Source organism: Lytechinus pictus, chromosome 13 (assembly GCF_037042905.1).
Source record: "Lytechinus pictus isolate F3 Inbred chromosome 13, Lp3.0, whole genome shotgun sequence".
In the NCBI taxonomy this organism is placed as follows: Eukaryota; Metazoa; Echinodermata; class Echinoidea; order Temnopleuroida; family Toxopneustidae; genus Lytechinus; species Lytechinus pictus.
This window is the reverse complement of record NC_087257.1, coordinates 16,551,840-16,696,018: the sequence shown is the minus strand read 5'-3', so window position 1 is coordinate 16,696,018 and position 144,179 is coordinate 16,551,840. Positions and strand designations below refer to the sequence as shown.

At 37.7% G+C, this 144,179-nt stretch overlaps 8 protein-coding genes and 1 long non-coding RNA gene across 9 annotated transcripts; 7 read left to right on the top strand and 2 right to left on the bottom strand.

Annotated features, from left to right (window-relative positions):
• The first annotated feature begins 19,632 nt into the window (after positions 1-19,632).
• LOC135156333 (uncharacterized) lies at positions 19,633-33,010 on the top strand. The gene is made up of 3 exons (XM_064108425.1): positions 19,633-19,960; positions 29,222-29,436; positions 29,815-33,010. The coding sequence occupies exons 2-3, from the start codon at positions 29,310-29,312 to the stop codon at positions 30,369-30,371; spliced, it is 684 nt and encodes a 227-aa protein (XP_063964495.1). The 5' UTR covers positions 19,633-19,960; positions 29,222-29,309; the 3' UTR covers positions 30,372-33,010.
• A 7,613-nt stretch (positions 33,011-40,623) lies between these two features.
• On the top strand, positions 40,624-64,931 carry LOC129275070 (growth factor receptor-bound protein 14-like). The gene is made up of 11 exons (XM_064108424.1): positions 40,624-40,699; positions 46,307-46,466; positions 49,750-49,871; positions 51,881-51,973; positions 52,963-53,103; positions 53,877-53,987; positions 54,636-54,821; positions 55,410-55,526; positions 57,340-57,547; positions 59,107-59,288; positions 59,793-64,931. Exons 1-11 carry the CDS (start codon positions 40,664-40,666, stop codon positions 59,922-59,924), a joined length of 1,488 nt encoding a protein of 495 aa, XP_063964494.1. The 5' UTR covers positions 40,624-40,663; the 3' UTR covers positions 59,925-64,931.
• A 7,385-nt stretch (positions 64,932-72,316) lies between these two features.
• On the bottom strand, positions 72,317-79,662 carry LOC129274581 (inositol polyphosphate 1-phosphatase-like). The gene is made up of 4 exons (XM_064108309.1): positions 79,453-79,662; positions 77,800-78,064; positions 77,117-77,291; positions 72,317-76,662 (listed from the first exon to the last, which is right to left on the bottom strand). Exons 1-4 carry the CDS (start codon positions 79,654-79,656, stop codon positions 76,152-76,154), a joined length of 1,155 nt encoding a protein of 384 aa, XP_063964379.1. The 5' UTR covers positions 79,657-79,662; the 3' UTR covers positions 72,317-76,151.
• A 3,595-nt stretch (positions 79,663-83,257) lies between these two features.
• Positions 83,258-87,559, top strand: LOC129275023 (uncharacterized). The gene is made up of 3 exons (XR_010295423.1): positions 83,258-83,418; positions 85,107-85,290; positions 86,365-87,559. It is a non-coding gene; the product is annotated as an uncharacterized LOC129275023 (long non-coding RNA).
• Positions 87,560-95,668: 8,109 nt separating this feature from the next.
• Positions 95,669-96,937, top strand: LOC129274101 (uncharacterized). Its single transcript, XM_054910959.2, has 3 exons — positions 95,669-95,738; positions 95,980-96,392; positions 96,743-96,937. The coding sequence occupies exons 1-3, from the start codon at positions 95,669-95,671 to the stop codon at positions 96,935-96,937; spliced, it is 678 nt and encodes a 225-aa protein (XP_054766934.2).
• Positions 96,938-101,810: 4,873 nt separating this feature from the next.
• Positions 101,811-108,364, top strand: LOC129274100 (uncharacterized). Its single transcript, XM_064108705.1, has 3 exons — positions 101,811-102,012; positions 103,817-103,938; positions 105,901-108,364. The coding sequence occupies exons 1-3, from the start codon at positions 101,967-101,969 to the stop codon at positions 106,183-106,185; spliced, it is 453 nt and encodes a 150-aa protein (XP_063964775.1). The 5' UTR covers positions 101,811-101,966; the 3' UTR covers positions 106,186-108,364.
• Positions 108,365-111,095: 2,731 nt separating this feature from the next.
• On the top strand, positions 111,096-114,931 carry LOC129274580 (uncharacterized). The gene is made up of 4 exons (XM_064108669.1): positions 111,096-111,406; positions 112,192-112,389; positions 113,238-113,300; positions 114,590-114,931. The coding sequence occupies exons 2-4, from the start codon at positions 112,215-112,217 to the stop codon at positions 114,613-114,615; spliced, it is 264 nt and encodes an 87-aa protein (XP_063964739.1). The 5' UTR covers positions 111,096-111,406; positions 112,192-112,214; the 3' UTR covers positions 114,616-114,931.
• Positions 114,932-118,341: 3,410 nt separating this feature from the next.
• On the bottom strand, positions 118,342-119,533 carry LOC129274579 (uncharacterized). The gene is made up of 3 exons (XM_054911368.2): positions 119,482-119,533; positions 118,877-119,286; positions 118,342-118,536 (listed from the first exon to the last, which is right to left on the bottom strand). The coding sequence occupies exons 1-3, from the start codon at positions 119,531-119,533 to the stop codon at positions 118,342-118,344; spliced, it is 657 nt and encodes a 218-aa protein (XP_054767343.2).
• A 5,915-nt stretch (positions 119,534-125,448) lies between these two features.
• On the top strand, positions 125,449-136,112 carry LOC129275071 (protein FAM98A-like). The gene is made up of 3 exons (XM_054911848.2): positions 125,449-125,683; positions 132,102-132,411; positions 133,101-136,112. Exons 1-3 carry the CDS (start codon positions 125,562-125,564, stop codon positions 133,230-133,232), a joined length of 564 nt encoding a protein of 187 aa, XP_054767823.2. The 5' UTR covers positions 125,449-125,561; the 3' UTR covers positions 133,233-136,112.
• Positions 136,113-144,179: the final 8,067 nt, after the last annotated feature.

Here is a 144,179-nt window from a genome sequence, read left to right as displayed (position 1 = left end):
GAAGGCTATAGGGGTAGGGGATCACTTTCACCCCTCGGAGGGACAGTGTGCCATTCAGGGGTGAGCTGTTGCACCTGTAGGGTTGGTATCTTCCTGTAGCCTCTCCACCGGAGTTTGCATAATTTGCATTCCATTCAACCTACCTATCGGTGGAATTTTGGCCCGTCAAGTTTGAATGCGAGCCGATGGGATGCGAACTTCGTGGAAAAACGATTGCCCTGTTTCACAATCAGCAACATCAATCAACTATCATTGAATTTCACTTTAATCACTTCCTTCTCAATTCGCTTTATGAAAGTTTATATACATGTACCAGACTATAGATGAATGCATTCCTTTTCTCTCAATCGAGAAATACATTTTTCTCTCTGTTCTTCAGTGATTCAGTAATATCTCTTAATGTTATAGACTTTTGAAAATGTTATTTACAGTTTATGATCCTTATTTTGTTTGACAGTCTCTTGCCCCACATCTTTGGAACAAATGTCCTCCAATTTTGCAAAATATTCCTCATATGACCTACCTGCATGGTTACACATATATTTGATAAATCTTGATATTCCTTGAACAATGCCCTCTATACTCTGTAATTAAATTATATTTATAATTATCTTTTTTTTTGAGGCATGTTTGTTTTGTTTTGTAATCCTGACAGAATTCAAAAATACAAAAATTAACAGGAAGGAAAAAACATCAACTTCAAGATTTTTTTCATATCAAACATTCTACCAAACACACTTGTACTTCTTCTCATTCAACCATTTGGTGCCTGTGCATGGGGTAAATCCCAAACTGCTCCATACTCTGAAAAAAGGGAGAAATATTCTGAATAACTTATCTTTTTGATTGCCAGAAGGGACATACCTTGCAATATTATAACATTTTTTTCATCGTGTATCGTTAAGGTCACCCTTGTAGAGATGACAGGATTTTTTTTTAATGGGGGGGGGGGGGGGGGTTGCAAATTGAGAAAAAGGCCTAAATGGAGGAAGAAGTTTTGTGTGCTTTTTTTTTCATTTCAAGAATTTAAATTTAGGACTAAGGGGAAAATACCTTAGATTATATTTTTATTTGATTGTCATGATTATTGGTGACAGTGTATGTGTTTAGTACATATACTTGTACTGCAGACTTTTTTTATGTGATCCAGGGGTGTGAGGGGGGGGGCACTTTATGAAAGATGTCAACACTGACTAAATTGTCAGCTCTGACAATTCCAGTGACGTCCTTGTTTTTTATTAGTTGACAAGCACTGTCAATGCTGATTGATGACAATGTGTGTGAAGTACTTGTATAGTTTTTTATGTGATCCAGGGGGTGGGGGGGGGGGAAATTGTCAACCCTGGCCATTTCAGTGATGTCCTTGTTTTTTTATTAGTTGACAAGCACTGTCAGTGCTGACAAACCTCATGAAATGCTGCTCTCGTTTTAAAATAGAGTTAAATAGAAATATGAAATGTAACATTGTTAAGTTGTGCCAAGTTGCCAACCTCTTTTTGAAAATTTTATATATTTTTTTGTCTTCTCATATCTTGACAGGTCCAGGGTAAATTTACTCCATATCAGGGATTTAACAGTGGATTTGAAACAGTAATTCTGGTAAGTTCCATATCTGAACTGATATGCTGTTAATTTTTAGTATAAAAGAAGTCTGCATGTGTATGGGTATGATGAAAGAAGAAAGCTTGCTCTGAATAGCAGGGAAATAAGGAATCTCAACTTCCCTCCGAAGTCCAAACCTTTCCGATTTCACTTTGAAAAGTAAAATCAAGTGAGCGTATAGCACCACATCAAAGAAAAACCATAATGCGTAGTCCAGACCGTGGCGTAATTTGGTAGAGCGATTAATCCTCGGGGTCCGTCAAACGCAAGAAAGAGATGAGAAGAAATGCCGCCACCGAGCGGAGTTGCCTGGAAAGTCATCACGCCCTTGTGACAGCTCGAAGTAAAACCTGAATCAATTTGACATGTTGCAGTTCTGCTTGACATTCAGATTTGCTAAAAAATTCCTTCAACATTTCTAAATATTTTTTTTAGGAGACGGATATGGTGTAAGCAAAGGGGTCAGGTATTCTGATGCCAGTGGGGTTCTATTTTTAGTTGGGGTCTGTTCTTTTTGTTGCTGGTTGGATGTTTTTTTTCTTCATAGTAACGGGTGAAAGCCTTGGAAGAACCGACATTGGACATTTTTTGTGAACTTTCCACTGTCCGTTCCTTGTAATGTGATTGTTGTAATTGATATATATTACCTTTAAAACATTTGTTAGAGGTACACATTCATGGTGTTGGAGCTGGTGGTGAATAATAATGATGATGATGGTGGTTGTGGTAGTGGTGGTAGTGGTGGTGGTGGTGGTGGTGGTGATGATGATGGTGGTAGTGGTGGTGGTGGTGGTGATGATGATGGTGATGATGATGATGATGATGGTGATGGTGGTTGTGGTGGTGGTGATGATCATGGTGGTGGTGGTGGTGGTGATGATGATGATGATGATGATTATGATGATGATGATGATGGTGATGATGGTGGTGATGATGATGATGATGATGATGGTGGTGGTGGTGAAGATGATATTGATGATTGTGGTGTTGGTGGTGGGGTTGGTAATGATCATTCAGGTGGTGGCGGAGATGATGGTGATCATTTCAATGATGGTGATGATGAGGGTTGCAGTGATGATTATGATGGTGTTACTTGAAGAATGATACCATACCTCATATACAATTCTTTGTTCTATCTCCCCCCCCCCTCTCTCTTTTTCAATCTTATTTTCTCTCTCTCCACTTTGCCTATCTCCATTGAAAAACTAGCTTGTTTATTCTGGGTCAGGGTAATGTTTATGTTATTATTTTTATACCAGATTCCAATATTGATCGCTGTGTCTAAAATTATAGCACCTGGAATAGGAATAATCCACAACCAAGCCTGTAAATTGCAGTAACGATTGATTTTAATTGATAGGGTTGTCAGAAGCAGTGACTTAGGGAAAAACTCAGCCATTTATTCCCGGGTCGATTTTACCACCTGTTGCATGTCAGCAGTTACAACTACTGCTAAAAATAAAATTAATGAGAATCAAGAAAATCAGTATATACTTTGTTTTGGAGGAATTTATAACCGGCATTTTTCTTAAGGATTTTCATTCCAAAATTTAATTTCAAAGAAATGTATTTGTGCAGAATATAGGCTTGAATTCCTGAATTCCTTTTTATGATATTCAGTAGACTGAAAGTTTTGCACTGCAGTTCGAACTGCAATTTTTTTTTTATCCAACTGAAATAGAGGCTCTAGTGAGAAGAATTTGAAATAGAGTGCGCATCTGATAAGTCTGGTATTTTGAGAATATAGATACATTTGATGTGAATGCCTTTGAGACGACTTGCCTGGTGTCTGGGTCTGGGGTACATAAAATGAACTTTTGACCCCCTCCCCTCCAAAAAGTGTACTCTAAATGAAACAAAATACAAGAGCAACTTGAGACTGGAAAGAAGGTGGGAACAAAAAACGCAAGGTGATAATAGAGCGAGGATCTGCCACTTAAGAAGCTGCCATTATCTTACTAAATTGACATGGGAGTCTTGAAAGTGCGTTGCACTTTTCCCCACCGCATCCGTTTATCATCGGGGTACCATCTTGGCCTGCGGTTGAACCCCGGTAGAGAGAGGGGAAGTCTTACCCCTCTCGTGTTACCCTCCAGTGGCTGCCTCCAATCGATACACTTTTATCCCAATAACGTTTCTATCAAGAGTTCGGTTTGAACCTTGATTGTGTACAAGCAATAGGCCCAACATATATTTTAGTTTTCTTTCATGGAAATATTAATGTCATTAAAAATGCAAACATGGAATGATGATCAAGGTGGGTTTTGAAAGTCAACTCTACAGAACCATTGACAAATATCAATTGCAAGCTTAGGCAACAGGCATCTCAGTCTGGATTCTTCTACAGACCTTCTTCCATACACCTTAACTTGACCTTTACTTCCTGGGTCAAACAGTGGGTGGGCTTGAAAGCGGGAGAATAACGGCAGTTCAATGCTCTCCCAAAGTAAACTGTGTTTTGTGTTTGAGTTTTTTTTTTATTTGCGATTGTAGCTTAAGAACATCAATTGAACATGCCTTAAGAGAAAGAAGATCGCTTTCACTCTGATATTGCTCTTTCACTTTTGGTCCTCATCCTTCAGAGAATCAGTTTTGCGGGTGAAGATCAGATCACGTTGGGTGTAGAAGGGTTTTCTTCTTTCCTAACAAGAAATCATCCAATGCCCTTTCTGTTCTAACTGTTAGGCTTTGATGTGATGTGTATATTCAGTAGTGAGGTATGTCATGAATGGAAGGGCCGATGTCGGCTTTTGTGTGATATTGTATCGCAACTCGCATTTTTCCCATGCTGTTCCATTATTCACGTGGTTGCTGTTGTAGTAATGTTGGCGTACGTGCAAGAGAATGGCAGATAGTATTTCCAGTCCAAGATGTAATGCAGGGGTTAGTCTGCAGACACAGACCATGATTGAAAATTTGATGGACAGATGGGTATTGAGACAAGACCAGCACACATGTGACTTCTTGTTTCAATTTCAGAACAAGAAAATTCTTTAAAGGAGAATGAAACTCTTGGAGCAAGTTAGCTTTTGTGAAAGCAGAAAAATCAAAGAATAGGATCAACAAAAGTTTGAGTAAAATAGGACTAGCAATAGAAGAGTTATGAGCATTTGAATGTCGAGATCACTAATGCTATGGAGATCCTCCTATTGGCAATGTGACCAAGATCTATGATGTCACAGATGAACAACTCTCCCCTTTTGGACACTGAAAATATACCCCAAAACATCTCTTTTTGCTCATTCTAATCATATGACAAACGATTCATCAATGATATAATGTTGTGAAACCTCTGTTCTTGTCCTCTCATAAAGAGAACACCTCACCTTGTGATAGACTCTATAGGTGGTTTCAAACCGCCTCGATCACAAGAATCCCCGTTAAATTACGAGAACTTTTTTAGGCTGAAAAATACCCATTAATTATTCCTGCATTCACACCGCCCTGAAACATACCCTTCGGGATAAGTTCCTGAAGTTACGAGCATGCGCAGTATGGTCTGATAAGCAGCAAGGCGCGAAATTCAAAATCACTAGCCCAGCAGCAACCCATGCACGGCGCCGCACCCAACGACACGCTGGGCTAAAAGTTCCCGTAATTTGCTTTCAGACCGCCAAAATACCCACGACCTTGGAAAAATCCCCGCGAAAGTTCTCGTAATTTCGCCAAGTACCTACTATTTATCGGGTATTTTCTTTCGGGGATATTACGCGTAGTTTGCTTTCAGACCGCCAAAATACCTGGTATTTTCTGATCGGGGTAAATTTCCCGATCAGAGAATACCTGGAACTGGCGAACTTCGAGGCGGTCTGAAACCACCTAAAAAAAGTGAGAATATAAGTGAAATAAGTACTAAAGTAGTGAGGGAGTTGTACGTGTGTGACATCACAGATCTTGGTCGCATTGCCAATGGGAGGATTTACATGGCATTAGTGATCTCAATATTCAAATGCTCATAACTTTCTTATTATTCATTCAATCTTCCTCAAACTTTGAACAATATGTTTCTTTGATTTTTCTCTTTGATATGGATTCAGCTGGTTTCAAGGGTTTCATTCTCCTTTAAAAACAAAAAAAATCGAAGAGAAGAGAAAATTCTTCATGCTGTTTATTCAGACCGCTTTTGCATGCCAAATTGCAATGCAGTCAGGATTCTTTTGTGGTGCTTTTTGTATTTTTCACCCCCTCCCCCCTCCTCTCCATTCTGAAAATAGGGGGGGGGGGGTGACAGACAAGAACAAACATTATTTCCATTATAAATTGAACTCTCTTATGAAGTAGGATGAATACATTAAAGAACTTTTTTACATTAGTTTGAGAAATCAATTCAAATCACTCTTTTTTAATTTGGTCATGATCCTGACCAAAAATAGGATTTCATGTAAAGAAAATCACAAAATGAAATACATCCACTAATGTATAACTGTTTAAGGACAAAAAGGCCTGCATTAATGAACTAGAAAAGAGGCAATCACTTATAGAGGCTTTGAAAAATATTGGATTTCTACATTGCACTGCATAAGAATGATTTTTTTCCCAAAAATTACAGCATCGGCATCCTTATAATGAGGGGCCCATGGCGTCTATCTGCAGTTGGTTTTCAGTGGAGCAATGGTCCCATGAAATTTCCAACTAAACCTTTGCCAATGCATAAAACATGAAATGGAAACTTGCCCCTTTGATTGGTTCTATTTTCTTACGATTTTACCCCGTTTCCAAGTGGCTAGCCAAACCTGATTCCAGGTCAACAAGTGGGGCTTGATTTCATCTTAATTCAAAAGAAACAGTTTCCTGACGACCCTTCTGTAATCTAATTCACTTTGTAACAGAAACTCTGCCGCAAAGAGAATGCCTGCCAAGAAGGAACAGGAGGTGGTTTCAAACCGACTCAATCACAAGAATCCCCGTTCAGTTATGAGAACTTTTTTCAGGCACGTAAATACCTGTTTATTATTCCTGCATTCACACCGCCCCGAAACATACCCTTTGGGATAAGTTCCTGAAGTTACGAGCATGCGCAGTATACGGTCTGATAAGCAAGCGAGGCGCGATATTCAAAATCGCTAGCTCAGCAGCCACCCACGGCACCTGTGCCCTACTACATGCTGTGCTAAAAGTTCCCGTAATTTGCTTTCACATTGCCAAAATACCTACGACTTTGGAAAAATCCCCGCGAAAGTTCTCGTAATTTTGACAAGTACCTACCATTCAGCGGGTATTTTCTTTTGGGGAGATTACGCGTAATTTGCTTTCACATTGTACCCGGTATTTTCTGATCGGGGTAAATTTCCCGATCAGAGAATACCTGGAACTGACGAACTCGAGGCGGTCTGAAACTTCGAGGCGGTCTGAAACCTCTCAGGGAGACAGGGAAAGCTGATACTGCTATTAGATCTATCTTGATGCAAATAAGGAGATTCTGTCATGGCTAGAGTTCCTTTTCTCCCTCCCTTAATTCATGCCCACAGTCCCATACCTTTCCCCTTCCAATTACCCTAGATTGCTCTTGTTCTATTGAAAAATGTCCATACTTAATAAGAATGATATACAAAAATCAATGATGGTAAATAAGTAATAGATAAACAGTCTCCATGAATGATGTGGGGATTTTAAGTTTTGATTTTTTTTAAAAGGCTAACACATATACTTCGTAAAATGGTATATTTTGAACAAAAATTTTAATCTGTTGAACTCTATTCGATCTATCATTTGGAAGGGTATTCCACAATTTTGGTGCCACATCCCTTAATTCTTCTTGGGATTATATTAATGAAAATTTTTAATAAATGAGTCAGATGCTTTTGCCTATTTCAGCAGATCCAACAAATTGAAGGAACTATATCCCTAAACTCTAAATAAGCCTATTTTTTAAATATTTTTTTTCCAAAATTATTACACAAAAACGAATATACCAGTTAATCCTATTCTAAATACTTTAGGCCTATATTCAAAACCAAGAAAATTGCATTTTGCATTTTGAGTATTAATATTCTATTAGATATTCATTCTAGTTAACATTCAATCTATCCATCCATCCATCTACATGCCTGTCCATCTATCAGTCTGATAAAATGCATATCATTTTCTTATTTAGTTACTTCTCTCTATAACTACCTTACACTTTTACACACTGACCTTAAACAAGTAAAATGCTATCTTTGAATTACAATAACATTTAATGCTGCATGGAAAAAAATACCTGTCCTTACTTATGACCCATCGCCATGGATACAATCAACCATCTCTGAACCACACAGGTCTTCTCTATGCAGGTGAGCCTTTGAAGTGCACACCTGTAAAAATACGCTCCAAGGTGTGAATTGGAGTCTGGATTTGGCTCCAAATCCCCCTTTCGTGCGGGGACGGACTAAAGGGTATTGGGATCCGGGCTGGTGGTCCTGGCATGGAGGGGATCTCATCATCACACCAAAGCCAGTCTGATTAATATTTAGGCTACGGAGATTTAGTTTCAGGGGAAAATTAGATGGGGGGGGGGGTGTGGAGGAGAGAGAGAGTGAGATGTATCAATTTTTGTGGATGTTTGTAATTGAATATAACTCCTACCCCCCCCCCCACCCCCACCCCCAATTTAATGTAGAAAGCAAGGATGGACTGCAATTGATTTGAAGTTAGCATGTGGTTATGTTACTTGACCTTCTAGGTCTACACTTCAGCTGGAAAGAAAATTTGAGTATTGTAGTGCAAGTTAAAGAAATGCGCATGAAATTTTTGCCAATAATCGGTGTTTAGGCCTATCGCGTGGCACAGTGACACCGTTCTCTGGGAACCGATTCAGGAAACACCCCCATACAAAAATGAAAAAAGCTTTACAAACACCAATGTGTAATCCGAACTAAAAATGAAATGAAAGTGTATCAAGAACACTTCGTGAGCAATTTTCTAATGAGCACTTCAATTGAAAGAAGATCTCAAGAACGCAGTTTGTGACTGATTACTCTTCTCTCATGGGCTAATCACTCCTTTTATTTCTAAATGAGTTAAAAAAAGAATGAAAGGAATGTCATTTTTTGTATTAAAAGAAACACTTTCTTTGCACTTACCAGTGACATGGGTCTTTTCCATATCTTCTGCACGTGGATGATAAACAGAAAACATGCGTAGTGATGTTGTTATCTCAGTATCTAGTCCATACCAGGTATTTGCACCCCAGATAGTAACTTGTGGTGGTTTCACACCTTATGAAAAAATTAACGTAATATATTATCTTGTTCAGGCCATCAAATATTTGATAATTTTTTTTTTTTATGATACAATATTTTGTAAATGTTTTGATTGCTTGTAACTGTTTGTGATTTGTTTTGATTTGTTCAATAATTTTTTTTTGTTGATGTTTTATATTGGGCATTCACACCTGCTCGCTTGAGATTTTTTTTATTTGGGGGGGGGGGGGGAGTTTTGAGCTAGTAACACGCCGGGGGGGGGGGGGAGTCAAATGTATTGCTGTACACATGCGTGACCAAATTATTTCCAAACACCCCTAAATAAGTTTTTTGTGGGCTTTATTTACAAATTTTGGCCCCTAAACAAGTTGTTGCCAGAATATGACCCCGGGGAAAAAACATAGCCTAAACACGTTTGGCTAGTCTTAAAAAAAAAAGCTTTGGAAAAAACATACCCTAAATACGTTTGACCCCGCAATTGACCATTGACCAGTCTTTCAAACCACCCTTTATGTGAAAATCAGTGTTTTGATACCCTTAATGAGTGCACGCGCTGCCCGCGTCCAAAACTGAAAAAACACCCCTATAAACGTGTTTTTGGGGTAACGTACGCATGCGTACAGCAATATATATGACTGCCCCTCCCCAGGGGGGGGGGGGGTAACAAGACCCCAGGATTCCTACAAAGAATCAGTTGCCTCACATCATAGGATAGTAGTTTGCTTTCATGCTAAGAAAATCCCAGTGACCTTCAAGAAATCCCTGAGGATGTTCTTGTCATTTTGAAAATCACCTTCTGATTTGCGGGTAGTTTTGTTTGGGTTAATTGTTATATGTGCTTTGCTTTCACAGCCCCCCCCCCCCCAAAAAAAAAAAAAACATATATTTTCTCATCAGGGTTCAGTTCCTGATTAAAAAACTTGTCAGGTACATGTATTTTTATGATTGGGCAGTGTGAGAGCACCCACTGCATTTTTGACTGTGTGGCAACATGCCAAGGAAGAACTTTTCTATCAAAAAGTTCATCATTGCGTGGGAAATAGATGCAGATGTTGATTTGTGTACATAGTGCAGGTTCCTAGGTATGAGAAGTGATAGCGCTTTTGGCATTCAAATTATTTCCAGTCTTTTTTTCTTCATCTCATGAGTTTTTTTCAGGTAATACAGCATAACATAAGCTGTATGTAAAGGAGTGAGCTGATGACATCACAAGCTCATTTTTCCCTGGAAGCATCCCCCCCCCCAGAACATTAAGGGGGAGGGAATGCATTATTTGCATCTTATAAGTCACATTTTGCTAAAATCTTACAGTAACAGACTTCTGTTATTCCAGAGAATTAATCTTGGCAGATTCAACTGCATTAAGTTTCTGATAACTATGCCTGTTTAAATCTTTATATTATTTGGATGATTATAATAACTTCACTCATTTTTTTTTATAATAGAGAGACAAAGGATTTTTAATATGTTGGCATTGATCTTGAATCAATATTGGCCAATTGATGACTTTTGTGAATCAAACCATGTTCAGTTTTATAAATTCGGATTCATTATTTCTTAGTTTGAAACTATATCGGAAATATAAGAGAATTCATGGGGGAGGAGCAGGCACAAATTAAGTTGATAATTATCATTTTTTTATTGAAGAATGTACCCTGACAAAGAAAATTATTCCAGCAAAAAGGGGCCATGGCATATTTGGTACCCCTTTAGATCAATTGTTGTATTAATGATTTTGATTCATGAATTCATATTTCACTGGATAGCCCATTCAACAAAGGCGGATCTTCCATGTATGTAAGCCCTATATGTGTCTATGTTTTGAAATCAATATCACATGCAATTTAGTAATGTGCTTCAAGTGCTTGCTTTTTTATTCATCCTTGCTGATTACACATAGTGTGAATGGCCCTAATGCAGTTTGTTTTATTGTGAAATGGGACTACCCTGGATATCCAGGGTAGCGACTGGTGGTGAACTAACCCCAGTTTTACTTGCAGCTGCTGGTATTTGATAAGGCATTATTAATTCCTGGTATATTTAATACCTCAGATTGAATTTGGAATTGTATCAATGCATGCATTGTCCAAGCATTGGTTGTGTGATGTGTATTTTTTCTCCTTTGATGAATGTTACTATAGTACAGACAAAATATTGATAGGCCTATATAAAACTGGCCTGGTCTACTTTTTAAATTCACCGGCCAAAATTGTCTACATTGTATTACAGTTACATTATGGAACCCTCTACCAATTCCAGGGGTTATTGTTTTAGTTTTCCAGGGCTCTTTGTGTTTGCTTTGCTAAATATTGCATAAAAATCTGAATTATTTAACAGCTTGTCCATGAATATCTTTTCTACAAGTACACAAAGCAATAACAACTTTGTGTTCCATTCTAATAGTCACCAATGTTTCTAAAACTAGTTTAGTGGAAACTAGTTTAACGCGTAGTGAGAACGGTCGAAGCGTCTTGGAAGCGATCTTCCAAACCAGTTCGGAAAACGAACCCCGCGATGTAGTTTTCAAGATCACTTTGCCTCGTCAAACTGGTTTTAGCGTAATTGAGGACACAACCGTTCTTTGGGAAGCAATCTTCGCACATTTTGAGCGCACTATCCCACACACTGTGTGTAGAATGCCTATGCTGCGGTTTCGAATTTTGCGCGAAATGTGTCACCCCGCTGAGAGCGTTCCCATAGCAACAAGATCGCTTTACGTGAAGTGATTTTGAAAACCACTTACGTGTGATCAAGTGGGAACGCTAGCAAAGCGATCTTCCAAACTGGTTACCTGAACCGGTTTCCAGTAAACTAGTTTTAGAAGGCGTAGTGAGAACGGCCTCTATGTCTTTGTTTTGTCAACATAGTGTATATCCCAATGCTATCCCCATTTCTCACCATTTTGTCGACCAGCTCGTTCATACTGTAGTTAGATACGGAAGAGTATTCAGGTTTCATGCTAAAAGTTATCATGACTCCATGGAATTTTAAATGCCAATATTTTTTCACCAACTTTTTATTATCTTGTCATGATGACCCAGGCCGACTTTTTAATGCGTACTTCTTTTAAGCATCACGCTTTTATCTTGGAGTTACTATCTACCACATGCTTTTATTCATTGTAATCTTGTCTTGTTTTTCTCCAGTTTGATCATTAGCAGGTCCATAGAGGCAAATTATAATTTGACACAGAATTCATATACCACCTGTGGCCTGTTATGTAATAATTTTGTTAGAACACAACTCAAGCTGTGGGCGTATCTAGGTGCAGGGAATAATTCTTTTGCTATTTCTCACTGTTTGGTATAGGCCTACATGCATAAGACCGCAAGTAACTCCATGCTTTGACACACAAAATGCCAGTCGTATAGCGGGTTTATATTAGCATTGTACACAACTGAACAATTTTTTTCCTCAATTGGCCAAAATTGCGTATCTAATTTCAGAAATGAATTAGTATTAAAATAAGATGAAATAAAAAATATGCAATTATATTTGTTTGTTTTGGTCATGTGCTTTATCAAAACAAATGTTGTTCATGATGTAGAATTGCAAAATACATCCACCTGCCAAAACATAATTTTATTTTGAACCATTCATACAGTTAATAGGACATACACAGTTATGAAATGCAGTAGCATGGACCTTCTTAGGGTGTGTTTATGATTCCTTTGCGAGGACAGAATCAGCGTTTTCAAACGTCGATCCAAAACGCCGATCGTAAACGTGGTTCTGGGAGTGCTGTTTATGCTAACTTTTCAGAGGCGAAATCACAATCTCCAGCTGGTTTTGCATCGTAATTTTCGTTGAGCAGGAAAGCGAGGTCAAATTTGGCGCGCCCTTTTTTGAAAGTTTTTTTTTTTAGTGTTGTTATGGGGAAGGTACGTCAGATTGTTATATAAACATCGAACAATTTCCGATATTTTAGTCATTGCATGGAGCTTCTTGATATAGCCATATAATTTCCACCATGGTGAGGATAATAGTAAGAAAAAATAAAGAATATCAAGTACACAAAATAATAAAATATCTATTTGTTTATGCTATACTGGGGCATCTGGCGATGTCTCCTCATTATAACTCATGAATGTTCCAGGTTTTTTTTTGGTGTAAATCCCTCAACGTTCATCGTGATGACAAAGTGGAAGAGTAATACTAGTAATAGTACTATGCAAAACAAGGGAGATTAGAGGTGATTCCATGGAGGTAACATGCGACCATGGAGCAATGCGACTGTATTTGCCCGTGGATTTTCAGCTCACCGGAAGCATGTACCAAATGACGTCATTTAAACACGTTTACGATCGTGGTTCTGTTTATACTTCCCCAGAAAGCCTGATTCTGGTCAAACGACGTTTACAATCGATCGGCGTTTTGAAACAGCGTTTAAATGAAAGTAAGCATGGACGCAACCGTGTTTTGGACTAATCACGTTTGGAAACGCTGATTCTGGCCTGAAAAGTGGAAGCATAAACACGGCCTTAGTAGGGTCCATGGCTGTAGTAAAGAGGAATGACTGCACGGGGGGGGGGGGGGGGGGGGGGGGGGCGGTGGGGTGCCTCCAAAAATAAAAAAAAGTTGCTTGATTGGGTATGCACCAATATGCAGTTGTAGAGGCCTGCTCAATTAAGTTAATATGAATTCTTCCAAATCTACAATTTATTGTGCCTCTTGGCAGGCTGAAGATTTTTTTCAAAAGTAGGGGACAGTCTATGAGTTGGGTTTTAAAATTTAGGTCCTTTACCATTCAAAGGAGCAGTATGTCATGGTTAATTATGTTTAAAACATGAACAAAAAGATGCTGAGATAAAAAGTGTCATTTTTTCAATTTTCAAAATAAAGACAAGATATTAAAGAGATTGAACGCTTTCCCCAAACACAGTTAGAGAAGGGTGGCAACACCCTCTCCCCACCCACAAAATAAAGAAAAAAATGACTCCGCCCCATAAGAAAAGATGAAAAATGAGTGGGGCAGCAACATCCTTTCCCGACTTCCATTTAAAAAGGGGATGAAAATTACCTCACCCCTATTTCAAAAGTTGAGATTTAAAAAAAATGAGAGGACTGGCAGCACCCTTGTCCTTCCCATCCCTGTGCTTTACTCCAATCTAGTGATAGTTCTAATTTTGCGTTCTGTTTTCATCCATCATGTTTACGATAAGAGCTGATGTTTTGAAGCCGTTATCAGGGTTGTGAATGGCTTAAGTTACAGGTGAGAAGAAGCTAGGTTACTGCAGTAAGTATTTCTCTCACTGTGAGAAAATGAGCTGTGGAATATTTTAGAGATAGATATGGATGACTTCTGTAATATGCACTTTCATATATTGCGCACTGAGTTCAAACTTTTTTTCTAGATTTCTGTATGTAAATACATGTATCTAACCAATTTACAGTTATCTTTGGCAATAATTTTAACTGACTTGTGATATTTATTTAGATATTCTGATTATGTAGAGGTGTTGTAGCTCAGTGGGTAAGTCTCTGGACTTTGAACCACAAGGTCGGGGGTTCAAATCCCATCGCAGCACTCGCATCCTTTGGCAAGGCGTGTATCTACATTTGCCACTCTCCACCCAGATGTAGTAAATGGGTACCCGGTATGAAGGAATTCCTTGAATGCTCGAGCGTCCGATCAGGATAGCCGTGCTAAAGCCGGGGTAATAGTATGCAGCGGTTAAAAACATTTGTATTAATAAGTGCTATACAAATGTTGCATATTATTATAATTCTGATTTTGTTGTCATTGTATAACTGTTACCATTCCCATGGGGGGATTCAGGTTTACTGTTGTGTATACCCATGGCCTGGAAAAAAAAACATGTTAAGGCTACAGAGTACACGTTGTGGTTAGGGCACATTGGGTATATACGCCTACATATTACGATACAAAAATGAAAGATGGGGAAAATAGTTTGTTTTTGGCATTGTAAGGCAGAAATCAAGGGAAAGAGGGTTTGTTTTTAGATTTTCAATAAGAGTATCTTCCATATTTGTCTGGCATCTGTGCAACTTAAAAACGTTAATGGACATTTATTTGGAGTAGCGCGTATGTGTCATTGGTTAACTGGTGTTAAGGGGTACAATTTACACAGAAAGACATGAAGATTGTATTAATATCATATATTTTAGTCAATAAATACAGATGGAATGTGGTAGGGAATGGAAAAACTTTGCTCCTTCTGCTCCCCCTTCTTGCTATCGATTCTGCCCCCTTTTTTCCTTGTGCGTTTGTGCCCAGATGAAGCAGACTAGCACTATCAAGTGGGTTGTCAGTCATCCCTGTTTCGTGGATAGGCAAATCTCGTTTATCTCCTCTTTTATCTGAGCTGTCTTGATAAGGCTACAAGAGAGCTTGAAGATGTGTCTCGCTGCATCGAGTGCCTGTCAGAGACTGAACCTGTTCCATGTTTGCATAATCAATACGTCTATGTCCAAGTCTGAATGATGCTCAGTGGAGATAATGGGGTTATTCACACTCAAGAGCTTTAGAAAGAAGATGGGGTTGATGAGCTTAGATGTGTCTCGTTGCACCAAGTGCCTGTCAAAGACTTAGCCTGTTCCATGTTTGCATAATCATTGCATCTCTCTCACTCTCTGTCTGAATGATGCCTGGGTGAGATAGGGGGTCATTCACACTCAAGAGATGTAGGACGAAGATGTCGTTTTGTCTCGCTGCATTAAGTGCCTGTCAAAGACTTACCATGATCCACGATTAAATAACCAGTGTTCTATCTCCTGTCTGAATAATGCCATGCCGATACAAAGGGTCATTCTCACTCAGGAGGTTTAGAAAGAAGATGTGCTGATAAGCTTAGTTGTGTCTTACACATAGCTGCATCAAGTACATGTCAAGTCTTAGCCAGGCTTGTGTTTGCTTAACTATTGCATTGTAACAAGTCAAAAGACAATAGGGGCATTTACACAGTAATTATTAAAGAATTTGCTCAGCAATACAGCAATGTACACAGCAATTAGTGAGGCTGTTAGTAAGCTGAATATGTCAAGCATTGAATAATATATTAGAAAGGAGATGTGGCATTTACACAACTATTGCTGAGAAACCTAAAGATGGTGATAATAAAGCCGAAGATGAAGGCCTGCATGTTTGCATATGCCTTGTTTCAAGTAGCACCTTAAGCCCCTCTACACATCTGAATAGCTCCTAAGAGTTTGTAGGTGAAAGGTGGATGTTCCATAGCACCAGTCACATCTTCATTTACAGATGCACCATGTCGGCCTAGTACTTCAAGTGAAATGGGGCTCCACAGGATTTATTATAGTCTTTATAAATGCTTCTGTGGTTAAGAGAAATCGTGTTTTGGCCATAGATAATGGCGGGATGGACGTCTCTGGCGCTTCCATGGCACCAGGGTTCCTACAGACCCCTACCCCAGACTCAACCCTACCCATCTGGTCAAGCTGCCCACTGGAGTCTGAAGACCTTAAGTGTCGTCCGTCTCCATGGTGATGGTGGAGATGATGGAAGGAGGAGATAATTTGTGGGGATTCAACATGTCCACTCCCATTCAGCAGCTGCTGAGTCTGCTCGAAGTTGGTGAAGGTCAAAATGAATGGCACATTGCTTTGCTTGAAGATTCAAATCTTCTCTGCTTCGCATTATATATTGGCCTAGGACATGTAACTTTGCATTTGGGTTTGGTGTTGATGCTGTAGTATTAACTAGGATTAAGGAGAGAGGGGGATAGACAGAGAAAGATGGAGAAGTGAGGGGTAGAGAGAGAGAGGCAGAGAGGTGGAGGAGGAGGGGCAGGAGAAGGAGGAGGGGGGGGGCAGGAGGAGCGCAATGTGGGAGAGTGATGGGGTAGCCTCAATATGTTATAAGAAAAAGTTAAGAAGGATGAGGAGATGGAAAGCATAGTAAAGGGAGAAAAAAAGGAGGGGCAGGCAGAATTCTGGAAGAGACAAAGAATGGAAGGAAGAGAGTAGAGAATGCAAACAAGTTGTAAGTTGATGGAGAGATGAGAAACAAATACGGCAAGACAGAGACAGAGCAAGAGAGATGGAGATGGATTGAAGCAGTTAGAAACCAAGCAGTGTGAGACAGAGAATGATAGACGGACAGAGATGGAGCGTGAGAGAGACACAGATAGATTGAAGCATAGAGAAGCTGAGGAGATACATTTTCATAAATGAACCGCTACAGGGGTAGACGCTGGATACCTGCATTCATCGCTGCCCGAAGATCGAAGAGGAACGTTTTCTTTTTCCTCTCTCTTCTTCGGAGCTCTGTGAACTTGTCAGTCAGCATTTGTCATGCTGGGCCTGTCATTTCTAATCCTCTTCCATGACAGTGTAGAGTCGTCATTAGGAGTCCAGGCTCTCAAACAAAATCCCCATCGCCATCGTCGTCCTGACGAGGAGCAGGGAGGTGGGCAAAGAGCCTAGACAATGAGGAGTGGATAGATGGGCAAAGAACCTGGTAGACAAAGGGGGAAGGGGGGGGGGGGGTTACATACAGAAAAAAATCTTTGAATCATTATAAGAACTCAAAGGCCCTAATTCACAAAGGTGGTTTTGAAAACCCACGGCTGAATCAATGGTTTATGTAGATTTCCTGTATAAATTACGCTTAATTTAGCGCGTATCGGGAGCGTGTATAAAAAATGTCCAATGCTGTTGCGCGCTTTTGTCACAGTGCGCCAAATTGACGCCTGTTACCATGGTTAGATATGCAATGGTCCACTGTTTGAAGAGTGGGCTCATTAATTCAAAACAGTGGACTCATGAATAAAATAGCATGGATAACCACAACAACATGCGTCAATTGGGCGCACTGTGACAAAAGCGCGCATCAGCATTGGACATTTTTTAATATACGCGGTAATATAAGCATAATTTATACAGGAAATCTGCATAAACCATGGGTTTTCAAAACCACCTTTGTGAATTCGGGCCAAAATGACTGATTGGGTTTATTGGTGTGATGACATGAAAATGTCTTTTGTTGCGATGAATTGCCCTGTTTGGGGTTTTCTAGGCAGTACCTTCCAGCATGAATGCCCATTTATAGTTTATGCAAGTTTTCTGTTAATATGATATTGCAACTTTCAACAGACCTTCATCGGAGATGTTGAAGTTGTTGATGCTGCAGCGAAGGCTTCCCAAAGGAAGTAGAATTTTCTTGACTGTAACAAGATTTTTCATGTCACTACTTTTGAAACCTTTTTTGTGAAGCACTCAAGGTCATATTTATGATTCTTGGTGTAATAATGATGCCAGTTGTTGGTATTCCTAGTTGGTTTTTTTAAACATCATTGTATTAATTCCATTGTCTATTTGCCACTTGGTTCATACTTCATTCATTACTTGGTCTTATACATCATAAACTAATTTGTGTTTTGTCTGTCTGGGTACAGCGGATGCCTATTTTCCCTTCATTGTCTGATCATTGACCATTTGTTAATTACCATTTAGATAAGCTTGAGTCGTTTCAGACTATGCGGGCATTGTATGGATTGATCATATCTTACTTGAACACGTGACATGGAAAGTGTGGCAATTGGAGTGTGGATATTAGACAATAGACAAAGAAGGATTAAATGGAGTGATAATTAGACCAAATGATTATTAGTCCAGAGAGAGGAGAGACTCTGATAGTAGACCAACTGTTATTTTAAGATTGTTTTTTTAACATGTGGAATGATACCAAATAGACTTTTTAAAAAATTGGACAAAGAAGTGATGTACCAGAGAACATTTGAATTAATTAGATCAGTTTTCACATGAAAGTTTTTTCTTGTGTGAAAAGACTCAGGGGAAAGTTTTTTAGATGAAGTCTCAAAAGGTTGTTAGATGAACTCACGACTCTGTACTGATTGCGTTTACAGATTCACTTTTTCTCTCAACTTTACTTTTTTAGGATTTTTTTCCCCATTAACTCAAATTCATTCTGCTTGGTCTCTTTTTATGGCAACGCCCCATGCAGGGCATCGTAATAGACAGTCTGAGGGGGCTTGCCACTTTGCATTAGCATCAAACTAGAGTGCCCCGCTGAGACGGCCCTTCTGCGGACCCCCCCTCCCCATCCCTCACTTTCCGCCTGCACCCCTTGCACCCCCCCTACTAGATTTTCTCTCTCCTTTTCAGATTGGTGCGCTGATGGAAATGTCAGGTATTCATCCTTACAAATTTCACATGGTATTAGGATAGGTCGTAATGTTTGTAGGTTACCAATCTAGTTATATCTTCTGACATGATTTGTGTTTGCTATACTACATGTAGGCCTAGTACGGTCATCAATTCATTTTCAAAGAGAAATTAATGCGGAATGATGGTGATGTGTGTAAGATGAAGTATTGGCCAGTTTCATAAATGAGTTATGATAACTTTGCCATTTTTATTTCAACAACACTACAGTCAACTACAGTGTTAAAAAGGCTCAAAATCAAAATGAAGGTATTAGATGATCGCTAACATAATGGCAAAATAACCACAAACATCGGTCTTTGTGAAGAGACAGACTCAAGGTCCTCACAATCTGGTAACCAAGAACCATAAATCACAGGGTCTGAAACAGAAGACTACCCCTGCACCATCTCTCACTCTCAGCTCCCCCAGCTAATCTGCAGACTTCACTCAAACAGTGTGAAGCTACAACAGAAAGCCAACAAACCGCCGAACTGTACAGACGTGCATGCCCTCCCCCTCTCCCTCGCTCTCCTTTCATCGCTATTCAACGCTCTCTCGGTGCTTGGTATAAGACCTCTCTAGCTTTACTGGCTCCCTCCATGCTCCGTGCAGTGGAATCTACACTTGCATTGTAAATAAAGGACTGATGCTTGGTACACTCACACGCATGTAATATTCCTAACCTTCGTAGTATAGCAGCAGAAGTAAGAAGGGGAAGTATACTACTCCATCAGTTGGAGCTCGGCCAGTCAGTCGCTATGCAAACCTGATCAGGAACACATTGCTGGAACCTTACTCTCAAACCGGCGATCTTATATGTCTTTGCATTATATATCTGGTGATTTTATCGGTTCAAGGTGAGATTGCAGAGCTGAGCTGCGAGGTTGTGAACCATTTGGATATTCTCTTCTCACCGGGATATAAAGTTTATTATTATTTTCTTACGTGGTGACGGTTGCCAATCATAAAATGGATTTTGTTTGGATGTGATTATAATATTTCCCAGGATTTGGTTCAGTATTACCAAGGTAAGCGCTTTTCCAGAGAGAAACTACAATTCACTCTTTTTTTCTGTTAATATTATGTTTGTAATAAGAGGTGCTTCTTTTTAAATTTATTTTCATTTAGACTGTCATTGCTTTCAATTTCTTGAACTCTGTATATTTGTCTCTAAGTTCTTTCATTCCACAATTTTTCTCTTACTATATATATATTTTTTAATTTTTAATATGTCAATGTTCCTCTCTTCCATTGCTTTATTTTATCATTAATATGTTCACTTATATTTCCTGATGTTCACCAATAGTATGACATTCCTTTATCACTTGTCATATTTCATTTTCATATTTACATTTTTTGTAGGCCTTTTCATGAATGAAAACAATCTTTTTACAATTGATGTTGGTCTTTCCATTCTTTGCTTTATGTCTTTAGTAATATTTTAGCTTCCATTCCATTTTCAGCAAGCCTCCCCCACTCTTTGATTTCTGCCCCCATCTTTATTTTTCTTCTCTCTCCTGCTCTTTATTTCTCTTTTTTTCTTCTCTCTTCCTCTTTCTTCTCACTCTCTTTTCCTGCATCTTTATCCTCTCCCCCTGCCCACCCTTTTCCCTCTTTCCCTATAATTTCTTTCTATTCCTTTCTTTCATAAGAAGGCACGTACATTTTCTGTGCAATTCCGTCATATCATCATTTCCCTTTCTTGAACTTGCCTCCAAACCACACGCAACCCTTGGCTCTCGCTATAGCAAAGCTGCGTAGTATCATGGACCTAGTATCATGGACCTACTCGTATAGCCCCCTTTCACCCAGGTGCAGAGGTGTATGCATTCAATCAGCGCTGGTTACAATTTTTTTTCTCCCTCTCTTTGATGAATAACTCGTTGAGCAATCACTCAAGCTTCAATCCCCTTTGTGAATTCCTGATCCTATTCTTTGCTCTGGCCTTCTTCCTATTGAAGCATTCCTGAAGGAAAACTTTAAGAACATTAGCACTTTCCTGACTCCTCACCCCCCTCCCCTCTTTTTTTTTTCTTTCTCCCACTCTCTTCCTTTTCTCTCCCCTTTCTTTTTTATCTTTGTCTCTGCTAGTAGCTCTTAATATATTTAGCACACCACAGATACTTATGGTATAGGCCTATATGTTTTATGTACTGTGTGAATTGAGAACATTAGCTCATCCTAATTCCCTACCCTCTGTTTCATCCCCCCTCTCCTCCAATTATTTTACTTTTTTGAAGTGAAGGATAGTTGAAGGAAAACTTATCCTATTTTTAGCACACCTTAGAGAAATTAGCTTTAGGCCTATACTTGTATGTTTTTAATGTGTTTTATCAAAGAGATGTCACCTATATCTCCTTGGTTTTATGTAGTTTGAATTGAGAATGTAAGCTGTTTCTCTGATTTCTTCCCCCCACTTTCTTTCACTCTCTCTATTTTTTTAACGGATAGTTAAAGCATTTTTGGTAGGGTCCATGGTTGAAGGAAAACTCTCCTGGTTTTTAGCACACCATAGAGAATTGGCTTTATGGATTTTATTTGTTTTAATGTCATGCAAATTGGAAGTTATCACTTTCCTCGCTGCCCCTCCCATCTTAATCCCCTCTTTACCCCTCCCCTCCCTTAATCCTCCCCTCTCTTAATCCCTTCTCTACCCATCCCCCTCCCTCTTTCTCTCCCTCTCAAGCTGTTTTGTCATTTCAATATGGAATCTATTGAATCTGATAATGGCAGAAAAAGGATTATCCCTTTATCCTCTTTGAATACGTTTTCCACACAAAAAAAAATGCATCCTAATTTATAGAGCAACTCAGATTGAATTCAGATTGAATTAAAAGATGTCAGGGCTGGATGAAAGAGAGATAGATGTGGGGATATTTCCATAGACCTACATTTGTGCAGTATGAGTAGTCCTAAATTTCTTATGTGTGTTGAAAACCTCTTCTGTGTTTTTTTTTTCTTTCTCTTATTCTATTGGTTTTTTTTTTCATTCATTAATTTATGATTTTTTTTTTTTTTTTTTTTTTTTTGGGGGGGGGGGGGATGGGGGAAGTTGGGTCATTTTATAGGAATAAGTATATAGGCCTAAAATAAATGTGTGACCCAATTTTGAAATGTACTAACAAAAGAGTTTTGTGTGAAAGGGTCTCTGGCAGTCCTTGTGTACATAAACTGTAAATTCACCACAGAAAAATCACTGCTGCCATTCATTGTGTTGTGGTAGTAGTCTTTATCCGCAGACTCCTGTAAGTGTAACCATACTTCCTACATGTAGATTCTGGTTCAAGCCTATAAGTTTGTAATGTCTCTTTCATGCATGGGGTTATTTTAACCCGTTGGAGACGGAACCCTCAATGCGGACTAGATTCTATGGAAAACATGTGTTGTACTGTAGTGAAATCACTCTGTCTCCATTGGTTAACCTTTTGAACAATAGTTGAATTTCAAGTAAATTTTCAAATTTCTCAGACTTAGGAATCGTGTGATTATAAAGAACTTCAAGATCCTGTGTTCATTTTGAGTAGATGTACATGTACTTGAACCCAAGTGCAGGATATTAGGCAGATATGCTCTAAGCCTAGTCTACTCTTAGAGTCCTCTTTCACAAATGCACAATTTTTATGACACATTCACTATCAACCAATCAGACTGAAGGATTTCAGTAGCTTATTACCGTTATTCCAAATTCATTATTATAACAAGTTCTGTGAAATGGAATCCACAGTTGGGTTTGGTGCATCAAGTGCAAAGTGTCTTGCCAGTGAACTTGCATAGTATTTCAACTTCAAGGAAGCCTGAGGCCGCGCAAAGTTCCTCAGTCCCAAAGAAGGTATGATCCTTGACTCTAGGGCAGCATTTCATGAAACACAGTCTCACTGACAACTGCTACAACAAGCTACTGAAATCCTTGGATCTGATTGGCTGAGAGCAAATTTAGTGAGTGGAAATCACTGACAAACTTCTCATGATCCTTGACTCTTGAACTATATTCCAATTCCCATCCCTCCGATGTAATTGAGCAACATGGCAGGTTGTAGAGAGCCTGTAATGAAATCGAGAGTCAAATTCTACCCAAAGAGGAAGTTACAGATTGAACTTACAGATTTATCTTAGTCATAAATGTAATATAGTATAAATTTTCTTCCTCCAAAAGACCAAAAGTGTGGTTTATGTCATGATCTTGCTTTTTTTCCCCCTTATTTTATTTGGAATAAGAGAGATGAGATATTGGATTTAATTGTTACCTTAACTTTTCATGTTTTTATAAAATTATGTGATGTTCTATGAATGACAATTTATGATATTTAGTCAATGCAACAATGTGATTTTTTTTCTCCATGCCTTGTATTATTTTCCTCTATACCATCTTATGTTCTACAATATAGTTTAGAAATATAATTTTACCTGTAATTTGTAACCTGATTTGTAATTTGTAATCTGGTATGTCCAGATGGCCACGTCTGTTTAGAGTAGACAGCGAATGAAGAACATGTAAATTGTTGGGAATAAATCTATAGGTACTCTGCTAGTATAGGACCTTCATTATGTGATGGAATGCAAAAAGCACCCAAGTTTAACCCGTGTAACGTGACTTTTGTTACATTCCCGACGCAAAATTGGCAAGATTCTCTGTCTCTCACTCAGTCTCCGCATCGCAATTTTCCAGGCTTGCGGACCTATGATTCTAGTGTGGATCAGAGCAGGAGGCACCCTCCCCCTCATAATGTCTTTTCATGCTGTGAAGCGCAGGAGAACCCTGCGTTGTAACATCCTGTAATCTCCTTTGAATATCCTCAGCGTGCCCTCTGCCTCCTCCATTTGCCATTGACCTTGTGGCTCGATGGAATCACTGGAAAAGTCGACCTTTTTCTCCGGAAGGCGAATCTCCTTTTTGTGCCACTTTTCCCCTATTGGCTGGAGAAGTTTGGGTGTATGTGTGCCCGTGCATGCATCCGATACTATTGTTGCGTTCTGTTTGCTTGATACTTTGCAATGTAGCTTGATTTGCATACTATAAACACGTTTTGGCAAAGATTTGACCATTTGAGCTAGGACAACATGGTCTTTAGTATTTTGCGTGTCATTCATCTTCTATGACTGACTTTCTATAACCTAGATACTAGAAAGAATAACAAAAGTTTTTGAAAAGAATAATGCATGATTTTGCGAGCGGCTATCTGAAAACAGCCCCAGGTTCCTTTGGACCTTTTTGTTGATTATTTTGGTTTGCTGAATGAGGTATGTGATAACTTCTCTGTTTGTCTAAAACCTTGTAGATTCAAAATGAATAATCACTGATGTTATGCTATAGTATGGTATGACTTTATATATTCTGATGGAAAAATTAACCACCAATTTGACATAAGCACGCATTATTAGCATTATCCCACATCCCATATGGGGAGGGCTTCTTGTCATTAGGAGCTAAATAAAATTAAATTAAACCTATCTTTGGAAGCTGCAGGTTTGAAAAGGGAAACGAGACGTAAGTTCATTGACACAGCAGTTTTCGGAATTACGCCATATGATTAAAGCTAGAGGGCTAATTGCAGCCACGTGTCTAACTTAACATTCCAGCGGAGAGAAAGTAATGTGTGGATTGACCATAGGCTTGTGATCGGTTCTTCTCATTACATACCTGTTCACACTATAAAAATTCATGGTATAGCCATGTTAAAAATTCAAAATTATAGGCATTATTCAAATCATTATTTTTTTCCTTTGAAGACTAAAGTTGCCTGTTAAAAAGCATTGCATCTCTGAACTGCATTTCGAACTGTTTCTTGATGCAATCTCATTGTCATTTTATCATTTTGAAAACCATATAGGACTTTGAATAAGTGTTGGCACATAACTAATTGATTGCCTGCAGAAAATGACTGGCTGCCATATTTTCACAATCACTTCTTGATGAAATATATGACTTCATTTTTTAATCGTACTACTTTGTGACAATACTTTTTTCACCTTTGCGGTGTTTTTCTGTACCAGTTTTGTGCAAGTTTGCTCTCGTCTGAATGGGCTATTTCTTGAACTTATGTTTGTAAACTTTCCGTTGGTCATCGACATGCAATGACCGGTTGAAGCAGGCCGAGAAGTGGACAAAGTATGGAGTGCAATGACCTGTAGGGCATTGAACCTGCATTCTGCTGACATATATTTTACCAAGCGTGAACCGTCACCACAAGCTGTAGCTTCATTGTTTTACAAAGATTTAGTGACTGAAATCTCGCTTTAACTTCCCAGTCACATATGGTACAATATGCATCTCTGCTCAAGGGACGTGCACTCCTGCTTGTCATTCAGTGAGATTGGCATATAAGAATGACATTTTATCTTCTTGATTCTTTGCGAAATGCCCCAGTTGGGTGCATTTTCGTGGGTGCGTTGTGGTCTAGTGGTTCTGACTCTCGCCTTTGAAACAGAGGGTTGTGGGTTCGAATCCCAGCCATGGCGTGTTTTCCTTCAGCAAGAAATTTATCCACACTGTGCTGCACTCGACCCAGGTGAGGTGAATGGGTACCCGGCAGGAGTAAGTCCTTGCATGCACTGAGAGCCGGTGATGGTAGCTCAGGCTAAAGCCGGGGTAATAATAGCAGCGCTTTGTATCCTCAGGCAAAAAGCACTTTATAAATCCAGCTATTATTATTATTTAATAGATGAAACTGACTTCACATCTCCCCTAGATCGGTCTCCTGTTTGCCAGTTTGCATTTCTTCTTTGCTCTAAAATCGATGGGGGCTGTGTATTCTTTTAGCAACTTCTGAAAATTTTCATTCAGTTCGAGAAAGGCGTGCAGCATCTATTCCAAAGATAGTACCTTCCAATGGTATGTAGATGAAGTGGGAATCAGACCTGGGCCCCTTTTCATAAATACTTGTTATAATAACAAATGTACAATTTCTGTAACAAATTTTCCATCAGCCAATCAGCTTGAAGGATTTAACGTTTATTGCAAATTTGTTATTATGATTAAAGTTTAATGAAACGGACCCAAGTTTGGGCATCATACTTTATGAGAATTAGACTCAGTGGGTATTAGAATATGTGTAGAGTAGAGTAGACCAAATGACAATTAGACCAAATATTTGTTGACCAATGGCTTGTACAGCACGCGACTCTGGCACTAGTCCGACGGTCCCAGACCGGTGAAAAGTGCTGTCGGGCCAGTAACTTTTCAGAAATAGCCAGATTTACTGGTCCGACATGACCAGTAAGATTATATCTAACTGAAATATATTTTCTTCTCCTTTGTAAATTATAAAAATGGCTCTGGCATCTAACTAAAACAATAGCTCTCATGAATTTTGTTGTGTGTGTATACTATTTGTTGTTTGTTAGGGGTTTTTTTTTTGGGGGGGGGGTAACAAGCACTAAAAGACAGCAAATTAAGCTCAAGTCTCTTTTTATATTTTTCTTTATTATTTGGGACCAGTAAATTTTAGGTTCGGTCCAGTAAAAAATGGAAAAACTGGGTATGTACTGGTCCTACATGATCAGGTCGGACCGGTAGAAATTTAAAAAAAGGGTTAGTATGGAGCCCTGGCTTGCAAACCAAATGAATGTAATGAAATATTCCCTTCCTATGGAAGTGGTAATGATTTTTCCTGTCTTCCGGGTGCTTAAGACCGGAGATGAAGCCAGAGCTGCCTTCAAGAACTTGTGAGGAGGCAGCAAGGAGGCAAAGTTCTTGAGAAAACACGATAGCAAACTCTTGAAAGTCTCAAATTAGCAGCTCCCTCCTAAAGTTCCGGAAGCGAGTAGGCGTATCTGCCTATGTATATTTCATTGATGCATCTTGATTCAGACAAGTACTGCAGTGAAGACTTGAAATGTACAACACTTTCTTTCAAGATTGATGGAGACTTCAATTATTATTTCCCCCGAATGTGCCTCAAATTCTTGTGTTCTGTTGGATGTTATTATGTTGATTGTTAACATGCAATGGTGTGTTGGCTCAGTTGGTAGAGCATCCGTCTCACAACCGGGAGGTCGGGGGTTCAAACACCTGCCGCGTCAGACCAAAAGACATTAAATATGGGATTTGCTGCTACCCTGTTTGGCGTTCAACGATTAAAGGGATAGAGCCTCGTCGATCTGGCGCTGCACAGCGGCTGCCGGGCCCACGATCAATTGGGCAATGCAAACTTTCTGAGTATTTCATTTCATGTCTATTTCGAACAATAAAATATGGATTTTTTTGTTCATTCTCTCAGCTTTATTTTCCATTTTGCATTGCCAAATTATTAATAAAAATGTGTTCTGTACTCACAGTGATTATATTTTGTGATTTCAAAAGTTGCCAATACAGATGTGTGTTTAAAAAAAAATGAAATCATCCTTGTCTATGCATGTTTGACATTGTTGTGCAAACCCTTCATTTGAGAAAAGTGGTCTGAATATTCAGCCTATAAAGCTCCCTGGCATTGATTTATGTACAGAAGGCCCCTTTTGTTTTTGCTAGTCTTGTGTGAAGACCCCTTGTTGATAAAATATTTAATCAGGGTCTATGCCTGCAGACTAGGTGTGATGTAAGACATGTCTAATGAAGCAACTAAAATAAGATTCCTCTCCAAATCACTGAAACGACTGTCTGTGAGATTTATTTAATGAAATTTTCAACATGCTTCAAGATCTATTTTTTCAAGTTTCATTACCTAGAAGGCTGAATTGCCATTGAATTTGTGATAATAATTTCAAAACATGAATTGCACATGCAAGAGGGTATAGTTTCAGTTCACACTAACAATTTCAATTCACAATACCGATTTCAATGAATTCCTATCAAGGAGTTTGTAACATATTTATCATAGTGCGAATGGGGCTTTTAGTAACAGATTCCCTGGAGCTGGACTGGGGGTAGCCAGTGGACATCTCGTGTTCTTTGGTTTCTCCGAGGGGTGCCAGAGACAGGTTGATTGGCAGGTAGCCGGTGCCGACCGTTTGACAAGAGCCGCCCGCTTTCACCAAAGGAACACCACCGACTGGGCCAGAAGCCAGTGGTGGTTTCTGTTCAAACTCGTCTCTTTCAATATTTATCCAAGACGTTTAGATTTCAATGGTTGTCGCAGACTTAGAGAAGTCTTTTACTTGTATTTTGTGAAGCACTCAAATAGTTTTTATTTCATGGAGTCAGTCAGTTAGAACTCAGTGTGTACGGATTGGAATGCATACACGTACAGTCAAACTTGCTGTAACAACCACCCTTATAGAAGGACCACAAGTCTATAATTAAGTGTACATACCTGTCCATTAAGTTTGGTTTTCCTCAAAGCATTCTGCATTGAAACATGTATTACAGGAACCTGTTCACAATGACCACCTGTCAAAAAGACCCTTTTTCTCGTCTCCCATATGTTGTCTTTATAGACGGGTTAGAATGTATTTGCAGGAAAATAAGACCAAGGCCATAAATCTTTTTTTTTAGTAATGAGTACAGTATCTGTATAAAATGGATTGTACACAATAGCATGTTAGTTTTTGTGGCGGTGCAAGAACACCCTTCGCAAAACATTTTTCGCACACCACATCGGTGCAGAAATGCCCTTATGCGTGCTGCTTTAGGCGTTTTTGCATGCATATGAAGTGCGAAAGTTTGGCGAGAGCGTTCTTGCACCAACACAATGATGTCATGTAAGTGGTTTTGTTTGGAGATGTGGTCCTAGCCAATCAGATGCATGAATTACATTAGCTTGCCATCAGTTCGATTGAAATAAGTAGTCATCTCAAAAGCGAATCTTAGTAATACTACTAGTAATTGTAGGCTTGTTAACCCATTCAGCCCTATGACCATGATAACCTGGGCAAGGGTCTATGGAAAACGTGTATCATAGTGGAATCATGCCATGTTCAAGATTTATCACTAACAGAACCGCAATGCCTTATGGGATCGAAAAGGGGGCAATCAAGCTAGCTCCAAGCACGTGCACTAAGGACAGTCCGCAGTGCGCGTGCGCAGAGCTAGCTAACGGCCCCCTTTTCGATCCCATGATGCATTGCGGTTCTGATTAGCGATAAACCTTATGTGGAAGAAGATATACTTTGTATGTCTTTCTGCTAATGATCCATGTTATATACTGTATTGTCTGGCTGCCATACACGCAGAATGGCTTTTAATTACCACGAAGCTGCATTTTCTCACTTTTTTCAGCTCAAATCCACCAGCCCCCTCCCACTATAATGAGTCATTGATACTCGTCAAGCTATAAATTGGCGAAAATTCTGGGCCTTTTCTAATTAATATCAATGTCTTATCTCTCTCTTTTTTTTCTTCTTTCTATCCACTATAGGTAAAGGTTGAGGCAAGAACTAATTAGCAAACGAGCCTCATTTGTGGCATCTCAGTCGGTAGTCTCATCCCGAGATTCTTGCGTTGCCATGGAGATGATGGAGACGTCAACGCAGTATCACGGAAGGCTAGGCGGCTCACTGTGTTCCATTAACGATCATCACATGGCGCTTGGCCGGCTGAGCAAGGGGAACAGTAGCGAAGACACGTCTAGTGGTGAGTGAATGATGCGCATGTCTTTCATGCTGTCTCACTTTCCTTTTGTATCTTCAAAGTTTCTTTTCTATTAATCATTCCTGAGCTGCCGGGGATTATAGTCGCTCCATCGGTATATGCTTGAAGATTTATTCTCCTCCGCTGTCTTAGATATAGGTAAAGACTCACAAGTATTCTTTGAAGTCTGTCTCACATGATAGAGATGTATAAGAGAGGTATATGTGTTGAGAATTTAACATTTTCATTTCTTTTTTCAGGTTGGGTATCTTGGAAGCATTTTCAAAATCTGATATCCTCAGATATTCATGAGAGAGCCTCAGAGATTTTATCATAATGTAATCTTAAAGTGTTCTTTCTTCTTTGTGTATCTTCTTACAGACGACGTGGACTTGGATGCCCTAGTTAACGGCATGAATTCCTTTCCTACATATAACGAAGATAGGCCTTTGTTGGCCAGCACCGAGTCGTTAAACAACCATCTATCGGCACAGCAGGGCGGTCTGAATGGAATCTACTTGTGTCGGCAAGCCAGTCAGCCAGCCACGCCCACGAGAACACAACCCACCTCACCCCACAATCAAAACCATAGCAACAATCATCACGTCACCAACAACCACCACCATCACCACCACCAAAGGCATCAGCTGCAACACAGCTCGAGTCTCACCTCTCGGTTCATTCCGCGCCTCGACCGCGAGTGGAGGAGCAAGTCGATGCCGGAGGATCTGCGAGAGCCGGTGGCCACCGCCCCGCTCAGCTCGTCGTTCCCGCAGAGAGGGCAGAGCGAGAGCAGCAGCGGGGGCAGCGATGGCGACGAGGCTCAGGTACCCGACCCTTTCCCGGAGTTGGGCGGATGCAGTCCAAGATGGAAAACAACACTGGGCTCAGCTGTGGTATGTTGCTCACAATTTTATAAGACACCTTGTCAAACGTAAGAGCTTCATCTCTCCTGCCGGCTTGTCACTGGCAGCTTTCCATAGCCAATCCTCACATTTCATCACAGATTTAATGATGGAAAATAATGCAGTGGAAACAGAGCTGCCAACCAGTATGTTTTTGGCGTATTTAGTACGTTTTTTCAACCAAAATATGACAGTACGTTTTTAATTTTAAAAATATGATTTCGTTTAAAAAAAAAAACATTTTTTTTAATCGTAATTTATTGAGAAAAATCATCTCTATATGTCTCTATTTCATGAAACTTACAAAAAAATATGGTTATTGGATCAATGTAATTTCAGGTAACTTTTTTTTTTCAATCATTTTATTAAAACCAGGGTGAGATATACACGTGTTTCAATGTTTTTTTTTTTCATCTGCAAGAGCAGTGCGCAATTTAGCTTGCATGCAGCTTGAGCATCGCGATGAGCATGCGCGCCATGCATTTTATTATGAAATACAGTTTTTTGGGGAATAATACATTTTTTTTAAGTACAATTTTTCATTCCCAGAGGTTGGCAGGTCTGTGGAAAGCTGTGAAAAGAGCATAGTGCCTTGATTCTTGCTAAAAGAGGAAGCACTGACTTATAACAAGTTGCCTGATGTAACTTCTGGGTCAAGGGTTCGAGGATAATATTGAATAAATTTAGAATGTTTTCTTGATAGAAAGAAAAGTGTGCAATAGGTGGGTTCAGACCGCCTCGAAGATCGTCAGTTCCAGGTATTTTCTGATCGGGAAATTTACCCCGATCAGAAAATACCAGGTAATATTGGCAATGTGAAAGCAAATTACGCGTAATCTTCCCGAAAGAAAATACCCACTAAATAGTAGGTACTTGTCAAAATTACGAGAACTTTCGTGGGGATTTTTCCCAAGGTCGCAGGTATTTTGGCAATGTGAAAGAAATTTACTGGAACTTTTAGCCTAGCATGTAGTTGGGAGCAGGCGCCTTGGGTGGCTGCTGAGCTAGTGATTTTGGATCTCACGCCTTGCTTGCTAATCAGACCATAATGCGCATGCTCGTAACTTCAGGAACTTATCCCGTGGGTATGTTTCGGGGCGGGGTGAATGCAGGAATAATTAATGGGTATTTTTTAGCCTTAAAAAGTTCTCGTAATTTAACGGGGATTCTCATGATCGAGGCGGTTTGAAACCACCTAATATCAATCCTGTGTTTTGAACAAACATTGCTTCTTACAATATTGAAGACATCAAGGTCACCCACTGACTATGGAGAGGAAAATTTTGAGTTTCACAAAAATCATATTTATAAAGTTATTTTCACACTCCCCCTAGATGCATTAATAAAAGCAAAGGTTTATTGGACTCTTCAAAGAACTACATGTATAGAAAGTGCATGAATGATTTTTTTTTTAAGATTTCAGCTGAGTGCACCACCGTATGGGATACCTTTGTGCCTTGTGGAGTTTGTTTAAGGAATCATAACAAAGTCTCAGCAAAAGTGCTTTTGCACTACTTTCCTTCTGTCTAGGGAGTCATTCAAGGCAGCTGGAATCTCCTGCAGACTAGCCATAAATTTTCATCATCGGTTCTGCTCCATCCCCCTGCATCACAGGCAGCTGTAAATCAAGGCGCACTTGTATCCATCCATCCATTGGTCACAGAAAGCTGAGAGTTTGTCCCAAAGCCATAAACCCCTCAGTCACACGGGCCGAAACCGACTCCAGACCGACACATATACCGTCGAATCAGTTTGGAGTCGACGTGATTATTGCATAATAGTTCATCCAATTGTGTAGGCTTATGTATTGAGTTTTTCATGTGTGAATGTGTTTGAATGAAGAAAAAAACCTTTGCCTTATTGTTAAAAAAAAATTGAAATACAATTTTAGTCAGTCGTACAACTCCTGCGAAAGAAATTGGTTCCTCTCTTTCAGAGAGATCTGCATGTGAACACTGTTATAGATTAGATGCAAGAGAAACCTCATGTAGGCCTACTTGTACACAAGGTGTATGCAGACCGCCTTGATCACCAGAATACCAGAACTTGTTCAGGCTCAAAATGCCCAATAATTATTTTCTGCATTTATACCGACCCTATTAGAGCAGACCCTTTGGGGGTAAGTTTTCAAAGTTACGAGCATGTGCACTATGGTCAGATTAGCAGGCAAGGCGCACAGTTCAAAATCGCTCACTCAGCCCTACATGTATGGTGTCTGTGCTTAACTAATTGCTGGATTGGGAAAGTTCGTGTAATCTTGGCAAGTACCTACTATTTAGCAGGTATTTTCTTTCAGGCAATTCAAATCGCTTGCTCAGCAGTCCTATGGTGCCCGCGCCCGACTATCGGTGGGTTGAGAAAGTCCTCTTGATTCCGGCACGTACCTACTATCTAGCAGGTATTTTTATTTTGGGGATATGTAGGTATTTTGCTTTCACATTGGCAAAAATACTTGGTATTTTCTGATCGGGGTGGATCATGGTAAATTTCCTGATCAGAGAATACCTGGAACTTATGAATTGCGGGGTGGTCTGACTCGTGACAAATTCCCAGTTTTGAGAATATTTTCCTCTTGTGTAATAACCTTTATGCAATTTCCCCTCCTACACTGTCCTAGTTCCTGACATAACATGCAATGAGCATAAATAGACAGTATATTTAATTTCAAAGATTTGGACAAAAATAAAGTTTAAGAAAAACAGGAAATAGAAAAGCCATATGAAATGATACACTGTTGGTCTGGTTTTTTTTTTTTTCAAACGAGCATGTCTTGTGTGGTAGCTGGGGCCCTTTGTCTGGTTTTCGTTTCTGAGAATAAAGCCATATTAAAGATAAATGAAAGAAGTTGCAGTAAACGCCAATTTGATGAGAAAGTCTGTAAAACCAAGTTTAATAACTTAATAGTCACTTTATCATCAAAGACTTAGATCTGGTACAGATACATAAACTGAGCTTTGTGAAATTATGAAATTTAAGCTGAAAAAGTAATTGCACCGAAGATCACCAACACCGATAAGCACATATGGGACACTGTGTAAATATTACTTGGAAAAAGACCCAACATTTCATGTAACATCATGCTTATTTTGCTAATTACGTAGCAATTAAACAATTTCTTCCACAATCCTCTGATGCATATTTTTCATACATAACATTAGTGATAATAATAATAACGGTATATTTACCCAGGGTAGCCACTTCAGTTCTGAAAACTGTTCTCCCAGCGGGCCCTGCTATTATTATTACCCGGCTAAGCTAGGCTACGTATTCAGGTGCACTCAGCTTTTTGAGGGATTACTTCCTGCCGGTACCCATTTACCTCACCTGGGTCGAGTGCAGTACACTGTGGATGAATTCTTTGCTGAAGGAAATTACGCCATGGCTGGGATTTGAACCCACGACCCTCTGTTTCAAAGTCCGTAGACTAATCCACTGGGCCTCGACGCTCTACATTCTGATACTTGGATGGTCATTTCATTGGATTCTGTACGAAGTCATTTTGAATTCGTTACCACATACTCGCATTAATCTTTAAAAAGAAGTTAATGAGATTGCTGATCAGATTTTATCGAGGAGAACAGACGAGATGAGGAATTCATCTTTTCCTAATGATCAAGAATACCGCCCCAAGGCATAGTTAAAGGACAAGTCCACTCCAACAAAAACTTGATTTGAATAAAAAGAGAAAAATTCAACAAGCATAACACTGAAAATTTCATCAAAATCGGATGTAAAATAAGAAAGTTATAATATTTTAAAGTTTCGCTTCATTTCACAAAACAGTTATATGCACATCTCGATCGGTATGCAAATGAGGGAACTGATGACATCACTCACTCACTATTTCTTTTGTATTTTATTATATGAAATATGAAATATTTAGATTTTCTCGCCATTGTCATGTGAAATGAAGTTTCATTCCTCCCTGAACACATGGGATTCCATTATTTTAACATTTTGTGCTTCAGGCAAGGAGGTCCTAATCATCAAATTCGTAAAAATTGAAATATTGTATTATTCAAACAATAAAAAACAAAAGAAATAGTGAGTGAATGACATCATCGACTCTCTCATTTGGATGTAACTGGCTCGTTCATATAACTATTTTGTTAAAAATAAGCAAAACTTTGAAATGTCATAACTTTCTTATTTTACATCCGATTTTGATGAAATTTTCAGCATTGTGCTTGTCTGATTTTTCTCTATTGATTCAAATCAACATTTTTCTGAAGTGGACTTGACCTTTAATATCACCCTTGGTTGGTTGATTCTCTGTATTTTTAACACCGTCTTTCTATTTCTGTTTTATCGGTCAGGCAGACTTATAGCCACCGTGCGGAGAGCATGGAAGCAGCGCTGCGGTTGGGAATTTAAATTTAGATCTGGTTGAAGATGCCCCAGTGAATTTAATCAGTCAAGAAAGATTCATTATGGAAATTAAGCTCTTTTCCCCCCTTCTTTTGGAAGCCAATTTAATTAGAGGATGCTATTTATAGGGGATATTAAGAAATGTAGATCTCTCCCTTTCCTTCTCTTTTTTAAAGCCAGATATTGGAAGTTGCTATAAATAGGAGATATTACAAAATTGAGCTCCTTCCATTCTCATTTCAAAGCCATGTATTGGAGGATGCCATTTATAGGAGAAATCAAGAAATTTAGCCCCTTCTTTTTTAGGCCACAATTATTAGAGGGTGCTGTTCATAGGATAAATTAAAAGTGTTCATTTCTTGTTCATGCAGTTGGTATTTGATGCTGATGTAATTTTCAATCTGTCGAGACAATTCGATGGTTCGTGAATAGACATCAGGGGCCTTTAGCACAAAGGATAGCGATTGATCATATGCTTTATTTTAAACGATCAATTGTACATTGTGGTCGGTGCAATCAATCGTGGAAAAAATGTTCTACGATTGATTGCTAAGCTTAGTGTTACAGGCTCCTGGTGAGCATCTTCAATTCTTTGTAAGGTCGAGAGAGAAAAGGGTTAAGGAGTTAATATTGTAACCCCCCCCCCCAAAAAAAAAAAATGGAGAAAATTATCTCCCTTTGAAAATCCATTAAGAGTTCTGAAGGGCCTATACAGATGATTTGTTTGATAAACATCATGATGTAAATGTACAAGAAAATAGCCCCATTTGCAGTAGGCATGAATACTAGGCAGTTTCAGACCGCCTCACAGTTTGTTAGTTCCAGGTATCTCCCGAAAGAAAATACCCACTAAATAGTAGGTACTTGTCAAAATTACGAGAACTTTCGCAGGGATTTTTCCAAGGTCGCAGGTATTTTGGCAGTGTGAAAAGCAATTTACGGGAACTTTTAGCCCAGCGTGTATTTGGGTGCGGGCGCCGTGGTTGGCTGCTGAGCTAGTGATTTTGAATCTCGCGCCTTGCTTGCTTATCAAACCATACTGCACATGCTGGTAACTTCAGGAACTTATCCTGAAGGGTGTGAATGCAGGAATAATTAATGGGTATTTTTTAGCCTTAAAAATGCAAGTAATTTAACAGGGATTCTTATGATTGAGGCGGTTTGAAACCACCTACTGATTCCACCCTCCCCCCTTGGTGAATATGGAGTGATGAAAATAAAGTTTAAAAATAAATTAGGCCCAATTGCTATAGGTTGCTCTTCAGAAGAGACCCTGTAGTTTTGTAAAAGAAGTTCACATAAAACAATTTTCTAGAAAACATGAAATCATGCTGCCTCTATAACACTCTGAACCATTGTGAGGGAAAGATATTAAAGATATTTTCATTGAACCCTACGCAGTAAACAGTCCATGGACCGAAAAGCCTTCCCTTCTAAAAATATCCCTTGCTGATGCCCCCATATGAAGCCACTTGTAAGACGTGTCCATCAACCTTTATTGATGAGAGCCATAACTCAGGCAAAACAGGAGCACATTCCTTTAGCTTACCCCTCCAGTGATGGACAAGCAAGGGAGCTATTTAAAGGGATCAGTCAGCGTGGTGTCTGAGCAGTGGTCCGACGAGCGCCTTTGAACTTCGCACAAAAGCGTGTCAAGATGCCCTGATTTATTGCTCCGCTTCAAAGGGGAGCAAGATTTTATTAGTCGGGTCAAATATGTCGACGGTGTGAGAATGGCAATAAAATGAAAAATGACCATAACTTGTGAAAAGAAGTGGTGACTATAATAGATATGGAAAGGATACTACAGTATCACATGCATATAAAAGAAATTGATCTAGTTTCATGAAGTCATGTAGCTCCATAAATATCTTGTTTTGTATAAAGTTATTATACAGGCCCTATATGGTATTATATAGGTATTATATGGTATTATATAGGTATAAGGTATTATATAGGCCATATATGTATCATTTGACGTGTCAAATTCTTAGAAAAGAATTTTCAATTTTGAAGAAAATTTGTTGCTATTTGTCATTGTACTGTTATGTAGAGAAATCTGGCTAATAAGCTGGAGATGCCTCTAAATCCGTTCGACTCGATCAGTTCGAAAAATTGACTTAAAAGAAGTGAATTACAGGCGCACATGTTTTGTGCATATGGGCATTTTCACGGTAACTGACATTACACGGCACAATGTTTTCACACCTTTCATTGTGTGTATCTCCAAAACAACAAATGATGGGAGTTTGCTTTTGATAGAGTTAATAAAGTGAACCTTGCTGTATACTCTGATACTAAGTTTTCCTATGTAACCACATTTTTTTACGCATCAGCAAGCAAAAATGTGTCGGTAACTGACATTACGCAAAAGGACATGCAATTTCAGGGTGTTCAGTGAAATTGAAATATCTCATGTCCCTGAGTAGATAGAGTAATAATTTGAATATGTAAATATACCTCCGTTACTAGGTTAAGATGTGTCAAAATATTAAACAATTCGTTTTTGTCTTTTGGGGGCTATGATAATTTTTCCACAACCATGCTGGTAACTGACATTACGGTAACTGACATTACACTTAATTTGCCATAGAGATAACACATGGAAGTCAAATGTGGGGAATCATTGCATTGTATCTTCTGTGCAGGGCTTCACATGAAAGTGAGCTTGATGTGGAAGTATACCCGAGTTTCTAGGAACATTTCAATGAAAAAACTTTTTCTTTTTCTTAGTTCCTTTCTTTGATTTGAACATTTTTATCATAACTTGTCGGTAACTGACAATACACATTAACATTTACCAGTGCTATATGATTTTCAAAGGCATAATTTTCTTGGTACTTATATGTAAGGCGTTTTAAAATAATAAAAGTTTCATAATACTTCACATTTTTAATTATCAAAAGATAAGAAATGTATGTTTTACTTACTCGGGGGGGGGGGGGGTGGGGTCATAGCAGCTACATGTTTTCCTATAGTAATTTAATATTGCATTGACTGTACACATGGATTTTTCTGACTATACACCCATAATATATTCATCAGTTTTATATTGACTTTTTAAACCTTTTCCTTCTCCAACCTCCCCCTCCCCTCAAAAAAGGCAAAATGAATAAGGGTCTCCTCCCCTAGGCTACACGTACCTCTCCCCCGAATCTCATGCAGCCATGTAGTTTTATTGATTTCTATTCTGGTCAGTGCAAGCAGTGCTTATTCATATCTGTCGGATTTCAATTCTCTTCATAATTTGTTTAATCATTTTCTTTGCTAATTTCTTTTTTAAGCTGTGAACAAAAAATAAACTCCAGCTTCTAAACTGAAACTGAACTATTTGTAAATTAGAAAAAAAAAAGTTTTAGTAGATCCATGCAACATTGATCAGAACTGTCAAATATCACTTTTCATCTATACTTGTACACCAAAAACAAAATTGTATCATACATCCACACTACTAAAAGGTGTATAAAAAACTAAAAAAGGGACCCTGGAAATCCCCTTCATCACAATGTTAAGCTTAAAAAATGTTGCAGATTTAGGCAATAGGTTGGGAAAAGTACCCCCTACCCCCCCAAAAAAAAAAATTGTCTGATACAAACAATTGGGTACTTGGTAAGTGCATGTACAAAACAATTTCATAGTAATTTTTTTTTGCATGATGGGAATGCAACTTCCTTCATAATTTCAAATAGTATTCCTTGTGAACTATACCTTTTAAAAGTGAATAGCAAGCTCCTTCCGGTGTGACTTTTAAAGTGAAAGATTTAAATAACAAGTATACAATATTTCTTCACCATAAAATTGACCACATATTTGCATTTCAATATTGGTAACCAACGTTTTATCATGGTAACTGACATTACATCTCGGTAACTGACATTACATTTTCCACTTGGTAACTGACATTACATATATTTAATGGTACCCTATGGCTTCATTGTTAATTGGTAATCTTTAATTTTGGTGTAGAAGGGAGGGGTGTTACCTAGAGAGGAAATCTACCAAGTTTCATATGATATATCCTCTTTTCCAGGAAATGAGAAAAAAAAGTTCATGTTTTCGGTAACTGACATTACATACCATATCACATACTTCATCAATGTTTTTTAATCAGATGAATGAATTACTGGTGTTTCTTTCTGTGGGATTTTAAAAAGTGTTATAATAGCAAGCTAAACCACAGGCGAAAACATCATGATCAAACCTGTTCTTTAAAAATCTGTCAAAACTAAATATGTATCAATATACTATTTTCAACACTAATTTGTATCCATACTTTGGCAGCCATTTTGAAATAAAAAATGGCTGCCAGAGTCGGAAAAAAAAATTGTCTCAGAAACTTCAGGTCTTGTTTCATTAAAAAACATAAAGCATTTGACATGAATATCAACTTGATTTTTTTGCCTCTGTGTCCATCTGTGGTGAAAATGCCCATATGTAAGCTGGTTTAAAAAATTGCCTTGAGTAGAGATTATTCAACTGTTAAATTCGTAGAAAGTCGACTTATAAATCCAGACATGACTTAATGTATAAATTTAGAAAATATTAATTCTGGTGTGTGTATGATGGGGGGGGGTGGATTTGAATTAGAAAAGTGAATGAAGATTTACATATCAGAATAATTTTTGTTCGTATTTGTATCAAGTAGGCCTAGATGTTGCTTATAAAATACCCCCCCCCCCATCCCGTTATAAAATCGAGATCCGCTCAATCCGCGTGACTGCCTTGTCAGCTGCATTTCACTCTTGTATGGCTCCTTCGAAGATTCCTATCTTTAGGTGTGTCTCATTATCGTTTCTATAAATAGGGCTGGTTTTGCAGACAACTGTATTACTTTGTTACTAAATAGAGGTACTGTTAATTGAATCCCTGGGGATGCTTCTATGTGCGTGTATATATAATTCATTAATTCTTGCCACATATTAGGGCCGTCTGCACCATCCCTAGGTTTCAAATTGGCGCGCTATTTCTGATCCGACAAATTATCCCGATCTGAACAATCTTGAGATTATTTGCAATGGAGACGCAATTATCGCGCTAGTTCGTAGGATTAATCTCGAGATTGCAATCCCAAGTCAACTTGGGATTATTTGCAAAATAGCGCGCTATTTTACGAATTATCGCGCTAATTCGTAGGTGCAGACGCACTCGGGATTATTTATTCATGGCGTCAGACCATAATGCATCGATGCCTCGCTCGAGCAGGAATCGCTCTTCTTGCGATGGTGGAGACGGGGTTTCTTGAATCTCAAGATTAATCGCGAAGAGGGCCGATCGGGCTAAAATCTCGAGATTGAGCAAACTCGGGATGGTGCAACACCGCCTATAGGCCTATAATGCGTTGGCCTGGATGATATGCTATGGGAGATGCTGGGTATTTTTTAACATCAAGCGATAAATGACTTTTTTTCAAGATATAGTTAATTTTTCTTGTTTGCTTAATGTTTTTTTATATCAATAAGTTGCTTTTTGCAATAATTGTTTTTAGATGTGTGATCGATTTTATTGTTGTTTTCAATGTATGTTGTTATTGTTATCGTCATCAGCAGCTGCAACATCACCACCACCATCATCGTTATCATCACCATCATCGTCATCATCACCATCATCCTCATTTATGCAGCAAAGGTTACAAAAGAATTTTCATTGAAGAAAAAGAAAGCTTACAAAAGGTTACACAAATAATTTTTCATTGAAGTAAAAACAACTGACAAACTTATAAACATCTCTGGCAACAAATCAGTCATCAACTAAAAGAAAAGTGTAGTTTGTAACCTTTGTTTTCAGGTGTGTCTCATCATTTCTATAAATAGGGCTGGTTTTGCAGACAAATGTATTACTTTGTTACTAAATAGATCTACTGTTTATTGAATCCCTGGGAATGTTCACATCTTTTCTATCCTTTCTATTTCTCGCAGGAGGAATTATTTCTACGACAAAAGCTTAAAGAGAAGAAAACCATGGAGGAGACGAACAATAATGACAACATCACACAGGTAGGTCCCGTTTGCTGAAATGCACAAATCAATATTTTTTCTAAATTCTTTTTCGTAAATTTTGTTTGTGTAGAATGTGTAGGTAAATTTGATCTGGTAGATGAGATGATTCACCTGGGGCCTGTCTTACAAAGAGTTTTGATTGATCCAATCAATCACAACTATGGAAAGCCTGCAATGTCAACATCTACAATGCATGTTTGTTCCAAAAAATTCTAAATATGAAGTATATTCATAAAGTCACTGATTTCTCGACAATTTGGTGTGTTCTCCTTTGTTTTGAAAAGGACATTTTGCAAATTTCCTGAAGAAAAAAATTATGACACTGATGGATTTGGTGGTGATTTTTTTTACCTGATTGCTAAGAAAGCATGAATGCTTGTAAGCAAGCAACCAGAGGACCGATGGCTTAAGGTCCCCTCCGAAGGACCTTGTACTGAGGATTAATGCCTTACCAAAGGGCACTAGCGCACCAAGTGGGAATCGAACCCGGGTCACCGGAATACGAGTCCCCCGCTCTACCGACTGAGCTATCGCGCCTCCTTTCCATAGAGTTACGATTGATTGGATCGATCGTAGCTCTGTGTAGGATGGGGCTCAGGAGTTAAAGTCTGAAAAAGATGGGGAAAATTTTGAGAACCAGTTTGTCTAATAAAAATTTGGTTTAATTGCTGATTAGTCTCATCACCATATTTATGACTTTCTAAGTAAGGCATTGCCAACTTGGTCATATGTTGTCACCCTAATGCAACTCGTTCTGAGTGGATGATTAATTAACCAGATTTTATTCCCTTCTTTCCATCATTAAGATCTGAATATCTTATTGCTGCAAAACATGATGAGATTACACAGCACTTTCAAAAGTTTGTTTTTGTTATCTAACTTGTATAAACCTGTATTTGTACCTTGTGAATCAGTTTTGAGTACCTAATTAAAAAAAAAATTGTGAAAAGCTAAAATGTGAAAACTTTTACAGTTAAGTTCACAAAACCTATTTTATCCTACATGTACATGTATATATATAGTCTATATGACTGATCCAATCAACTGTTCTTCAAAATCGAGTTTAGCCCAAATGAGACTATGAAATCTGGTCGGCTTTTGTAAGCTACGAATGACTTCATACGTGACCGGTGATCCTTTCTCATGCTAAGTGATATCCTCATGTAACTGACTTTGCACCTTAAAACATGTTCCAGTCATGTGTAAAGTTGTGTATAACTTTATGAACAACTTTACTTAACACCTACCTGGAAATTAGACCGAATGGTATGAGACCAAGTCCTACCTAAAATACTTAGGCTAGATGCATTTTGGAGTGAGTGTTGAGTTATTCAGCAAGCTTAAAGGCATAATCAACATGAATGATACTGTATCGTCTTCTGTCATGTCGGTGTACGTGAGTGACCAATCAAGGTCATGGACACGTACTCCTGACAAGGTGGAAGAGGCCAGAGAAGGAAGAATGCTCTTGCTGTTATTTTCAAGGCAATTGAAGATCCGGGACATGTTGCACATAGCTTAGAGAGTGATTTGTGTGATTGACTAGTAAATGATTACAAACGATTACCATTGCAATCGATGGTGAAAACCAGCCTTGTAATCAGGAAGGGGGCTCTGAGAAAGGAAAAAATGATTTTACTGTTGTCATGGCAATTGAAGATCCGGGGACTTGTAACGCAAAGCTAAGAGAGCAATTTGTAAGATTGATTACAAACGATGACCATTGCAATCAATAGTGAAATCCAGCCTTGTATTAATCAGGAAGGAGGAATGATCTAGCTGTTATCATCAAGGCAATTGAAGATTGGGCCCTGTACCACAACGCCTAGAGAGTGATTCCTGAAATTGATTACAAGTTGTAATAAATAGTGAAACCAACCCTATAATCAGAAAGGGGGTTCTGAGAAAGAGGAATGCTCTTGTTGAACTTCAGAGGAATCAGATCAGATGACAAGGCAATTGGACATGTGGACCCTGGTAACACAAAACAGGGAATGATCATACAGTTTGGTCATGCGATTGATGGCAGGTGATAACCAATGCAATCAATCATGAAAATCGCCCCTATAATAAGCTGTTAAGCATGGGACCGCGGACTCTTGAATTGAAGTACCCATTAGTTTGGGAAGTGGCTGAGGATGTGGGCATCCTGCTTTCTTCATTTAGGAGCCGATGAGAACGTGACGCGATTCTATCTATTTGAAGTTGACATCGATTTCTGGAGGGCACGTGAGGGGGCATGTTCGCACTGTTAACTGCAGCCTTGTTTTACAAACATGTATCGGTCCTTCATCATTCTGCATTTGAAAAAAAATAGTTTCTACTTTGCAGTCGATCAGATGTTCATTTCGACATATTTTGGGGAATGAGTATTGGGATCAGCAATGTCTTAATTTCTTTAGGAGTCAAGATACTCTACAAGTGCTTGCAGGATTCCCTGAGGACTGAATTACGCAGAGATTGGCAGTGTGACCAGTCATATAGGAATCATGATCAGTGCCTTTTTTTACCCACAAGCACCTATTGCTGCATGACTCCAATGCAGTGAACAGCAGTGTGGATATTCCCTTTTATCGCGAGTTAGTCGTTGAAGTGGCTAGCTTCTTCAGGTCGTCAACTCCTGCCAGGTACACGGAGGTGTCCAAACCAAAGAAAGAAATTAAAGTAATGGATAATGCACTGAACAGCAGTTGTAGATGCAAAGTGGCTAGCCCCATCGGTGGAGCTTTTCAAGAAACAAGTATCAGTGATTTTAACTGTTTAGTTGTTGTAAGCTACCAAAATCCTTGGACCTGATTGGCTGAGAGCTAATCTGTCATTGAAACTCAATGACAAGATGCTTCAAGAAACACTCCTTAGGTCATCAACTCCTCCTGCCAGGTACAACGACGACGAGGTGTTAAAACCAAACAAAGAAAGACGAGCAAAGGGCGACGAAGTGGAGCATTGAAATTATTCAAAAAGGTTCCTCCCCTCCCTCGTCCGCCGGTTCGCGGCCCGCTAACGAAATCTAAAGATGCATGTGGGATGCATCAGTCGAGTAATTCAATCAATACTCGTACAGCCAAAGAAACTTGGACTCTAATCAAATCAAGTGGGAAATCTTGAACTTGTAGTCAAGGAAAGCCGAGACTCTTCTTTCCTTGCCGAAGGGCCTTGATGTCGTTGTCCTTCACAATTCTATTTTTTCTAGGTAGCTTATCCAATGCCAAACTTGAGAAGAAGACACTGATCGCGAATTCTTCTCATGAAAAAATTTCTTCTTTTTTTCTTCTCTGCTTCATGTATTCACTGCTTGTGGACAAAAAGAACACTTCCTGGAAAGTTAATGGAAATGTTTCCTTCTGGATATGTATTAGGAATCGGATACATGTGGTGTATGTGTATTTGCCTGAAAAAAGGGTGCAAAAATAAAGGTTGCCATGATCTAAAATGTGTTTGTTGCCAACTTTCTGATATTTTTTATATTTGATTTAAGAGTATTCTAATGCTGAGTTACAACTTAAATATCCATGTAAGCATGAAATTATTTTAATCTTGAACCAACCAACCTTTTTCATAATTTAGACCTGTTCTGATAAACACATATGTTGGGATAATCATATTAAAGTGTTGGATGCCATGCTCCTCATCATGCATTGCCAATTTGCACTCATAGCATGTTAGTGATTATGCCATGTTACGTAAGCTTCATCAATAGAGCTTGAACTTGTTCGCATTCCAGAGCGCTCTATCAATTTTCCGGAAATTTAGAAGGTCCTCAATCAAATGACTGGAAAAATTTGTTCTTTAGGCCTTGGCAAACACTGCATTTCAGAAGATAAAAGCCTGGTAATCTGCGCTACAATGTTTATTTATCGAAACCCTTCCCTGGCTATATCGTATTTTATCAGCGCCTCGGCAACCTGATGCACTTTATCGCACGCTCTCGTAAGGGACTGTAAACATTTGCTGGTGTCATGTGAGGTGTGTTCTACAAACATCTGTGAGGATCTGCACGTGTGCTGCATGGTACCATGGAACCACTGTTGTACATGTATGCCGTGTTTGGGCTGTCACGTTGTGGAGTGTATACAAACTAAGAGCAGGCACCCAATACAAATGTCAAAAAGAGCCTTCTGACTTCTGAATATCCCTCCACCATGTATTTTAATAGTATTTTGATAAGCATACTAGGCCTATAAGAATGTCTTACCCAATTTCAGAGACAACCTAGCTTCACAAAGATGTGTGGTTACCTGCAGATTTTGAAAATCACTTTTCATTGGTAACTAATTATCTTTTAAACAAAATGAACATGTATGATGTAGGAAATATGCTGAATGGCTAATGGCAAACCTTTGTAATGCAAGCCGTGAGTAATTATGTTTTACGATGAGAAATGATAACAAATAAAGTAAATCATTAGCAATATAAGATTTTTATTTTGTTAGGGATATTATTTTTGTAGTTGTAATTAAATACAAACTTGAATTGTACTTGCTTTTTGTCAAAGGATGAAAATAAAAAAAGGACTTATTGTCCATTTGTTTGTGAAGGTTCATGGTTTAAAACATGAATTGACCCCCATCCCTATGTTCATATATGAATGGTAGCATCTTTCAATTGTTTTTTTTTACAAGTTGGTTTGATATTGTTTTGAGGTTAAAGAACATTGAAAAATAATCGACTGGGGTTATTTCATGTAGATTCCCCAATAAGTTTAATATTTCCTGATAAGTAAATATGACTTGGAATGCCCAAAGATGATTATGTAAAAGACAAGTAATCACTGTACTCCTCATGATGTAGTTGAAGTTCTATTTTTTTCTCCCAAGTGTTGCGTGTGAACAATCCGGATATACTTGGATATCTGATCCTCTGAACCCTATACCTAATCTAAACTCCATTTCGAAGAAGTAAAGTTTCTGTATACAAAATGGAAAAAAAAAGGAGAGATTGAGGGGGATGTCCAACAAATATTTGAAGATGAGCCAATGACAATAAGAAAAATCACCCACCCGATCAAATTTCACATGACGCATTCATTGTTTTCATGTTTCCATGCTACACTGTTTTTATTACATCGTAATTCATGGAAAAAAGAGATGGCTCCACTTAGTTGTGTTGGACTTTCTCTCACGCTCTCTTTTTTTCCTAACAATCATCTAACCCCCCTCCCTCTCTTTTACAGGGTTTGAGGGGGGAAGGGAAAGAGACAGTTGTAGAAAAGAGAGGCTTTTCTTAATCTTGTTTTTTTTTTTCTAATTGTTTTCTCTTGTAAATATTTTCCGTTGAGAAGGGAAATTGAATACTTGTTGAATGTGTGAGAAATTGACTGTATTCAATAAAATATTTGGGTACTGGATAAAGTACATGTATGTTAGTCATGCAATTCCATAAAGGGTCTGTACTGTAAAGTTATAAACATAATGTAAGATATAAATAGAATAAGCGATGTAAATTAGCAACAAACATGAGAGATTATGTGATGCGGTACCACGGTTGTCTTTAAACCTTTGAGAAAACAATTCTCTCATCCAATTAGGTTTATGTACAGGAATGACTTATTTCAGTAGGTAAAGGGTTATCCTGTGTTTCAATTTCTCTTCCTCTCTCTCTCAGGCTTTGGTGAAGGTACTGAGCGAAGACGGCATGACGAAGGTTTGTCAGGTCGACGGCAGTCACAGGGTGGAGGAGATCTGCCGGCAGATGGTCGCTAGGAACCACGCCCTCAACGACAAGAGCTGGTCGCTTGTTGAAGAGCTACCCGACCTTGACCTTGGTAAGACGTTTGTTTTGCATGTGCTTTCTTGCTTTCTTCCTGTGCCAAGTTTATTTGAAAAGGAGAAAAATCAGTAGTAAACTGGTCACCGGTAATTTCTGTTGACTTTATCTCACTTCCCGATACATGTATAAAACGGATGTCATCTTAGACATTACAAATATTGCATCAGAAAATTCAAACAAATTTTCTTATTCAACATATTTGCGGTTGCCAAGTATCTATATACAGTGGGTGTTTTGTAAGGGGGTTATGTCGTTTCACTCTTGTAAATTTCCATACATCATAAATGTCTGAATAAAAGTAGTAAAATTGTCTCCCCCCTTGTGCCTGTCTGCTGAGCCAATCATTGGTATTTTAATTACGCTCTTATCTCTCGATAAACCGGCTATCGACAGCCATAACCTTCTTATCTTCGCCAAATATATAGAATGCAATCACAATATTCCTTTGCCTCCGTATGTTTTGGCTTGATAAATGACGAAAATGAATAAAAGTGAAGTGGGCTTATAAATGTGAAAATTGACTTAATGGTTTGCTCTTTTGATTACGTTGTTTACACAAAGGAGTTGTAAAGGTTGTGATTTCCGCTTACAATGTTGGGCTAGTTCACCGTGATGGTGCCAAAGATCGGCTGATGTCAATAATACGGGGCAGTGGATCCGTGTAGATCATTCCATAATTTCCTCGAGTAACATGTAATGTCACTGAAACGGTAAAAACGACAATCGCAAGAGGTGATAAGAGGGGCGACTCACCTGAGAGTTTGGCACAGCGAGATTTTAATGAGCGTCATTGACGGAGGTGTAATGTTTACAAACAGAGCTTGATTACTGTTGCTGTTGGTTGAATGGGTACGGGAGTTCACTGGGCTATGCCTGGGTTTAGGCTAGGAGTAGGAAGAGAGGGTAAATATAGATCATATCGATGAGTTCATGGGGTGCTTAAAGTAGATCAGATGAGAAAGCGGGTTCTCGAAAGATGGCAAGATTCCAACAATGTGTGAAGATCTTATCTAGAAATAGAGTGTTGAAATCGATCTCGTAACCTCCAGTTCAACCCTGTCTTTCCAGTTATCTTCCTCCGTATTCTTCCATCTCGCTTTCATTTTTCCTTCTCATTCACCCTCTCATTTTTCATTCATTTTCCGTTATAACAATAGCAAGTGTCTTTGTGATCACTTACCGGTACACACTAATAGTAAAAGTGTTTCAAACCACTCACTACTGTGTAAGTGAATGCAAATTTTTTCTCCATCTTGTTTCATTTTTTTTCATTCCTCTTTTCCTTTCTTACTTTTAAAAGTAAATCTCTTTCTTCTTTTCTGTCTTCCTTTTCCTCCTTCCTCTCCTTTCATTTTTCTTCGTTGTCCCGTGTTCCTCCCTTCTCTTTTTCTTCTTTCTTTTCCTATGTCTTCCCTTTCTCCACCTTTTACGCGCTTCATTTAATACCCAGCTTCCTCTGTCCCTCCCATTTTAAATACACTTTATGTCCATTCACCTGTCTCTTCTTCCCCTTATTTTCCTTTCTTGTCATCCACCCTTCTCCCTATCCCTTCCATCCTTCTTTCTCACCTCTCTCTCACCCTATTCTTGTTTTAATCACCCTTTCCATTTCCTTGACTCTCCAACCCTACTAGGTGCCAATGGAGTACTTTGAACCAGGGCAGGTCCCTTCCAGCTGGCATCAGGCCAAACATGAAATGTCTTTCTTTCATTTTAAATCCCTCTCCGGGCTATAAAATCCACATAACTGTCAGTCATAGATATAGTATATTTACATATGGTCAAATAATCCACATAGGGCTATTGTCATCCTGCACGAGTCCTACATGTGAAATTTCAGTGGATAGTGAAAAAAAACTATAAGACAGATGGAGAGCAAATATGAGGAAAATTGGGGGGGGGGGGGGGGTAAATGTGAAAGATGGAGATTGTGGGGGTGGAGTAAGTGAGAAAGGGGTTTTGAAGAGAGGTATTGGAGTTTGTGTGAGGGGTGGGGGTGGGGGAGTTGGTAAAGTAAGTCTGAAGGATGGGTGGAGTAAGTGAGAAAAGGGGGTGGGGTTAAGTGAGACATTGGAGTTGTGTGTGGAGGGGGAGTAGGCTTTAGCGTGAAGGAGAGGAGGGGATGGAATATTCGAGAGAGGGGTGGGGTTAAAGTTTGACAGAGAGAGACGCTGGAGTTTGTAGGGGGTTTGAAGTAATTGTGTAGGAGGGGAGGTGGGGAGTTGGTTAGAAAGGGGGTTAAAGTGTGAAAGATAAAGCTTGAAGTTTATGTTTTCTGTAATATTATCATTATAATATAATTTTTTTAACGAGAGAACATATATATATATATATACATACATACATACATATTTGAGGGTGGATTGTCAGAAAAAGCGGATCAATCTAGTCTGGGAGTTCATCTTAATCCAAGGTCATGCCTGAGGTTGCCCCTTTTGATCCATTCTCAATGCCTTGGAGGTCTAAGTTGGGTTTATCTTTTCCCCCATTGGTGCAGTGAGCAGTGTAGACATGTGCCCTGTCAGAAAAGTGGCCTTGCCCTTCGAATGTCAAAATGTAAGGTCTGCATGATGTAGCTTGCCTTCTGATGGCATGATTTGAGTCTTGAGCTTAGACTAATTAATGGGCCATTCTAACGTGCACATGAATGAGATAAATTATTGATCTGGCGATGTCAGGGAGGGGGGGGGGGGCAAGTGGCTGCAAATGTGACATAAAGGTGTGAATTTGAACTAATCCAAAGTCGATGTTTTGATATCATTCTAGAACAAGAGGGGAACAAAAATTGAAATCTCGATTGACAAGTGCAATATCTTAGAAAAACAGCGTCTGGAGAAAATGCAGAAATCTTACCCCTTCAAACACGAAGTCCCAGTCCTGTAAGACGGGGGAAAATGCAGGGTGTCGGGGTAATTTCGCCCCCCCGAAATGCTCAGAAAAGCCCTGAAAATAAAAAGAAAAGGCCCCGGTCAATCCCGATTTACTGCATTGTTTGAGCTTATCCATCCAATGTAACAGATTTAGGCAGTAGGTTGTTAAAATTTGCCCTTGATAATAATATTTTGCCTGGTGTAATATGTGTGTACCTCATAAACTTTCCATCAATTTCTTATATATCTCTAATTCGTGATTAAAAGGAGATGGAAATTGTTGTTATTGGATACACATTCATTTCAATTCAAGTTGACCAGAAAAGAAACAGTTGGATGCAGGATATGCTATGAGTTTTTGACACTGTCTTATCGCCTTTTATATGTTATATCTTTCGTTGAGTGCAGAAAGGACGTTAGAAGACCATGAAAGTGTATTAGAAGTCTACAAGCAACACCTCAACTCCACCCACGGGAAACTCCACTTACGTAAAGACTTTAGGAAATATGAGATGTTTCTTAATCCAGGGGTAAGTAATGTTTTTTCTTTCTTTCCTTTTTTTCTATCTGTCTTTCTTTCTTATTGCCTTCCCTTTTTCTGTTCTGTTTCCCTCTTTCATTTTCTTCCTTTTTTATAGCTGTTTGATTGTTCATTCATGTTTCTTCCTTTCTTTTGTTCTATTTTGTCTTACCTTCACACTAATAACATATCCCTCACATGCCATATCATTCCTATCAAAGTATATATGTTGAGCAAATATTTGTACTTGAAATAATATTCATATACAGGCACTAATACAGCAACCATGAAATGTTTGTAATGAAATTATACTGTGACACTGCTAAGAATGGTAGATTTCCGACTACCCCCCCCCCCCCCTATGCATTTGAAAGTTTGTGATCTGTTTTGCATGGATGTCGTCCAGGCTTAATTTTAATTAAAGTCAAAGTCAATAGGAGAACATTTTCCCCTGGGGCCTAGATCTGTGCTGTTTTATCAAGTGTATATTGAGATTGAACTAGTCTTGTGATGGTGTTTTTATACTTTATTTCGCAGAGTGGGATATACATTTAATTTGAACAAATGTAAAAATGAATTTTCTTCATAATGACCATTGTATCGAAGAGGTGAAAGAGGAATGATAAGTGTCCGACCTGAAGAAGAGTTGAATGTGATATTGAAAGAACAAGAGACCTCCAAGACAATGATTAGAGAATGCAATGGAAATCAAGACTTAAGACACCTCGTCTTAATGAATATCACCATTTCAAATAAAACTAGTTCAATGGTATTCTTGTGAACAAAGAAATTGATTTCTCTATTTAGTTTAGCCTTGAAAAAAATTGATATCATTTTATTCAAATACAGAAATATATAGAATTTACTGTTGATAGATTAGGAGGAAAGAAGGAAGGTCTGAAGGTTGAAAAATCTTGTGAAGATTCATGTCTTTTTGAAAAGCTTGGTAAAATCAGAATTTTTAACCTTAGGGTAAGTTTTATATAAAAGAAAATATGGCTTTGCCCACCATGATCATTATTTTCAGCAATTCATGAAGATTGAATGGTTTCCCCTGAAAATCTTGCCTCAAATTATCAAAAACAAGGATATGCCTGGTATTTGTTGAATAAGAAAGGCATGGAAACCATATTCTGAAGTCAAACCAGTCTTTGTATTGGTAGTTTTGATCATCTATTGTAGCATTCATCCGTCAAACTCTGTAACATGTCCTGAAATGACTGTATCATTTTCAGGGATATTACCCCGTTTCTTTTATCCTTTCCTTGGTTTTGCCCGGAGGAAGCAGCCTTCGCAGGGTCTTGGAATTAAAGAGAATCCCATAGCAGTCGGGACCCTGTAAAGTGAAGATTTGCGATTGATTCTATGACTGACTTCTACGATTGATTGCATTGATTATTGTGTATGATCAACTGTAAATGTCAGCCTCGCAATCAATTGTTTGGCTTCATGTTACTGGGTCCAGATTGTACCTGACAATGAAACAATGATTGATTTGTAATACAAACCGCCCTGCATCCCTCCAGCCATAAAGCCCGATTTCTTTTCTCCGAAGTCCATTCCCTTCCCGATTGTGTAAAGGCACAATGCTCAAATTTATTAATGCAATATGAGCACAGTGCTGTCGGGGGAAAAACGAAACCATTATGAACCACAGCAGGGGTCCCTTGTATGCCCCAGTCTTTCTTCATCTCTTATCCGACCGACCCTTTGAAATAATGAACATGAAATATTGTATTTAATTCAAAAACCTAAACAATGTCTAATTTATTTTGTCTATCTTCCTTATAAGCTGTACAGTATGAGGTAGTAAGTATTGTTTGCAGAGGTTTTTCACTTTAGAAATATTTAGTGAAGTTGAGGAAAAGAGGAAAAACAGGAAGGGGAAAGACTTATCTGTCTTTTAAAAGCAGAGACGAAGCTCGGAGTGAAAACACTCCACAGCGTTGTCGATTGGTATTTGCAAATGTGCCAATAATGTCTCAAACACTTGTCGCTTTCATTTCCTTTCGCCTGCAGCAATTCTTCCCAGCGCACATGGTAGCGGACCCAAGCGAGACGGCCGATAATTTATTTGAGAAGCCGAAGAGGCCCCGACCGCCATTAATACTGGTGAGTGTTTCTCCAAATGGGGGAGAGAAATGGTCTGTTTTTAGATATGATAATAGTTGAATTCTGGTGTGATGTGTTTTATTATGTGGTGCATGGCCTCGTTGCGGTTCACCCGACGCAGGAAGCGCGTCTCCCGAGGAGGCCCGTCGCCCAGTGGCATCTTCCTGGCAATTATCGACGAGAATGAATTTTACATCGTCATACGAGCCGGTTTGTTCTACTACTCCATTAGATGCTGCTATTTCTGATCTTATTTTCCCATGTGAGATTTAGAATTCCTAGTATTGATTTGCTTGAAAGGGAAAAACAAGCGAGTTTAAAATAGATGGCCGTCCAAGACGTACGTGTAATCTATCCATGTGTTGTTTTCCAGGGTGATCTTGTTTCTTTATAATGTAATTCTTTAGGGTTATCAATCCTCGCGAAGGTGGCAATAATGATTATTCATGGAAATTTCTTTATTATGGAGACATCTTGCAGTAGAAAAGAGAAATATAGTGTTTCTTTCTATTCACTCAAGGAATTTTCATAAACGCATGAAATTTAGTGTTTAACTCTGGACATAAAGAATGAAAATAATTTTTTTTTAAAATCTATGATGGTGATGGTGATGATGGTGATGATGATGATGATGATGATGATGATGGTGATGGTGATGATGATGATGATGATGATGATGATGGTGGTGGTGATGGTTATGGTATTAATTATTAAATTGAGGATGATGATTGTGGTGGAGGTGATGATGCACAAAGTCTATAAGTTGGCATTTGTCATACATATGTTTTTTTTTTAGTTCTTAGGGATGTCACTTTTTTTTAGATCAAAGTAGGAATCCGACTATTTCAACATATTTTTGGTCCGAGAAAGTATATTTTATACCTTGTAGGTGTACAGAAGCATGTGGTCTGATGGTTTACACACTGTTTTGTTTTTAATTCTAAGTTGCACCCTCAAGTTTTAATGCTGATATTGATCTCTTCCTTCAGGACATGCTTAGTCCAGTGGAGACTCTACCAGAGATCCAGGGCTGGCTTCATATCAGGGAAGGCCACAAACGATCCTGGAAGAAATACTTCTGCGTCCTCAGGGAATCTGGACTGTACTACTCCTCCAAAGGGAGTTCTAAGGTAATTGTTTTATCGCATTTTAAGTTCCTGTCCCCATAGTAGTACCTGGTCTTGTTATCATTTCTGGTCCCAAATAAGTTCCTGATCTAGCTGCTATCAGGGAATGGGGAATATGCCACTCCTCCAAATGGAGTTTGAAGGTGATTCTTCTAGTCCTCTAAAAGTTTCTGTCCCTCTAATAGTACCTTGTCTTGTTATTATTTCTGGTCCCAAGTTAGTTCCTGATCTGCTCTCAGGGAATTTGGACTGTACTACTACTCGTCCAAAGGAAGTTGTAAGATATTGTTCCTGTTCCTTAGTACCTGGTCATGTCATGTTATCTGATCCAAATTCGTTCTGCTATCTGGAAATCGGAACTTTACTACTCCTCCAAACGGAATTTCAAGGTAATTGCTTGGTCCTCTCTTGGATCTTGCTCCTGATCCTGAAGTAGTTCCTGGTCTTATATTTTCTGGTCTCCAGTTAGTTTATGGTCTGCTATTCAGGGATTCAGGACTGTACTTCTCCTCCAAAGGGAGATTGTTCCAGTCTGTTCTGCTGTAAAGTTCTGTCCGTCCGTTAGTACCTGGTCTGGTAATATTTTCTGATCCAAAGTTGATCGACTTTCAGGAAATCAATATTGTACTACTCTGCCAAAGGGAATTCAATGAATGTGCTTTTTTCGTTTGCGGAGAGACTGTGCCTATGTGCATTCTAGATGAATTATGGTGTTACCTGCTTTCTGTAGATCAATTGCAGCTTTTTAAACCGTTTAATGTGTGTTCTCTTTCTAGGACCCAAGACACCTGAACCACTTTGTGCAATTGAGTAACATTGAAATCTACAGGGCGTTGAACCCCAAGAAGAAATACCACGCACCCACCGAGTTCATGTTCTGTACCAAGGTGAGTGAGCGAGGGCAGTATTTTACTACGGGGCCGGTTTCATAAAAGACTTCCAATTATGAAACTTAACCATGATGGTAACTACCATGGTGACTTGGCTGATCAGCCAATTGCAATCAAGGTTTCCATGTTAGTTTCCATAATGGAAAAGTTCCCATGATAAGTTTTTATGGAGTGGGCCTCAGAGTGGAAATATGGATATATGTTGTACCAAAGAGCAACCATGGGGATATGCAGAACATTCTGACTTTGGAAGAATGAATCTTTCAATTTGTGACCATCATCGTCAAACCCATCAATTAGTTGGCCAAAATGAATTTTGAGATTTTTTTTTAAATCTTGAAAAAGCAAATCTTAAGTTTTAATATGATATAGAAAACTTGTCAGAATCAAGCAACAATAACCCACACAAGTAGATGTATTTCATTCAATATAGAAGGATGATCGTAGTGAGAGCTTCAAAGAATGTTCTGAAAATACTTAAAGCTTAGGGTTCACTCAACCAAGGTGCAAGTTAGGTGCAGTTTGAATTAATACAGGCCTTGTCCAAATCAACCATTCAATTTAATTAACTCATCGGATTCCATCATGGACCTAAACTCATCCTGGATTTTTTTTGTTCATCCCCACCCTTCCCGCCTCTCGCAGACCAAGAACTCTAAATTCAGTGCAAAGGATCTGAGGTTAATGTGTGCGGAGGACGAGAAGACGCGGCAGTGCTGGCTGGCTGCCCTGAGACTCTTCAAGCATGGTGAACAGCTCCTTGAGAACTACCAGAGGGCGCTAGAGCGAACCATCAAGACGAGGGAAGAATGCCAGGAAGTCTTATTGCAGGTATGTCCTTCGGGGGAGTTAGTTTTCTGTGACCCAATAATTCACCCTTTTTACCCTTTCAAGAATACGCTGTAGCTCTGGTGTAATTTCCTGAAGATTTAGCGTTACGGTTAGGGTTGTCATAGTGCCTATAATGGGTTGGGGTGATGTGAGGATGCAGATTGGGGGGGGGGGGGATTTAAATGCCGTTTTGTTCTTTGACCTGATGTAAAGGTTTCTGATTTGGGTTGTGAAATTGTTTTTGGTTTGGAGTGATAAGGATTTTGTCAGTGTCAGCTGACCAGGAAGAAATAAGGAAATATTGAAAAAGATATCTGCATTTTCCTAGTATGTTCTTTGGATTTCTCCTTGACTATAATAGTTCTGGAGGGCTGTATAATATCTAGATGCTAGTGTAGTGCCGCCTTTGCAAAAATATATGCTCTCTCTCTCTCATATTAATTCTGGAATAGAAGGGAAATTTGCCCTCGACAATATGGCATTGAACGTTAGGTCATTACTCATGAATACAGCTTGATCATCTTCTAACTATCATACTGACCATTGGTGACTGACCATTGACCATCGTCTTCCTGTCTTTGCATTCAGAACATGAAGAACTGTTCAGACCGTGTAGCAATGGATTTCTCTGGAACTCAAGGACGGGTCATTGACAATCCTAGTGAAGCCATAGCCATTGCAAGGCAAGAGGAGTTCAACTGGAGGGTAAGATTCCTTTTCATTGCCATATTGGGTGATTTCAAGTCCGGTGTTGGCCTTGGTGTTGATGTTGAAATTTTGATTGCTTCCTCTAGCTCCAAAACTTATTCAGAGTTTGTAAAACTGATCCAGATCACATTATTGACATCTCAACAACTAGTGAGTGACTTTTCGGGACCATCTTCATTTTATGTCTGGTGTTATAATCGTGTAAAAATTGATGGAACCCCAATACCAAAAGGTCAACACTGAACTTGAAATCGCCAACCGTCTTTGTGTAGCTTTAAAAAATGGGGGAAGATGGAGGAAGTGAGGGAAGAGGAGAGGGATAGGGTAGGATGAGAATAAGGGAGGAGGAAAGGGGGAGAGGAAGGAGGAGGAAGAATAAGAAAAGGAAATGGAGGATGAATAAAGAAGAATTGAGAAGGAAGTGAGAGGATGAGAAGAGAGAAGGGAAGGAGGGAGAATGTGAAGGAAAGTGCAAGAGAAGGAAGAAGGAGAAGAATAAAATGGGGGAGGAGGAATACCAGAAAGGAGAGAAGGACTGTTAAAAAAAGTGAAGAAAAGTTGGAGAAAAAAAATCATATTTATTGGAATACAGGGGGAAGATGTGCACACATAATATTATGTTTCTTTGGGTGCAATCAGTTTCCATTTAGCCTCGGTGTTGGGAAAAGGAAAGTTCATTTCTGACAAAAATATTTATAAATACACTTAGGTGTATAACAAACATTGCCATCTAACAATGGTTCACTCTGGATTCATTTCAAATCAATATTTCACTTCTTCCTGCATCATTGATGATATCTGTTGTACTTCCGGCAGAATTTTCAATGGATGGCTAAGTTTGTCGAGCATTGTTTCTCTTGCCAAATATGGTATTCCTAAAGTGCAACTCTTGATTATGCTTCATAAAACATCCTGTTTTAGGATTCCCTTCCCTTTCACACGTTCTACTTTTCCTAGTTATCCCAGATAGCGGTAGATGCTAGATTATCTGTTCTTATGATTCAAAGCAAGTCTTGCAGGGTGTTGCACTTCATTGTATGAATCGCAGAGTAAGATGATAGTCTGTTTTGAAAACATGGTTGAAAATATTTATCATTTCTATAAAGGTTTGGTATACACCATGGATTGTTATTGTGAGAAAGTAGAACATCATGTGAGACGCATGTGGTTTGAGCGATAGCTAAATGTACATGTAATTATAATCCCAGCAAGCCTGAAATCGCAATGGTATAACAAAATATTTCTTTTCATTTTGTCTTGATACGTGCTGCAGGTGTTTCTTGTGCCTTTTGATCTGTCCTTTATTATTATTTTTTAATATTTCACTTATCCTGTGACATATACTTCAATTCACTCATTCAACATTCCTTCATGCATTCATTCATTATTCATCCTTTCATACATTCCTCCATCCATTCATTTTTTTTCACACAAAACTCATTTCATTTATTTCACATTTTGAAAAAGAAATCCCATCACATTGTTAAGTCATTCACTCACTGATTCTTCCATCCATTCTTTATTCATTCATTAATTTTCTATCCATTCTTCTTTTTTTTGTTTATTCATTCATCCTTCAATTCTTCCTCTCTCCTTTTATTCCTCATTATTTAATGTGGATAAGTTGCTCCTTCTTTTAACTATCTCTTTATTGTTTCCTCACTGTAGCAGATATGGAAAAGAGTCCCTATACATCATCTCATCTCTATTTTCACCGTTCATTTTAGGTTTTGGTGGGGAGGGGCATACTTTTATATAAAAACTGAAGAATTAACGTTGTTTTGTTTTTTATTTAATTTAATTTTTGCAGAGACGAGGCGGTCAGCGGTCCCTCGATAGTCCACTCATTAGTCCTCGGGTGACGACCAGCAGCCCCCGTTTCAATTTCCCTCCATCGTCCGGGGGCTCCAACAGCCCCCACTCCCAGCTATCGAGTAGCCCCAGGCACAACAACCCCAGCCCTCGTAGTCATCATAACACCAGTCCTGGGGCGTGCAGGCGGGGCGGTATCAACTCAGGTGAGTACAAATAGGGGGTAATGAATGGTTTGGGTGTGGTCATCATTACGCCAGTTGTGGGGCGTGCAGGAGGGGTGGTATCAACTCGGGTGAGCAAAGCATAGGGGTATGAATGTTTTGGGTGGGGTCATCATAATACCAGTTATGTGGCCTGAAGGGTGGTGGTATCAACTCAGGTGAGCAAATAGGGGTAATTAATGCCCTTGGGTGGGGGTAAATTGGTTAAAAGTAATAGGTGTACGGGACAGAAGAAGTCGTAATCAAGGGATAGATGAAATTGATTTTCATAGGCTGTTGATCATTAAAGACGGCTGTTTGCTAAACCAAGTTTTGAACAGGGTTGTTGATTTTTTTTATTAAAAAAAAAAAAAAAAAAAATCGGATTTTTTTTATTCAAATCGGATTTTTATGATTTAAATCAGATTTTTTTCCAACGAAAAATAATGATCACACTTAACAAGTTTTAAACTATATTTAAACTGTTTTACACCAATAATAGTGGTCAAGTAGTCTTTTGAACATTGTGTATTGTACTATTTGACACAATAATCCACTTATATACAGGTAATTTTTTTTATTTTTTTTTATATTTATTTGCATTATAGAGAGGGACATTTTATGGAAGCCCAAGTAATGTTATGTATTATGTATACATTTAAACTCTTGAAATGTTTATATCAGTCAGTTCAAAACATCCGAAGTGTTACTCCAATGCATGAAGTACTCAAAGAACTTGAGAATTTCCAACAAAATTGACATTATTAAAGGCCTGTTAGGGTTCCTATACTGCCCTTGGGAATTCTAGCTGGGAATATTTCCTAGAATTATCACATGGGGGATTTTAGCTAGGAATATTTCCTAGAACTATCACATGGGGGACTTCCCAACTAACAGCTGGTAATAGCTAATAAACAAAGGGTTTTGCAGCTTTTGTGATGCATTAATAAGCATCATGTCTGGAAGAAAATCAGACCCCATTTGGTACTTTTTTATATATATTATTTTATTGAAGATTTAACAGTTTGGTGTACATACAGAGAGTTATTTATCATTACTTCGTTAGAAACTTGTTGTTTTCATCAGTTTTGCTTGTTTTACAATTTGAAAATAAAACAGTGGTGTTAAATCAGACTCCATGAGGGTGTATCATTCTTTTAAAGTATCTCTAAGGCATGTGGAACAGAAATGAAAATGATTACATTGAAAGTATCTGTTAAGAAGAAGAGAAAATAGAGAAAACTAATTTTTTTCATAAAAGTTGATTTAAATCAGTGATTTTTTTGAAAAAAATCAAGTGATTTAAATCGCGATTTAAATCATGATTTAAATCGTTTACCATCCAGGGAGCAGAAAAAATTGTTTGCTGGTGAGCCACAATTGTCTGAAGAAGGCAATTATTTTAACTGTTAGCATGCTGCTGTTGCCACTCAAACAAAGATATAGCTGTAATTCCTTTGGCTTTCTAAAGAGTAAAAGCACATACAAGACTTCTTCTTTTCTCATGCTGTCTAAAAAGCAGATTATTATTAATACTATTTTCTTGGTTCCCTTCATGACAGGTATTCACATGACACAGCCGTGGTTTCACAGCGGACTGACGCGGGAGGAGACACACGCCCTCTTTGCCAAGCAAGGTATGGTCGATGGCATGTTCCTGATTCGGGAGAGTCAACGGATCCCCGGAGCATTCGTCCTCTCATTTAGCCACAACCAGAAGGTCAAGCACTATCAAATTAACATGGTGAGTATGGCAGTAATAGTACAAATTACAAAATGGTATTCATGTATGTATTCATGCCACTTAATCTTTGAGCCATTTTCTTGAAATAATTCTATTTTTGTTTCAGACGATAAGAAAGAAATTTTATTTACATTCAGTTTGTAAAGAGCCCAATTCTTTTTTTCAAGGAATATATCTTCAAATCATACAATTTAACATGATTTCTTTAAAGAGAGATTAACATTTTTTTTCATGGGGAAATGTGGAAATAAATACATTGCTGAGGTATTTAAGTTAAATATTACATGGGTATCTTTGTGATAAATAATTTTCAATCCTAAGCTAGGTTACGTGTTCTGTGCCAAAATATCTGGGATAGTAGCTGCTGACAGCATCAAACAGAAATAGTGAATGAGAGAAGAAAAAGGTGCACTAAGTCCATGGTTTTGATAAACTAAGAGATTAGAATTTGATGAGTGAGAGAGTAACAGAAATCTCATTAACTCTCTTCTCTTTTTTCTTCAGGTCGAAGACGGTATCTACACGATAGATGACGGCGGAACGCGCTTCACTGACCTCATTCAGCTCGTAGAATTCTACCAGCTCAACTCAGGGGGGCTCCCGACAAGACTCTTACACGTCTGCACAAAACTGTAAACGGGATCGCCCGCCGCCCCGATATCTCTTATTGCAATTTATTTGATTGAAGATATACAAACCGTGAAAGACGTATATATATATTCTGTGGAAGATATTATATGGGAGCTACACGTACTACTTGTCCGCAATGTTTGCGTATTTAAAAACTTGTGATGTTACTCGATATTTTTTTAACGAAAAGGAAGCTTTGTCAGCTATCTTTAATGACGTGTGGCAGCTGTTGCTCTTTTGAGAGGCATCGTATATGGGGGGAGGGGCGCAATTTTGCACCCCTGATGATGCTTTATTTATTCTTCTGGTGGTGGAGTAGCCTTGTAACCTTATGAACTTGGATGAAGGATTCTCTCGAATTCGAAAAATGTGACTTTTGTATCAAACATTGGATGTTGATGACGTAATTTTCCGCGAGTGAACCATAACAGTATTGATGAACGCGACGAAGGACAGTTTTAAGTCGTCGATCGTACTTCTTTGACAGAGATTTGAATGCGAGGAAAGCAACCTTTTATGAGAGCATTCAGGTCTTCACGACGGTGGAAATGTATGTAGCGATATTTATGTCTTGATTGCCATCCCTGCAATTCCGTTCTTGACGTATATGTGCATCAAGATTTCCTGGGAGAAATGTATTCTATATATTTGTTAAAATTGTGATGATGGATGTGTTATTCTCTCGAGTTACCTACTGATGGAAAAAACCCATCAGAGGTAACAATAATTGGTGGTGGAAAAAGATGTGTAAAAGACAATTATTAACATTATTGAAATACTGCACCGCAGTGATAATTATTAACATTATTGAAATCGAGCTATATGTAGTTATAGATCTAATTCAGGAATAAAATAACATGTGAGGTGGATTCCTCACCTTTTGATGATGTTTATTAATAATCTATTCTCTATTTATCAGTCAAGTGGTGATTGTCTTGCTTGCTATTCAGTCCATGTTGGTTTATAAAATATCCAATTGTTTCAAAGTTTCTCCTTTCACTGACAATTTTAGAGTCTTGCACGAGACAGCTGTGCCTCATTAGATTGTGAACTCACCCATAACAGTAAGGAGCATGAAATGATCTATCATTGTCTCCAAACAAAGACACATTAAGCTGTCAAGCAATGCACAATAAATGTTTGATTCCTTTTGTGAAAATAGGTAAATTTGTGATCATATTTGACATTCTGGTCTCAACACCTTATTTGGTGTTTGTTTCTGGTGCAATCTGGGACCTTGTCTCAAGCGAGAAAAGTTATTTGTAACAACGCTTTCTTCCACTTGCACTTCTAGCCCTGTGGGTCGTTGCAGGCGATTCCAGAGGGCGCTAACCATAATTCTTATATAGGCTTGATGCCTCGTTTAACATATTTATGTGCAGGGCATGCTGACATTTTTTTCTCTCTCTCCCAACTAATAAGGGTCCTGTATCAAAGGTTTGCAATCATATTGATCAACATATTAACCAATCACAATCCATGTGTCAAATTCATATTTGATTGCAAATTTCTGGTGCAACAGCACCAATGTGCAAAATGATTTGTAACAGTTTGGCTTGGATTAAAAAAAGAAACACATATCTAGTACCCGGGCACTGTTTCATAAAACTTGTCTCTGCTATTTTTGGAAACTTTGACAGAGGTACTTTCAACCAATCAAATTTTACCATTCGGTAGCTTATAACACTAGCTTACAACTTGCCATTCATGGAGTTCCATGATATAGGGCCCGGATACAATCATCTTCTGTTGCATACAATTGATTTAAAACTTGTGAGTGTGACAATTCGGGGTGGTAATTAATAACACTGAGTGCTTGCTCATGGCAAGGAAACCTCATCCAAGATCTTAACCAAATAATGCTAATTTGAGCTCTCAATTGTACTATGTTTACAATTTACTGAAAGAAATATTTCATGACTTCCATCAAGCTTTAAACTTTCCCCAAGTCCGTAATATGATTGACATTTTAACTATCTGGCAGAAACTCTATTGTTCCACAGTTCTAGCACTTCATAGTACAATGTACATATAAATCCATGCAGCACCAATTTAGCACCTCATAATACACATAAAGCGCAATTTTTTATAGCAACGTAGGAATGATTAGCAGATAAACAGATTTATATTATTCTCTTGCACTGGATCAAGACGAAAGGATTATCTCCCATGATATACAAATATCTGTCATTTCTAAATGCACTTCATTCCTCAGATTCCTTTAGCATTGTATATTTCAATAATTCAAACCTATTTTACAAATAGTTTTTAAATGTGACCTTCATATGCTTTTGTGTCGATGCATATGTGATATCATCTAACTCGTCCACTAAGCACCCACTCTGACAGCTGCGGGCAAACATTGTCTGTGGCACGTAGTTGGTAATTCAAGTAAGAATTTCTTGTAATAAGATGCTGTTTAACCGGATGGTTTTTCATAAAAATGTCTGTAAAGCTTCACCTGTTTTTACTTATGACTGGAACATGTTTTTTTTAATGGTAATTCCGCTGCATAGGGATATATTATTTAGTACAAGAAAGGGTCACTAGTGAACTTATGAACAGCTCAACGAAGCGGGCCCTGATCAGTAGTTTAGGACGCATCAATAAATACGTGGTGTATCTGTCGCCCTCTATATGTTTGAAAGTGGCAACCATGCACTCGACAATTTCTTTTCAATTTGATAACGTGAGCAGTTCACTGCTTGATCTAACAGTTTGAAAACGTGTTATGGATTGAAAATGACCAATACACTCACCATTGCAATTACAGTGGACTTTGAACTTGTGAACTCCACGAAAGGAATAAAATATCTGAATTGTTTTGTTTATTCTACTTTTTTAATTTTTGTAACTGGATTTATTAATAATTCTCTGTGTCGTATTCTAAAAAATCAATCCTCTTGTGAAAGTCATTGTGCGACAAAGATTTTGTGGGGAAAAAAAGGTCTTGCAAATTATTGTCATGCGCAGAATTGATCACTATTCGCCACTAACAAGCAATCAATGTCTTCTTTCCCCGACCTTACTTAATTAAATACAGGACTAGATACAAACGTTTGTTGTATGTCACAATTGTGTTCCGTCGGAATGCATAAATATCAATTAGCACGATGCAATGTAGTTGTATCGTTTTAGTAGGAAGATGAACAATGTGGTTTAGATTTTATTCATATGTTCTTTTGAGATTTTTTCTCACTTTTCCAGCTGTAACACAACATTTAGTGATTGATTGTAAAGTTGATTTTTTGTTATTAATTGCACATTATGATGAATGGAATCAATTGTTTAAAAAAATCACCCATACTATCAGTCATTGATTTTTGTGATCCATGTTAGTTTGTGGTTGCAACTTTAATGCGTACTGCTTTTCTCCAGTTCATTTAATAGATGTATTATATTTTCCTTTCCTTCGTGACTACAAGGGCAGAGGCTCGTTTGAGCATAGGGAGGTGCACATCCTGGGGAGGCGGAACTAAAATGGTACGGGGGGTGCACATCTTGGGGGGTGGAACTTAAAGTTTGGCAAATCAGCTGTTGAAAGCAGAAGAAGGGGTACAAATTTTGTGTTGCTTACCAGTGTCGGAACTCCTCTCCCTCAGTGGGAGGGTGCACATGCATCCAGTGCACCCCCCCCCCTATCCTATGCCCTTGGTCGAGGTAGCAGCCAATGGGATTCCTAGAAAATTAATGTATTTGACGATTATTGATTAAGATATGACCCTATCACCACTATCATTAACTTGATTAATGTATTGACTATTTACTCCCTATCGAAGAGATAACTGATTGAACGGATTCTCTTATGATGATGTTAAAGAATCACTTGTGACTCATCTGTGTTTCACACGTTGTTCCACATTTTCCTCGTCTTTTGATACATGTATGATAATGAAATCGCTATTTAATATATCTGTCAATCTGATCATAACTTATTGAATATTAATATATTGAAATCATAGTTGGTAACTTGTGATGACTTTTTTTATTGTTTCACATGTTGGTGACGGTGTTCCCCCTTTTCTTACTTGAAATCATACTATTTCATGCATTGATTCTTATTTTTGTTTTGACAAAACTACATGGGTACAACTATAGGTTCATACTAAGTCCAACTTTCTATATGAGGACCTTCCTGAAATGAATTATCTCTGTTTTCCAGTTATATAAAAAGGTTGTAACACTCTTAAAGTCATCATGGCATGAGCACCTCAACAATTGACATAAAACTTGGAAAAATGGGCGGGGGGAGGACATACAAAAAGATTGATTCAGTTTATATTGTCCAGTAGATAACTGTTACTCAAAGGCTGATTTCTACAATAACATAGATTAAAGTCAACAAGGGCCGATTGCATGAAAGGATAGCTTATAGAAACAGCTGTTCTAAAGAATCGAACGAGAGTGAAATTGTCTACATTTTCTTTCAGGAAATTCGATAAGATAACTGGATATTTTTGACTCATTACAATATCAAACACAGTATTGCAGATAGAGTCAAAAGTTCCTTCACATTGCATCAATGTTGTGTTTCAAAGGAATAATTACCTTTGAGCTAACCCGCCTTGCAGATTTTCATTCTTACCTCCATGCTATCTTCAAGTTTATCCCATGTTCAATCATCATCTGTCCTTCTATGGAGGGTCATCATTCTGGTTTGTTTTTCAATTGCTTTATATTGTTATGAAGAAATGTGCAACCTTTTTATAGTAAAAGGAGATTCTTTTTGTTTCATCATGTGTTGTACTTAATGTACGTGAATGTTCTGACTTTACATTCTGTTTGCTTGATGTCAAACGATGGGGTCGGATGGTGTTCAGAATTAGTGGATAATTTCTTTGTATTTTTTTTCTCTATGGACATCATCAATTTGATTTACGACTGAAACTTTGTTTTTCTTTTTAATTTCGAGACATGGGTATATGGATTTATCTTCTCTCTGTACTAATTATGTCATCATTTTCCTCTGTATATGCTGTACAATGAATATCTTTCTATATATATATTGTTTATAATAGTAAAAAAAAAACTTGACTAATGTTGCATCAGTTTTTATACATGACTTTATTCCTTTCGATGTTTACACTCGTCACTGCCATTGTGTCAAGTATATATTTTTAAGTGTACTTTCTTAAGAATCGTAAGTTGTAAATTCTTGCATCTATCAGTAATATCGGTGGATGGGGTCACTTTCTCTTGCTTTCTTCTCTCAATCTTCCTCAACCTTTTTTTTTTTTACTTTGATTCTTCATCTATCTTCTCTGTCTCACACACTGTGCAAGTTGTACTGTAAGACATGTATTCAAGCTAAAATGAGAATCATATTTGGAAAATATTGTCCTTATATATATAAATATATATATATTTATCCCACCATGTATTACAACAGACTTTTATATGAAAAGAAAATGAAGGTTGTTTTGAATTCTTCTTATACTACAGATTATTGCTGTTTAAAACAGACATTTGTTGAAGATAATGTGAGTTTCGGGGATGTAGTGCTGGGCTGGATTTTTTTTCGATGGTTCGGATGTAAGAAATGTGTCGTGGCTTCACAGAGTTGGATTTGTTTATTTTTTTCGATGGTTCAATGGCATCATTTGATTGCAAAAAAGGTTTATGATTAAATGCAACATAAAAGAAAGAGGCACTATGTAAAAGAAATATTTTACTCTGTCCCTTGCTTACTTTATTCATTGATGTTTCAGCTCGTGTGATGTGATCATGAGTCGAGTAATGAGAAAATGAATAAATATTGTACGAGTGAGAGTCGGTGGTGCCGGAATGTTTTGTTCAAAGAGTTGTAGGGTGGGACCATTGTTGATACAACGCATAATGGTTCACCCCTCTAAACTTCTGTCTTATCGGAACATTTCGGCATCTGTGGCAAGAGTGTGATTTGCATGTGGTGCAGTTTTATGAAATAATGTGAAAAAGTGTGAGTTGGTGAAATAAGATGAAGAAAAATGGAGGGCAATATCTGGAGGGCACATATCTATATTGCGCAGTATCCTATGTACATGTATGTTGTTGGTCAACTAATCGACCCTATATAATAATAATGATTGTGATATCTTATTGAGCACACACACCGTCCAGAGACACTCGTGGCGCTAGCCCAGCAACATTTCCTTTGGATATACATGTATATATATATACAAACACCAACAAATATAAACAAATAAAAAAGAGATCTTAACAAATACAACCGAGTACATAATTTCAAAAAGAACAGTTTTGCTTCACCCACCGGAATTCCTCGCTAGATCCTGGTAGGGGCTGGTGCCCTTCTACTTGCTGCTCCGTTCACCGACAATTTAAGGGGCAAGCCCGGTCTGCTCAGAACTCACAGGAGCTCTAGCATAGAAGGGCACCTGCGCCCATAGGAAGCCAGTCAGACCAGTGAGTGAAGACAAAACAAGATTTAGAGTGTATTTTACATGTATACAAAACTAATTTCTAATAAATTTGGATTAAGTTGTCGAAGGCATTAAACTTTGATCAGATAGAGTATTATGCAATACATGTAGGTATACTGTATTTAGTATTGTGCAATAAGCCATATAAGTAATTGGTCAACTAATGGACCCTAAATAATCAAATTAGGTATTTCAGAATAAGCTAGTTATATTGCATATTCAGCTGCTATATTGCATAATAAGCAATTGCTCTGTTAATGGACCCTACATGATCAAATTGCGAATTGCGCAATAAGCTGATCATATGCACAATAGGCCCGCACAATAGGCTATCACACTACTTGGTCAGTTTAAAAGTCCTGTTTAAAGGTTATTTAAATTCATGTACGTTTCTTTCTTTAAGGAGCCTAGCAACATATGGTATTCCTTTAACCAGTAAGTGGTAAATAAACTACATAACTTGGAATCTCCCAAACATTACATGTAGCTATTTTTGTTAAGCTCTTGCAAGTTTTCAGGTTAAATATATTGGTGTTTAAAGTAAGCATAAATTTTGGTTAATCAAGAGGCGTAAGTAAAAAGAAAGTACATTTGTGTGTTTCCTTATTAGTAAAATAATGGCAGGTTTGCAGACAGCGATTAACGTTTTTCTTGTATACACATTAAAAAAAAATAGACACATTTCAATTGATAAATTTATTAGAAGTGCTTTATTGGCTAATTTATTACATAAATATATTTACAGCAACTTGCATACACAAGAATTAAAAACTAGAATTAAAAATTGTTGCAATACATATGATAATGTATACAAAGATCAGTTGTAAAATAAAATTAATGAGTTAAAGCCTCTATGATATGATTAATGTTTCTAATATAAATATTATTAATACAATTGAAGTGCTTATACAACAAAACTTGACAAAATAATAGAGACAAATCAAACAAGTCTAACACTGAAAATTTCATCAAACTGATGTAAAATAAGAAAGTTAAGACATTTAAAATTTTCACTGAAATTTAACAAAACAGTTATGTGCACATCCTGACATAACTAACTCACTATTTATTTTTTTATTTCATTGTATGATATGCAAAATATTCTTATTTTCTCTTCGCTGTAATGTGAAGAAATACAGATTCCTTTCTGGACATTTGGCATTGCCATTGTTGTAACTTTTCGTAATTCAAAATAAAGTTTCCTTGTCAAATCTGTAAAAATAATTCATACAATGGAAAAAAAATAGTGACATCATCAACTCTCTCATATGCATATGACTGTGCTGTGCATTTAACTTTTTAGTGAAAAAGTGAAATTCTAGGAGAAAATATCATTTGTATTAGTTTGATATATTTTTTACTGGTCATGTCGGACCAGTAAACCTGGCTATTTCTGAAAGAATAAATGGCTCGACAGCAATTTTCACTGGTCTGGGACCGTCGGACCGGCGCCAGTGTCGTGCGCTGCATGAAGCGAAAATTAAAAAACTTTCTCACTTTATATCCGATGAACTACTCAGTATTTGGCTTGTTTGACTTTTCTCTACTTATTCATATCAATTTGTGGGAATAGACTTTGCCTTTAGGTATCTTGAATGAATAACTCCTAATACATAAATGAACATCAGATCAGATACCAGGGCCCTGTTGCATAAAAGTTACCATTATGGTAACTTTGCCATGCAATGGTGACTTTCATGGAGTCCTTGATTCTGATTGGCTGTTGATCAACGTTACCGTGGTAGTTACCAATGGATGGCAAAGTTACCATTAAAGTAACTTTTATGCAAACAGGGCCCGGCTGTGTAAATCTTACAATCAATGGTAATTACCATGGTAACAGAGCTCAATAGCCAATCAAATTTCCTCCATTGATGGCAACCACCATTAGCCACTGAATCAACACAATGACATATCATTATTAAAGGAAACCAAAACCCAAGAAGAGAAGCAATCTTATTGGAAAGAGTAAAATGAGAGGAACAATTTAAAAAAAAGTCCCATCAAAATCGGCTATGAAATAAACAAGTTATTGACGTTTAAAAAGTCTTCTTGTACTTTCTATGGGGATCCTCAAACTGGCAAACGTGCTTCAAAATGGCTGATTTTGTGGACAACTCTCCATTTGTTATGTACACAAATTTTCAGATTTTCCCCTTTACTTTACATATTTCACATTATCTCCTCCTGACCTTGAAATATGTGGTGTGAATTATATTTTCCCATGACATATGTTGTGCTCAGAAGGAGGCAAGATGCAATTTGAAAGATAATGAGGCAAGATGCAATTTGAAAGATAATGAGGAAAATCTGAAAATTTGTGTACAAAACAAATGGAGAGTTGTCCACAAAATCAGCCCTTTTGAAGCACGTTTGCCAATATGAGGATCCCCATAGAAAGTACAACAAGACTTTAAACGTCCATAACTTGCTTATTTAATACCGGTAACCGATTTTTATGAAACTATTTTTAACATTGTTCCTCTCATTTTACTCTCTCCAAAAAGATTGCTTCTCTTCTTGGGATTTGGTTTCCTTAAAAAGACACTTTCCTTTCATAAATATACATAGTAAATTTCTATATTACAAAACAAATTATTTTCTACATTGCTATACAAAATAACTTTCTGCATTACTATACAGGTGTAAATCTATTATTTGTAAAACTACCGTTTTGTCTATAATACAAATAATCCAAACATTAAACTAGATTAAAATTTACAATAATTGGTTCAGTATCAAGAAAAACTATTGATTGCTATTGCAGCTAAAAAAAAAGCACCATATAAGAATAAACATGTATCTATTAAAATTAAGGTACTTTCATGCTTAAGTAACACCAAAGGAACTAACTCCAGGCCTATCAAAGCTATTACGTTACAGAGCTGCCAGCTATTAAGAAAAAGTCATAATTATTACAATTTTCATGTCAAATTATGCCATTATGGTTTTGACTTAATTATTACTCTTTTGAGGGCAAATAGGTATGTTAACGTTTAATACTAAATTTATAGTAAAACATTGGGCAGTGGCGAACTCATCTGGGGAGCGTTTCATCAATATTTTCATCCGACAAGTTGTCAGATCTGACATCTTTCCATGATTTTGATTGGCAGAGAGGCACTGTTCCTATGGTAACTGTCGGATAAAATGGGACTTGTCGGATAAAACGTCCGACAAGTTTTGCATCACCCACCAGAATTCCTAGCTAGATCCTGCTGGGGGCAATTTAAGGGGCCGCTAGCCCGGTCGGCTCAGAACTCATAGGAGCTCTAGCATATAAGGGCACCAGCCCCCATAGGAAGCCAGTTAGACCAGTGAGTGATGACAAAACAAGATTTAGAGTGTACTTTAAATGTATACAAAACTAATTTCTAATAAATTTGGATTAAGTTGTTGAAGGTATTAAACTTTGATCAGATAGAGTATTATGCAATACATGTAGGTATACTGTATTTAGTATTGTGCAATAAGCAATATAAGTAATTGGTCAACTAATGGACCCTAAATAATCAAATTATGTATTTCTGCATTACTATACAGGTGTAAATCTATTATTTGTAAAACTACCGTTTTGTCTATAATACAAATAATCCAAACATTAAACTAGATTAAAATTTACAATAATTGGTTCAGTATCAAGAAAAACTATTGATTGCTATTGCAGCTAAAAAAAAAGCACCATATAAGAATAAACATGTATCTATTAAAATTAAGGTACTTTCATGCTTAAGTAACACCAAAGGAACTAACTCCAGGCCTATCAAAGCTATTACGTTACAGAGCTGCCAGCTATTAAGAAAAAGTCATAATTATTACAATTTTCATGTCAAATTATGCCATTATGGTTTTGACTTAATTATTACTCTTTTGAGGGCAAATAGGTATGTTAACGTTTAATACTAAATTTATAGTAAAACATTGGCGCAGTGGCGAACTCATCTGGGGAGCGTTTCATCAATATTTTCATCCGACAAGTTGTCAGATCTGACATCTTTCCATGATTTTGATTGGCAGAGAGGCACTGTTCCTATGGTAACTGTCGGATAAAATGGGACTTGTCGGATAAAACGTCCGACAAGTCCTTTCATGAAACGCCCCCCAGAAGGTGGCCAATGATGCTCATTATTCGCATGATCGTGTATCTTTGTTTACATCCCTCTGAATGTTATCATCACATGCTTAAATACTGACTCGATCTTGTGTTTTTTTCCCTCTTGGATTTATCATGGATTGACGCAAAAGAGAGAGTACCAGAGATGGTTCTGAATCTGAGCCTTAAAAGAAAGAATATTCCTTTTTTTTAATGGAATCTGTTCTTTATATTACCTCTTAAAAGAAATTTATAATACCATGCGGCGCATATGAAATTATGACTTTTGAGTTTCTGGATTACTACTTCTTACTTTTAAAGCAGATACGAACCAAAAGCGCCATCTCGAGTCCTCAACTACTCCTACCTGGCCAGTTTCCTGACCCATAATGCTCGTGTAGTCTAGTAATACAGACCCACTTGAATGATAACATGCTAATTAACTACTCAATACATTTATAACACAATAATTATGTTACTAAGTAGCAAAACAATAACTTTTCCTCCAAAACATTTTAGTTATTCTATACAATACAATTATAGTTAAATTTATTCTCTGGAGTATTAGTAGATATCTGAAAACGTATATTTCAAGACTATGTATTTATAACACACAGTTCACTCACACTTAAAGGTTAGCAGCTCTGACGTTATTTCAAATGTCATATTTTGAGTCGTCTCTTTGGTGTGACTGTAGCTTAATTAAGTGCAAGTCACATCTTTCAGTAAGAAACCATCTCAGCATTTTACCACTTGTAATCCACCTGTTATAGCGGTGTCACAACATGCGTCTCCTGCGACAATCGCTTCGGGCTTAATTTCGTCTAAGATGTGGGGTGAGGGTTGCAGTAGGGTTTTATGTTAGGCAAGGGTATAGTGTTCAACCCAGGGTTGAAGTTGGTTATTCGGTTAGTGTGTGGAATTTAGAGCAGAGCAATTGTCGCCGGAGCAAATGTCGTGGAACCGTTTTAGCAGATACAACACAACGCAGGAATGTTGCTGCTAAAGAAGCTCACAAGATAAGAGAGGTGGCACAGACTTTGGTAAGATGCCTTAAATGCAGGTTCTATAGGCTGAAGATGCTACTTAATTCATCATCACTCACAAATATCTGAATATTTAATCTAAATATATATATATACTGTATACAACTGTAATAGGAGCTTACTTACTCTTTTTAATATTGCACAATGCCCCGTTAAAAGACATGCCTTGATTCCATCCTACATTGCATAGTGCAAATCTGTGATGCTTCCTAAATGTACCTTGTTTCTTGAGATTATAACCGATTCTTTCATATCCCCTGTTGTAAAAGGGTTTTTCACCGTGTACTAACCACAATAAAGTTCATTGCACTTTGTACTGTCTTAGAAAGTGCAAAGCACTGTGCACTATCATAGGCTAATAACAATTTGTATTGCTCATGAAGGAACAAATTTCTTCACATTAGGTAAAATATAATAATAATAGCTGGATTTATAAAGCGCTTTTTGCCTGAAGATACAAAGCGCTGCTGTTATTACCCCGGCTTTAGCTCGAGCTACCATCACCGGCGCTCAGTGCATTCAAGGAATTACTCCTACCGGGTACCCATTCACCTCACCTGGGTGGAGTGCAGCAGTGTGGATAAATTTCTTGCTGAAGGAAAACACGCCATGGCTAGGATTCGAACCCACGACCCTCTGTTTGAAAGGCAAGAGTCAAAACCATTAGACCACGACGCGCCCACGTAATATCAACCTGGAATCCCCATATATCACATTTTTTTTGGTTGAATTCATAGTGAGTGTTGAACTGGTATAAATATAAAAAATACCACAAAAATAAATCTGTTTCTCTTGTTAGTTGAATAATATAAGGCGTGGAATCTGCAGCAAACACCCACCTTACTTAAAGTGCACACTTCCAGCAATGACAATAATAACTGTGACGATGATAATATTCAAATTTCATATTTAAAACATTCCAAAGCACTTTACAGCTATGTATTCCCCACTCATCATAGATGCTATCTGTACCGTGCAATATAGATAGACACTGTGTGATGTGTTATCTAAGTTCTACTTTTCTACTCTGAAAGACAGATTGTCTTGATCAAGAAAAAGGTAAGTGTCTCCTGACATCTCCCAACTGAAATTATGGGCTACTTTAATGTGTTAATTTATAATAAATAAATATTTGTGATAACTCAAATTATTCATACACATACCTCATTTCTTATACAAAATAATATACTTACCGGCATTGGCGGAAATCCCAGGGGGACGCGTCCCCCCCCTACCCAAAATAGTAGGGGGGGGGGACACAATATCAAATGTCCCCCCTACTATTTTTGGTCTCTTATGATGGAAAGAAATACATCATTCAAAATCGAATTAAAACATGTATTTTGGACGAGATGACCTTACTTTTGGAGTGATAAGCTTTTTTTTTTTTGCTTGTAAAATTGTCCAGCCCCTGGTCCCCCTACCTTTGGGGAGAGATTTCTGCCCTTGCTTACCGGTGCTATTATGATTAAAACCAAGTTGCTTGACAAGTACTACTCCTTATAAAGTTATCTGCAATCTGATCTAGGCTACAAAGAGGGAAAATATTTTGCACACAATTTACTTACTTCTGACTGAAATATGCAGATACATAATGTAATTCAAAAAATATTCCACTAAAAATAAATAAATTTTGGATAAAAATACACATTTCACAGCTGTACAATGTAATGTATATTTTGAGAACAACTCTATGCATGTCCTGCATGCATTCATAACACACATTTTAAATATTCATGTACACTGTAGTATTCTACATGCAAACGGTGCATTTCAAAGCTGGGAATTAAAATGAACCATGATTAGCATATTAAAAGTTAACTCAGCTAGGTAGCTCCTGAGATTCAATACACTATTTTGGTGTATTTTACTTCTTAAATAACAATAAAAACACAATTATTAAAAACATGACTATATTTGCAAACTGAAAAGGTACAGTACTTCATCACACACAGCTATAATGATAAGAAAATCAATGCATTTTTGTATTCTCTTCTCCTGCACTCTCAGAGATGAAATCACTTTAAGGATTCTACTGATTATTTTCCTTAAGGCATTTTTTCTATCATGAGGAGATAAATAATTATGCCATGAAAATGGACACAGAATGTTTGATTGTTTCCAACATCCCTCACATATTTCAAAGGCATCACTAGTTATTACAAATGTCAATACTGGATCAACATCTTTGTGTTTTGTTATAATAAACCATGACTCATTTCTTTCTATTACAAACACATTTCTAACAATTCTTAATTTAACCATGATTTTTAAATTTGAATACTATTAAAATTGATTTCAGCAGGATAAGAACAAAAAGGTGATGGTATATAGCAATAGCCATTGTTCTATATGATGATGACATACAATCTTTAAGGTAATATACCCAAGGAATACAATTCCTATTTGATTTCTCTCCCCAAAAATAATAAAACTGAGAAATATTAAATAGAATAAAATTTATTATTACCAACTTTTTAGTGTTGAAGAATACTAAAAATAGAGTCTCAGTCAATAAATTAGTTTCCGAAGATGGCCTGAAATAAAAATTGAAAAATCGAAACTCTTCATCACTTTGTATTTTAAATATTCTAGTTGCTAGGAATCAACTCCTTGGTTTCCAAGCAGCATTTGAGGTATAAATGTCAAAGCAAGGTGTGTTGAAGTGTGAGTGAATAAGCATTTTTAAAGATAAATATTATTGCATGCTCAAAAAAATATAGTAAACTCTGCTAAAGTCGACCCTCCATAATAGACAGAGTAACCTGCATTGCAATATCAATAAGCCACTTAAAGGTTAGCTCATGATCAACTTTTCTCAAATGACCATTGCAAGTTTTCATTCGGATGAGCACTAACATTTTCAAATGAAGTTGTTGCGCAAGCTTTCCCGGCAAAGCATTCAAACTCTAAGAACGAAAGGAATTGTATAGACCAGGTGACTAGAATAGTACATCAGGGGGAAAGTTTGGAAATCTGTTTGTTTAATTGTCTGCTTTTGGCACATTTTACTATTGTTTGGTCTACTGACAAATACATGTACCAGTGATTACGAAGACATTGTTACTCTTCAGCTTGGACGTAATGAAAAGAATATTTAAAAAGGAATACATGAATGATCATGAAATCACAAATGCCTATGTCAGTGAATTTGAAAACCACCTTCATGGTTTATCTCAAATGACCTTTTACTGCTCGTGCGCAGTTTACAACCGTGAACAGACTTATTATTCTCATTGATATTAGTTTACCTCCTTATCAATGTCCTTTATTTTTTCCCCCATAGGAGTAACCCCAACCCTCAAGACTTGACAGGTACATCACATTAAAAATGATATTTAATGTCAATTTCAAAGGTATAAAAATGGTATCATAACTTTCTTCATTATGTATAATAAATATATTAAAAATATCTTAACAATGCAATGACAGTTACATGTATTTATTTTTCAATTTTAAATTTTACAATTTATTGCCTTACCTTGAATCCAATATATTGTTTTCTTTTATTGGACTGCATGAATGGATGAATTCCGTTTTTTACAAGTTTTCTGATCATTCATTACAAGGATATTGATTAATAAATTAAATCATAACATTTCATAATGGGTACAACAGCCAAATCACGCTATACATCTACTGTACAAAATAAAAAATAAAATGAGTTGACTGAAAATTCTACATACACATACATATACTAGCACTTTGGAATGCATCTAGAGTTAAAATGGAATATAAAAATCAAAATGTTATTTGGAAAATTCTATTGAGCACACTGAAATACTACAGATGTATGAAATTTCAAAGATTATAATCTCTTTGGAATCAATTTGAAAGCAATTAAGGGATCAGATATTTAAAAAGCCATCAAGGGCATGTATTCGATTAATTTTGCTAATATGTATCTATTTTTTCTAAGAATAAATATAATTTTATAATAGGAAGATTTTTATTTCCTATTCAAATTAGAGACAGATTTTCATGAGAATATCAAAACAGGATTTTCAAAGTTAAAATCAAATTTCTTTTCCATAAAGAGGCAAGTTTCAATGGAAAAATGAAGGCATTTGGCAAGCCTGCTTTATTGAAATCTATGGTCAGTAACACAAATATCAGCCTTTGATTATAAGGACATAATTTTATGATTGATTGCATTCACTAAAGTGTACAATCAATTGTAAAAATCAGTCGTAGGATCAGCTTTGTCTTACATGACCCTATTGTGCTTTGTAAATAGTCTATGAGTGCAATGCTCTTTTGCAAAATTTCAAGTGAGGCACAAAATGCAGTATGTCATGAATTAATGACACATCTAATCACTGTCAACTATGGAAAGCCATGTGTTAGTCACATTCAGAGAGGGCAGAATCACAGGCTCCTCTTCAGATTAATGAGATTTTTTGTTTTTAATGATAACCAAAGGATCAAGTGTTTGTTATATGAAATCTCTTTCAATTGGCATACATTCTAGATTAGGACATCCCTGGCTTTCCATAATTGCAATCAACTGGATCTGTCTTAAATAGTAAAAGCAGTGATAAGAGCAAAAATGTTTGTCCTAATTACACAATTTGAAGAAACATATTTTATGACAGTGTCACTGGCTTTCCATAGTTGCATGAAAAAATGAATCACAATCATTTGTGGAATGAAGCCCTAATCTCTTCTGAGGGCTTCATATCTGCAAGGCACCATGGATCTTCTCCAGCACATCTGGATTCCTGTAGGCTATTATACCTCCGGAGTTGCTCCACTTCTCACCCAACGAGTCCCTTACCTCTGGATCCGGTTTGTGATACTCCAAACTGGCACTAGCTAGAAAATTCCTGTTCTCTGCGTCATTACTCAACGACTTCCACCTTCGGATGTTGACAATGCCTCCCCCGAAGGACTTCAAAATGGCTTGAGGTCCGCACGTGTCCCATTTGAAAGTACTTCCTTTGGTGAGAATATAGGCATCAACGTGTCCCTCGATCACACACAGGATTTTGTACCCTGCCCCACTGGCAAAGTGGACTCTTCCGAGGGAAGATAGAGCGTCCTTTGTTTGGGCATCTTCGCTTGAACTCATTACGAAGGTAAGTCCATTGCGAGTTGTAGGGGTGTTTAAGCTGACCTGAGATGAGGTGATTGAGTTGCAGTGGATGTCCCCGTGGCTTACACCCCAGAAAGTTTGGCCTGTCCAACTGAAAGGAGGTTACAGGGGAAATCAAATTATAATGCTTCTTATCTCTAAATGCTACGTTATATAACTCTGTTTAGTTACAGTAGATGAAAGACACTTCATAGCTTTAAACCAAAGAATCCATCTGTTATAAACATAACATAAGGAACCAACATCTAGATAGAACATTGTATGGAAATTTTTGTAAATCTTTTTTTTTAAGGTAATAAAGTAGTTTTTTTTAATACAATGTTTCAGTTGCAACACACACATACTTTCATCAGTGTAGATGACTAATAGCTATCTTCTGGGGGCTTTTTGGTGTCCTATTGTAATGCTAAAAGCAAACTTTTAATGAACAGATTAATCATCAATAAGAAGTATTCAGTTAGCCTGAATATTCAGTTACCAACATTGAACACATCCCCAGTGAATATAAGCCCAAACATCTTACCCCCGAAAGAAATCCAATTTACCTCTTTGTTTCTGGGTCCTGTCTAGCAAAAGGTTGATTGACAACCCCTAAGACTGGTGATCCTGTCTCACGGTGAAAGGCACCTATCAAGATTACAGCACATTGAAGGCCACAGTGATACACACCATTCTCTGGCTCTGCATCCTCAATACCCTTGATATACTCTGATGTGCTATCTGTATGAAATATACAAAAATGATTTAATAATCAAATTGGAATTTCTTAATTTGGATGCATGTCCACCAAAAAGAAGGTTGCAATTACAAAACTTTAGTAAGTGACAAGAAACTTATTAACAATTCATTGCAATTTCAATGGAAATATTATTTACATTTGAAAGAATGATTTCAACAACAGCATGTCAATTTATACATTTTGTTGCAAAACCAGATCAGCAATCAATAGCAACTTTTGAATTTAATTCCAAAATAGTTTGCGATTGATAACAAATTCAATGGGAAAAACTTGTATTTGGTAGATCTATTTCAACTACAACATATTTATTAATTTTTAGTTGCCAAAAAATAACAGACCAGCGAAGACAATAGCAACTTTGCAACTAATTCCGAAATTGATTTCAGGATTTATATTTAGAACAATCGAGACTCATTTTAGGGCCTTGAATTGATTTGCAATCGCTTGACTTCCGAAACCCCCTTCATATGTCGAGAACTAGAACTTTACCTATGGGATCAATCCAAATTCCCATCTTCTCAACATCAAGGTCAAAGGTCAAATCTAGTAACGCAGAATCCAGCTTGGTGTCAAGGGTCGCGTGCAAGGCCTCGGCGAGCAGAGCCGCAGCTTTTTGGTTCTCATCAAGGACTCTGGTAAGCAGAAATTTGGTCTCCTCGGGAGTTGGTTGGATGGAGACCTCAACGCTCTCGCCGGCAGTGTTGGTAAACATGTTGCTCTCTTCCCCAAAGATGTGGTCTCTCATACCGGGGAACTGAAAGAAGAATATGTTAATAAAATTTATATTTTTCATACTTTCAAGCACCGGATATGTGCACAAAGTTCTGAACTATTGATATTTCAAAGGTTTTAGCTAACAAATAATTGATTCACAAACCTGGTTCAATATATATCATACTTTCAAGTGCTGGATTCGTGTACAATTCTCAACTATTGAGATCTCTTGTTAGACTGCATCCAACCAAACTGATTCACACATTCGACTCCAATTTCTTGCATCATTCAAGTATTGTTTCATTTGAAATTTTGTAATGTTCTTAAGTTGATATCTCATTAAAAATCTGTATAAAAATCTATAGATTTTTATACAATTTACACCAATGGAGGAATATTGTGTTTTTCCATTGTACTTTTCAAAATGAAAGAATGTATTTCAGAGCATATCATCCCCCCCAAAAAAAAATACAAAAAGATTGAACATAATAGGGAAATCTCTGAATAACTTTACTCCCTTATTTCAATTCAAATTATCAGGGGCCTGTTTCATAAAACATGTAATGCATTGTATTGAGGGAGAGTAATAATACTCTCATTTATTTCTTTCAATAATATATACATATAAAAACATACAAAAACATGTATACAAATAAATCATAAAACATTAAGATGAGATTTAAAAAAAATAATGAAAGAAAAAGGTATTCCAAAAGGCCTCAAAGGCTTGAAAAAAGGGTCACAATAACAAGTATGCAATAATCTTCAGTTTGATTGGATGATAGTATAAAACATGTTATAGAAATTGTGCATTTGTTAAACAAGTCTTTATGAAACCAGACCTTAGACTTCATATCTGAATTAACTGGACAGGTGGGATACTGTATTATCTTTAACACCATGGACCCCAAATGGCACAGAATGACCTAGGTGATTGATGCAGATTTCATACATAAATTATGCTATACATGTATAATAGTGAATAGAATCAAAACGAGTCCAAACATAATTTTAGAAGAGAACACTTAATCCATGATTGTTAATAAAGGTTACATCTCCACTGTTTACATTTTATGTAAATAAATTCACATAAACAGCTGGCTATTATAATAAATGCTGCTTCCTTTTATACTTAAGAAGCATTAATTCAGCTCCCATTTTAATAGGAAAGTGTGCATTAATGATTGACTCCTTCTACCTATTTATGCACTGACTTTAGCATCAATGCTCAAAATTTGCATAAATCATGGTTTTAGACCACAGATTCAAATCACGTTGGTGAATTTGGGCCAATAATAATATGTTTCCTTCAAATTGATGTTGTTCCCCTTTTCTGAATGGATTCTTCTTCATTCATTCCTTACATGTATATGTGATCATGTACTAGTTCATTATATTTATAGGGAGGCTGTTCAGATACAAACCAACCTTTTCTCCTACGTCATGTCTGATCATCTCTTGAATGAGGACATCACCGAGCGTCTTGAAATCCTGGATGAATCGCTTGTTCTTGGCTTCTCCAGTTTTCTCCTCAACCAGCAACTCAAAGAGAGCCTTCTCTGCTCTGATGATGCGGGCCAGGTTCCCTGCTTTTTCTCCTAGTAGGACAAGCATCCGCAGTAATTCTGCCATGGTATACTGCTGTGTAAGGAAAGTGAAAGTTGTTCCTTGAGGTTCGTTTATCAGTGACATATAATGTACAGAAAGTATACTTGTGAAAAAAACAAATCACAAATAACTGTATTGTTGAATTGGACAATGTGGATGTACTTCATTCACCACTACCTATCATGCCTATATCTAAATCTGTTGCTGTTGTTTTTGTTTTATACGGCGCATATCATTCAGCAGTGAATATTTGCGCCTATCAAACGGTCACCTGGCCTTGGTTTCAGCCACATGATTGTTAATTCAATTGTCAGTTTATAAATTGATAACAATACAATAGCATTAATTTTTATTCCCTTGAAATTATATTACGTTATGTGGGCAACTGGGCTAAACAACTCTTGCCTATGAATTTAGAGTAAATTCTAGTAATTTCAAGTAAGCTCAAAAGTCTGGCGACAGAAGTTTTGCCACCATTTGCATTGCCATTAGCGCGATGCAACACGAGCGATCCACTCCTAGTACCAATGAGGTCCAAACATTAACATGTATGGACCTCATAGGCGACATTACCCAAATTATGGGTTGGACAACATGGACAATGCTGTTCTGATTTCCAACCCAAGACTTTGGTAAATGTACACCTTAATACAAGTTAGAGTTATCCGATATACCTTTCATTCGGACGGCAAACCTTTATTTAGTTGTAAAAATAGTTGAAATTAAAATCGATTATTGTTAAACTTACATTTCAGGCCCTTTTTGTTGATTTTCGGTGAGCGTTCCACACAGCTGCGACGAGTGATCAACTCCGAAGTGATACGCGTACTGGTCAGCTGATCGGTCAGGTGATCGGTTGGTTATCTTTTTGTCAGACGTTCATAATTTATGTTAAGCGTATCAATCTTCAGTATCTTGATTTCAAAGCATCAGTATTGCAGAGAAAAGTCATTATTGATTGGAATCAGTGGCGGGGGGGGGGGGGGGGGGTTGGGGTGAGCATTTCTGCCCGTTCCCCCTTTTGAGATTTATAGTAAACATTTTGGAATTAAATATGTTATTAATACTAGTTATGTGCCCCCCCCCCCCCTCATGAGAATCACGTACAGCATTATTTGTAATGGGGATATTTCGTTCATATTCTTTTCTCTTTTTTGCCTTTTTTTTTAATTGCCAAATTCAAAATTTTACTGGGAACAAATTAACAATATGACTTTCTATACATCACTTTTAGGGACAAACTTTTTTTTATGGGGGTGGGGGTTGGGGGCTTGCCAAATATAATCAATGGTGGAAAAAATGACCTTCTTTTTAGTGACAACTTTATAAAAAAATTGTCAAATTTTACGCGAGACAAAATGACCTTCGATCATTGCTATAGTTAAAACCTTTTTTTTTTTTTTTTTTTTTGGGGGGGGGGGTTGCCAAATATCACGTGGACTAAATGACTTTCCCTTTTCTTATTTTTGTGGGGGGGGGGGGGCTTGCCGAATATTACGCGGACAAAATGACTTTCATTTTGAGTGACCATTTTTTTTTAACTTGTCAAACTTTACGCGAGACAATATAATGACCGGTTTTTTTTTTTTTAGTAAGAACCTTTTTTGGGAGTTGTCAAATTTTACTTGAGAAAATTCACCCCGCCCCCCCCCCCCCTACTTAATTTGGAAAATCTTGGATGCACCTCTATATAGTTTGAATCATAATGAAGATTAAGATCATGCGTATATATAGCTTACATCCACGGCAGAGGCGTAAACCGCCGGGGGCATGCAGGCTGGCCCTTGATCCCCGGTCCAGTGGATTTCACAAAAAAAAAAACGGGATAAGAGAAAAGGAATGAAGGAAGGAAAAGAAAGAAAGAAAGAAAGAAAGACAGAAAGAGAAAGGGAAGAGAAATAAAAGGCCATAAAAAAGCAAAAGGAAAGAAAAATGCATGCGAGAATAATTCCGAATGTTATGTCAAAATCTATTGCAAAATTGATATTTGTAATAAAAGTGACAAAGGTTTTGCTCGCTCGCCTCTTCATCTGGTAGGCGCGTAGCTAGGGGCGGTGCCCCCCGAAAAGGTCCCTCCCCCCAAAAAAAAATTAGGAGGGAATAGAGAAAATAAAAAGCGAAATGAGAAAAGGGGGATGTATATAACTTAGTTTATAATTGTTTTTCCTTTTTTTTGGGGGGGGAAGGGGTCAAAACATTAACGTTATGTTTTTCTATAAATAGGTCTAATTGCTAAATATCCAGAGTTATCGAGACCCACCTGCTGATATTGCACTGGGGGTACACGATGGAAGGGTTAGGCCTAGGGGCCCCCGAAAGTTCTACAACCAAGATAAAAAAGAAATGAAGGGAATTAATGAAAAGAAAAGGAAAAGTGTAAGTTAAGATATCTATCTCAAATTTAGATTTGCAGGAAAAGTTTTTTTCTCGCTTGCTTCACTCGCTTGGAACATATAAAGCAACTTTATTCCCAAGCGCCATGTATGCCTACATTGGCCCTCTTTCTTTCTTTTATTTTATTTTTTTTTTACTCATCACGCTACCGTACTGCCACACGGGTTTGCCCTAATGATCGTGGACAATCATAAAAAATATCATTTTCATACCATGTGACTGGGAAATTTTTGGCTCCACCCCCCCCCCCCCCTCTCGATCCCTGTATCGATTTTGACTTGATAGGGGCCTCCCTGATAGCAGACACGGTCGTAATGACGTCATTAACTGATCGTAAAGTGGTAATACTCGTCATGTCGTCGTATTTATGACGTTCTTACGACGTCATTTTGACGACTTAGAATGGCAACTTTCATTTGCATTTTTATTTGACCAGATTATGACGTGATTTCGACGTCATTTACTGACCAATTTACGACAAGTAAATTTGCTCGCTTATATGGCCAGATTATGACGTGATTACGACGTCATTTACTGACCAATTTACGACAAGTAAATTTGCTTTCTTATATGACCAGATTATTACGTGATTACGACGTCATTTATCGACCAATCTGCAACAAATGAATTTGCATTTTTATATGACCACATTATGACGTGATTATGACATCATTTATTTACCAAACAACGACAAAGAAATTTGCGTTTTCATATGACCACATTACGACGTGATTATGACATCAAATTTTACCAATCAACGACGAGGAAATTTACAAGTTTAATTTCAAAGCCACATACTATTTTGCCATTTTTTCAACCTTGCCATGTTAGCAAGGCTATTTCTACTTATAAAAGGAAAAGTAAAACTAAAAAAAAATAGTACAGAATTTTTTTAATTTAAGGTAAAGTATATAATTCTTCAAAGAAAAAAAGTTTCAAAAGCAGTGGCAAAAATAATCATTTCTTAACTGGTTGCCAACCAAACCAAACTAGAGGAAGCTTTATATGTCAAAGAAGTTTGTATCTATTTTAAAACTTTTTTTTCGCAAGTGGTGTCATGCCCCGGTGTCATGCAAACCCCCTATCTAGTTAGCTCACCCCCCCCCCCATGCACGCCCCCCCCCCCCTATAAAAAAATTCATGATCCGCAGAATTAATTCGCCGCCGGGCGTCGAGCCTGCACATGCGCGCTGCACTGCATGCAACTGGCGCAGTCGCAACCATTTAACTTGAAAAAGGAATGCGCCCGTTTTTCGCCGTTAAATGTTGCAGCCTAATTTTGGATCGAGAATTAAGTGCGACGAAGATGGCCGTTAATAATAGTTCTACTACTTTAAGAACACGGTTCAGATTTGGATAACGACTTCGAAGGCATTCGCAGGAGACCAAACAGTAAGTTAGATAACCATCTTCTACTAAGATTTTCTTTTCGGAGCGCGGCTTGCCTTTGGCTTTAGATTTCGTGCACTGACACTGCCCGGCCGGGGTGGCTGCCCCGAGCGCCGGCATGCTGAATAGGACAGGCTGCGCTGGTGGGCTCAGGGCCCAAGTCTGCACAGACACAGTGCACACTTTAAGGTAAATGCCAGTTGTGGTAACGATATCAAAATGAGTTCGTACAGAATCCAATGAAATGACCACCAAAGTGTCTGTCTATATTTATAAATAATATACCGGTAGGCTATGTGCCAAAGCCAGGAGAAATTGTGTAATTGCTGCGAAATAAGCAAAAAAAGCACAGGATTCGGGTCAACTCGAGCCAAGGCAAGCGTCGGGCCGGGCCGACATTAATCAGAGCAATAATAATTGTCCCACGTGCTCTTATCTGTGTTGGTGATCTTCAGTTTGAACATTTTTCAGCGTAGATTTCAAGATTTCACAAAGTTCAGTTTATGTAACTGTACCAGATCTACATAGTACATGTATACCCAGTTGTTGTGTGTCCGGACAGGTTGTGAGTCCGGACGATCAGCTTTAGAAAGTCATTTGGAAAAATTTACAAGCGAAGTTTCATAAATGTTTAGTAAAAATTTTTAGGAAATATTATAGAGAACAAAATAGAAGATGATTACAACTATTGAATTCATATTTTTAGTGTAATCCAAAGACAAAAAAGAAGGCTTCAAAAATATAAAGTGTCCGGACACCCGACCCCCCATCCTACTATGTAGATCCTCGATGATATACCGTACTGACAATTTTTTTAATCCTAAATCTACCGGGGTATTTTGATTCTTGTCATTCCCGGGGGGGGGGGGGGTATTATTGCCCCCCCCCTTATAAGATCTCGGCTGTGGATTGCACGATCACAACGAAAATTTGCATGATGGTAGAGAATGACGTAATCTACGTAGTTGCATTGGTAAATTTCACTGAATTCATATTTTTTTATTTTATATGAATTAATTATGCTAATTTATTCATGAAATCATACTTTTTGCTCTGATTCACTAAATAAAGCTCCTAGAATGCTATTTTTTGGGTGAAAATATTCTTTATAGCATTCCTAACAATTGTGAATGAAAAAAAAGTCTGGTACCAAGACCGATTTCTTATGTATTTTATTTTTTTTCTAATCATGTATTTGTTTTTTTACATTTTGTTTTTTATTACAAGTATTTTCGATGGAAATCGTTCTAGACTTAATTCTAATCATAAACAAGGCAAAATTAATTAAGTTTAATCAGTAAAAGTAGAAATAAAGATAAATTTATGAATTTTGGCTAAATACACAATTTGCATTGGATTTGTACATGAAATCATGTTTATGAGCAATTTTGGGTCTGACATGCACTTACATAATGTTGCGTAATGTCGTAACCGCGTACCCGGGTGTCGCCAATTTGGTCTCAAAATTTGCGCGAGACTTGAAAGTAAAAAGTCAGTGAGAGGCGCGATCAAAATTTTTTGCGCGACAGCGTAGTGATGAAATTTGTTGAGGGGGGGGTCAAATTGACCCCCCCCCCCCAGTTTAATAAGGGTTAAGGCCGTCACATGAAATGCCCTATATTCATTATTTTTCTACCAAAAGCACCATTTTGAGTAAGATTTTTAATGAATAGATCTGTTTGACATTTCAGGAGAAAGAGAGGGAGACACAAAACCACCTGTCTCTGTGTCACACATGAGGAGTTGAGGAGGAGATGAAGTCAGTGAATATTACCTGGCCTTGGGGAGTTTCCAGAAGAAGGCCAAGAATCGCTGGATGCCAGGAGTGGAGATCCTTCGTTGCTGCCCTACATGATAGGAGGCATCGGGCAGTAGGTAAGTTAGAAGGCTATTTCAGATGTAAAGCCTTTTTTGGGGGGGGGGGATCATTGGGAATCTCTATTATCAGAATCACGCAGATTTGGGTGTGCACAAACTCGGGGCACCTTATAATCTGTTAATGGTCCTGACTGTACTTCGAGGACTCTGTGATATTTTTCATTGTATTTTCATTCACGGAGCCTAGACAAGTCTCTGTTGCCTGTAGAACTTTGTACACTAAGATGGATTTCCCTAGAAAATCCACCCTTCCCACAATAATTTTGGGGCAAACATTTAATTTGTCCAATTTGTAAGCTTTTGTACTCTAAATGCATACAAAGGCTTAAAAATGTTAATTGTTGGAAGGTAAAAATTTTGAAGGATCACTTTCTTACAATTCCCACGCTATATAACGCAATGACATGAACTTTAACTCGAGTGACGTACGTATGCAAGAAATACAGAATTGGTGCACATGCATAGCTGATTGATTCATTGTGCTAGTACTGGTACTAGATCGGTTTGGACGTTCTAATTTCAATGACAAGTTTAGATGGTAAATTGGCGCTAATAAAATTTTGCATTGGTCGATCTCGCGATGCCAGAAAACTAATTCCACCTCAAAATTTGTCAGATTTTTTTTGCAAAATATATATTTAATTGATCCTTGACCTGAATTTAAGCCAAATCAGGCATAGGGAATGGCTGTATTTCAGCCTCGAAGTTCGAATTCTCGGTCCTGACAGTCCTGGTTACCCCATAACCATTTAAAACACATAAAAAAGGCATGAATTAAAATTGTAATTATAAAAAAATAATATGTTTTATGTGTCAAATAAATTGATTCTAAAATTTCCTTCCTTATACAGAGATGGTTAAAGGTCTTGAGGGCATCATGCCCCCCCCCCCCGACTTGACTTAACATGTTAATATTTGAAGTATAAAATATGTAACAAACCCCACATCGTTTTTTAATCATTTAAAATAAATTGGAAATTAATATTGAAACCATCTAGTTTTTAATGAAGATTAATAAATAGTTTATGTAGAAAAAGTTTTTATGTTTCTCCTCTTCTGTTATTTTTGCAGATGCTGTAATTTGAAACGGAAGGTGTCCTGCCAATAAATTTTCATCCCACCTGAACTGCCTTGCCTGCCTGCACCCAGTCATCTGTTCCTGAGCATTTTCATTTTCCTCTATTTTTCATCATCGTTTGTTTCGGCCTGTATGAAGTGAATTTCACATTGATTGGTGGAGCTGCTAAGTTGGCATTACAGGGCCGGGGTATGATCCTTTGGGTTGAACATCATGACTGCTAGTTGGTCGGCAAAGGTGATGGGATCGATCAATGTCACATGGAGTAAGATCGATACCAATCTGCTTTGCTACATTTCGAACAATCTCATACGGATACGGATATTATTGCGACAGGAGTACTGCTCGATGTGGTCAAGCCTATTTGACAAAGCATTATGGTGTTAGTCATGTTATCAGAAACCGATTTTTCAAAATCACGGAGTTGCTTCAATTTAGTATCGATAGATATTTCAAGAACGTGTAGACTAGTGAGCTTTTCATCAAGAATTTCACGCAATTTATTTTCGCGCTTATCCATGTCATCATTGAGTTTTTGTCTCTCGCGTTCCATTGCCACGGCCACCGCTCTTTGAACGACTGTATCAATATGATCTATGTATGCTGGGCTTTGTTTAGATCCAGTTAATGATGAAGCAGAGGATTGTGTACATGCGTTAGCCGAGTGCAAGCGGCCTCTTGATCTGGTGGATATCTTAGACATGTTAGAGATTACGTAATGATATAATTGAAAAGTGGGATGGGCTGTGCATCTGCCAACTCACCAGTCAACCAATTAGAGATGGCCTTCCAAAGTGACACAGCACGAAAATATCAATATGGGACTGGTCTAGTCAACACATAGATCCTGAAAAAACCATGGAGACTGCAGATGCAAAATGACTTCCATACATAAAGATATGATGCACAATTTCCAGTGGGTTCAAAACACTGAACACATGCTATGCTGATACACAGACTATCATAAGAACTTTATCAAGCAAAGGAAATCTGGTATGAAATCTCTCAGCTCACATAAAAAGCCTACGTAGCTACATGTAGGGAAGAAAATGCGTAATTGCTGAGAAATGAGCAAAATAAGCATGTAATTCTATCAAATGTCAGGTATTTTTCGAATCGATTATAATACACAGTCCCACATATGCTTTTCTGTGTTTACAGCGATCACCAGAATTATCAATTTTAAGTTAAAAAATTCATGATTTTACAAAGATACAAGTTTACATTAATGTACCAGATGTAGATTATGTACAACATATTGACAATTAACTTTGATTTTATAGATTTTCTCAAGAAATAATTGTTTGCTGCAACTACTGTCTTTTCCTTCTAAGTGATAGTGTAATACAACAGTTCCACAAACTATTTTCATCAGACTTATTGATGCATGATTCTTTCACCCAAATGCAAGCTTCCATAAATCCTGAAAACTTTGCAACTCAGGTATTTTTTTTTTACATACCGTATGGGTACTAGTATTCAACCCGGCATAATTCAAAGATTTTGACATATTCCCCAAAATATTTAGAAATAGGGAATTTATCTTAATTTCATACCTTTGTTATGTACAGGGTAATCTGTTGTCGGTATTTTCTTTATCAATCTGTCGACTGTATGCGCGGAGGATCGAATTATGCGGCGATGGCCTTTTGCACTGAATGGTACTAGTATTCAACCTAGTGAGGATTGATAGCAAATCTCAAAAGGGTTTAGATTGCTAAATTAGATCTAGATCTATGTAAGTCTCTGGCTTTGATTAATTCCCTGTTTGGTCTCATCTCAAATGGTCTAGTCCATAGTCGGTTGGGACAAGGGCAGATTGAGAGACAGGGCCATCTTTCATCGCTAGGTTGAATACTAGTGCCGACGGGTTGAATACTAGTACTAAAATCCGTCGCCGTATAATTCGATCGCCCGCGCACACAGTCAACTGGTTGAAGAAAAAAATAACGGAAAAAGAATAACCAGCATTTGCTCTTGGAAATAAGACGGGTCTGAAATTCAGGTAAATTCTATATTTCTATATATGAGGAAACTCTCCAAACGGGTTGAATACTAGTACCCTTACGGTACAGTATATTTTTTCCTACATTACATAGTTGCCTTAAGTTAATAGCGCACCTCTAGTAGTAACTATCTTAAAATGAGTTCGAACAGAATCCAACAGAATTACCAGCAAAGTGTATGTATATATAAAAGATGTGTGCCAAAAAGCTCGGGAAGAAAATGTGTAATTGCTGAGAAATGAGCAAAATAAGCATGTAATTCTATCAAATGTCGGGTATTTTTCAAATCAATCATAATACACTGTCCTGTCCCACATATGCTTTTCTGTGTTAGTGATCATCAGAATTATTGATTTTAAGATCAAAATTCATGATTTTACAAAGATACAAGTTTACATTAATTTACCAGGGCCCCGTCTTACAAAGAGTTATGATTGATCCGATCAATCGCAACTATGGACGGTCAGCAACGTTAACATCTATTAAGCATGTTTGTTCAAAATATTTTCTAGCTATGATGTATGTTCATGCATTCATTGTTTTCTCAAAATTCGCTGCGCTTCTCTTTGCATACAAAGGACATTGTGCAAATTTTTCGTAGAAAAAAATTATGACACTGATGGATTTCCATAGAGTTATGATTGATCGGATCAATCGTAACTCTTTGTAAGACAGGGCCCAGATCTAGATTATGTACAATATTTTGACAATTAACCTTAATTTAAAAGACTTTCCGAAGAAATAATTGTTTGCTGCAACTACTGTCTTTTACCCCTGGCCCTAAGTGATAGTGTAATACAACCCAAACATTTCATAAGAATTAATGTACATGTATGATTCTTTCACCCAAATGCGAGCTTCCATAAATCCTGAAACTATTCCAACTCGGGTATTTTTTTTTTACATACAGTATATTTTTACCTACATTACATAGTTGTCTAAAGTTGAAGGTATATTTAATTACAATTTCAACGAAAAAGCTTTATTCTGGGAGATCATTATGCCTCTGTTATGTATTAATGTGTATTTATACATGTACAATTGTATGTATTGGTATAACAAACATTGTAATTTCATTCCTTTGACCCTAATACTGCATTTTCATAGAAAAGTGTTTTTTTTTTTCAATCTATTTAGAGTTTTCAACATTTTGTATTCCTTTTTTTTTTCCTGGTAATATGTTATGCAACTTTTATTTATTAATAGAATATTTGCCACGATTTCGTAATTGAAATGCGTACATGTATTTGATTTCGTTTTCCATTTTTGTATATATTCTTTTTCGGGGGGGGGGGGGTCATGTTCTTGAGACTGAGACAAGTTATGCAAGGCCCTGGCATGGAGGATCATTATATTGTTACTGGGAATGCTGGACATTGTCAGACCACCTCAGTATTCACCAAATATAGATAATCCTCAATGACAAGGTCTTTGAAGTGATGTGTGTATGTACATTGCATGTAGAATTTAATGTTTAGGTCATTATCATGTCAGAATACGTTAAGATATCATAGTTGACTCCAAAAGACGTCATATTCATTTCAATATGCGACGTCAATATGACGTCTATTACTAGTCAGCAATATGTTGCAAAGTCGTCATTCAGACGTCGTAGTTGACTTATAAAGACGTCATAATTACATCAATATGACATCTGAAACTGGTCAGGAATACGTCGCAAAGTTGTAATTAAGACGTCGTAGATGACTTTTAAAGACGTCATAATTACATCAATATGACGTCTAAAACCGGTCAGGAACACGTTGCACGGATGTCATTAAGACGTCGTTGTTGACTCTCGAAGACGTCATAATCACGTCAATACACGACGTCAATCTGACCCTTGATACTGGTCAGGAAAACGTTGTAAAAACGTTGCTAAGACGTCATTAAGACGTCGTAGTCACTCTTGGAGACGTCATAATGACGTCAATATACGACGTCATAATGACGTTATTCGCGGGTGCAAGATCCCGTCAATAAGACGTCATGTTACGACGTCAAAATGACGTGACACTCGTCGTTAAACTGACGTAATTATGACGTCATTTTTACCAGTTTCTGCTATCAGGGCTATACCTGATGGAATTAGCTTCATTCAATATAAAATCATAACGGATAGAACGCCTTGAATACAGGCCAAACAGCCTAACGACATTGCCGTGTCACGTGACAACCAGTATTAAACGAGAATGTGCACAACCCTATGGCGACAAAATTTGCCGCAAAAGTTGAGCAAGTTCTGGACAAAAAGGCTTCAATACCCCAAGAAAAGACCAGGCGAGTACTATTTATACATTTTTTCAATTTAGTAATATCTAGAGTCTAATTTAAGAACAGATTTCGTCATGGAGCTCCATGGTAAGATCTAGTAATTTAAGTCCAACATTTAATTCGCGTGCACTCACTTTTTTAACACAGGAATTAATAGCCTTGGTGCTTAGAGTGGAGCGATCGCGGTCACTGATAAGTCCCATTGATGGGCGTGGCAATCACATACTAACACGAAAATCGATGCGTGGGTATGCCCAACAAAAAACGAAGAAATCTTGAAAGCGATGTTGAATAAAAACCGTTTTTATACAGAAGTACATCATCAAGCACACTCGTCACAATCAAAATGAATAAAATCTCTGAAATAATGGAGCATTTGCGTCGCACATACCTACTAATATGTTGAAATAAACACAAACTTCTGGTCATCAGATCCACCTCCCGAACTTCCGTTTCCGTTAAATCCTTTCAACGTAGCTAGCTCATAGATCCCGGGCATAGATCTATGATCTATTCACTAGCGTACCTAAGGGGGGGGGGGGGGGCAGACTGCCCCCCCCCCCCCTGACGAGTCACAACATGATCCAGGGGACGTACCCCCCCCCCCCCCCTTTGAGAAGCAAAATTAATAATTTGCAATGTATTAATGCAATGAAAACAGACGTGTGCCCCCTCTTTTGAACTTGAAGACCTTTTTTTTGGGGGGGGGGGGGGCTGGTCAATTTTTTTTTGCTGGTACGAAATCCTTTATTTGTGGTTGAAGACCTTTTTTTTTTGGCTTGTCAAATTTTTTCGCGAACGAAATATCCTCCAAAAAATTGCCCCCCTTTTGGAAAATCCTGGGACCTGGGTAGGCCTACGCCGCTGGATCTATTAGTAGAATAATTGAATGAATATTCAATTTTGAAAAAACTGGAATTACTTCTTCATATCATCGAGAGTGTAAAAACAAAACAGCTCATGCAATAAGGCTCAGCGCTATTGAAATGTTTGTTTTTATTTTGTTTTTATTTTGTTTCTATTTTGTTTCTATTTTCGGTTTAAAAAAGTACATAATCCATCATATATATATAGACTAAGCTACTGAAGTATCTCCCTTCTCCCCTTCCCTTCTTTTCAGTCATTTCAGGGGAGCGTTTCATGAAGGACTTGTCAGATGTTTTATCCACAAATCCTGTTTTATCAGACAGTTACCATAGTAACAGTGCTTCTCAGCCAATCAGAATCAAGGAAAGTTGTCAGATCTGATAACTTGTCGGACAAAAATGTTGTTGAAACACTCCCCTGATAGTGTTGTTTTGATGATTTTTAGATCGAGTGTCAATGATTCGAGGGGGAGTGGGGCGTTGTATTTGTAGTATATTCCGGCTGTAATTCTATTTGGGTTTTTTTTTTTTTTCAAATGAGAAATTTCTTTACTCGTGACGAGATGTTCATTTAAAAACTTACAGATGTTAAACATGAGATAAGTTGGTCGAGAGCAAAAATTCTAAATTGTATGAATGAATGTGTTTAACTCTATCATAGGTCTATTCCTTGGCTTTGATTTAGATTGTCATCATTCACCATATCATTTATAATCATTTAAATAATTCTGAATGAAAAGAAAATAATGAAAGAATGAAGAAGAGGAAAAAAGGAAAACACATAGGCCAATCAATCAAACACATATTATGGTGGACCAGGTTCCAACGGAAAAAACGGATGAGGAAAAAGAATATAAAATATACATCACAGGGGCGTATCTAGCTTTATTTTCCAAGGAGGGGAGTTTGACCGAGAAATTGTCAGATTTAATTCTCGGTCAAACCCCCCTCCTTAGCATAAAAAAGGGTTCCACTACCAAACGGTCATTTTGGTACCGATCAATTAAAAAAAGGTTCTAATGAAGGTAATTTGGGGTTGACTCCAAAATTTAGGTCATTAGGCCTACCTTTTTTTAAACTTGGCAGCCGAAGGGAGGGGGTTTACCCTCATACCCCCCCCCCCGTAGATCCGCCACTGCATCAATTTCTACAAAAATAGTGAAAGGCTGTAGGCCTATGCATCACGAAGATTTCATCAACATATTCATTTTCAATCTTATCTGATATTACTTTGTATCATACATTATATCTGATTATCTGCCCAATTATGCCCATGATCGTTTTGAGTTATTTTATGTGTAAAAAAAAAATAGAATGAAGTTAATCAGTAAAATCTTGAAACTTTGAAATCAATGAGAGATAGGGCTGGGTATAAACAAAAGAGACGATGATGTCACATACTCACGCTGTATTATTTGAAATATGAATATTAAAACTGGAATTACTTCTTCATATCAGTGCTCCAAAAGCACTGACATACTTAAATTAAAACTAAACATGCAAAACCTGCAACAAAACAAAACAGAGTAATAATACCCCCACTCTCGTCAGCCCTGAGTTACCCTCCCTGGTGGAGGACTTCAGGGAATAGAACGACAAGGAACAAGGAATCATCGAGAGTTTAAAAACAAAATAGAAATTACAATTACTTATTGTGATTCTGGATCTGGATGTAATACAGTGCAGGACCGTCAGGTATAATGCACCGGGTTAGGAGAGGGCGCAAATGAGTTTAGTCGAAACGTAGGTGGCTTTCTTCAATCTTGGCTTTAAACACCTCTGGTGATGTACTGCTGACAACTTCGTTAGGGAGTTGATTCCAGGCCAACGTTGTATTCACAAAAAAATAATTTCTTAACTGCTCTGTGTTACAATGTCTTATTGAGAAACACTTGGAGTTATTTGTTACTTGTTTCTCTACCACATTAGTAACATCAAAGTTTACAAATTTCTTAGCTTTGATATTACGTTTAGGTCTTGCTTTAATAAGAAATTTATCAACAGGAAGGGCAGGAACCAACCCCTCGACCACTTCGAAGTAGGATGTAAGTTTCAGGACTTGGCGTCTTGAGGCAAGAGTAGGCAGGTTGAGATTCTCTCTCATCTTGGTAATCGAACCTGGTTCTCGAGAGCTGTAGTCCCCACAGATGAACCGTACTGATTAAATGAAGAGTCATTTAATATCAAATCTGTAAAAATTGAAATATTTGATATTTTATTTTTCAAAATGAGCTCTCATGCACATTTTTGGAAAATTAAAGATCTTAAAAAAAGGACGACTCGAATGCATTGATGCCAATTCCAAATACTTTATTTTACAATAACTTATTTATTCTTTTGATTAAGTATGATACGCATGCGCAATGAAACCGCATGTAAGCGCGAAGAGCATCCAATGTGACGTCACATGCATGAAACTAGACACGCGCTATGGGTCACCCTGGGAACGCCCAATCATTATCACAATGATTATTGTAATGATTTTCTCCGAGTGAACTTGCATTCAGCGGTTTCTCTGATTATTTCTTTACAAATCTTCGGAATTTTAAAAATCTTCATCATGGGATGTACAAATTCTAAAGTATGTCCTCTACCAATGGGTCTGGTGGTAGATACATCACAAACTCGGCGCCAAAAGCGTAATGGGAGATCATTGTTGAAGGCTTTAACCAAGGTGTTCCGCAGGAGGAATAAAGTAAGAAAAGTTCAAATTGCAATTGGGGAGAGGGGGGGGGGGGGGATCATGAGAATAATAGTCATATTATGACCAAGTTAGATTTTTTTATATTCGCATTAACTTTGAATAAAACTTTATACTCACGCCTTTGTGTACACTTCTCTTTTTACATCAACGATCAATGTGAAACAAAAAAAGTGAAATAACCAGATATTATAAGGGTAAAACTAAAAAGAAATAACATAGGAACATTTAAAAAGAGGACGGCATGACCGTACAAAACATGAAAGGGGCGAGAAACGTAAAGAAAGAGTTGGATGGATGGCGGGTGATCAGAGAGAGAGAGAGAGGGAGAGTATGAGAGAGAAATTAAGAAATATATTGACAGAAAGAGAGAAGGAAAAAAGAAACATATCAAACGAGACAAAAGGAAGTGGGTGAAGAAAATACTTTTTTTCCACAACCAAGTGGCTCTATCAGACAATTTCCAAGGGAGGGGGGGGGGGTGGAATCCCGGGTTGCATTATGATAAATATAATCAAAATGGTATTCATGAATCAAGCTATTATGTGATATTGTAAACAGGTGGCACCGATCAATTTCTCCGATATCTATACCGACATCGACCAGCCTTCGACATCCTATCCGAGAGACAAGACAATCAACGCGGAAGAATTCTTGGCTTATCGTAAGTCAATGAAATATCAATGATATAGAACATGAATAAAATATGTTTTTGAAGGGGAGTTGGTGGGTACCTGTGAAAGGGCGGCCCTTCACACGTGAATGAGATATTTTTGTGATGAAATTGATAAATAAAAAAAATAATTAGAAAAATAATCTGTAATTTTTGCAACAATCGGTATGTTTGGCTTTGAATTCATAACTTTTTGACAGAAATGGGCAGCTCCAGATTTCGCATCTTTCCCTTTCGTTCTTCTACAATCTCTACAATGTTTCGTATTGCCAAAATATTTTTTACTTTACCATTTTTTATTATACGCTTATTATTTTAATCAGGTTTATGATCATAATAGCTCCATTCATATGATGAAAAATATATAATTCCATCAAGAAGATTAATGCATATTTTGCGTGTGAAAGATATTAGTGAATTTAGATGTAATCTAAATCTGTATCTGATATGTACAAAGAGTATCTCCTGCTTTATTCATTCATTCATTCATACACTCATTTATTCATTTGTATAATCATTTATTTATCTACATATTTATTTCTTTTCATTTTTAAAGAATATTTATTTCTTTATCAATTAATCAATTAATTAATTATTTATTTTTCATATATTTATTATTCATTTACATTTGATATTTGACCCATGCATGTTAACACTCTGTTGCCTCTTACCAATTTCTATCGCTCATTTAAAGAACGACTCTTGGCCAGCAGTGTTCTTGGTGACAGCGAGCCCGACTTCGACGACGACAATGACAGCACACAAAAGCCACACTCCATGTCATACCCACCAGGAAAAGTCAAGAAGAGCTGTGAAGTCGAGAAGAACTGTGACATCCTTGTTATTGGTAAGACTTTTATTTCTTTGTCAAGAGAAGTAACACAATAAGAAGACATTATTCATCGGAGGAAGATGACAAAAGGTGGTTATGATACGGAAGTTACGAAATATGGGATAGTATAATAAACAAAATGTAACAAGCTTGTCGAATTACAAGATTAAGGCTGTTGTTCAAGCTCAGAATTTTCAGAGGAATAATAACATGTTTTTTTTCTTCTGTTTTATTTTCTATGCAGATCATCATACAGACGAGGATACTACTGCTCACATCACTCAAATCAAGGCGCGCCCTGGGGGTGTTGCATTTGAGGTTGCAAATAATTCTGACCCAATCACAGATGTAGAAGCAGATGTCAAAGTCAGCAAAGGGGGCGTGGCATTCGAGATCACAACGGACCATGATTATCTAGCTCCTTCTGCAGATAGCGAACCATCAGAGATGTCTTTGCCCGGTCCACCGATCACAACCATGAGCTGCACACGTCACGCAAAGGAAGGCATGGCCTTTGAGATCGACTTCAGCGATAACGAAGAGCAGAATCAACAACTAAAGACTCTCAGCAAAGTGACATCAATCATTGCCAAGGAGGGGTGGAGCGAACGTGACGTCATCAACGAAACTGATGACGTCTGGGTGGCCAACAAAGTTCTTGCAATGAATGTAAGTGGATATAAAAGCAATCCATACTGAATCTAAAAGTTAATAAAAGTATTTTATGTAGTAAAAAAATAAAGAGGAAAATTGTTTAATTTGCCGTGATTTTGAAATTTAATGTTGATGAAAGAAAAACATCGCGATAAAAACATTAGAGCAAAACTACCCCACACTTCGCTTGAGAAGTATGTGTGTATATTTCCGAAAAACAGGATTACAACTGCCAAGACGTTTAATATGCGATATTATTCTAAAATATATATCTTTTATTCAAAATGAATTATATCTGAAAACGTGTCCTGGAATATTGGTATAAACTAATAAGTGGAGCATTTCTCCCTTTTGTTTGTTTAAAGGACAATGCAAAGAGGAGCGAGAAACATTTGGCTTCTATGAAGAAGGCTGAGGAAGAATTCGACCTGATGACAGCCACTATGACAGAGAGAGCCCTTGACAGCTTCCACTACATCCTGGTGAAGGAGACCTGTACTGAGCAAAGTCTTCTCAGGAGGGCTCAATTCAAGGCCTGGCAGAAGAAGATGATGCAGTAGATTGATGAAGGCTGATGAAGAATCCGACCTGATGACAGCCACAATGACAGAGCGAAACCTTGACAGCTTCCAAAATATCCTGGTGAAGGAGACCTGCACATCTAGAACATAGTCCTCTTAGGAGAGATCAGTTCAAGGCCTGGCTGAAGAAGATGATGCAGTCGATTGTGCAAAGAAGAACGAGAGACCTTTGGCTTCTCTGAGAAAGGCTGATAAAGAGTTCGACCTGATGAAAGCCACTATGACAGAGAGACCCATTGACAGTTTCCACTACACCCTGGTGAAGGAGACCTGCGCAGAACGTTGTCTTCTTAGGAGGGCCTGGTTCAAGTCATGGCAGAAGATGATGCAGTAGACTAGGCGAGGAGGAGCTTTTTCGAATAATGAGCTCTTAAAAATGAGATATGGGCCAGATTGCAGCCAGCTAGCCATCATGATTCTTCTGCACTCTGGTGAATGACTCTTACCCAGGACAGAAGCAGCGAAACTATGGGAGAGTACGTCCTTCTGCATCGAGCAAGGAAAAACCTCGTGCTCCGATGAATGCTTCTTGTGATCGAGACAAGATAGTCCGGCTGATGGACACCTTGATTCTGCTACGTCCTGTCTAAGGATACTCGCTACTCTCATAACGGACAGGTACATGCATTTCCAGACATAGAAGCCGAAGATCAAGGTTAACTGGGCAAAGAAAAAGCTAACCACTTGCCCTTACAAAAGTGTCAAGTAGAAGGACATGGAGATTAATTCCTAAAATCCAGACCATGGAGACCAATATTATTAAGTTCTGGGAAAGTAGGGCAAAACTAGCTGCTCAAAGAAGATGAGTCAAGTGGAAGATGTGACACGAGCAACTCCTAGATGGCAGACCTATGGAAAAGTAGGTTACACTAGCCACTCAAAGAAGGAATCAAAGATGGCCAAAACATAGCAGCAGCTCTTCGATGCTCGGTGGAGAATAAGATGACTATATATAGTTCGAGGGGAATCATTGTTCAATAAAGACTGGATCTTATGCGTTCACAGACCAAGAAGCACAGAATATTACAATGATTCCATACTTATCGCTTAGATTAGAACATGTTAATTCCCTGCACGGAGGTTTCATATACCGTTACCCGATCGCATCTACGTGACAGAGATCAATGTCAGCTGAAAGTTGGCTTTCGAATTTACAACGAACTAATGTTTCGATACACAGAACTTTACAAAGAATGTTGACGAGAGAAAAAAGCAACTCTCTAGCCACAAATATTAGACACATTCATTCTGGTGAAGGCAGGCCCAGAACAGACCTTCTTTGAGCCTAGAATTGGTAGCTGAAGACGTTAGAAGTTCTCGTCCAAAAGAGGACTCTTAACTCCGAGCCTGGGGTCCGTTGCAGAAAGAGTTGCGTTTAAACGCAAGTCAAAAAGTCAATCGCAAGTCCAAAATGCTCGCTGCTGATTGGCTGAAAATCAAGTTGCGTATGATTTTTAGAGTTGCGTTTGATTGCAACTCTTTCTGCAACGGGCCCCAGATCATGTACCAGATGAAGCTAGTAAGCCACGGGATATGAAGATTAAAACGATTCCAGAGCCTTCTCGTATAAAGCACTCGGGAAAAAAAAGGTGTCATTGTCAGTTAAAACGAGGACGGATTCCTGTTTGTCACTCTACATATCAAATTTAAGATCTGGGGTAAGCTTCAAAACCAGCAGTGGCACTTGGAAGGATGATTAGCCTTATAGAAAGCCCATGAAAAAGTAAGAAAACAGTCTTCCACGATGTGAAAAGAAAGAATAGGCTCATATAAAGAAGCAAGAACATTTCAAAAACAAAAGACTGATATAAGTATATTTTCTGCTGTTGTAGTAGTTTATTCTTCTCTTGATTTAAGGGGATAAAGCAAATGCTCCTACGATTCAAATGATGATGATGGTGATCTTGATTTAGATACTGATGATGATGGTGATGATGATGATGATGGTGGTGCTGTTGGTCGTGGTGGTGATGATAATGATCATCATCACCATCATGGTGATGTTGTAATTACATTAATTGCAATGATGATTATAATGAAGGCTGTGATAGGCTTATTGTGGTCGTGGTGCTGATGGTAGGTAATAGTGATAATGGCATATACTCATGGTGATGTTGGTGTTGATTGCGATGATTGAAATAATACTAAAAATACAATGAAAAAGGAGTAACATCGATCGTTGAAATTTTGCATAATGGTGCAAAACCTATGTTAATAAAATAATTAAAACCCACATAAAAAATATTTGTAATAAACAATGATGATTATCATAATGAAAAAAATTAGAATTATTGGGTAATGTTAACAATTATCTGTAATTCCAGGAATGTCCATTTGTGTTTTTAATTTATTTTAGCCCCTTTTCCCTGCGCTATCACTATGCAGGTGCCATCTCTACAGTCCTCTCCGTCGATAAAATAACAAAGGCAGTAATAAATAATCAGTTACAATGACGATGATACTAATGATAATAATTATTGTATCAATTAAAACAATTATCTCTCTTTCAATTTATCCATCCATCTTTCTTCCCTTCATTTCTTTGTAATCTCTCAGCCTCTTTGCAATCTTCGCCCCCTCTCTATCCGCCCTTTTCTCTCCCCTCCCCCTTCTGTCTAAATTTCCATCCTCGATATTGAAGGATATCTTTACGTTCCCCTCCCACCCCTCTATTCCACCCTCTCTGTCACCCCCCCCCCCATTCTTCTTTCATAGGTTAATGTATTCCTCGAATCATTTGGGAGCAGAGTATTATCTTGGAATGGATATGTCTAGGTCTTTGTATTATTAACTCCTCCTGGTGGAATAGTTTGATGAATAATAATGAAATAATCATGATCCGTGGCTCAGCGGGTCCGATGGGGTTTTAAGATAGAGGGAGTGAAGGAGTGAATGAGAGAAAGAAAGGGAGATAGGAGGGGAGAGGAAAAGAAAGGGGGCCGAGAGATGGAAGTTTTTTTCCATTCACATTGTTTTGATCTTGTTATTAAAACAAAAAAAATTAGTTATCACCCCCTCACCCACCCCCTCCCTCTTTCCACCCGTCTCTCTCTCTCTCTCTCTCTCTCTCTCTCTCTCTCTCTCTCTATCATTTCCTCTTTTTGGCCTCTTCCAAATTCTCCCTTAATACTCCATAATGCACTAAATTTAGAAATAATTATGCTGATGGATATATTGAAATTACTTGGATAATTTTTAATTGATAACCCATCTCTTAATAATCGCCTCCTTTTTTACTTTCCCAATTTCCATGCAATATATTTATTCTCTTTCTTATCATGGTTTGTCGCAAGGGAAACAGTGGAAGGGGGTGGTGGCGGTGGTGGCGGGGGGGGGGGGTCACCCACGAAAGTCGATAACTGAAAAAGAGTCCCAAGAAGTGTTTCATCCGCGCCATAGCCATGGTAACAAAATATTTTTTGTCCACGCCCATTTTCCCTTCTCCCTGCTTGATTACCCCCTCCCATCCCCTTCTGACAAACCTTCTTCAACGTCCCCCTATAGAATTTCTCATACCCATCGCTTTCATCACCATACAATCAATTATACATGGAACATGCAATATATATCAGATAGTAAAGTCTATGCAGTATTTTCCATGTCTGTTCATTTAGATTTAACGACTGTGGGTCGGTATGTCATTAAAATGAAAAATAAATGAAGACTAATCACGATTATGTTGCCCGTGCGAACTTATTATCATTGAAGGTAGAATACAGATCTTTTTTTTTAATTATGCACCATCATTTTGCTACGGATACCCCCTTATCCCCCTCCTGCTGCTTTTAGTAAGAGCAAAGAAGCAGTAGTAACGGATTAGTAGATGTGTTACTAGTAGGAGCAGTTGTAATACAGTAGTAGACGTAGTAGTAGTAGTAGTAGTAGTAGTAGTAGTAGTAGTAGCAGCAGCAGTAGTAGTAGTGGTGGTGGAGGTGGTTGTGGTGGTGGTGGTGGTGGTAGTAGTAGTAGTAGTAGTAGTAGTAGTAGTAGTAGTAATAGTAGTAGTAGTAGTAGTAGTAGAAGTAGTAGTAGTAGTAGTAGTAGTAGTAGTAGTAGTAGTACTAGTACTAGTACTAGTTGTAGTAGTAGTAGTAGTAGTAGTAGTAGTAGTAGTAGTAGTACTAGTACTAGTACTAGTTGTAGTAGTAGTAGTAGTAGTAGTAGTAGTAGTAGTAGTAGTAGTAGTAGTAGTAGTTGTAGTAGTAGTAGTAGTAGTAGTAGTAGTAGTAGTAGTAGTAGTAGAAGTAGTAGTAGTAGTAGTAGTAGTACTAGTACTAGTACTAGTACTAGTTGTAGTAGTAGTAGTAGTAGTAGTAGTAGTAGTAGTAGTAGTAGAAGTAGTAGTAGTAGTAGTAGTAGTAGTAGTAGTAGTACTAGTACTAGTACTAGTACTAGTTGTAGTAGTAGTAGTAGTAGTAGTAGTAGTAGTAGTAGTAGTAGTAGTAGTAGTAGTATAATTACTCTTAGTGAGTTATTTTACAGTCTGATTAGGCCAATATTAAATATTATCAATCCTTGCGTTACAAAAAGTTTCCAATAAGTTGTATCTACTCATTTTCTCGATGTGATATCCAGACAAGCTTGAAAATGGCTTCCAATATTGGAGAAAGCAATCGTCACATCAATTCTTATGCCTGTTCGCTTAGAATTGTTTATTCATTAGATTGTCACGGATGTCGCTGTTTTTCTGGAGGTAGTGCGGGTCTGGACCGGGCAGGCGGGCGATGTTGGAAAGTAAGGTGTCTCTCGATCCCCCCGAGACTCGATCACGACGTCATCACATATACTTCCAATGAACGAGCCGCGAGATGATGTCCAGCCGAGCCCGCGATAACAATAAACCCGCCAAAGCATCCCTCGCATGAAGACTGTTATCGATAGCAACATCTCGTGCTGTGTCGTCTGCATTTCCCGTTATGCACCTTCCATGCAATAAAAATAGCTGGACTTGTCCAAGGATAAAACTTTTGATTTCAATTCTTTGCTACATGTAGTTTCAATTTTGAAAATGATATTTGGAGGACATTTGACGCTTGTTTTGATTGTGTTTCTCGGTAAGTAAATACATGGGGAATCTATTATTTATGTGTTTTTTTTTTATTCAAAGGGTCGGTAACGTTATTATCATGATAATCGTTTTATGCATCAATGCAAATTTATCACCGTTCACCAATGAGGTGCAATATCGGGGATAATCAAAATGGATTTTACATAATTTTAGAATGTATAACTAATGCGTATCCTACTTAATTTGCCATTGTTAAAGGTCAAGTCCACCCCAGAAAATGTTGATTTGAATAAAAAGATAATAATCAAAGAAGCATTACACTGAAAATTCACCAAAATCGGAATACAATAAGAAAGTTATGATATTTTAAAGTTTCGATTTTTTCACAAAACAGTTATGTACAACTATGTTTTGTTTTCACAAAAAAATCATGTACAACTACGTGATATGCAAATGAGAGTGTTGATAATGTCCATCACTCACCGTTTCTTTTGTTTCTTATTGTTTGAATTGTATAATATTATTTTTACAGATTTGACAACAAGGACCCTTTTGTTTGAACCACAAAATGTTCAAAGAAATGATAATTACATAATGTTAAGAGAGGAATAAAAATTCGTTTGACATGACAATGAGGAGAAAATAAGAATTTTTCATATTCCATGTAATGAAATACAAAAGAAATAGTGAGTTGATGATGTCATCAGTTTCCTCATTTGCATACCTACCAGGATGTGAGTATACTATTTCATGAAATTAAAAACAAAATTTTAAAATATCATAACTTTCTTATTTTACATCCGATTTTGATGAAATTTTCAGTTTTATGCTTGTTTGATTTTTCTCTTTTTAATGAAACCAACATTTTTGGGATGGACTTGTCCTTTAATGTTCTTAATGCTATTACATTGTAAAAACACGTTGATTACCATTTTAGTCATCATTTTCTTCTTCTTTTTTTCATCTTATTTCCAGGCAAGATAATAAGAAAGTCCAGTTGGAATATTACATGTTAGAATTAACTAACAGCTCATTAGATTACGAATCGAAATTCGAACTTACATTGAATATTCGGAAGCTATTCGACGGCATGCATCCATCTTCATCAGAACGTGGAATGAGACCCCTAGCATGTCGAGTTTTGGAGACGTGTAGGTGCAATGGGAAAATCTGTCAAACTTTTCCGGGTGCTTGCGTCGGGGTTTGTGTGTGACGCGGCTCAGCGACTTGTTCCTTTACTTGGAAATGAAAATAATACAAAAAAACCAAACAAACAAAAAACAAACAATAACAAAACAAAACAGAGCCAATCTATTTTATGATGGTTGCAACACGTTTTTCCAAAGATTTGAAAACTCAGAATGTTCGTTTTCTTAATAAGAAAAAATGGGGGGATCCAAGTACACACAAGTCATAGTTACGAAGAATGTATATCGCATTTTCATTTTTTTAATGTAGGATTGCACAATGTCTAGCAAAGTAAGTTCGAATTTTTTATTAATTATTTCTTCTGCTGTTATCACTATCGGAAATATTAACTATTCCAGAAGCGATATCGTCACGAAGATTATTTCCATTGTTCTTATATGGGGGGGGGGGGGGGGCTCAAGTAGGCCTTAGTGTGGTGCATCATCTGGGAGAACGATATATGCATTTAAAATAATGATTCCCCCCCCTTTTTGTTCCCTATTTCTCTTCCCTTCTCATGGGGGTCGACGGTCATCACAATGTCCCCGACTTGGGTGCTACCAATGTGTCGCTATGATAGTCAGCTTTCATTATCGTTTTATGTCTATAATGAAATTTAAAAATGCATTACCGTTCTACTGTGTTTTTTTTCCTTCTATCAGGTTTATTCGATTATTCAACTTGTTTCAAGTGCTTCCGGTGTATGTCCATGTTATCCCCAAACTCGACCTGCGACCTTTCACCTATTGACCTCGTAGCCATTGAATGTGACACCTACTGCTTTGTAAGTTCAAATATTATGACCCAAATATTCACCATTGGCATACAGATGGGGCCATTGGGGCTGTTGCCCCCCCCCCCCCCCATAAAAAAAATCACGATCGAGAAACACCTGGAAAATCAAGACGAGATTTTAACAGAAAAGTTGTAAAATTTTAGGTCATTTTGTCAAAATCTGTAACACAATTAGATTTGCAATCCACCTTTTCCCTTTTCCCCCTTTCCCCATGTTTTATTTTCTTAGTCATAAAAACTTTGGGAGGAGTCCATGGCCACCAAGCCCCCCCCCCCCCCATCTGTACGTCAGTGGCTTTCACCCCTAAACTCTTCCAATTAAAGATTCACTAAAATCTAACAATAAATTGACTTTCACTGAAATCTTCCAATTACAGATTTGCGGAACTGCGCTGATCTCTTGCAATTAAAGTTTGCACTGAACTCTTTCAATAATAAAAAAAATCACTGAACTCTTCCAATTAAATATTTCACTGAACTTTTTCAATTAAAGATTCCACTGAACAATGTCAGTTACAGATGTCACTAAACTCTTCCAATTAAAGATCTTCAATAAAGCCTTACCTGATATTTTCTGCGTGTCCCGAAACTAAAAACGCATGAGATACAAATTTATCGTCCGAAATATGCACGGTCCATTGCGATGTCACGTGGATTGTATCACTGGATCTGTCTTGGCGACCGGGTTACTAAAATATGGATGACATCTGCGGGGTTAATGATTATAAGTCCCCAGTCACATCGCTCATCATCGCGACGGTAGCCGACTACATACACTACATCGATGAATGTAAAGTTCGAAACAATAGCGTTGTTCGTATCATTCATTGGGTCTGTGCGTGTTGCTTTGGCATTATGAATGCCAGGGATGTGTCCCCGTCTGGGTTAATACTTCATGAATACCTACAGTTATTCATTGATTCATTGTAACCTCATCATTGGTTGCCTTCACATGATAAATATACCTTATAAAATAGGTGCTAGTGGCGGGAGGGGGGTACGGAAACGGTCGATTCAATTAAGCATCCCTGGTAAATTTTCTATTAGGCCTATAGACTCATATACATGCACCCCACCCCCTTTATAGGGGTTTGTCTACGAGCAGAAGTGATGGTCAAATCGTCTAACATCATCACGGGTTAACCGAATTAATCTATTTGGTCCAATAGGGTCACTTCATTCAATATTTACTGGGCTTCCTGACATCTAGTGAAACTTCCAAGTAGTCTAATTTTCACTCCTTCTTCTTCTTTTGTTTTCTTCTTCTTCTTCTACTCCTTCTTTTTCATCTCCTTCTTCTTCTTCTTCCTCCTCTTCGTCGTCTTCTTCTTCATCATTATCTGCTGTCAAATAAATTTGTGAATTGAAGTGAACTGAATTTATTTGAACATCATTGGAATCTGCAAATATTCTGTTCGAAACAAAAATACAAAGTAGTACACAACATTGAAAACACACAATTTGAGGACCATTTGAGGACCCTTTGAGGAAAAGTAAACTAACAAGGTGAAAGAACATTGTGTTTATTCTTTTAAATTATTATTTGACAGAATAGCAGGAGGCTTTTACCTTACCTTATTGGAATGATCATTGCTTATAATATGATATTTCTATGGAAGCTTAAAAGTGCCACCCAGATGTTCATATAATCATCTCGTCATGTCTACATCTCTTAGGGAAAATGATCATCTCTCCCACAGAATGTAGACATGACGAGATCCGAGATTTTGCCATCTGATCATCTCTTCTATAAGATGTAGGTATGACGAGATCCAAGATCTTGTCATCTGATCATCTCTCACACGGGATATAGACATGACGAGATCTGAGATCTCTTCATCTTATCCTTTTCCCTAAGAGATGTAGACACGACGAGATGATTATGATTATGAACATATGGGTGGCACTTTTAAGCTTCCATAATATTTCTTCTTATTTTTTTCCTTTTCAGACGGAAGTTATGATGGCGGCTGGAGTCCATGTCTACACCAAGCGTGACTGCACACGGCAGTTCGACTGTACCGAGGAATCTACTTGCCGTGAACTCGCCCATTCGGGCAACTGCAAAGCGTGCTGTCGGGACAACTTCTGCAACAAATACACTGGTAGAGAGGTGGCCTATAATACCATGGAATCGATGGGCGTGTCCCGATACTATAGCAACACTAATTGTTGGGCGTGGCTCACCACTGCACTATCAGCGGCTGTGTATTTGAGTCAATTGTCTTTATCGTAAACCCGTTTCGTTTTTTACTTTGATCTAAGTTTGAGCCCATCTTCGAATAATTGTTTGGCTAATTTTCTATAATGGATTAAAGCGCTTGACCATGCATAATAATTGTCAGATTCCCATGGGGGGCAAGAATCGTCTATGATACTGCGTTGTTCACAGACTTGGAACTCTTGACAAGGTTATCTCTGTCTTTTATGAAAGAATAATTGTCATTCAACTAAGATTCCATTGTCAGCACCGACATCGTAACCCTACGATTATAATTTCGATATCCCCGAGGTTTTTTTTTTGGTTCATTCAAATAGCCCCCCCCCCCCTATTTTTAAAAATGTTTCGAGCCCCCTGTAGACTATCCGACAGTAGAACAAACAAAAGATGGCATATATAGCACCCTGCAGGCCTGCGAGGCTTGCCTTGAGAAAACAACCGAATAAAAAACATCAGGGGACGTGGAAGCGGGGGGCTGGGGGGGGGGGGGGGCTTCAGCCTCCCCACTTTTTTCCAAAACCGTGTACAAAAACGTAAAAATTACCATATGATTGTGATTTTTTGCATGGTCAGCCCACCCCCACTTTGAAAACCGTACCGCGGCCCCTGAATATGGCTACTATCGCAAAGCTACCTCCTATGTAGCTATGGTTAACAAGAATCGTCTTTATACGGTCTTATAAGAGAATACTGTACACTGTAGCAATGCTTGCTCTACTTTCTGAAATGTGGTGCCCTAATTAAACGGCGCTTATTTGTGCTTGAAGGACAATCAAAATGATACAAGATGGAAAATGGTGAAGAAAACCAAATGAATACGACCATCCAATTAAACGTCCGTTGAAAGATTCCAAGAAGCGTAACAATAATTATAGACAGTTCAAGGATGTTAAATTGTGAAGACTATGCTTGTTTAACAAAACTGTATGGGTGATTTCGTGGCAATAAAGAAAAAAGTTTGTTTGTGCTTTTTATGTTTGAATGAAAATGTTTTTCTCCGGTGCTATTTTGCAATTTTCAGTTTTGTTGGCTTGAAATCTATTGGTAAAACTCGAATGCACTGGCGGATCCGGGGGGGGGGGGGGGGCACAGACGGCCCGTGCCCCCCTCCCTTTGAGAAGCAAAATTAAAATTTGTAATGTAAAAATGCCGTTGAAACAGAAGTGTGCCCCCTCTCCCACTTTTGAAAGTAAAGACCTTTTTTTCTGGGACAAAATATTCTTAATTTTTGGTTGAAAACCTTTTTTTCTTGCTTGTCAAATTTTTCCTCGGAAAAATGTGCCCCCCCCCCCTTGGAAAATCCTGGATCCGCCCCTGCTCGAATGGTATAGCAAATAGTGTACTTGGAATGCAAAAATATAGGGTTTTTTCAAGGCCGAGTCGTTATGTGCAAAATAGCGGTCAAATTGGTTAGAAATGCAGTGACAAACCGCGAAATGTAAAGATTCGAAATTGGTGTTGCAGAACGATTCTGATCACTGCTTTGAATATAGAGTGTCATTACTCGGTTTGCTATTGTCGTACAGAGGGGGGGGGGGTGGGCCATCCCACCCCCCCAAAAAAAAGCCCCGATATTATACCTATTCCCTCGGTTCGGGTATATCCATATTTTTACGTAGATATATTTCACTATGTACACATCTACTCTAGATATGCAGAGCACAGTCTTTGTGTACACAGCAAAAACTGGGTTGTTAATATTGGTGCATATAAAGGGACGACACCTGTCATTTTAATTCAGTGTTACTTAATTAGTCGTTGGTGTTATTAAAACACATTTATTTGTTATTTCAACACTGGTGTTTTTCTTCAAAATCTATGGTGTATCACGTTACGTGCATACCAACAATACCTTGCATGGATTGCATTTCCATTCCATCTTAAACCCTTTTGAGCAAATGGTGTTTGTTCGTTCATCTTCATCATGTGTCATTCTTTCATATATTCATTTTCTGATTTACATTAGCTGTGATTCATTTATTCACTATTCTTTATTAATCTATTGTGTTGTGTCTGAATATGACTCATTATATAGGCCTATATTCCTTTACATATACTGTATGTATTATACAATACTAATCAATCAAATTTATGCAATCATATTCTTGCTATGCATAATAATATTATATTGATACTAAAACAGTGAAACGAAACATGCTCTGAAACAAAGAAAATAAACACATAGCCTTACAGTACTTTTCCTTTGACGAATAATTTATAATGGACAATGAAAATAAAGATTATAGCAACTGAAGAAAAAGAGCGTGGGAAATGAAAAAAGAATGAAGGGGGGGGGGGGGAGTGAGAAAATGAAATAATATTGAGATATAGGAGTCGTTCGGCAACTTTAAAGGGCAATATTGCCATTCGATATTATTTATAAAAAAAACGTTTCCGATTTTTTTTAAATGATTATTTGTGGAGTTTTTGCAATCGATAGTATCACAATTGTTCTTGCAATTGCCGAAAGATACTGGAAATACTGATAATTTCTGGATCAACGTTTGTACTCCAACAAAACAAGTGACTTGAAATATGACCAACAAGCTGCGAAAAATTATTTTGGGGCAATTGATGGTGGTTGGATGTAATTATTGGAGTACCTATGGGTATTTTGATCCAAAATTTTCGACTAACAATACTGATCATAACTTATATCTATAACCCTTGTTGGTCATATTTTTTAACTCGATTGTCTGTTTAATAAGTTACAAAACGTTGATAGTAAGGATTGTCTTTTTGCATGAGGGGGTGTTTATGATGAAAGATAAAAGTGAATAAAGAAATCATATTATGGCTGTAGCCATGATTGTAAGCAGATGGAGGAGTGGCAAACGGGCACTTGCACTACCTACCCCCCCCCCCTCCACCAGTAAGAAATATTTTCTACTTTTTTGTGCAAATTTAAAAGAAATCCTTCGAAAGTGTATACAAGATCATTCCTTTTCAAAGTTTGAAATGCACAGACACGCTTGCGACCTGGGGTCCTTTCAAAAAGACTTGTTATAATAACATATAATTTCTTTAACAAATTTAATACTATAAGTCAATTAGCTTGAAGGATTTCAGTAGCGTTTAACTGTTAATGCTGTTATTTTGTTATGAAAAGGTTTTATGAAATGGGCCTCAATTGACTGTTTTCTTGATGGGGAGGGGGAGAGAGAGGGACAGAGTGAGGAAGGGAGGGAGAGTGGGGAAAGAGAAAATGAAGAAAGATGGATAGAGTGAGGGAGGGAGAGAGGGGAAGAGAAAAGGAAGAAAGATGGAGAAAGTGAGGGAGGGGAGAGAAAAGGAAGAAAGATGGATAGAGTGAGGGAGAGAGGGGGAAAGAGAAAAGGAAGAAATATGGACAGAGTGAGGGAGAGAGGGGGAAAGAGAAAAGGAAGAAATATGGACAGAGTGAGGGAGGGGAGAGAAAAGGAAGAAATATGGATAGAGTGAGGGAGGGAGAGAGAAAAGGAAGAAAGATGGATATAGAGTGAGGGAGGGAGAGAGGGGGGAAAAGAAAAGGAAGAAAGATGGGTAGAGAGAGGGAGAGATTGGGAAAGAGAAAATGAAGGAAGATGGATAGAGTAAGGGAGGTAGGGGGTGAGGGAAAGGAAGAGAGATGGATAGAGTGAGGCAGGGGAAGAGAAAAGGAAGAAAGATAGACAGAGTGAGGGAGGGGTGGAGAGAACAGAAAGAATGATGGATAGAGTGAGGAAGAGAGGGGGAAAGAGAAAATGAAGAAAGATGGATAGAATGAGGGAGGGAGAGAGGGGTGACGGAAAAGGAAGAAAGATGGATAGAGTGAGGGAGGGAGGGAGGGAGGGAGGGAGGGAGGGAGGGAGGGAGGGAGGGAGGGAGGGAGGGAGGGAGGGAGGGAGGGAGGGAGAGAGAGAGAGGGGGGGGGAAATGGAAAATGAAGAAAGATGGATAGATAGAGTGAGGGAGAGAGGGGGAAAGAGAAAAGGAAGAAACATGGACAGAGTGAGGCAGGGGGAGAGAAAAGGAAGAAAGATGGACAGAGTGGGGGAGTGAGAGAGGGGAAGAGAAAAGGAAGAAAGATGGACAGAGTGAGGGAGGGAGAGAGGGGAAGAGAAAAGGAAGAAAGATGGACAGAGTGAGAGAGGAGGTGAGGGAACTGAAAGAAAGATGGATAGAGTGAGGGAGGGAGAGAGGGGAAAGAGAAAAGGAAGAAAGATGGATAGATAGAGTGAGGGAGAGAGGGGGAAAGAGAAAAGGAAGAAACATGGACAGAGTGAGGCAGGGGGAGAGAAAAGGAAGAAAGATGGACAGAGTGGGGGAGTGAGAGAGGGGAAGAGAAAAGGAAGAAAGATGGACAGAGTGAGGGAGGGAGAGAGGGGAAGAGAAAAGGAAGAAAGATGGACAGAGTGATGGAGGGAGAGAGGGGAAAGAGAAAAGGAAGAAAGATGGACAGAGTGAGGGAGGGAGAGAGGGGAAAGAGAAAAGGAAGAAAGATGGACAGAGTGAGGGAGGGAGAGAGGGGAAAGAGAAAAGGAAGACAGATGGACAGAGTGAGGGAGGGAGAGAGGGGAAAGAGAAAAGGAAGAAAGATGGACAGAGTGAGGGAGAGGGGGGAAGAGAAAAGGAAGAAAGATGGACAGAGTGAGGGAGAGGGGGGAAAGAGAAAAGGAAGAAAGATGGACAGAGTGAGGGAGGGAAAGGAGGGCGTGGGAAGGAGAAAAGAAAGAAAAGATGGAGAGGGGGAGGGGGGACGCAAACAGGCAAGAAAAAATGAACTCCCTGCGCAGGACAAAATGCTTCAAAAACAGAATTTCTTGGAGACACGGTCATGTCCCAATGAGTAAATATGATACTTTATTGAGTCAGCTTAATCTACATTTCATCGTATACTTCGTATGTTTTAGAAAGGTCAAATTTTCACTGAGAATGACAGCCTCGCATTAAAACCGACGCAAATCATTCTTCCGGTGGTGAGCATGATCACTAAAGCACAATGGCAGATCCTAGCTAATTAACACAATGAGGCTTAATTAACACGAAATTCTACTTTGTGATTCTTTGTCCTACGCGCTTCGCTCCAGCCCAATTACCGTGAAGGATAAATAAATATTAACATTCGATTTACGTCCCCAAAAAACTATATAAATCGAGTATCTTGGAGGTTTCTTCAGAACTGCTCAATCTTTTTAAGATTCTTACGGTAGCTTGTATTCATCGTCCTGGGAGGGCTATCGAAGATTCCGTTTTTGCTTCCTGTCAAGTTATTTTGGTAAGAATTTCTTTTGTGATCGCAAATGATGTTGCTGTTGTCGTATGATATTACTCATCTGTGCATATAGAGAACAATGTTTTGGATTTAATAGCTTTTTTGTTATACATGCTTTGGTTTCATCTTATCCAGGGTGACACCACATTTGCTCCGGGAGTTATTTCGTCTAAAATATAGGGTTAGGGTTGTAATAGGGTTTTATGTCAGGTTTAGGATAGGGTATAGTGTTAAACCAAGGGTTAAAGTTGGTCATTCCATTAGTGTGTTGAATTTACAGCGTAAAATTGTCGCCGCAGCAAATGCCACGGCGAACCCTTATCTACAGTACGTACATTCTTTTGGCCCGACTGGTACAATATCAGTGTTTATGATTGACACTATATAGGATACCTCATTCTGGTATAGGCCTACCTGTTATAGTCCATCATGGGTCATTAATTATTTTTACCAACTATTAGAAGTGCTTTGATGTATTTCACTCCTACAGAACAGGTTGTACTCTCGAAAAAATATATACAGCATTGTACATGGGGCATATCAATTAAAAATGACTACATTCTATTCAAAATTATTAGAATTCCGATTTAAAAAATCCCATAAGCTTCTTGTAGATTTTGCCGCGCATACACTTTCTTTTTATAAAGTAGCCCTCTGACAAGGCATCTCTTCAAACTTGAGTACATAGCTTGTATGATAAAAGGTGACATAATTTTTTTAAACAAAATGATCATTATTCGCTTACTTTTCCTTTGAATTTTATCTATGAATCAAAATAATCAACACAGAAAAGGTCAACGACACTGACACCATGTCTACCAAGGCACTTATCGTCTTTGCTGCATTGCTCGCCGTTGCCCTGGCTTTCGATTTCGACGATGCCGAGGACGATCTCGCCGCTGATGTCGAATTCATGAAGAGAGACCCATTCACACAGGACCTTCTGTTGGCGGAGAAAAGGGGGAGGAATATGAAGAAATACAAAGGTACGTCGTGAACGTGATCAAGTGCATTATAAAAAAAAGTAATTGTGATGTTTGTAGACCATGTAAAGGATGGAGGTTTACTGCCTGCACATTGATGTTAGAATGTATTTCCTTCATTTTAAGTCAGAGCAATTAATATATATATACATATATATATATATATATATATATATATATATATATATATGTAAAATGTAAACAGGCATCCACTCTTTAACATGACTACTGTGTCTTGTACCAAATATGTTATATATCAATTATTATATATGTACATGTAAATGCCCATATTTCCACCTGTTCCTCCCTCTATACTATTGATATGTTTCGTTCGTTTTTGTTAAAAGAACCCATGAAGAAGGCCTAAGGCCGAAAGCTCGGATTAAATTGTGGTCTACAGCAACGTCAAATCGTCTTGTCATTTTTTCGCCTATATATATATATGTATATATATATATAAAATGTATATACATGTTTTTTTTGTGTTGGGGGGGGGGGGGTCCGTGGCCCTGGGGTGTTATGAGTTATGGACATTGTCCATTTATTGCATTTTTTGAACTATAATAAAAGCGTGCACAAGGTATCCTTAATGTGATCATGAAAGTTTCAATCCATTTGTGTTGTATTACGGACATACATTTCTAATGTAGTGTCCGCGATAGAACATAACATGCCTTCAGAATAATAGTTGAAGTTGAATTTGGAGTCGGAATTTGCATGATTCAAGTCAGACGCCCCCCCCCCCCGAAAATTGCCCTCATCTCACTTGTGACATTTTGAATGGGCCCATGGCCCTTATTACCTATCTGTGTTTCATCTATCTGTATTTCAATGTTTTCTCTGTTCTCTAGCCTGTGCCAATGCCCCTGGCTGCTGGTGTACACGGAGGAAAAACAGGGTCGTCTTTTGTGCCGGTAAATTAATTATTATCATTGCTATTTTCATTACAAAAAAAAAATTATGGGGGCATCGTCCCCCTCGATTTAAAGCTTAGAGCGTTTTTCTATACATATTTTGTATAATTTTTTTATTTGACTTACGCTTAAAAAAAATCTAAACAATTTAGCTAGTTATAGAGTTGTTTTCATTTGCATATTAAACGCTTCAAAATATAAATATGATGGAAATAAACTCTGAAGGTTCTTAAATTCAACTCAGGCCTGATTAAGCTATTTAAGAGGATATTGTCAATCACGTCCATAAAATCAACAAAAAGGTATGTACTGTGACGTACATATTTTGTTGTTTTCGACGCGTGTTAAGCTCTCCCCCCCCCCCCCAATTCGTAACATGAAATATGGCGGCCTCTTAATATTGTAATTCTAAAAAAATACTAGCCTAGTATTGTAAACTTTCTCCATAATGCAGATGAACAAATTATTTTTAGTCGCATGTATGTTAGTATGACGTTTGTCTTTTTGCTTTCAACTTGATCAAAACGGAACATAAACTGCCACTTCATTTATTATATTGATGACATTTTCAAAATAATCTGTAGTCTGTCGGGCGCGCTGTGGTCTAGTGGTTCTGACTCTCGCCTTTCAAACGGAGGGTCGTGGGTTCGAATCCTAGCCCGAATCCTAGCCATGGCGTGTTTTCCTTCAGCGATAAATTTATCCACACTGTGCTGCACTCGACCCAGGTGAGGTGAATGGGTACCCGGTAGGATTAATTCCTTGAATGCACCAAGCGCCATAAGCAGCTGGAGCTACAGCCGGGTATATAGTGCGCAATTGAATAGGCAACTAGATAAATCGGCGCCTCATAATAATAATTATTATTATTATTATTATACAGGCCCATCGGGGTATCTGCTAATCTAATATACAGGTTGTTCATGTACAGTGACATTTCGATATTTTTTTAATTTGCTTGTATATCATGTACATAGTGATCAAAACGTTTATACTCTCTTAATGTTTGTATGATTTTCATTAAGCTTTCATTTATGTACCTCTTAGGGTGTGTTCTTTTCTTAGAAAATCAGCTGCAAGGATTGTATCATTAGCAGTGTTTATAACAAAAGAAGGAAGTAATATTTGACGCCTGTCTAGTGTTAACCCCAAATCCAAACTGGGGTTGTCCCAACACTTTTCTGGTACATACTGTACATGGAGATACTGGGCTTGTGTTAAATTAGCACCGGACGGTTGTGTTTTTTGCAGTGTTGTTTAATGTATATCCTGATTCCGTTTGTATGCAGGTGCTGGTGACGGAGGCGCCATCTAAACACCGAACTGGACACTGTGAACACCGGAATGAATAGGCCTACAAGACCAACGCTGATTACTGGCGTATAAAACATAATCATATTTCAAATAGGCCCATGCAAGTTATATATGCCGTAAACATGGTAAAGGTTACGAATTATTTGACAGAACTTGCAGTAGGCCCGTAGACATAGTATTCAGTTTATTATTATATGCCAAGTAGGGAAAAGTGATTCTTCATAATTCAGGATGTAATAATATGCATATTTAAACTAACACTGAGTGTGTGTTTGGAATAACATTATACATTTTGAACAATGCTGGATAGACGAAAACTGTCACTGTGTTTGATTGTGTTTTTTTAATTTTTTTTTTTTTAATAAAAAGGGAGAGATGGGGTACAAAATGTTAAGACAGACGAGAAAGAGAAAGAGAGAGAAAGAGAGAAATAACAGAAGGAAAGAAAGAAAGAAAGAAGAAAGAAAGAAAGAGAGAAAGAAAGAAAGAAGGAAAGAAAGAAAGAAAAGAAAGAAGAAAGAAAGAAAGAAAGAAAGAAAGAAAGAAAAGAAAAGAAGAAAGAAAGAAAAGAAAGAAAGAAACGAACGGGGGGGGGGGAGATTAAAATAATGAAAGGGGATGGAGGGAACTGGAAAATAAAATGTATCATGCAGAATGATTCAACATCGTAAAATAGAGAGCATAAAAATGTCACTGGGATGAGGGAAGATGATGTGTGAAAGTGCTGTAACATAATTTATATCTCCCCTCTACTAAAGAAATATTGAAAAAGATGAAGAGAGAGAGGGGGAGAGATAGAGGGGAGGGTGCGAATTGAGAGAGGGGGAGAGAGAGGGGAGAAGGGGTCATATAATATGTAGAGAGGGAACATGAAAACCAAGTAGGGCAGAAACAGTGACGTTCAGAGAATTCCTTTTATGATTATGAAACAGCTAATTCATAAAACGATAGAATATCACAAACAAAACTCATATCACATAACTCATAAGGATTCTTCCGCAGTCCGAAAATTATATCACACAGTAGCGTACGCAGGATTTCTGAAGGGGGGGGGGGTCAAACTGACTGAAAAGTTGAAAAGCAAAAAAAAAAATTCTCCAACATTATTTTATTAAAGAGGGGTTTTGATTTATTGATGGGGGTTGCCTTTCACTAAAATCAAAGGGGGGGGGGGTTGAACCCGTGTAACCCCCCACCCCCTCTGTGTACGCTACTGATATTACTTAGTTGAAGCAATAAAGTGTCAGAAAACATGTACTTACTATGATGATGACGACGATGACGGTGATAATATTCGCCTCGATCAACATGATCAAGACAGGAAACGTTAGTGTAAGTATTCAAATACCGAATAAACCCCGGGAATAAACACAGAATCTTCTACTCTAATATGTATATTTTTGAGAGCACAGTCTAATCAAGGAGATCTCCTTGGTCTAATTGCTCCTCTAATTATAGCGTTTTTGTAGAAGCTGTGTCGCCAGGAGGCGATACCATTTGGTGTAATTTCCTTTCCCTTTTGCAAAACACTCTTCAAAAAGCTTTTACGAGCAAATGAAATATACAAAGTGGAAGCCTGATGTTACCATCTTTTTCACCTGTCTGACTCTCTCTCTCACTGAATTCCATTAAAAGGATTTAAATTCTCGTCGGTGTATAAATAAAATCATAGCTTTGTTATATTCTTTGCAGGGTCCTGGGAACGATGAATGAGCAGGGGGTGCTGGTCCAAATTTGACAAGCAAAAAGAAAGAAAAAAAAGTTTCGATACAAATTGTACAGGATTTTGGTCCAGGAAAAAAATTGACAAGGCGATTTTGATTAAATTTATGCTTTTTAGCATATCTACGTACCAAATTTCCATGCAGGGGTGTGCCTATGGTGAATACTACACGCAGCACCCCCGCTTCCCATGCAGGGCCATGATTCCTCGTCTAGACATATGGATCCCTAATTACACGAATTCGAACAATAAAAGTACTCTTTAGTAGTTAAGGAAAGAAGACAATCAAGAAAAAATTTGTTTCTTTTCATGATTTTCATGTCAATTTATTAGGAAGAAATGCAATAAAATAATCTGAAGGTTTTAACTCAAATCCAGCTGCCTCTTTGGGCACTGTACTTTAGCAGCTCATCGGTTTCTCATATGAAAAGTAATCTGCCTCCTTCACTCCTGAAGTTTCCCACCAGAATCCATGATGTTTGTCCGTCATGGGAGTTTATAGCGAAGGAATGGTCAACTCCTTCCATGTGTGCACTGAGGCAAAGCCTTCCTTAGGAATTTGAATTCTTGGCAGATGTCTTGACACGACTGTAGAAGGCCCGTTGTATCCAAATTGGTATCCATTTTATCTGAAGCCTTCCTCAGTTATTACTCTGCTAAGTCTACGTACTGCATCATCTTCTACACGGCCGGCATGGCCGGAGACGGACTCTGGCTTTGGGTGCTGTGTTTAGGACCGATCTCCTTCATTAGCAAACGCGCAAACAGAAGAATCTTTGTTCCTTCTAGATACATAAGTTACTCCTAGTTCAGTCTACTAAATCTTATTGTTCTGTCACGCCCTAAGCTGCCTATAAGACCGTATTTTGCAAAATTGAGTCCTTCACCAGAATTATTGAGCATGTTTGCTGTATTCTCCATCTCAACTAGGACTGCAAGAATTTATTCCTTGCTCAATCTACAGTATGATGCATCTCCTACCAAGCCAGGATGAACTGGGCCTTCGTATAAAGATTCACCAGAATGTACAGGAATCGTATCTGTTATCAGAGTCTTCTCCTCAGAAGAAACTATCAGTCCAAGGCGATCTGTCTCGTCCGGTCTACTGCATCATCTTCCTATGACATACCTTGAACTAGGCCCTCCTATGAACACTGTTCAGCTACAGGTCTCCTTCACGAGGAGTCAAGGGTACTTTCTTTCATAGTAGCTGTCATCAATCCAAGATGTTCCTCCTCTCTCAGTCCTTTGCATCATCTTCTCCTGACAGGCTTAAACTGAGCTCTCCTAAGAAGACTTTGTTCTTTACAGGCCTCCTTTACCAGGGTGTAGTGGAAGGTGTCAAGGGTACTCTCTGTCATAGAGCCTTTCATCTTGTCGAAGTCTTCATCGGATCAGCCTTTCTCAGAGAAGCCAAGAGTTTCTCGTTCCTCTTTGCTCAGTCTACTGCATCATCTTCTTCTGCCAGGCATTGAACTTAGCCTATACTGTGCTCAGTGCAGGTCTCCTTTACCAGGGTGTAGTGGAAGCTATCCAAGGGTACTCTCTGTCACAGAGCCTTTCATCTTGTCGAACTCTTCATGATCAGCCTTTCTTAGAGAAGCCAAGCCTTCCTCGTTCCCATTTGCTCAAGTGCCAGGCCTTGAATTAAGCCTTCCTAAGACTGTGCTCAATACAGGTGTCCTTCACCAGGGTGTAGTGGAAGCTTTCAAGGGTTCTCTCTGTCATTAGTAGCTATCATCAGGTCAAACTCTTCATCAGCCTTCCTCGGTGAAGCCAGGCGTTTCTCGTTCTTCTTTGTTCTATCTACTGCATCATCTTCTTCTACCAGGCCTTGAACTGGGCCCTCCTAAGAAGACTGTGCTCAGTACAGGTCTCCTTCACCAGGATGTAGTGGAAGCTGTCAAGGGTTCTCGATCTCTGTCATAGTGGCTGTCATCAGGTCGAACTCTTCATCGGCCTTCCTCGGTGAAGCCAAGGGTTTCTCGTTCTTCTTTGTTCTATCTACTGCATCATCTTCTTCTGCCAGGCCTTGAACTGAGCTCTCCTAAGAAGACTGTGTTCTGTGCAGGTCTCTTTCACCAGGATGTAGTGAAAGCTGTCAAGGGCTCTCTCTGTCATAGTAGCTGTCATCAGGTCGAACTCTTCCTCAGCCTTCTTCAGAGAAGCCAACCGTTTCTCGTTCCTCTTTGCTTTGTCCTGAAAGCAAACAAAGGAAAAAAAGAGACTTCGATTTTCAGTTTTTATACTTTACTTTCAGGGCATCGATTATAATGTGGTAAAAAGCATATATACTTTCCAAAAATATTCAGAATTAACATGGTTTTGCATCTTTTCTCTTTCTCTCAGAGTTACCAACATATTTTAAAATGAAGTTTGACTGAGGTCTGCTGTAATATTTCCACATAAATGTCAATCTTTCAACAATATGAATTTTACAGATCATGAAAAATTTCACCATGTGTTAAGCCCCCCAAAGAAAAAGATGAAGACTTTTAACTGTTAAATCCAGTCTGAAAATTATGATACTTCCACTTACGTTCATTGCAAGAACTTTGTTGGCCACCCAAACGTCATCAGTTTCTTTGATGACGTCACGCTCGCTCCATCCCTCCTTGGCAATTCGTGATGTCACTTTGCTGAGAGACCGTAGTTGTTGCTTCTGCTTTTCGTCATCGCCGAAGTCGATCTCAAAAGCCACACCTTCCTTGGTGTGACGTGTGCAGCTCATGGTTGTGATTGGTGGGCTAGGCAGAGACATCTCTGATGGTTCGGTACTTTCTGCAGACCGAACCGGAGATTCATCCGTTGTGATCTCAAAAGCCACGCCCCCTCGGCTGACTTTGACGTCTGCCATATCTGTGATTGGATCAAATTTATTTGCAACCTCAAAAGCCACACCCCCAGGCCGTGCCTTGATTGGAATAATGTGAGCAGAAGGGTTCTCATCTGAAGGATGATCTGCAAAAAAAAAAAAACGAGGGTCAACTCGTAAATACATCCAAATTACCCTTTTCATATCTAGACTCTATTTTGTCTTGTTAAACTTTGATTTTTTTACTGCCCCGCAAATCATGGCCACCTTCATCCTAATAATATCTTCTTATTGTATTGCCGCTTCTGGGAGAGAAATAAAAGACCTACCAATGACGAGGATGTCACAGCTCTTCTTGACTTTTCCTGGTGGGTATGACATAGATGGCTGCTTTTGCTTGACCGTGTCATCATCGTCGTCAAAGACGGGCTCGCTGTCTTCGAGAACAGTACTTGCCAAGAATCGTTCTATTTCAACCGGACATGTAAAAGAAAAGGCCTATTTAGTGGAAGGTCTTAAGAAACATGGCAAAATTTTCTTCCACAATAATTCGTAGTCATAAATTTTACTCTGTCTACTGCTAGTTCACGGTTAATCTGATTGGGAAATATATTGTATCGGATTCGCAAAACTTTTTGATCACTGAGACTCTTTTAAAATATCGGTTGTGTCAAATTGCCTTACCCCTTTTTTCTTAAACATATAACCATTCTCTATATGACATGTATGAGGTATTACAAAAAAATTTGAATTACATTTGCCAAAAAAAGCTTTATGTTTATTATAAGCAAGACAGGCCTACAGCTATAATTCCTTTGAGAAGTTTCAAACATGGACTTACGATAGGCCAGGAAGTCATGTGCGTTGATCATTGTCTCGTCTCTCAGATAGGATGTTGAAGGCTGGTCGATGACGTCACCGATTCGAGAGAAATTGATGGGTACCACCTATTGACAATTATGTTGAAGTCTATGAATTAATTTGCTCATAATGCTGGTGCAAACCAATAGCTTTAGCTCGAGTTAACAACCCTCACCCCATTCTTTCATCTCTCCCTCATCACTTTCTCTCTATTAATAGCTGTCTGTCCATAATTCTCTCTATTCTCTTTCTCTATCTCTATCGATCATACAGGCCATAACTATCATCATAGTATGCCCCCATTTCGATACGCCAATGATCCCTATATATTGGTATTTGTAGGCTTCCTATTACCACTCATGAGCTTCACATGGAAATGCTATATCTCTGTTTACATTGACCACAGACCCCCCCCCCCCCCACCATACAAACACTTTACAGTTTTTAATAAATGTGTAAAAAGAAATATATGAAAATTACCATCAAGTTTTGTGCGTGCGTTTGTTTGTGTTTTTATTTTTATGCATGTTCGACCCCCACTATTACCATAGATTTAAATACGTACACCTCTTAAATCATTCCGCGGCCCCTGGCATCTGATTCTCTTTCTAATCTCCAACTCTCTTTTCATTACACAATTTATTCTTTGTTTTTTGAAAGAAACAGAGTCCTTGATGTTTTGTGGTTTTCATCATTATCTTCGCCCACTTTATACAAATCAGTGTGTTAAAACAAGAGTTCGGCTTTATTATGTTAATTAGATCTAGTGCAGAAATAAGACTTTGTTTAGAATATTAAACAATGAACGTAAATGGCCTATCATGGCAACTCAATGTGATTATTTTCAAGAAAACAGCAAATAGAAGGGTTTCTTACTTTATTCCTCCTGCGGAACAAATTGGTCAAAGCCTTCAACAATGATCTCCCATTGCGCTTTTTGCGCCGAGTTTGTGAAGTATCTACCACCAAACCCATTGGTAGAGGACATACTTTAGAATTTGTACATCCCATGATAAAGATTTTGAAAATTCCGAAGATTCGTAAAGAAATATCAGAGAAACTGCTAAATGCAAGTTCACTCGGAGAAAATCATTACAATAATCATTGTGACAATAAGTAGGCGTTCCCAGGGTGATTTAAGACGCGCATTGCATAAGTTTCATTTATTGTGATGTCACAATTCGATGCCCTCCGTGATGCATGCGCATGTGACGGCCGGAGTACACCACAGTAACTTTTCGAAGAACTCGAGGTTCAGAAAATGTTCAGATATAAAAACTACCAATGGTCGGAGCAGTACGTGGGGAAGGGGGGGGGGGGGTGATAACAATATATTGACCTACATAGTTAAAGGCCTATCTTGATTTTTTTCGATGGCTATTTAGTAATGGAATTTTTTAACCTAAACTACTGAATTACAGTAAGCGAGTGAGCAAATTTTCAGTAGTTGAAAGAGAAAATGGTGTCCTAAAACTTTTTTCAAGTGGTGTGTAATTTTCACTCCACAGGTTATGAATACCAGAGTACATAATGTACATAATATTATCATCTATCACTTTTTGTTGAGGATGATTAAAGGCCTATCACAGTTTTTTTTCAATGGCTATTGTAAAGGTTTTGTTGTGATCAATCATTCCACATGCGAGCGATTTGTTAAAAGCTGAACGACTTGCAGAATGATAACCAAAATCGTCTTTCAAGGAGTGTGTAATTATGAGAGAAATAAGGCGAGTGAGCGTATACACTAAGAAATAAAGGTTCAAAATTGATTCCCGAAAGGTTGATGCAAAATCAGCACCCTATGGGTTCAAAGATTGAACCCCTGGTTGGGGTTCATTTTTGCACCCTGCGGGTCCAAAACTGCACCCCTAGAGGTTCAATTTAAAATTTAGGGGTGCAGTTTTTAACCCGCAGGGTGCAAAAATGAACCCCAACCAGGGATTCAATTTTTGAACCCCAATCAGGGGTTCAATTTGCATCAACCTTTCGGGGTTCAATTTTGAACTTTTATTTCTTAGTGTGTATGTATAGTGAGCGAGTCTTGAAAAAATTACTTCATTCTTTTGAGATAATATGCATATAATTACAGTAACAGAGGTAAAGGGTAAATTATCTAAAACGTAAACCTTATGAAGAAAGGGAAAATAAAGAGCAAAATGATTGAACAGTCGAGATTATTTTGTTCAACGAAACGCATTTGCTCGATCACTGGTTTAAGGTGAGATGAAAATGAAACAAAATGGGATCATGATCATCAAGAATAAGGGTCCATATGAAATGTGTAGGCCATCACAGGCTTCCAAAAACGTAAAAAAGCATAATGATATATGTAAATGAAAAGGAAAAGATTGCAGAAAGAAAAGATTTATAATAATCTTCAAGATTATATTGGGAGATGATGCGACATTCACATTTTGAATATTTGTTAGATTGTTGTGTTAACTAAATGTGATTTAAAGTATCATATAAAAATAGTTAACATTGCTGTCCTAATTAATGTGGCTCAGTGTTTCATAAACAGCATTTTGGTCAATGTCATCAATGGCTCATTGTATACATGGTATAGGATAGGCCTATATTTTTGTATAAATTATTAATACCCCCCCCCCATTCACGCCAGTGTATAGGCCTACTTAACGGGTTTTTTTTTATTGGTTAATCATCAAAGTCATAACCATACCTAAAATTCTATCATACAATAATTTGGACTACAATAACCATACTCTCATGATGCAGCAGATATAACCATTGCTATAAGGGATTATTCATTATGATAGACTCGACAAATTCTTGTGAGAATAGACTGAAAAATTTGCGTTTTCGGAATGCAAAATTATACCAATTTACTTTTGCTGCATTTTAAGATGAATCCACATGCACATGAACCGTAGTATCAATCATTTTGATGATTAGAAAAATAAAGCCTCCCAGAAGGAAAAACCAGTAAGACCAGTAAGAATTTTTACTGGTTTCCAGTAGAATTTTACTGGTTTCCAGTATATTTTTACTGGGCCAGTTGATTTTTAACTGGACCAGTAAAAATCAATTGGAGACCAGTTCCAACAATTGCATTCCAGTTGAAGCAATGAGTAATACCAGCTAAATTGTTTTTCATCAAACTGGTGTTTCTGGTCAAATAAATGGTTTCCAGTATATGTTTACTGGACCAGTTGATTTTTAACTGGACCAGTATAAATCAACTGGAGACCAGTTCAAACAATTGCATTCCAGTTGAAGCAAAGTAGTAATACCAGTTAAATTGTTTTTCATCAAACTGGTGTTACTGGTCCAATAAATAATGACTTTATTTCAAGTCAGATCATTTGACGAATTATGGAAAATGAATCTTGCAATTCAGAGAAAGTTATTATCGTTATCATCATTCTTATAATTATCATAATTATTATTATGATTATTATGATCATTGTTGTTATCATTCTTATTACTGTTATCATTTTTATCGATATTGTAATTATTATTATTATTAATATTTTCATAATTATCAAGTATTAACATTATCATTAAAATAATTATTTCCTTTAATTATGATTAAGATCGAAGCAAGATATATTCCTCTGATATAGTCAACTGGTCTAAAGTAATTCATTGTTTGAAATTGAACTGGTCAAGACCAGTAATACCAGTAATTCTGATGATGCTGATAAAGTGGTTTACCTCATTTGCATATTTCCTGTTTTTAAAAGAAAAATCAGGATTTAGAATGGAATATCCTTGCAATGGCACTCATTGTTGTTTAAAAACTTTCCAAATAAGTGTGTGAACTAATTCACAACGAAAATGTGTAATTTCATATATCACATTTAAAATGACAGCAGAAAGATTAATTTACTAACCATCTTTTCCATCACATTTCACTGACCATGGTATATAACAAACCAAATGCATGTAATAAATTGATCCAGTAAGACCAGTACGAGGACCAGTTCGAGAACCAGTCAAGACCAGTAGAAAATACCAGTAAAGAAGACCAGCTTGTGAAGGACCAGTGAGACCAGTATAACAACCACCAGAAAAAAATCCAGTAATTCAAGACCAGTTTAATTTTTAACTGGACCAGTAAAAGTTTAACTGGACCAGTATGACCAGTTAGACCAGTAAACCGATGTTCCAATTTTCAGAGTTACCAGTTAAAATTCTACTGATCTAACTGGTCCAGTGGAACTGGTTTTTCCTTCTGGGCTATATTCTGGCTTGAAAAGTGGTGGGGGCGATGATTACATTCCCGCGGTTCCCCCCCCCCCCTCCAAAAAGTGTGTGTCGGGGAGTATTATATCCCCTAATCCCCGGGATTTAAGGCCATGAAAATACACGTACAGTCCTAATCCTAACTAATTAATCAAAGAATTATTGTAACATTCCTAATGGTAGAAAATAAATTAGGAATGATTGGAAGTAGGCTATTACTTAATTGTACACAATTACGCTATTACTTAATTGACTGCATTTGGGCGTTGTGGCGTGCGCCTGTAATCCAAGGTGTGGGGAAGTTACAAATTGATGCAGAGGTTCGAGGTTCGAGCCCTGGTCACGTCTTTCGTATGGTGACGTTAAAGGTCGGTCCCAGACGTAAATAATCATATCTGATTGATACACGTCTGACAAAACTCAAATACACACACACACACAGTAAAAAAAATTATACAACGCTGTTTACTATATGAACCTTACAGTAATTTGTTTAAATAGTTTTAAACAAGTGTTTAAATCTTAAGCAACAAAGTTTAATTTTCAATATCTAATTTTCAATAATGTAAACATGATTGTTTAAACGGTTAAACAAATAAGGTAAACAGCGTTGTATAAAATCTTAAACAGCGTTTTTACTGTGTATAGCCTAATAATGAGGAGTGTTTTTTTTTGACTGGCCGTTGTTGTGTTTTTATGGTACTGTCGAATACATAGGCCAATAAAATGTGGGACAAGGTTACTTTGTGGCCTATAGCGGACATGAAAATCGATCAGTATTAATAGACCCGCGGTATATATATGGGCCAAAATGCATGTGAAAAACGAAAACGGCTAGATCGGTCTCGTATATTATGTAGGCATATTTGCTGTCACCCCCTTGCCTAACATCACTCGCCTTTGCCTTATATGGGAAATGCATTCGATAGATTCACATTAACCTCTCTAAACATTATAACACTATTATAATTACAGGTTTAAAATATTTCATTCGAAATAGTGACGGTGTTTCTCACGTATACAAGATCGATTCGGGGCAGTCTTGGAGATTTATTTTTTACAATTTTTATGACATTTCTTTGTTTTTATCCCATCGGACTTTTGTATGGGCCTATTCATCATCCATTCCATTTTGTTTTTACTGTGTATTGATATAGATTTACTTTTGATTAATTTCCGTTTCACGTCCCGAACTAAGCCACCAAACAAAATGCGATCGGCATTAGCGCATAATAATAATCGGCAACTTCAATACTGCACATGCGCAGTTCGTTCATCCGGAAAGCCGTGTCCTGCTTGTATTTTGTAGAAGAAACAGTAAAAAGCGAATAATCACTTCAACATGTCAAGAACACCCAACTACCATAGGAATCCATATTCTGGGGGTACACCATCAAGGAATTCAGGATTCTCTCCTTACCAAGGTCAAAATAGAGGTTCGATGGGCCCTCCTGGAGGACACAGGTTAGTGAGAATGTAATCGGGGTTTTTGAGCGAGAAAGGTGTCGGACGCTTGGCGCGTTGTCTGCCACGATCTCCGGCGGACAAATCTGCCAGGGCCCAGGGTCAGTGCATGTAGCCCTTCGCGTATTTTTTGACGGCTAACTTAGCCAGGCGGCTTCTAGAGAGTAAAAATCATTTACTAACGTAAGGTCACTCTCATACGAAGCCAGGGCTTCCGTCATATACTTTTGCGTGTACCACCAAAAAACCTGAAACTTTCGCCCCCGAGATTTCTACTTTCTTTCTAAAATAAAAGATCTAGGCCTAGCCCTAAATCATGTAGGCCTAGGCCTATGATGTATTGTAGGCCTACATGGGATAAAACTTAATTTCCGACATTTCTACGCTCTCGTTGTTATTTTTGAACAAGAATTCATCAAAAAAATGAGAGAAATATTGTGTAAAGACGGAAGAGACTTGCCCGATGTTTACGCCGCCATCTTGTTTCCTATTGACTTGTTCTTCGCCAACGTTACAGACGCGTGCGTCGGGTAACGCGTAACGTTGGGGAAGAACAATAGAAAACAAGATGGCGGCGTAAACATCGGGCAAGTCTCTTCCGTCTTTACACAATATATCACTCATTTTTTTGATGAATTCTTGTTAAAAAATAACAACGAGAGCGTAGAAATGTCGGAAATGAAGTTGTATCCCATGTACATGATTTAGGGCTAGATCTTTTAGAAAGAAAGTAGAAATCTCTCGGGCGAAAGTTTCAGGTTTTTTGGTGGTACACGCAAAAGTATATGACGGAAGCCCTGGCTTCGTATGAGAGTGACCTTACGTTAGTAAATGATTTTTACTCTCTAGAAGCCGCCTGGCTAGGCTAACTTGGGCTAACTAAACTCTAGAGTCTAGCTCTGTCACTGTCAGTCTGTGTAGTGTATTGGAGGCTTTCATTCACACTACAAATCTTGCCTTCTTGGACTTGTATTTTTGGCATGCCATATTTTTTCAAAAAACTTTGAAAAAATAATTCACGCTGAGATTCGAATCTTGCGACTGATCTTCTTCCTCCACTGATCCCGGAGATCTACAGCTGGGGCCCGTTTCTCAACACCGTCATAAGTCCAACTTCTTGACTAAATCGAAGATAGTGAGCTACTTGTCCGCTAACCGTTTCAGATCTTTACCAAGATCGGGTACAACAACCTCACTAAATATTTATGACACCTCCGAACCAGTCATAACTTCTTTCTTAATGACGTAGTGGCATCACGTGGGTAGACTATGACATGCAAAAGTGCCTCGAAATTTGAAAATTTTCATTCATAGAAGTTGAAATTACATTGCAAAACAAGTATGATAGATCATTCAATAATAATTGTAATGCACAGAAACTATAAAAACTGTTGGTAAAACGCAACAAAACCATTCATTTTGAAATAGTAAAATAATTGAATCGATAAAGATTCTACCACGTCAGGTCATCCATAACTGGACACGTATTCGTTGTTTTCAGACACTCATCAACATTTTTGATGATTTTATCTCTAATTTATTTATGCAGAGAATTTGTCAAATCGAGTGTTTCGGTATGTACAAATTTTAAAAATTTATGTTAAACTTAGTCTGTATATTGATGATGTTTGGAACCATAAATAAACGTATAATTATCATTTATTTTACAAAGAAAACAATTGTGGTTTACTTTTGTAAACTATCAAAATTTACCATCCCGGGGATACCCATCTCAATGTCCACATGTGATTTTTTAGTCATGAAATGAATTATTCATAATTTAATTTTCTCAGCACGTGAATGCTCCAGTCTTCATGGTTTAAGTATGCATGGTAAATATTTTGCCTCTGTTATTATTTTGATTAGATTTATTTCCAAATTAATCACAATAATTGTAGTTTTATCATATTTTTGCTTTTTAAAAATTATGCTATTTTGTGACTAAGGCTACGTCTCGTCTGCTCTTTCTACCGATAGTATCGATATCAAGGGATTCTAGTTAGGAAGTCCTTCGTGAAACGGGTTTAGTAAGATTGGAACTAACTTCGTGGTTGGTGGATAAAGATATGACTAACTTGTCCATGTGTTGAGAAACAGGCCCCTGGTTGCTGCATTGTTGAATAAATAGTTATAAGAGCACAAAGCACTTCCTCAGAGTAGAATAGGTATAGGTATCATGACATGTGGCATGTGCTGCGAGCTGCCTCAATTTGTCAACAATAGATCTTATCGCAAATAGCGTTCGTCGCGTGAGGGCGTACGTCACCGCAAAGGATCACAGGAATGAGGGAGCAAACGCGGAATCGGCTTTCGCGAAGCCATACAACGCCATATGTTTTGTGTAGTGTCACTCAAAATCCAGGCTTTTTTAAAAGTCTAGTATTCTTCATCATGGTCTCCCTCTAACCTCTCTGTAATTTTATTTTGTCTGAAAATTAAGCAGCTGGGTGATTCCATACGTGTCGTACGGGACATCTAGAGAACATTTGACAGTTTTTTGACAAGAAAAACAAAAAATATTCCAGTAACTAAAGGTGATCATCAAGTACTACCAGAGTGTTAGAAAAACCAATACTTAACATGACTTGAATTCACATCCTGTATAATACAGATTTAAAATAGTAATGTGTCGTACGGATGCAGAAAAAGTGGCTTTTTTCGAAACCTCAAGTTTGTACTCTAAAGTCTGTGAGTTGGACAGATAATTTTCATAGAAACTGAACTCAAATTGATATTCAATCACCCAAGAACAAACACATCTATGAAAGAAAGCAAAATTATCATTCATGAATAAATAAAGCAAATTACAATTTTCGAGAACATTGTGGCGTACGGGACACTCAAAATGTGTCGTACGGGACACCTCTAAATTGAAGCCAAACTTTCTTACTTTATGTCTCTTTGACTTCTTCAATCACTCTATTTGGCTGATGACAATGATAATCCTATCAAACTAAAGACATTCATTATGTTAGAAACCGCAATTGGCTGAATATTTCTGTCAATATATCATAAACAAAATAATGTGTCGTACGGGACACTTGTGTGTCGTACAGGACACTTCTGTGTCGTACGGGACACTTGTGTGTCGTACGGGACACTTGTGTGTTGTACAGGCACTTGCGTGTTCTACTGGGCAGTCTGAATAAAACAATGAACTTTTATCAATCAAAAGGGGAGCATTGCCCCTAAATTCTACCTTTTTAATGAAAAGTCTTTTAATAAGTAGTCATTCAGGACAATATAATTAAGTAACCTCAAAATATACAATCGGGAGCAATATGTTATCATTTTTTTTCATGATGGGAAATGTACAAGGGTTCGCAGCATTTTTTTCCAAGCTGAAGAACTTGAGGTTTTGTGTGAAGTTATATTTTAGTGAATTAATTGATGTTTTCCAATAAACAATGAATGAATGAAACTATGTGTAAATTATGGGGCTAAAATGTTATAATTTTTCATATAAAATGTATATATACATGATATATGTCACAACTGTCACTTATAATTCCACAAAATATTTTTTTCTAAAGAAATGCGGCTCTACTTTTTCAAACCTTTCTGCATTTCATGAAACCATATGGTTTGTTTTATTTTCCAGATTTTTTTTTTACAACTTGAAAAAAGTAAGGAGTTTCAATACTGTATATAAAAAAATTAGTGATCATCAAGGGAAGTCCAAATAGTTGATTGATATGTAATTTTTTTTACATCTTATAATAATTCCATGCAAGAGGAAGTCATCTTCCAGGCTAGGGTGAATCAATTATAAAGGTTTTCTTTTCATGCTCAGTGACAAAGAAATTAACCCGCTCTGACCAGTGAAAATCACCAGTTTAGCTGAAGGGATTCTCAAAAGAATACACCTACATGACATCAATTAAAATGGTTAGAATCACCTATTTCATGTTCTATGGAGATAAAAAAGTATTTTTTCAGTTCACTTTATGTCAAATCAATTACTTGAATTAAAATAGGCCTACTATTTACAGTTTCTGAATCAAAATCCTGCAATTAAATGCATTATATATTGTGTGTCGTACGGGACAACTTTTAATAGGACAATTATTGAAAAATGAAGGGCTGTGATTAGATCCTTATGGGATAAATCGATCACCCATGGGTCAAAGAAAGAGAAACTGATATTGTGAAATTGCATCATCAAAAATAAAATTGTAGGATAAACCTTTGCATCTTTATGTGTCGTACGGGACATTGCCAAAAATAGGTTCGGAAAAATCAGGGCTGCCCCTATTATGGATCATGAAAATGTTGTAGATATCATTTGGAACCATCAATGATACATTATTCCATTGACCTGCAATATTTTCAATCTTCTCGTGCTTTGCCAATAATTGTTTCAGGCAGTGTTTGTACTTGACTATTTAATTAGCAAAATTATTGAAAATTTAAAATTCCATTATTCTTCCCCCAAAAAACTATCTGATTTCACTTTTGGTTAAAACTCATAATCTTCATAAAATGTAGGTATCATAGTAAAATATTACACTACTTATGACTTATTGAAAGCATGTTGAAATTTATGATATTTTTGAAGTTCTAGTGTGGAATCGCCCAGCTGATGGATATTTAATTCATATAAATGATATTCAATATTTGTTTCAATAAAACAAATTTTATTTAAAAATTTGCATCTTCAATTAATTTCATCGCAGATTACTTCTCTCACAGATCACCTTCCTCATTTCATTTCTTTTTTTATACTTTTTTTTCTCTCATACTTTCATCTATTCTCACATTTTTTGTTCTATTTAATTCATTATTTTGTCTTTGCAGTATTATAAAATGTTGGGACCAGGCCCGGGGCACCAGGCCACTAATAAAACTTCAGAACGTCTGGCCATGATCCTGAATTACATGCAATAATATTATGTATCTGTGGAGAGAAAAAGAAAACACAGCTCGGTTAATATCTGAATAAAATCATGATTGAGATAATTATTTATGAAACATGTATTTTTGACAATTGATTGATATATTACTAAAATATATAACTAGAATAAAGTAATCAAATCTACTGCAGAGTTTATTTTATTAATCATTTTATTAATTCCTTGGAATGCTGGGACCAGTTTCATCCACTGCCTCGCGGACGTACACTGTCCCTGGGCCGAGAGTGCCCGCAGTCCGTGCCAGAGGTCCGTGCATACAAGCGCACTTTGCAGTCACAGCTGCACAGCTCAGAATACGCACAGACAGTGCGCGAAAATGAAACAAAATTGCACTTGTCTTCATAAAATCTGTGGTAATTCTTGCAGCTTTAGACAGCACATCTATCTCCGCCACCCATAATTAAGAAGAAAAGTGATGTTAGTTTCTGAAACAAATATGACGAGTCGTTTACTTGAAGAATCATATTTTGATACACTATGGAAATTGTACACTTTATTGTCGGCTGCTTGCGTTTGCATGGTCGCATCCGGACAATAGCGGCGCTATTGCTCCATTTTCGATCCCATGATCCTTTGCGTGAATCTATTTGCGATAAGGTCTAGATGCTAAATTTGGTGTTAGTGTTGGTGTTGAGAGCGTGAAAAAGCTCCTGAACCGAGCCCCAACACTGAGCTGGGTTTAGAAGAATGATGCCAATCGCGTTATCGATACCTTGACGTCACGCCTCTGGGGCATGCGCTGCTGGTCATCTCAATTTATGCTAGATCTTAGAAAAACTTCTTGATTACTTGAAGAAAGTGAAATCGGGGAGAAATTACATGTACAGTCAAATTTTATCGTACAGAATGCCAATGTTAACATCACTTCAAGAATGTGAGAGTAAATATTATTGTCAATTAATTCATCTTACATTAAATATTTAATTTTACGCTAAAGTTTCATCCTGTTCGCTGCCTGTCTTTGGCTTCAAATCACAAAAACCGACACCAGCACTGAACTTTAAATTATGATTTAGTGAGTGGGGAAATTAAACGTACAGTAGATGATGGGGGGGTATACAAATGCGCTGTGGTTGAGTGTTGCTGTAGCCAGGAGTTGCAAGGTTACTCTGCAAGCCAAGATTCCATGCACAGAATAGATATCAAGTGCTAGAATATAGTATTACATGTACATTGATAATTCTGCATTTTCCGTCAATACAATGACCAAAATTTTGATTTTTTTTTTTCATGAAATGCTTCAGTTTTGTTAAAAACAGGAGGAATTTTTTTGCCAATGGTTATACCGCGATAATCTTGGATTTTGTAATTTAATAAAGCAGTTGTGCAACGTCGATGGGCAGACAAATAAAACACTGCATGATTTCAATTTTCTGGCTGACAGTCGGCTGCCCCAACAATTGCTGAGTTATGCTTGACAATTTCTTATCAAAGTTGACATTGCCTTCATATCTCTCTCTTTCTTCCTATGTCTCCCCCCCTCTCTATCAACCTCTGTTCGATAGGCATGGCTACTTCAGTCCTCAACAAGGTGAGGCTCCCATGATTGGTGGAGGCATAATTCCAGGTCAGCGGTACCCCTCGCACAACAACTCCCCATTCTCTACACCATCATTCCAGCAGTCGCCCTATCAGCCGAACGCGGGATCTTCTCCCCACGAATCGCCCAACAGGGGAGGAGGGAGAGGGGGCTACCAGAGGAGAGACTCCAGGGGGTGGGGAAGGGGGCGAGGAGGAGGCGGCGGCGGACGAGGGGGTGGTGTCCAGTTTACGCCGTCTGGTAATCAGCAGTTTCACAACAGGAAAAGATTCTCGGTAAGTTTTTGAATTCGTTTATCTTTCATAACTGTATAAAAATGCATTGGGAATGGCTTCAACATCATCAGAGCCTCACTTGAAAATTGCGATAATTTTAAATGTCAATGTTAAATTAAAGGAAGTCCCCTGATGCCATGATTCATTGCAAGTAACTAATAAAAAACAGAATTACAAAAAAAAATTGCTCCCTATTTGTCTAATAATAGCTATAGTAAACAACCTGGGGCCCGTTTCATAAAGCTGTTCGTAAGTTAAGAGCGACTTTAAGAACGACTGGTGATCCTTTCTTGTGGTAAATGATGTTCACCATTATTTGTTGGTGATTATTTATTGCGTAAGAAAGGATCACTAGTCGTTCATAAAGTCACTTTAAACTTACGAACAGCTTTATGAAACACCCACCTGGTGTTTCAATACTGAGAAATTAACAAAGGAAGTTTACTCGCATTGGAGGTTTACTGTTCAGAATACGATGTTTACTTTTAGTATGTGTTGTTTCATCATTTTCTTGTCCGAATTGGTTGGCATCTACATTATTATTATCCATCCAAGAGCAGGCCTACATATATCATGTACTCTTGTAAGAAGTGAAGAAATATTACACATATCCAGTGTCTAATTTTACCCATGTTTAAAGAATTCTGTGTATTCATCAATGCATCTCTTGCTTGTTCCTCAATTTATAGGGAGGAAGTCCGTACCAGAGAGGTCAGCATGGTGGAAACTCATCAGTCATAGAGCGTTACTTCAAGCAATCCATGTTAGAGGATCCGTGGAAGAATCTTGTGGCCAAGAAAGCATCTGTATCATCATCATAGCTGGACTATTAGGGCACTGTAGACTGTACAATTTCAGTGATACGCGAGGTCAGGGGTCACCATTGACTGTCCGGCTACCACCGTCACCATTTGAAGCAAGTCAATGATTTTGCTGTAATTTTTGTGTTGACCGTTATTAACCTGATCCTCAGTGAGTATGGTGCATGAGGTTAGTGGCCGTCAATGACCGATTGAGAAGGGCTGCCAAAACCATAGCCGATCAGTGATGTTGCATAATCTTCGTATGGACCGCTACCATGATCCTTAGTGACCATTGACGACCAGACCAGTGGAAAATGGATAATGGTCAATGGCCATCTGGCAGATTATACTGAGAGTTTATGATCCACTATGTCATCAACAAGACGGCATTGATAGCCCGACCAGACGCTCTGCGACATCGTATACTTATGAAGTATCATGTTTTGTAAGTCATTGATGGTATGTACCAGGTTAGGGTATGATGCATAATCTGTGAGAAGATATCCATATGTTGAAAGAAGAAACCCCCGCAGTGGTAACATGAAATTGCAAAGTGTCCTGTAAAGTCGAGAAGACACGGCGGATTGTGATCCTTTGTCGGCAGTGGGGACCTTTGTCAAAGTTGATAAATAGGGCAAGGGCTGTCACGTGTAGGTTGACTTGTTGGGACAACACCAATTGTCAATTAAACCCTGCTGAAAGGCAAGTGTTTAAATAGTTGTCACTGTTTTCGCTTTGAATATAAGAACTGTATTGTGCAAATGTGCAATTATCACAAAAAGGTAAATTATTTTCAGTCCCATATAATTTATACTTTACATTCAAGATTGAAGCAATGGGAGAATGGTTTATTTTCAGGGATGCTAAATCTCTTGGATCATGCTTCATAATCTTGGAAACCTGTGTCATTTTTTTTTTTTTTTTTTTTTGGGGGGGGGGTCAGGAGATGGTACAGAATTCTATTCAAATAGATGTACCAAAGTGTTTCCATCCAATTTGACAAGTGCTAGGTTATCATACACGATCTTAAAAGATTTAAAAACGTGATTTAGGAAGATAGTCTATGTACATCCACTTGACTCAATTTAGGACGGCAAATCACAACAATTTTCATTCAATTCAATTAAAATATGAAATTCACTCATTATTGTACTGTGTTTATTTGAAAGTTTTGCAAAAATTTATTTTTTCAAGTTTCATTTCTGAATAGTCATAAATTTCAATATGCCATATTTTGCATTGAGACAAGTGACCATATTACAATGCAAATTTCTTCCTGATAAACACCCAATTTTCTATTTGAAAATGTGCAGGTGCAAAATCCTTGTACACTGTATATAATGATTTGCCAGTGTTTATGAAGCTTGGGTTATTATTGGACAGTTTTATGGGATGAACTTGATGTAAAACTGCATGCCAGAAGGGAAACACCAGTGGACTTGAACCACTCACAGCAATGCATATCAAATCAAACAGATCATGATCTGTTCTAAGAGATTAGCAAAACTGTTTCGCCTGAAGTGCTTTGAGATTCATTGCATAGCAGTCTGCATCAAAGAAAGTCTAAATCAAGAAATAATACTAAAATTGGGTAGTAATCTATTTAAGAAAGAGCTTGTTCTGCAATTTATCATTAATTTTTAACACATTTGAGGAAACGATAAAAAGGATTACATGAAGAGTAATTATAGAGTCAAATTGTAATTATATAGTAAAAAAATTCATTTGGGATTAAGGTCACATATTGCTTCAACTTGAAAGAAGTTAATTACTGGTGAATGTGAGGGGCATTACTGTCATGCAGGGGCGGAAATCTCTCCCAAAAGGTAGGGGGACAAGGGGCTGGAAAATTTGACAAGCCCCCCCCCCCCCCCAAAAAAAAAAGGGTTATCACCCCAAATTTTAGGTCATTTCGACGAAAATAAATTTGACAAGCAAAAATTTTGTGGAGAAGCCCATCGCACTTGTGTTGACTTGACATTTTTGACAAGTGGCGGTTTCCGTCTAGCTGATAAATAACTGCTTTCTGAAATATTTTTGGCCCATGTGCATTCCCCTTCATTTTTTCTCCCACATCTCTACCCATCCCTGCACTATTGATTTTTCCTCTTTCCCTGTCTAAATTTATAGCACTTTGCCCTGAAATTGTTACTCTTCTCAACTTGTTCCTTCTCCAAGCTGCAGTGTCCGCACCCTCCCCCCCCCCCCGATTTAGATCTCTTCTTGCTTTTACCCCACCCCTCTATTAATTTCTTACTTTCCCAAACTCCATAGCTGAACCCACAAGGGCATGTTTAAATTTGCGACAAGGGTTTTGATCCTGAATGCTCGCAGCTACATTGCAACTTTTACTTTGTATTAAATTAACATAAAAGCAAAGCAGTTTATCTAATGTCAATTTCAGCAGTGGAATTATTTGAAGCATGATCAATGCCAGTGGTAATCTCCCCCCCTCTCGGGGGGGGGGGGGGGGGGTTAACAAAGAATCAAGTCAGCTCATACACTCTACACTCCCAAGACATGCTCTACTGGGCATTTTTGTTGCCCCTGCAGCATTTGTAAGAAACCCTTTCCACACAATGCCAATTCATTCCCTATTCCTGGGGGCCGTTTCATAAAGCTGTTCATAAGTTAAGAGCGACTACTTCGACTGGTGATCCTTTCATATGTGTTGAACCATCGCCACTGAACGTTTTGGTGTATACTATTTACCACAAGGATCATCAGTCGTTCTTAAAGTCGCTCTTACCTTACGAACAGCTTTATGAAACACCCACCAGGATCATTGAATAGTGTTCATATAAGAGTGCCGATTGGTTTGAATTTCCCATTGAAGTCTAAAAGGTCAAGATATGTAATTCTGGTTAAGAATAAATATTTTTTTTTATTTAACAGGGACAGACTTTCATCGACTACTTATTTATTTTTATTTGATGTGTATTCTGTGCAGACTCAAATAAAGTTTTCATACAGTATGGAAAGCCAGCGACAAAAATATGAAAAAAGAACGAGCAATTACGCAAATATTTTGCGTAGGTCAATTTCACTACAGCACTTGCCAAGTCAGTCGCATCCAACAAACAATATCAATTGAAATTTCAACCCCCCCCCTTTCAACATTATTTGGATTAATACACAATGACACAAACATCTCATCACACGTCTCCCATCGATTATAGCCAGCGTTCACTTATTTTTGTTTATAGTTTAAAGCATGCTTCGTTTTATGCATACATTTGACAGATCTTGTGTATAAAAATGCAATGTATTTGTTAGCAAAAAAAAAGAAAATGTCATTTCCCTTTTCAATTCTTAACCAAAATAATATGTAGTATTCCATAGTTAAAGGGAAGTCCACCCTGGCATCAAATTGGTTAAAGGAGGAAGAGATTAAAAATGCATTGTAAATGATCTCAAATTCATTTGAACAGAATCCAATAAAATGACCACCCAAGTGTTTGTATTAATTAACAAATATGTGCCAAATGGTTCCGGAAGAAAATTTGTAATTGTCAAGAAATGGGCAAAATAAGCAGACTTCGGCATAAAATTTTGGGTATTTTTTCCGGATAATATTAATACACTGTCCCACAAATGCCTTTTTGTGTTATTGATCATCATCAGATTTCACAAAGAGAAGTTTATTTCAATGTACCAGAACTAGATTTATGATAATATGGTAGCATTTAACCTTGATTTTATTAAACTATCTCATGAAATAATTGTTCGCTGCAATTACTCCCTTCTATTTTTAAAACACTTGAGTTTAAGGAGAATGAAACCTATGGAACAAGATGTAGCTTTTGTGAAAACAGAAAAATCAAAGCGGAAACAGATCAATGAAAGTTTGAGAAAAATCGGACAAATAATGAGAAAGTTATGAGCACTTGAATATTGCGATCACTAATGCTATGGAGATCCTCAAATTGGCAATGCGACAAAGATGTGTGATGTCACTTGTGAACAACTCTTCCCATTACTTTAGTATATATTTCACTTAAACTGCCTCTTTTATCACATCTATCAGTAGATCATGTGTTCCTTCTATAGGAGGGCATGTAATACAGATTTTTTTTTAATACATCATGGATAAAGAGTTTGTATCACCATGAGAAAAGGCAAAAAGAGACATTTTAGCAGTATTTTATAGTCCATCAAAGGGAAAGTTGTTCACATGTGACATCACACATCGTCGTATTGCCAACGGGAGGATCTCCATAGTATTAGTGATTGCAATATTCAAATGCTCATAACTTTCTCATTATTTGTCCGATTTTTCTCAAACTGTCTTTGTTCTTATTCTTTGATTTTTCTGTTTTGACACAAGCCCATTTGTTCCAAAGGTTTCATTCCCCTTTAAGTTTGGATGTTGTGACATCACGCAGTGGCCCCATACAGCATGTATTACAAATTCTATAAATTTCTTATTTCTTAAAAAATACTGAAGTGTGTATGAAATTATCTGCCCGACGATACACTGAATGCACCGAATGCACAGGCTTATATCACATTTCTGAGAAATTGGCATTTTACTGCAATATGGAGAAAAGGCTTTCGATGTCACAAAATATAAACTTTAGTTTTAACTGTTTAATCTTTGTTGTTGCTAGATTGTCATTAATTTGCGGGTCATATTCGTCTCCTTTTATAAAACCAATTTGACATCAGGATGAATTTCCACTTTCATTTTTCCCCCATTTTTCCATATCTCTTCAAATAAATTTAGTCATCTCTTCATTTGCCTCATTATTTTTCTCAGTATGTGTTTAGACAATAGTTCAATCATACAAATCAATTATCACCAAAAGAACATTATTCATCACTTACCTTTAGGGGGTCCTCTCTCCTGCTTCCAACCGAACTGCCACATAGGATGATCAGAATTCATTCCTCGAGTCACTATGGCCCGAATTCACAAAGGTGGTTTGAATCCATGGTTTATGCAGATTTCCTATATAAATTACGCTTAATTTAGCGCGTATCGGGGACGTGTATAAAAATGTCCAATGCTGATGCATGCTTTTGTCACAGTGCGCACATTTGACGCCTGTTTCCATGGTTAGATACGCTATAGTATTCATGAGTCCACTGTTTGAAGAGTGGACTCATGAATAAAATAGCGTGGATAACTACGGCAACAGGCGTCAATTTGGCCCACTGTGACAAAAGCGCACATCAGCATTGGACATTATTTAATATACGCGGTAAATTAAGCGTAATTTATACAGGAAATCTGCATAAACCACGGACTCAACCGTGGGTTTTCAAAACCACCTTTGTGAATTCGGGCCTATGGGGTCTGATTCATGGAACCGTCATAAGTCATAACTTTTTGGACAACCCATACACTCATACAGAGGGGTATAAGAAAATTACTATGTATTGCACTGGGATGGTCACAAACTTAGACTCGTGATGGTTTCATGAAACTTGGCCCCGCCTGCAGATGTATGATGAGCAGACAACGGATACTGCCTTTCTTCAGAGAGAGCATGGCGTAAGACTGGTCCAGTTTAAAGCTGCCACTTGGATTGTTGCATTTGTTCATGAGGCGTTTGATCAGAGTCGCCAGATCGGACAACTTTCGTGATATTGATTGGCTGAGAAGCATGGATGTCTGACTGTTACTAGGGAAACTGTCGCATAACGATGACTTGTCCCTTGTTGGAGCTGACAACTTTCATGAAACAATCCCAGGCTCACCAACTTTAAGTGTGAATCAACTCCATTATTTACAGTGAACCTGTACACATATCACTCTCACACACAGATATAACAAATTGCCATTCAGTTGCCCCCCCCCCCCTTCCACTCGAAGTACTTGTCTTTGTCATACACATCATGTATACAACCAACAACACACTCAAAACTAAATATGCATTGTGCAAATGTATGGTAACACATAAAAAGAATGAAAAGAAAATACATAGTAAAATCTTTTGTTTCCTCAGAAATCTAATACTGACCTGGGGGAAAACTTGCTAAACTGGGGAAAATATATCTTATTTGGAAAAATGTTTCGACTCCTTCATAGGGGGTTATTTTGACTTGTAAGGTTGACTTTTGCAGACTGAACTTTGAATATTTTCCTCAAATAAATTTATGTTAGTCACATGCAGTACACAGTATTTTTTTTTTACCATTTATATTCTTCCTAATCATCATGCAAAGAACTTCCCAACTAAAAACAATCCTTTTCAAACTTTCCCACTGTGGGAGTATCCTTCATAAGAAATATATGTTGTCAACTTACAACTGAACTACATGTAAGCTATGACAGTAGACAGCATATTAAATCAACCTTACATATACACACGTCAACGGCTATTTTGAAGCATTTTTTTAACCAGAATATGCAAAACATCAAATTTTGCCCTGTAAGTCAAACAGATTTCTGTGGTATCAAAAGATTTGACTTGCAAATAGACAGTCACCTCTACCGTACATTTAAAAAAAATCATTACTTTCACTTGATTGAAAAATAAAACCATATCCTTTTTCTACCTCTCATCACTTATTCATAGTAAAGACTTGAGAGAGCACACTTCATTTTCTATCCAAAACTCACCATTCAATCAAGAATCAAATTAAAACATTTAAGCACTTATCTTCATGAATTAGCACTTACTCGATTCTCAAATATTAAGAGGGAGAGATACATCTATTTTAAAAGTTAATTAATTCTGTCTGATGCACTGCACTTGTTCCCAGAAAAAAAAAGATTAGATGGAAGAATATTCACCTTGATAAAAAACTTTGAAAAGATATTCATATTAAATACTTCCATCAGGACCCCCCCCCCATTTCTCAAAATCATAATTGATTTTTTTTTGGGGGGGGGGGTGGGTTGGCTTGGTAATATTGCCCTTGATATAATGAGAAAGAAACTAATAAACAATTTAAAAAAAATCAAGAAACCTGCAATTTGAAAGCTATCAAACTCAAAGATGTTTGTTTATAATACATCTTTAATAGAATACATAGTTTTTGAGTCGTTTAATGCCAATGATCTAGGATTATCTCATTAACATATAAATAAATCCTATATAGCAGGCTCAGGATGTATAGAAGAGAGCTCTTATACAATAGAATATGTATAAGTCAATCTTTCAGAAGTCAAATATGATAATCCAAATCAAAGCATTTTTTTTTAAATCAGAATATGCGAAATGTTTTATTTACATTTTCTAAAGTTGAATTTCACCAAAGTCAAATATATTTCTGTGGTCCCAAGAGGGGGCACCAGAGATTACTGAAAGACGATGACCTAAAAATTTCTTCAATTAGATAATGGGTAATATGGAGTTACACAACCCAGACTTATTTTTTTGGGGACTTCGCTTTCATCCAATTATTTCATCTTCCTCCCTCCTCTTTTCATTTTCAATTTTGTTTACCACTTGAGAAATTTTAGGGGCCCTATCCCCCTGTAACCCTGGGAATTAAAATGAATAGGATATCATGGCAATTTGAAGAGTTCATAAAAGAATTAAACATGTTCAAAACATGAAGGGGAAAATCATACTTAACGAGCAGCAAAATTGTTTTGAAAGCATGTTGGGGGGGGGGGGGATGGAGATGGAAAATGCAGGAAATCTTTTTGGCATAGCAACATATGAATTACACACATATGCTTTCTAGGATTTTAGACAAAACTTTCAAGTGTCAGAAATTTCTTATTTTACATAAGATTTTGATGAGAATTTTAAAAGTGCTATGTAGTTTGATTTCTATTTATTTAAATACACTTTTCATTGGGGTGGACTTGACCTTCACGTAAACAATTCTACATGTATTTAAACTTCAGAAAAAAAGAAGAGATTTAAATTAGATATTTGAAGAAACAAAAGTGTTACACAACTGCATAGCCAGGATTTTAGTTTGGGAGGGGGCGGGGGGGGGGGGGGGGGGGGTGCAAGTTTTCAATGTCTCGTCAAATTTAAATAAAAAGACGTCTCTTGCATCTCTAGTACCCTTATCAACTTGAATATAATATAATTTCTGAGATTGAAAAAAATTATGAGCACGCCAAATATGGCAAAAGATTGAATTAGATATAATTTCTCTTGAGGTAAACAAAAGGGGAAAGGCATTTAAAAAATATTTTTCATGCGCAAAAGCAAAATTTTGAATGAAGAGAGAGAGAGAGAAGAACGGCTTGTTTAGGTTTTTATTCTTTTGACAAAAAATAAAAAAACAAAAAAGCCATACGCTTCTTCCCTTTTATCCCTTCACTTTTTCTTTTCCTCCTTTTCCCCCTTCTTTTCTTTTTCTTTTTAGGGACATTTTTTTTGCATCATTTGCACATCAGTTTAGTGGAAATAAGTGAAATTTGAATATTTCAGAACTTTCTTATATTTCACAGCCAATATCAATGGAATTTCCAGTGTTATGCTTTTGTGTGTGTGTCTTATTAATCAATATCAACTTGACCTACAGGTTTTGGTAAATGATCTCAAAGCATTCATTTTTGTTTTAAAGGGGAAGTTCTCCATAATGATTTTTTTTTAAAGCAGATAATGGGAGAAAAATATTAATGAAAGTTGTTGAAAATCTGACAAAGAATAAGAGAGTTGTAAATTTTTAAACTTTGCATGCAGTGGATGCATCATTGGAGACACCATTTCATACCCCTTTTATATACAAACAAGAAATTTGACGTGTCTAAGGACACAGATGCCCCCGCGATCAGAAATTCATTCAATATGATTGAACTTAATATCATGCAGAAACCAATATGTATATAATGAACAAATTTATATCTTTGAACCAACTCGCATATATAATGAGCTGTGACCTTTGACCTCCAGACTCCAAATTCGAACTTAGCCTGTATTTTGATGTCATCTACCTACACATCCAAATTTTTTTTAATCTGTTGAATATTTCATAAGTTATCATGCGGAAACCAACTCGGATATTTAATGAGCTGTGACCTATGACCTGGGGACTGCGAATTCGAACTTAGCCCGTATTTTGGTGTCATCTACCTATACACCAGAAATTTATAAAATCCATTCAATATTTTTCGAGTTATTACGCGGAATTCAACTCGCATATTTAATGAGCTGTGACCTTTGACCTGCGGACCCCGAATTTGAACTTAGTCTGTATTTTGGTGTCATCCACCTACATACCAATTTTTTTTTAAATCCATTAAATATTTTTCGAGTTATTGCGCGGAAACCAACTTGCATATTTAAAGAGCTGTGACCTTTGACCTGCGGACTCCGAACTTAGCCTGTATTTTGGTGTCATCTACCTATACACCACAAATTTTTTAAATCCATTAAATATTTTTCGAGTTATTGCGCGGAAACCAAGTGGGGGGACGGAAGGACTGGCAACGCTTAATGCCCCCTCTGGACTTCGTCTGCGGGGGCATAAAAATATTTGAATTCATAATATATTCCATTAAGAAATTAAAATCTATGTAATTTACATTACATGATATACAGGGAAGCTGCTCGCATATTAAGTCACAAAGCAGTGCGGTCTAGTGTTTTGAGTTGTGTTGTAGTGTGGTGTTTTTTTGTGATGTCATGTTGTGTGGCATATGTAATGGTGTGGAGCAGTGTTAAGCGTGTTGTGTTGAATTGTGTGTCGTGGTGTTTTTATGGTGTGGGGTATGTGTGTAATGGTGTGTGGGGTTCGTGATTTTTAGGCGTCAAACCAGGGCCCAATGGGTGATGAACAGGCGCCTGCTTGATGCAGTCCTCCTGCAATACCAACTAATTAAGTTCAGCACTGCTGTTTTTGCAACGTACTTCAGGTTTGATTTCGTCTAGTATTATCATGTATTGTGTAATTATGTAGCATATTATTTAGTGCCATAATTTTATAATCAAAACATATTATATTTCATGTACATGTATACCAACAGCCCAAATATGATTTTTATGCCAATGTTGATTTATTTTTTACTTTGAACATGACAATAAATTATCTGAAGAGGGCGCTATGTATCATTAAGAAAATGTATCACAAAAAATCAACTAAAAAACAGATGCAACTATTGCATGATTGGAATGTTATATATTATTGAATGTCTTTAAATGTAAAGATATGATAACAATTCAGGAAGGGAGCTGAATTAGCATGATTTGAGCAAAGTACCTCCACCCCCTTTGGTTTACATTGTGTGGTCTATTTTCAGGATAATTCAATCTCTCTGATATTTTGTGCACATGTTTGTTATTGTGATGCTGTGGATATGTGGTTTTGGTGACTCAGTTAAAGGGGAACCCTGACAAAACGTTTATTGTAAAAATAGCAAATGTAATAAAAATACATTGAAGGTTTGAGGAAAATCCATCAAAGATTTAAACAGTTACAACTTTATTTTTTTGATTTGTGATATCATATGCAAGCAGTTTCCTGTGTACAGTGTATTGTGAATTAAAAACATCAATGACATGTTATTTTGTCAAAAAATTGAAAATGGGTTTTATTATACATTTAGTATATCAACAGACATTATTTCACATCCGCTCCTGAAAGAAGAATATTTTTAGTCATCTCGAACTATAAAAAATGTCAAATTTATGCATTTTATATTCAATACATAACATGTGGGGCAAGCTGCTCGTATATGACGTCATAAATCAATATCTTGAAATTCAAATAACTTTAATAATCTTTAATGGATTTCCCTCAAACCTTCACCTTTTTTATCTTTTATTTTTTTGTGGTATTTTCAAAATGTACTTTTCGTCAGGGGTGAACTTCCCCTTTAAAGGGATGGTTGACGATTTTTTTTTACTTGTATTTTCTTTAAAAATTAGCGTTTCCAATGTGCTATACGTACCTGAATACAAACCATTAAAGTTTAGCTAATCATTACACTCTAAATTGGCAACAAGATGAAAACAAAATCCTTTTCAATAATGCAAATTGGCAACTTCACATTTTGCTGTGATTCATTTTAACATTTGTTAAATAAATCAATATTTTTTTTTTTCTTCA

Excerpts from the sequence above, each read along its gene's own strand:
- LOC135156333 (XM_064108425.1), top strand. The coding sequence starts at position 29,310 with ATGGAGATGATGGAGACGTCAACGCAGTATCACGGAAGGCTAGGCGGC. Across the intron at positions 29,437-29,814 it reads TAGCGAAGACACGTCTAGTG|ACGACGTGGACTTGGATGCC; the intron begins GTGAGTGAATGA and ends ATCTTCTTACAG.
- LOC129275070 (XM_064108424.1), top strand. The coding sequence starts at position 40,664 with ATGGAGGAGACGAACAATAATGACAACATCACACAG. Across the intron at positions 54,822-55,409 it reads GCCAGGAAGTCTTATTGCAG|AACATGAAGAACTGTTCAGA; the intron begins GTATGTCCTTCG and ends CTTTGCATTCAG. Across the intron at positions 55,527-57,339 it reads AAGAGGAGTTCAACTGGAGG|AGACGAGGCGGTCAGCGGTC; the intron begins GTAAGATTCCTT and ends TAATTTTTGCAG.
- LOC129274581 (XM_064108309.1), bottom strand. The coding sequence starts at position 79,656 with ATGGCAGAATTACTGCGGATGCTTGTCCTACTAGGAGAAAAAGCAGGG. Across the intron at positions 78,065-79,452 it reads GACATGACGTAGGAGAAAAG|TTCCCCGGTATGAGAGACCA; the intron begins GTTGGTTTGTAT and ends TTCTTCTTTCAG. Across the intron at positions 76,663-77,116 it reads CAGGACCCAGAAACAAAGAG|TTGGACAGGCCAAACTTTCT; the intron begins GTAAATTGGATT and ends ACCTCCTTTCAG.
- LOC129274101 (XM_054910959.2), top strand. The coding sequence starts at position 95,669 with ATGTCATACCCACCAGGAAAAGTCAAGAAGAGCTGTGAAGTCGAGAAG. Across the intron at positions 95,739-95,979 it reads CTGTGACATCCTTGTTATTG|ACGAGGATACTACTGCTCAC; the intron begins GTAAGACTTTTA and ends ATCATCATACAG. Across the intron at positions 96,393-96,742 it reads ACAAAGTTCTTGCAATGAAT|GACAATGCAAAGAGGAGCGA; the intron begins GTAAGTGGATAT and ends GTTTGTTTAAAG.
- LOC129274100 (XM_064108705.1), top strand. The coding sequence starts at position 101,967 with ATGATATTTGGAGGACATTTGACGCTTGTTTTGATTGTGTTTCTCG. Across the intron at positions 102,013-103,816 it reads TGTTTTGATTGTGTTTCTCG|GTTTATTCGATTATTCAACT; the intron begins GTAAGTAAATAC and ends TCCTTCTATCAG. Across the intron at positions 103,939-105,900 it reads AATGTGACACCTACTGCTTT|ACGGAAGTTATGATGGCGGC; the intron begins GTAAGTTCAAAT and ends TTTCCTTTTCAG.
- LOC129274580 (XM_064108669.1), top strand. The coding sequence starts at position 112,215 with ATGTCTACCAAGGCACTTATCGTCTTTGCTGCATTGCTCGCCGTTGCC. Across the intron at positions 112,390-113,237 it reads GAATATGAAGAAATACAAAG|CCTGTGCCAATGCCCCTGGC; the intron begins GTACGTCGTGAA and ends TCTGTTCTCTAG. Across the intron at positions 113,301-114,589 it reads CAGGGTCGTCTTTTGTGCCG|GTGCTGGTGACGGAGGCGCC; the intron begins GTAAATTAATTA and ends GTTTGTATGCAG.
- LOC129274579 (XM_054911368.2), bottom strand. The coding sequence starts at position 119,533 with ATGTCATACCCACCAGGAAAAGTCAAGAAGAGCTGTGACATCCTCGTC. Across the intron at positions 119,287-119,481 it reads CTGTGACATCCTCGTCATTG|ATGAGAACCCTTCTGCTCAC; the intron begins GTAGGTCTTTTA and ends ATCATCCTTCAG. Across the intron at positions 118,537-118,876 it reads ACAAAGTTCTTGCAATGAAC|GACAAAGCAAAGAGGAACGA; the intron begins GTAAGTGGAAGT and ends GTTTGCTTTCAG.
- LOC129275071 (XM_054911848.2), top strand. The coding sequence starts at position 125,562 with ATGTCAAGAACACCCAACTACCATAGGAATCCATATTCTGGGGGTACA. Across the intron at positions 125,684-132,101 it reads GGCCCTCCTGGAGGACACAG|GCATGGCTACTTCAGTCCTC; the intron begins GTTAGTGAGAAT and ends TCTGTTCGATAG. Across the intron at positions 132,412-133,100 it reads ACAACAGGAAAAGATTCTCG|GGAGGAAGTCCGTACCAGAG; the intron begins GTAAGTTTTTGA and ends CTCAATTTATAG.